The 142084-nt window shown below is 51.2% G+C and overlaps 4 protein-coding genes and 5 pseudogenes across 4 annotated transcripts in view; 6 read left to right on the forward strand and 3 right to left on the reverse strand.

Annotated features, from left to right (window-relative positions):
* The first annotated feature begins 37276 nt into the window (after positions 1–37276).
* LOC128069444 (melanoma-associated antigen 8-like) lies at positions 37277–37989 on the forward strand (annotated as a pseudogene).
* Positions 37990–41726: 3737 nt separating this feature from the next.
* LOC128070640 (melanoma-associated antigen 8-like) lies at positions 41727–42518 on the forward strand. The gene has a single exon (XM_052663942.1). The coding sequence runs from the start codon at positions 41727–41729 to the stop codon at positions 42516–42518; it is 792 nt and encodes a 263-aa protein (XP_052519902.1).
* Positions 42519–49685: 7167 nt separating this feature from the next.
* Positions 49686–50501, forward strand: LOC128069445 (melanoma-associated antigen 9-like; annotated as a pseudogene).
* A 26399-nt stretch (positions 50502–76900) lies between these two features.
* LOC128069446 (melanoma-associated antigen 10-like) lies at positions 76901–77689 on the reverse strand. The gene has a single exon (XM_052662643.1). It carries the CDS (start codon positions 77687–77689, stop codon positions 76901–76903), a length of 789 nt encoding a protein of 262 aa, XP_052518603.1.
* Positions 77690–77733: 44 nt separating this feature from the next.
* Positions 77734–80168, forward strand: LOC128069447 (heat shock transcription factor, X-linked member 3-like; annotated as a pseudogene).
* Positions 80169–80862: 694 nt separating this feature from the next.
* LOC128069448 (protein EOLA1-like) lies at positions 80863–82505 on the reverse strand (annotated as a pseudogene).
* Positions 82506–87712: 5207 nt separating this feature from the next.
* On the forward strand, positions 87713–88507 carry LOC128069360 (melanoma-associated antigen 10-like). The gene has a single exon (XM_052662589.1). The coding sequence runs from the start codon at positions 87713–87715 to the stop codon at positions 88505–88507; it is 795 nt and encodes a 264-aa protein (XP_052518549.1).
* Positions 88508–103791: 15284 nt separating this feature from the next.
* Positions 103792–105241, forward strand: LOC128069376 (heat shock transcription factor, X-linked member 3-like; annotated as a pseudogene).
* Positions 105242–126875: 21634 nt separating this feature from the next.
* LOC128069450 (melanoma-associated antigen 10-like) overlaps positions 126876–142084 on the reverse strand; it is a 16982-nt gene continuing 1773 nt past the window's right edge. The window contains exon 2 of the mRNA XM_052662644.1: positions 126876–127601. Within this exon, the coding sequence (XP_052518604.1) occupies positions 126876–127601 (726 nt within the window). The remainder of the gene's footprint in view (positions 127602–142084) is intronic.

Genomic DNA, 142084 nt, shown 5'->3' on the forward strand with positions numbered 1-142084 from the left:
GCAGCCCACGAGGCTCCCCCATCCCTGGGATTCTCCAGGCAAGAACACTGGAGTGGGGTGCCACTGCCTTCTCCAATAGTAGTGGTAAATGCTTACTCATTCTGTGCCATTTATTCGCTGGCACAAGAGGATGATCTGACTTGCTGAAATAACCATCAGGGCACAGAAGCCTTGAGATATAGCTTTGTGATTGAGTCCAACACAAATACTTGGGATTCATACTCCTGGAATTTCTGACAGGGCACAGAGATCGCCCTTGCCCATGACTTCAACCTCCAAAGGCTAAGTCTCTGTGTCTAACTTGCCTTTCATTCTGTTGTTCACTTCTGGTGCCATTTCAGAGCACCGTGGTCATAGTAATTTTCAGAAAGCAGACATGAAAAGCGAAGACTCTGCAGAGATCAGCTTAATCCAGGTGACGGGGTCAGGCCGCTGTATCTTCCCCACACTGATCCTGTGAGTAGTCTCTCACAAACAGCTGCCCCCAGGGAGGCAGTCCCCTTGAGTGGAGGGTGAATTTGGAGAAGACTTTTGCTCTGAGTCCTCATCCATCAACACTGCTGGGCCTGGGCAAAAGAGTGGGCTAGTTATAAAGAGGAGATCTGGGTGGTACCACAGCATCCACTCTAATCCACCCCTCCCAACACTGACATACACTCCTTTCACCTGGTGAGTGCGCCTCATCTGAGGACAGCTCCTTGAGGATTCTGGTTGGTCTCCTCTCCTAAAGAAGCTCCGAGAGAAAGACTGGACAAGTGCTGGGCCCTCACAGTTGCAGCAGCTGTTGCACCACAACTGATGGTCACTCTCTCTTGTCTGAGATCATTCTAAATCCCCTGTACTCTCAGACAAGACATCGGCCATTTCCAGTGGCTTCCCTCTTGACGTAATACAGAGTTTGTCGCTCAGGGTTCTGAAGCCCTGGACCCGATGCCCTTCTCAGACCCTTGCTCTTGGACCTGTCAGTTCACCACTGAAACACAAGAGAAGACTCTTGTCTTCACCGCAGGAACACAAGACGCATCACCTGGCTGTTAGAGATGTTTCCTGGCTGTCCCCCCTGTGCCAGAGTAACCCACACACTCCTTAGGATCAAGGTCAGCACTGCCTGCCGGGATGGGGACAATTCTCTGTGTATGTTGGTCTCCTAGCAGGAGGAGCCCAAAGTGCCCAGGTGGCAACCGTGGCTCATAGGTCAGTAGGACTACTATCGTGTCTCCTGGGGGAACCTTCTTGCTTTGGGAACAGCCTGTCGTCTGTCACCACCAGCAATAGGGTAACCAGTAGCCACATGAGGCTGGGTATTGTGAACTCAAGTGTGCTTCGTGTGTCCCAGGGCCTGGCCTTCTATCTTAACATAATGTGAAGTCAAAAGTAAATAGCTAGATGTGGCTAATGTGGATAGTCCTGCTCTGGAACTACAGAACCTGTTCTTGGGAGACCGGAAGTAGAAGTTCCCTGTGGGTCACTGGGAGTGATGGATGGTAGGTGAGGTCATGGGTCAGTGGGAGTGGTGATCTGTGGGGTTACTCTACCTCTGATTCAAGGACCATGTATCTTACCTCGTGGGGGAACTAAGGATGACAGATGTGGAGCATGTCCGGTCCCTGGAGGGTGACAACCCAGCACCATGGGCTCCCATATCCCAGTGTGCACATCACGTGTGCTTTGTAGAGGTCATTCCATTGCTCCAGAAGACCAGCAGCTTCTGGAAAGTGGGGGCTGAGATAACAACTTTGGATCTCATGGCCACTTGCCCTCTCAGCCCCTGGTGTGCTATTAAGGGATTTCTTGGTCCTGGATGGTTTTGTGAAATATTCTGTGTCACTCAGTCCTGCATTCTGTGAGCCCTCAAATAGTGGCACCAGACAATGCGCTGCAAGCAAGAAAGCGAAACCCACGTCGAGAATGTGTTCCTATCAATTTCAGCAAAGATAGTCCTCTCCTCCTTCAAGGATGGAAGTGAGATATTGTGATCAACTCACCATTGATAGCTCAATGGTCTTCTTGAAGAACAGTATGACACTGAGGACTGAGCAATAGTCTGTGATGAAAATAATACCATTTTATATATAGAAATATATATATAGAAATTAATATGTCTAGAATTATATATTTATATACATGCACACACACACACACACACACACACATATATGTACTATAGAAAGGCAACCACATCAGGATGGGTAAGCTGGGCAGACTCATGGTATAGTCAAGAGCCGTACCCTGAGTGGGCAATGCACACACGGTAGGATAATCACCAGTGCTGATGTTCTTCCCAGGAAGTGAGGGATCCGAGCCCCACGCTGGGCACCTAGCCTGTAGGTCATGCACCGGGACAACATGCCCACAAAACATTTGGCTTGAAGGGAAGCGGGTCTTATGCTAAGGAGAGCCAGGCAGCTTTAGCAGCTAGAGACTCCACTCTTCAAGTACATACAGAAAACCTCACCCACTCCAAGACTCTGTGTGGATGCAGAAATTTGAGAAAGCCTGCGTGAGACCCACCTGCTCATCTCTGAGAGCTCCTGGAGAGGCAGTAGGTAAATGGAGCTCACCCTGGGGCAGAGCTGCTGGTGGCAGCCACTTGAGGGCCTGTGTTCTACAAAAGGACATGGGTGCTGGTAAGTGCCATTTTGAAATCCTCCATCTCACTTATTAGCAAGATGTCTCAGCCCCACCAGGCAGCTTGTTGGCATCACTACTGGGCAGACTCAGACCAAGCAGATAGGTGAGCATGGCCACAGCCTCACCCACGAGCAGGGCATTTGCATTAGGACCCTCAGAGTCCCCTGCCTACACAGGACCTGGCCTTGCCACCAGGGTGCCCAGGATGGTGCTTCAGCCACCAGTGTGTCCACACGAGCCTGGGGACCCTCAGCACCACAGCCAGAGGTCCAAGCCCTGCGTCATCCACCAGTGGGCTGGCACCAACTTCAGCAAACCCAAGGCTGGCAGTCAGAAACTCTGGGACCAGCTCCACCTACCAGATGGCTGGCACCCATTCCAGGAACACATGCTCTGTAGCCAGGGTCGCCAGGATTGGGCTGCACCCAACACTGAAAAGGAAGCAACCCTAGGTCCACTGTAGCCCTACAGCCTGCCATATCAGGTCCAAGCCCACCCACTAGCAGGCCAGCAGCAGACCTGGGATCCCATAGGAGCTGGATTTCCAGACGAGAAGGAGGAGACTTGATTCAGACACCCTGGACCCTGAAACCAGCTGTGTCAGGAATGAGCCCCACACAACAGCAGGTTAGCAGCAGATCTGGGAACCCTGGGCAGTGTAACCATCCACCCCAGAACACTGCTCCCCCCACCAGTGGGCTGGCACTACCTGGGACCACCTGGTCTCAGCAGCCAGACACCTCATGACCCAACTGCACCTACTGGTGATCATCAGCCTCTGCACAAGGCAAGGCCTGGGAACCAAGCAGACCAGGGGTCAGCCATGCCTACCAGGCTGCCCAACCAGTCAGCCTGAGACAAGAGAGGGGACCATGCAGTCCCCACAGGGACAACACTAGCGCATATATATCTGGTGACAAGAGGTCAGGGGACTGCTGGGATACATAGGCTGTCTCCTTCTAAAGACCACTACTCCAAGATGAAGAAATAAAACCAACCTGCCAAAGACATAGAAATAAAAATAGCTAATGAAGAAAAATGAGGGAACAGAAGAATATGTTCCAATTGAAGGAATGAGATAAAACCCCAGGAGAAAAACTAAGTGAGAAGGAGAAAAGAATTTAACAAATAAAGAGTTCACGGTAATGATCATAAAGTGGCTGAAGAATTTGAGAGAAGAACAGATGTACATAGTGAGAAGTTACATAGTGAAAGTAGGGAAAAGCACCAGACCATTCAGGTGTGACCTAAATCAAACCCCTTACAATCATACAGTGGAAGTGACAAATAGATTCAAGGGATTAGATCTGATAGACAGAGTGCCTGAAGAACTATGGACGGAGGTTTGTGACATTGTAAAGGAGGCAGTGATCAAGACCATCCCCAAGAAAAAAGAAATGCTAAAAGGCAAAATGGTTGTCTTAGGAGGCATTACAAATAGCTGAGAAAAGAAACAAAAGGCAAAGGAGAAAAGAAAAGATATACCCATTTTAATGCAGAGTTCCAAAGAGTGGCAAGGAGAGATAAGAAAGCCTTCTTCAGCAATCACTGCCAAGAAATAGAGGAAAACAATAGAATGGGAAAGACTAGAGATATCTTTAAGAAAATTAGAGATACCAAGGGAACATTTCATGCAAAGGTGAGCACAATAAAGGACAGCAACAGAATGGACCTAACAGAAGCAGAAGAGATTAAGAAAAGGTGGCAAGAATACACAGAAGAACTGTACAAAAAAGATCTCATGGCCCAGAGAAGCACAATGGTGTGATCACTCACCTAGAGCCAGACATCCTGGAATGTGAAGTGAAGTGGGCCTTAGGAAGCACCACTATGAACAAAGCTAGTGAAGGTGTTGGAATTCGAGTTGAGCTATGTCAAATTGTAACATATGATGCTGTGAAAGTGCTGCACTCAATATGCCAGCAAATTTGGAAAACTCAGCAGTGGCCACAGGACTGGAAAAGATCACTTTTCATTCCCATCCCAAGGAAAGGCAATGAAAAAGAATGTTCAAACTACTGCACAATTGCACTCATCTCACACGCTAGCAAAGTAACGCTCAAAATTTCCAAGCCAGGCTCCAACATTTCGTGAACCACGAGCTTCCAGATGTTCAAGCTGGATTTAGAAAAGGCAGAGAACCAGAGATCAAATTGCCAACATCTGTTGGATCATCGAAAACACAGGAGAGTTCCAGAAAAACATCTACTTCTGCTTTGTTGACTACACTAAAGCCTTTGACTGTGTGGATCACAATAAACTGTGGAAAATTCTTCAAGAGATGGGAATGCCAGACCATCTGACCTGCCTCCTGAGAAATCTGTATGCAGGTCAAGAAGCAACAGTTAGAACTGGACATGGAACAACAGACTGGTTCCAAATCAGGAAAGGAGTATATTGTCACCCTGCTTATTTAACTTATATGCAGAGTATATCATGAGAAATGCTGAACCAGTTGAAGCACAAGCTGGAATCAAGATTGCCATGAGAAATATCATTAACCTCAGGTTTTCAGATGACACCACCATTATGGCAGAAAATGAAGAAGAACTAAAGAGCCTCTTGATATAAGTGAAAGAGGAGAGTGAAAATGTTGGCTTAAAACTCAACATTCAAGAAATTAAGATCATGGCATCCGGTCCCATCACTTCATGGCAAATAGATGGGGAAACAATGGACACAGTGACAGACGTATTTTTTGGCCTCCAAAATCACTGCAGATGGTGACTGCAGCCATGAAATTAGAAGAGGCTTGCTCCTGGGATGGAAAGCTATGGTCAAATCAGAAAGCATATTAAAAAGCAGAGACGTTACTTTGCCAACAAAGATCTAGTCAAAGCTAAGGTTTTTCAGTAGTACGTATGGATGTGAGAGTTGGACTATAAAGAAAGCTGAGCGCCAAGGAATTGATGCTTTTGACCTGTGCTATTGGAGAAGTCTCTTGAGAGTCCCATGGACTGCAAGGAGGTCAAACTCATCCATCCTAAAAGAAATCTGTCCTGAATATTCATTGGAAGGAAAGATACTGAAGCTGAAACTCCAATACTTTGGCCACCTGATGCAAAGAAATGACTCACTGGAAAAGACCCTGATGCTGGGAAAGACTGAAGGAGGGAGAAGAAGGGGACTACAGAGGATGAGATGGTTGCATGGCATCACTGACTCGATGGACACGAGCTTGAGTAAGCCCCAGGAGTTGCTGATGGACAGGGAAGTTTGGAGTGTTGCCGTCCATGGGGTCGCAAAGCATCGGACACGACTGAGTGACTGACTGAAGTGAAGTGAGAAGTTTAATGAAACTGAGAAAACAAAACAAAGGACCAAACAGAGCTGAGGAATGCCACAGCTGAAATTAAAGGTACACTAATAAGGATCAAGAGTATATTAGATGATACTGAGGAACAGGTCAGAAAACTTGAGGAGTGAGTAGTGGGAATCACTCAAGCTGAACAGATGAGAAAGCTTTAAAAACGAGGACAGTTCAAGAGACCTCTGAGACAACACCACCACACACTCTCACCTTTGCATTATATGGGTCCCAGAAAGAGAAGCGAGCGAGCGAGAGAGAGAGAGAGAGAGAGAGAGAGAGAGAGAGAGAGAAATGGTTAGATATATAATGGAACATGCAATACCTGAAAAGTTACCTATCCTAGGAAAGGAAACAGATCTCCAGTTTCAGGAAGCACCTAGAACCCAAGCAGGATCAACCCCCAGAGGGCCACCTCACCACACACTGTAATTAAGAAGTCCAAAATAAAAGATAAAGTGGGAATACTACAGCAGCAGGAGAAATGCAGTTGGTTACCTACAAGAGAAATTCAATTAGGTTACCAATGACTTCTCAGCAGACATGCTGCAGGCCACAGGGAGGGGCACCTTGCTTTTAAAATGCTGAAAGGGGGAAAAAAAACCCCACTACATTCCAGAGTGTTCTATCCAGAAAGTCTACTGTTCAGATTTGAAGGAGAGTTCAAAATTTCTGCAGCAAAGCAAACTAAAAGAGTTCAGCACCATGAAACCAATTTTACAAGAAATTTTAACAGGACTTCTCAAAGTTGAAAAGAACAGGCCACAAGTACAACTATGAAAATTACAAAGGGAAATCTCATTGGATAAAGCAAGTGAACAGTGAAAGCAATAATCAACCACATGTAAGCGTGGAGGAAGGACAAATGAGAAAAGGAAAATCATCTATATCCACAAACAATAGGTGAGGCATAGACAAAGCAAAAGGACATATGATGTCCAAACCATTAAACATGGGCCAGAGAGTACAATGCAGTGTTGTTAAAGCGCAGTTGAATTTAATAAACCAGCAGCTGAAAATAACTATAAATACATAACTGTATGTACACATATGTGTGTGCGCACATATATAAACATAGAGCATGCATAAACATGTATATATATACAATATGTATATATACAGCAATGTGAAATGTTAGAGGCATTTTTGTTAGGGACAAGTCCTATAAGTATGTTATCTATCCCGTCTAATTTTTGAAGCTGCCCTGAAACAGAAAACCAGAGTTATATAAATATAATGTCTTTATATTTTACAATATAAATTTATACTGAAAAAAATATTTCATATTACAATGTGATCATCTATGTAGCAAATTCAAAAGACTGAGCCCTTGGAAAGGTCAAATGAATAAGAGACTTCAGAAAAATAGGGGAAGGAATACTTCCACTGCCAAATCAAGTGCTTTGCCCTGCAAGAGCAAGAGCTGTGTAGAACCTGTACTAGAAAATGCCTCATTTTAAAACTGCAATAAATTGCAAAAGTTATCTAAAAAGAATCCTAACAAATATGTAGACAAGATCTCTATGGAGGCATTACACAAGCTTACTGGTAGACTCAAGTTCAAGAGTTCCCCAATAAATAGAGCAGGAGAGCAGATCCAATTTTGGGAAACAGAATTCTGTGACAATACCAATGTTCCTTTTTTTTAAATATAGATTTACAAGATTAGTGCTATAAACTTATCTACCAAAAGGACAGTCAATCTTGAGCTTCTGTCATCCGTCCCCAAAAGAAATCCTGAGAAACTAAGAAGGGGGAGTGAATGAAATTAAATGTATTTGTATCTATATAGCTGTAGCCTGCATAGAAGCAGGTGACTGGATGGGTAACAGGAGAGTTTAAGCTTCTGCCCATATTTCATTGTGTAAATTGGGAGACAGTGTCTCAGACCACAGATGCCAGAAGCCACAGGGTAAGATCAGGACAGCACAAAGAATGGGGCGATTGAGCCAGCAGGGCTGCAGTGTCTGTGCTAATAACCACTTGAATTCACCTCACCTTAGGGTGAGGACTGGCCTTTCTGAGATGTACGCTTTAAACAGCAGATAAAGACTGCACTAGAAATAAGAGAATAGCATTGAGCATCAGAGTGAGTCAGGCAGCATAAGAGTGGATGTTCTTTCCTGAAATTTGGCAAGATGTGAAACATAATTCGGACTCTGAATGTGGCTTAAGAGAGTGAAAATCAGTGCTCTGAACTGTGAAAAGTTAGAAAACTTGATTCAAAAGACCTCCCCAGACCCCGCTGCTCAGGCTCTTCCGTGCAGAGAAGGAATCTTAGAACAAACTAAGTCTGGCTGCGGGCAGGGAGGCAACACTGGAAGGTGTGCTTCCTCAGGGACCCTCCTCTGCAGTCAGGGGCGCTGCAGCCCCCCCTCCAGCATCCAGTCTGGGTCGCAGAGTCACTCTGCACTCTGCACTCGGGGTGTAGCTGGATGGAGTTGCAGACCCGACTGGGAGGGAGCCCGTTGCAGCCAGCATTTCCTCAAGGACTCCCAAGTGAGGACCCTCAGGAGTGAGTTCTGGGGAGGGACCTCTGCCCAGGGGCTCCAGAGAATCCAGCTCCACTCCCAGCTCAGCCCTGACAGGCCCTGAGCCACGGATTCCAACGTGATGTCACCTGACTTCTGTCTGCCTCAGAGGTGTGAGAAAGTGCTGGCCTGGGTCTGGGAGGAGGGTCCAGCCCGGTAGAGAGGAAGCCAGCCATATGGGGAGGGGGGTCAGGAGAGGAGCCTGAGGGAGGACTAAGACCCCACAGGATCTGCATCCTTCCTGGGAGACCCCGAGTGGGCTTGTTGCAATGGGGACTGGAGGGGGAGGGCCTGAGTCTCAGGGCAGAAAATTCAAGTGGGCAGAGGAAGGAGCCCAGGTCCTGAAGGGAGACGAGATGAGGAGCAGAGGCAGGAGTGAAGGGCTCTTGGAGCCCTGAAAAGTGGGGAGTAGGAAAGTGGGGTGTCCAGAGAAGCCCAGCCCTGCCGTCAGGCCTGGGGGGCCCCAGGCGGATGGGCACGTGGCAGGGCGTCCTGACATACGCATTAGGTCTCAGGCGTGGGAGGGGGGCTCAGGTGGGCAGATGAGAAGCCTAGGGACTACTGGGTCAGAAAGTGAGGACCCTGAAGGTGCACTGAGGGGACCCTGGACTCCAGAATATGGGTGAGCGTGGAGTGTCCCAGAGAACCTGGCCCTGTGCTCAGCTGTGGGAGGCCGCAGGGCAGGATAAGCAGCCTGTGCCAACTTCCTCATCTGGGTCCCAGAGAGACTGGGAGCTTGGGATAGGGGTGGCACCCAGGTGGGCAGAGGGGAGGGTTACATGGGACCAAAGTGAACATGAGGACGCTGAGGGAGGATTTAGGGGGCCCCGGACCCCAGAACAGAGGTGACCCCAGCAAAACCCGCCCCTGCCTCCAGGCCTGGGAGACCCCCAGGTGAGAGGAGCAAATGTGGTGTGTCCCAGCTTCCGCATCTGGGTCTTAGAGAGGTTGGGGTCCTGGTGTGAGGAGTGGGCTGTCTGCATGAAGACGGGCCACTAGGACCTGCAGGGACATTGGGTGGAGACCCTGAGGGAGAGTCGGGCCCTGGACTCCAGAACCCAGCGTCCCCCTCTCCGGCGCTGCTGTCACCCTGGAGCCTGGGCGTGTGGCTCCAGGTGCTGCCCCCTGAGGGCAGCCTCTCCATCTGGACCAGCTGCAGGTCTGGGTTGAGGGGTCAGGAGGCTGCAGGTGGGCAGAGGGAGGGGCCCGGGCTCCATCAGACAGTGAGGGAGGACCCGGAGGAGGTCACCTAGGAAGGTCCCTAGGAAACATCCCCCTCCCAACTGCAGCACCTCAGGGTTCGGGGGGATGGGGCTGAGTTAGAGGGGCCCCAGGGTGAGCCTGGGCAGGAAAGGCCTGAGCCAGCCCTTGGGGAGGACTGCTGGGTCCCCTGCTCAGAAAGAAGGGAACCTCCCTGCAGGGCAGTCTGCTGTATCCCCGCTGGAGCCCAGCACAGAGGCCAGGGTGATGCACTCTTGCTGCAAAGGTACCTGGAAAGGAGCTCTGGGGGTTTCTGGAGGGCTCAGGCTTCAGGGGAAATCAGTCAGCATGGGTCAGGCCAGGCTGGATGGCAATCAGAGCGAAGGTCCTGAGGATGGACTGAGGATCAGCCTCCCCCAGGACAGTGGGGACCCTGCGTGGTGGGGATGGGGGAGCGCCTGTGGTGGAGGTGGGCCCGGAGGGGGAGACTTCGCTGGGGCAGCTATCTGGGGAGCATGTCCGCTTAGCAGCAGGAGGAGTCCCAGAATCCCCGGGAGTCAAGGTGAGGACCCTGAGGAGAAGTGGGGAACCCCAATCCCCACCACAGAGAGGGGGCCACAGAAATCCCTCCTACCAGCCCTAGAAACCATTGGAACCCTGAGGCCCACCTCCTCAGCCAGATGGTTGGTCAAGGCCAGGGGCCTTCCTTTGAGGGTCTGGACTCAGGCCCACGCAGAGGTCGGGGGAGCACCGGGGAGACCCCCTCCTCACACCCAATACATGGAGCCCAGCCTGCCATGTCCCTTTGTTGACACAGGGGTGGCCCAGAATAGGTGGGTGCATTGAGTGTTCTCACTTCTGGTGTCATGAATGTTAGTTAAGGCCTTTGCTTAAGGAGATGGGTCACAGTCAACAGAGGGTCCTTTCAGGGTGTCAAGGTGGAGACTCATGTGACTACCCGTCGTCCCAGCACAGAGGCACTCCACAGAGTTTGGCCACCCCTTCTTGTCCCTTGTGAGCCCTGTTAGCCCCTGGGCAGGCGTGACCAGTATTCAGGGCCCCTCTCTTTCTTCCTTTCAGTACAGGGAAATTGTCTTGAGAATTTTGCCTCAGGAGAACAGACAGGAGGGCCCAGACACTGCCAGGAGGAAGTGGAGGGCCCTCTGTGAGCACAGGGGGGAACCACTCACCTCAGGACAAGGGGAACCTCACCGAGTCCAGCCCAGTCCTCCTGTCAGCACCAAGGGCCCCAGCGCCATGCCACAGTCTATGGCTGAGGTACCCCCTTGTTTCCTCTCACAGGGGCTCCAGGAACCCAGAGGGGAAAGCACAGGTCTGAAGCTTCTGTCCGCAGCTTGCAGAGCAGAGGCAGTCCAGGCAGTGCCAGGAGTCTAGGTGAGGTGGGTCCCCTGAGTGTGCATCAGGGACTCCCCACCCCAGAACAGACGGGACCCCACAAGGCTCAACTTCCCCCACTGTACCAGCCCCGGAACCTCGGGCTGTGCTGACTGCACCCTTGGGAGACACCTCACTTCCTCCTTCGCATTAGCAGAAGACAGCCTGCCCAGGGGAGCATCCCTGTGAGGCCCGAGAGCACCCCTCAAGAGGAGACCTGTGAGTGGCCTGTGTCAGTCCACCCAGGGTGGGTTTCTCAGCTGAGGCCACTCACACCCCCTCTCTCCCACAGGCCCGTGGTCCCCATCTGTCCCCCTGCCTCACTTCTGTCTGTGGTTTGATCCCAGTCATGCCTGGGATGAGCGAGCTCCATGAGGAGAGTGAGGCCAACCTTCAGGACACAAGGGAGGCTGAGAGCCCAGTGGTGGGACAGTTCATTTAGTGGGAGAAGGAGGAGGAGGTGGAGGAGGAGGAGGTGGAGGAGGTGGAGGAGGAGGAGGAGGCGGAGGCCGCATACCTTTCCCCCTTCTCCTTGCTTTCCTCCTCCTCCTCTGTCCTGTCCCTGGGCACCCTGGAGGAGCTGGAGCTGGCTGATGTGGAAGCACCCATTTCCCGCCCCCCGCCGAGCCCTCAGGGTGCCTCCCCCGCCCCCCCCCCCAACCACAGCTGCCGCTCCATGGAGCCAATCCAAAGATGAGGCCTCCAGCAGCCAAGATGAGGGGCCGAGAGCACCCAGTGGGACCAGGAAGGGGCCAAGTCCACGCACCCAGACCCACTGCATCTGCTGGTGCTGGAGCTGGTGTGCTTCCTGCTCCTCAAGTATCACACCAAGGAGCCAACCACGAAGGATGAAATCCTGAACATGGTCCTCAGAGAGGACGGGCACCACTTCCCTGAGGCCTTCCGCCAAGCCTCGGAGTGCCTGCAGCTGGTTTTCGGCGTGGACGTGAGGGAGGTGGACCACAGGAAGCACATCGACATGCTAGTCCCCACCCTGGGCCTCGCCTGCAATGGGATGGTGAGTGATGGGCACAGCACGCCCAAGGCCGGCCTCCTGGTGGTGGTTCTAGGCATGATCCTCCTGGAGGGCAACTGCGCCCATGAGATCTGGGAAACCCTGAACGACATGGGCATATACCCCTGGAGGGAGCACTACATCTATGGGGACCCCAGGGAGTGCTGACCCAAGTGGGTTCAGGAGGGGTACCTGGAATATCAGCAGGTGCCCCGCAGTGACCCTTCTCGCTGCCAGTTCCAGTGGGGCCCAGGCCTATGCGGAGACCAGCAAGCAGCACGTCCTAGAGCCTCTGCTCAAAATCAATCAAGGGGCTTCCAGGTCCTTCCCACTCCCATCTGCAGAGGCTGAGAGGGAGGAGCAAGTGGGGCCCTGAGCCAGAGCAGCAGCCAGACTCCTTCCAGGTCCACGTGCAACAGCATGTCCTGGGGGCAGGAAGGGGGGCTGACCCTTCCCTCCGTGACTGAAGAGGGAGCGGTCAGCCTTCTCAGTCTTGAGGGCCTGGGCCAGTTGCAGGGACACGGTGTGTAGCATCTTTGGGTTCCTTCTTTCCACAGTGACATGGAGATTCATCTCTGTTTTTTTAGGAATTTTTCAAATATTTTTTTCAGCTGAAGACTTAATAAACTTCAATATCTCACTTTGTGAATTACAATGATCACACATGTATAGGTACTTACCCAGCTTAAGGACAGGAGTTTTGTTCTTTCGTAAAAGAGCCTGGGAACTCTCCTATTTTATTTTGTGACCCTGAGGAAGCTAACATTTCCTTGGAATAGGAATTTTCTTGGAAATGGGAAAGAACAATAAAATTGATGGAGTCAAGAAATAGATAAATTGGAAATTCTCCGACAGTGCAGTGGTTAGGACTCAGTGCTTTCACTGCTGGGGCCCAGGTTTGATCCCTGGTTAAGGAACTAAGATCCCCAAAACCATCAGGTCTGGGGAAAAAAATAAAAAGAAATATAGAATAAAAAATAAATGTTACTTCTAAAATCTTTTCCCATCTGTTATTCTACAGAACTAAAATATTTATGTTTATTTGGATTCACATTATTTATTAAAGAAATTAGGTTAAAATTGGTTGCAGTTAATAAGTAAGTACCTTGCTCACTGGCTTATTCTCCCCCAGAGTCTCAGGGAGCCTCTGCTCCGTGGAAGGCCGTGTTAGCAGAGGGGACAGTAGAAGAAGCAGAACACGCCCACACCGAGAGCGATGGTCTAGGAGCTGCAGTCACATGAGGACGGTGGAGAGACGGCCCCTAGTCCCTCACAACAAGGCAACACAGTGTGAGGTGGTGGGGCTCCAGAGGGAGCACTTGGTGCCTGAGGCAGGGTGGTTTGTGGCTTTGGGAAGCTGGGAGGTGGAAAAAAAAATCCTGGAAGTTTTTTATCACACCCCCTTCAATTCAGCAAGTGGCACTTAAATTTCAAAAGGAATGTGATCTCTGTTATTGTAAAAGCAGCAAAAATGATGTGGCAGAAAGAAGCTATGATCTGCAAAGGGGTATAGAACTTGCTAACAGGACACGGTGTTCTTAGGGTCAAGAGAGATGGGCTGTCCACAAATCTGTGCCTTAATTAGTATAAGTGAAAATGTTCATCGCTCAGTCATGTCTGACTCTTTGGGACCCCATGAACTGTAGCCAGCCAGGCTCCTCTGTCCATGGAATTTTCCAGGCAAGAATAGTGGAGTGGGTTGCCATTCGCTTCTACAGAGGATCTTCCCCGCTAAGGGATCAAACCCAGGTCACCTGCATTGCAGGCAGATTCCTTACTATCTGATACATAGCAAAGATGAGTGAGCAGGAGGATGCAGGAGAGGGCTCCAAAAGAGACATGAGGTCTTCCCCAGTTCCCAGACCTGAGTCAGTTGTCAGACACAGAATCCATTCACCAAAGGGAAGGAGGGATCCTCATGAGTAAAGACTCTGAAACACCCTGGCAGATGTATGAAAGCCATCATTCCCCAAGTCTGTCCCACAAGAGACCCACATTGTTCACCTTGGTGACTGGACGTGGGCGAGAGAGGAAAGACGCAAGCACTGTGAGGACGTCTAGAAGCGGGATGCTGTGGAAAGTGATAGTCAGGCCTTCACTCCGTCAAGGTCCGCAGTGGACGGGGAGCATGTGTGCACAGGAACATATGGACTTCTGGCCTAGATCTGACCCAGAGAGCTCCTGCCTGCCATCTGCAGATGTGTGATTAGAACAGACGTGCTTGATGATGGGCACAAGCCCTGAATGCACACAAGGCCATTAGTATAGAAGCTATCAGAGCGGGGGAGACCAAGTGCACTCCCTGCACCTTGACTGTGAGAGTAAATGCAAACCAAGATTCCCTCTGATTTGGGAGATGTGCAACATTAATGACACCCTTAACACCAAAAGGATGCAGGCAGGTGGGCCCCACCATACCTCCTCAGCGGTCTGGACCCTACTCAAACCTATAGGCTCCGAAGGAGGACTGTGGATCACCACCCACTTGATAGCAACTGCTTTGCCGGGTTTGTTATTTTTTGCTGGAACACATGGCCACCTCCTCGGCATACAGCATGCAGCCATTGGTCCTCATGAGCTAGGTTCTGTCAGACCCACAAAGGGAGGCGACTGCAACAGTAATCCACCACAAAACAGAAGTGGTGTCTCTGAGGAGACCAGACCCAAGCAGGGCCATCGATTACAAGAAGGTGAGCTAAACCCCAATATGACCTGCCAATGTGTCACAAGCACCTCTGCCTCAGTTTATTCCTGGAGATTAATGGACCAGGAAGTTCTTTCCTGACCAGGTGCTGGGGTGTAGAAATGCTGAGTGGAGATGAACTGAAACCGCAGGTGGAAATGGACTCCTGTACAGTACACCTCCACCACACGTGGCCATAGAGACAGTGGCGAGCAGAAATGCCCTCCCAGTGGATGCAACTTCTGAGGGTGCCTCTAGGGATCCACTATATATGGACAAAGGAAATGGCCTGCGTCAAGAATAGACTGGGCTTAAAGACGATGGAGATTGGATTGGCCAGTCAGTCAGGTACTTAGAATGAGACATTATGGTAGATTGCCACAAGTAGGTTTGGAGAAGGGGTACATCAACGAACCGATAGGAAGGGACACCAAAAAGGAAGATATCTGCATTGCCTCTTACTACTCACAAAAGCATGCGGCATACAAGAGGCAAGAAACATGGCTGAAGACCCGATGCCTGAAGAACTGAGAGCGCCCAGCCTCTGTCAGTGGTCCCTCAGGGCTGCACAGTGCTCTCATGCGTGGAGGAGCCATGGGGCCGAGGGTGGTGCTGCATCTGGGCTCAGCAGCACAGGCGCCACCAGCAGGCCAGATGAGCTACGGCGCCTACCAGGTGTTTGCCCTACCATGGACAGAGAGTGATGCCGATCCCTCAGTGGCACCGTCCCGCCAGAAGATCATTGAGCCACTAATGGTGAGTTGATCACAATATCTCAGTTCCATCTTTGTAGGAGGAGAGGTTCATCTTTACTGAAATTGATAGGTACACATTCTAGATGTGGGTTTCGCTTTCCTGCTTGCAGCACCTTGTCTGGCACCACTCTGAGGGCTCACAGAAAGCAGAACTGACTGACACAGGGTATTTCACAAAACCTTCCAAGACCAAGAGATCCTCTAACAGCACACCAGGGGCTCAGAGGGCAAGTGGCCATGGGATCCAAAGTCACTATCCAGTCCCCACCATCCAGAAGCTGCTGGTCTTCTGGAACAGTGGAATGACCTCTACAAAGCACATGTGCTGTGCACACTAGGATATGAGAGCCCATGGTGCTGATGTTTATAATAAAACTTTATTATTATAACAAAAACTCTAAGACACATACAGCAGCAGAGAATGTTATGAGGGACCCAATATACTTGGCAGTCAGCATCAATCATCTGTAGTACATGGCCAGTCTGGTTCCAAGGTACCCTCACCATCCCCACATCTCTGCCAATGGACTAATTTGAGGGCAGTCAAACACATCAGGATGATTCGTCTCTAGTAAGCATTGATAATGGACAAGGAATCTTTTATAAAATATAAACCCAAAACGATGATCATTCCTAAAAATTTAAATATTTTAACAAGAGCAAATATGTAGTAAATTTTCACATTTACCTTATATATTACTTTTTTTTTTTTTAGTTTGGATTACAAATACAGTGTATATGTTGTGATTTTTTTTATATCCCTTAAGTCTTTTTTAATCAATATTTTTCCCCTGCGTCATCATTGTTTCCTGTAGCTTTTGTTGTGAAAAAAGCAGGTTTTGTATTTTTCAAGTTTTCCATAATATAGATTATGTTGAATGAAACAGTTTGATGTCATTTAACACGTTCTTTAAATTGGTAGTTACAGGTAGAAGCTTGATGAAGTTGGTTATTTACATGACTGCTAACTAGTGACGCCAGGTACTTCCATTAAGAAGAGCACAATGATTGTTGTCCTTTGTGCTGAGTTGGCAGTCATTCATGATCCTCACCTTCATTTACCCACTGGGGGCTGCAGAGGGGTAATTTTCCAATTCTCTCATTCAGTTTTAGTTTATTACCTGAAATACTTTCATATGTAGAAACTTTTCCTTGACCACCATTTGCTTCTGTTGAGGAAATCATATATCATATTTGCTGTGATTTTACATGATTTAAATATCTTTTGCTTTTATAGATTATACAGTTTTAACTTATATTGCTTATGTGTTATTTTTTTCTTTAGTACCTGGTCATATTTTCAAAACAATATGTTTCATAAATATTTTCAAGTAACTGACATTTGCTTTTTGGCCTTACTGCTTTCTAATTCATTATTTCTACACTTACCTTCATTCTTTCCTGCCTTCTATTACTTAAGGTTTCATATGATGCTCATTACCTAGCTTCTTGAAATTCTTGGGTGATTTAAATAGCTCTTGTTTTCTAATACATATATTTCCCCTTTGAGTACCATTTTGGCTCTGTTGCACAAGCCATGCTATTTAACGTCATGTATATTGCTTGAATTTTTCTTTACAAGTTGACTAAATCACTCTATTACTTATGTTATTAGAATTTTTCAATATGTGCCCAAAACTAGCTAGTGTAAAAATTATTTTTGAGAAGGCTGTGAAGATGATGATGAAAGATACTTTATTTTGGGAAAGTTTCAGAGCTCAGGGTATTTTGTTTTATAAATTATTTTTATTAATTCCAGAAGAGACAAGCATATTTACCTGCTGGTGACAGAGCTGGGTTTATGCCAGGAATGCAAAGGAGTTTAACACTAGAAGATCAGTCATTATAATTGGCGGCATGTAACAGTGAAGGATTGTCCAGGAAAATAGAAACCACTGTAAATTGTTACCATGAGGGAACTTAATGCATGGAGTTGGTTACAAACATGGTAGGAAGCCAAGCAGGAGAGAAGTGGGAAACCCAATTATTAACAACACGAGTAAATCACTCACCCCTAGGATGGAAGGACAAAGAAAGGAGACAGTGTTACTGGAACCTGGGTGTTGGATTCAACAGGATGCAGAGCCCTGATGGGTCTCCCTCACGGTTGAGTGGCTGGAGCCATGGAGAATAGGGGACCACTCAAGGACAAGCCACCTGATGCAGAGGAAGGAGAAAAATCTTTGCCTGCTCTGTCTTCCAGGATTCTAATCTCTCGCTGGTGTTTCCGATTAGCTGAACCAAAATGGCAGCCAACTGCTGGCTAGTTTGATTGCAGCCTGCTGGAGTCGGCCCCTGTATAATCTAGAACAGAGCAAGGAGGAATGAGGGATGGATCTGGGAATGCATAAGCCCAGGATTGCCTTATTACAATAACAGATTGAGTGAGAAAAATCAGAGCTACATCAATACAGAAAAGTATCTAATAAAAATCAACATCCAGTTACCGTAAAAAGAAGTGTTAGTCCAAAGTATTAAACTGGGTAATGAGTTTTGGGGAGGAAGACCAGAAAGACAAAGTGCCATTCTTATCACATCATATCAAGGGCACATTCTATCAACATGATTTATCACCATTGATATTGACCTTGATCACCTAGCTGAAGTAGTGTTTGTCAGGTTTTCTTCTCTCTTGAGCCCAGATGCAGAAATAAGGAAGAGAGGAAGCTAGCGCTTGAAAAATTTCCTAAATAACGAGCCAGAAATCACTGCTAACTGTGGCTAACTTGTCACACAGATTACAACAAATATATATATATATATTCAGCCCTATTTCCTGCAGTGAAACAGAAGTCTTCCAGCATGGGAAACAATAAATGGGATCATGGTGTAAATAGAGAATATATGAGGGTTTGTGTCCAACTTAGAGGGACCCTGAATATCAGAAGAAGGGGTGTGGAGCTTGTTTTACATGCTAGGTCGCTTCAGTCCTGTGGGGGTTCTCCCCTACGTTCCCTAGGGCATCCCTAAAAAATGACCCCACTCATCTCTGTGGCACTTCGGGAAAGGACACATTGGGGAGGTCATACGCTGGCCCCACCCCATCCCATCCCCTGCCCAAGATTACACACTGACATTTTCCTGCACACAATGACCGGTTCCAGGGCTGTCACCATCCTCTGGTGGATGTTTAATGAAAAGTGAAAGTCATTCAGTTGTGTCCAGTTCTCTGCAAGTCTCCTCCATCCATGGAAATCTTGAGGCAAGAACACTGGAATGGGTTGCCATATCCTTCTTCAGGGGATTTTCCTGACCCCGGAATCGAACCCTGGTCTCCTGCAGTGTAGGCAGGTGCCTTACCACGATTCTGAGACACCAGGGAATCTCTGATCTCTAAGAAGGGAGGAGCCAAAAGTAGCTGTGACAGGCCAGGGCTGCTTGAGCAAATACCGAGCCTTCTCAAGGACCACCAGGGTGCACCCACCTGTGCCTGGGGTGAGCCAAGGCCCACTCTGGCTGCTCTGTCTCCATTGCAACCCACCCTCCCCCTCCCCCCAACTCCTGCCCTCCTCTGCAGCCCACCAGTGGTTCTGGACCAGCAGCACCCTGTCACCTGGGTGCAGAGAAGAGAACCAAGATCACAGGCTCCACCCAGCTACACAGCGAGGATCTGCATATTAACGAGATCCCCAGAAGGGGGAGGGGCGTCCCTGGCTGCTAAGATGGTAGAGAATCTGCCTGCAATGTGAGAGACCCAGATTCGATCGCTGGGTCTGGAAGATTCCCTGGAGAAGGGAATGGCAACCCCAGAATTTCATGGACAGAGGAGACTGTGGCTTCCTTGCGTTCGCAGAGTCTGACGCGACTGAGAGACACACGTTCACTTTCAGGACGGGGAGGGGGCAAGTCACCACGTGTTCACTGCGCCTTGTGCTGTGGTGTCTGCCTTGTAGAGTCTGAATGCGGGGTCATTGTGTCTTCCATAGTCAGGAGTGGCTTTCCCAGTGGCTCCTGCGTGCCTGCCAAGTCGCTTCAGTTCTGTCCTGCATTGGCAAGCGGTTCTTTAACCCCTACTGCCACCCAGTGGTAAATAATTCGCCTACAATGCAGGAGCTTCCGGAGACGCGGGTTTGATCCCTGGGTCGGGAAAATTCCTTGGGGAGGAAATGGCAACCCGCTTCAAAGTTCCTGCCTGGGAAATTCCATGGACAGAGGAGCCTGTTGAGCTACAGTCCGTGAGCAACTTAGCACGCATGCATAATCAGAAGAAATCGTGCCTGATTTCTTCAGTGGAGACTTTCTAGATGCTCCAGTTAGTTACTCACCTAGCGTTAGTTGTTCTTAGTTCTGTAGGAGCATGATTTCATTCACTCTGGAGAAGAAATTTTTCATGACTGAAGAGCAGGGACCATGGAGAAAAAATTGATCTTAATGGTTTCAAGAAAAACAGAAGTTAGGACTTCTCTTCTCAGCCTCTCTCCTACTCTCCAGGTGGTTTCTCAGATGGAGACAGGCAATCAATAATGATTTCTGTGCTCTGCACGTCAACCCTGCTGTCTAGCCTGTTCTAGTGGGAGGGGGAAGTAGCGCTTTGCCCATGGGGTTGTCAGAAAACGTGATTGTCAGATTTGCAAGCACTGGCTGCACAGGCCAGATCACCTTTCACTCCCCCAGCTGCCCACATGCCATTTACGAGCCACCGTCAGGAGAGTATTGCTCTTGGAAGGAATGAGGCCACTTGCAGTTTGAGTGAGATCCTGCGTGCTCAGTCGCTCAGTTGTGTCCAACTCTTTGCAACCCATGGACCGCAGCCCGCCAGGCTCTTCTGTCCATGGGATTTCCCAGGCAAGAATACTAGACCGGGTTGTCATTTCCTCCTCCAGGGGCTCTTCCCGACCCAGGGAACCTCATCTCCTGCATTGCAGGCAGATTCTTTACCACTGAGCCACACTGAGAAATATCTCTGAATGGGAATATCTCTGAACAGGCTTAGCTCAGTTCAAGCAAGGAGTGTTTTCCCATGGTCTTTGCTGCTGAATTCCTTCACTTGTCACTGCTCCTCAGAGTGAGTGTACCATGATTTTCTGTGCTGAATCTTTTCCTATGGTGATAGCAACTTTCCTTCCTCAGCATCAGGCCAGGCCAGCGAGACCATCCAGTCTGTAAAATATTAGGCACCCACTGATGAGATGGTTAGATGACATCACCAACTCAATGGACATGAGTTTGAGTTAACTCCAGGAGTTGGTGATGAACAAGGAGGCCTGGTGTGCTACAGTCCATGGGGTCACAAAGAGTTGGTCACAACTGAGGAACAGAACTGAACTGACTGTGTACAGGCTATCTAGGGGGTTACAGCAGTCAAGGCAGCAATCAGTAAGACAGAAACCAGCATAAGAGTCTAGTCAAGGCCATAGTACAGCATTCAGATACCTAGGGCTGAGGCAGGTGTGGGATTTGCCTACTCAGATCTGACCAAGTTTCAGAGGAGAGACTTAAGAGTGAGGTCAGATATAAATGGCGGAATGGGAAGAGGTTTCACGGAAGAGCTAACAATAGGAGAGAGAGGGGAAGGTCACTGCCTGCACCACTATCCCAGAAGTGTGAAGTGCAGTCCTATGTGAGATGTCCCACTAGGGTCATTCTGTGGCCAGAACAGAAGGTGGTGGTGCAGGGAAAGACAAAAGGAACACACAAATGCAGATGCTGGTGGAGCTCGGTGGCTGATAAAAATGAACGAAGCTGCCCAGCTGCAGGAGAAACACTGGCCCAGCACAGGGGCCAAGTACTGGCAGTGCCCCCCCCCCCCGAGCCTTTTTTTAAATTGAGCTGTAAATCCAGAGTTTGATGTTGCCTCTCCCAGTTTTAAATAGCTGGCAACCAGTGCGGAAATTCTAAAAGCATCCTTTCTCTCATACTGACTTGTCTCCCAGCCCCGTTCCCCCACATATGACTCCCTCTGCTTTTCTCTGCTCTCCTTTCCCAGGGTCACACAGCGCCCAGCCAAGATGGTACCTGTGGGTAACAGGCAGTGGGTGGGAAAGGGTGAAGGGAAGAGAAAGGGCCATGGTGATGGAAGCTACCCAGTTCAGTTACTGTCCAGAGAGGCAAGCCGTAAGTTCCTGGTAGGTGCTCTTTCCCTCTACCAATCGGAAATAGCACCCAGGAGACCAACATGAACAACTGATCTACCAATTTTATTGACATATATTTTAGATACCAGAGAATTTACTCTTCACTCATTTTCAGTGTATCATTGAATGCATCTTAGTATTGAGCATGATGTTTACTGTAAACTTTTATTTATGGATACCCTTATTAAGTTGAGGAATTACTCTTCTATTCTTAACTCATTAAATAGTTTTTTATTATAAAAGAGTGTTGCATTTGGCCAAATGCTTTTCCTGTATATATTGAGGCAATCCTGTGGTTTTTGTTCTTTCTTCTATTAATAGAATACATGACATTAATTGACTTTCACATGTTAAAACAGGTGCATATCTGGGATAAACCCAACTTGGCTGTGGTGTATCGTCCCTCTTATGTGGTGCTGGATCCAGTTGATCAGCATATAGTCGAGCGTTTTGTACCTTTGTCATGGTCTATCATTGTCTTTCCCTGTGCTGACTTTATTCAGCTTGGTGGCTGCGTAGAATGAGTTGGGAAGTGTTTCCCTTCTCTTTACCATTTTGGTAGAGTGTGTGAGGATTGGTTCCTTCTTTTAATATTTGGTAGAATTCACCAATAAAGCCATCTAAACATGGGCTTTTCTTTGTGGAAAGAATTTTTAGGTACTAATTCAAAATTCTTACTTTTTAAAGAACTTCATTTCTTTTATTTGTGGCTGTGCTGGGACTTTGTTGCTGCCCACAGGCTGTCTCTAGTAGCAGCTAGTGGAGACCACTGTCTTGTTGTGGAGCATGGGCTCTAGGGTGCACGGGCTTCAGCACTCGTGGCACACGGGCCCAGTTGCTCCATGGCACAAAGAATCTGCCCAGACCAGACATTGAACCCTCAATCCCCGCTGTGGCAGGCAGATTCCTAAATGCTGGACCACCAGGGAAGTCCCGAAAATCCTAACTTTCAATAGTTTTATTTAGATATTCCATTTCTTCTTTTTAAATATTGTTTGAAATACGTCTATTGACACAAATTCATATAGCTCACAATTCACCCATTTAAAGTGCAAAATGCAATCATTGTTACTGTATTTGGAGAGTCACATGAGCATAACCACAATCAATTTTAGAAAATTTCTAGCACACCAGTAAGAACCCAAGTGGCTGAATATTCACAGACACTGTATCCACCATGATGTCCCCTCAGCACCCCTCAGCCTTGTATGTATGTGTGATCAGTCACTCAGTTATGTCTGATTCTTTGAAATCCCATGGGTTGCAGCCTGCGAGGCCCTTCTGTCCATAGAGTTTCCCAAGCAAGACTATTGGAGTGGATAGCCATTTCCTTCTCCAGGGGATCTTCCCAAGCCAGGGATTCAACCTGCGTCTCCTGCATTGGCAGGCGGATTCTATACCACGGTGCCACCTGGGAAGTCCCCAGCCTTCAGTTCAGTTCAGTTCAGTTCAGTTCAGTCATTCAGTCGTGTCCGACTCTTTGCGACCCCATGAACTGCAGCACGCCAGGCCTCCCTGTCCATCACCATCTCCCGGAGTTCACTCAGACTCACTTCCATTGAGTCAGTGATGCCATCCAGCCATCTCATCCTCTGTCATCCCCTTCTCCTCCTGCCTCCAATCCCTCCCAGCATCAGAGTCTTTTCCAATGAGTCAACTCTTCACATGAAGTGGCCAAAGTACTGGAGTTTCAGCTTCAGCATCATTCCTTCCAAAGAAATCCCAGGGCTGATCTCCTTCAGAATGGACTGGTTGGATCTCCTTGCAGTCCAAGGGACTCTCAAGAGTCTTCTCCAACACCACAGTTCCAAAGCATCAATTCTTCAGTGCTCAGCTTTCTTCACAGTCCAACTCTCACATCCATACATGACTACCGGAAAAACCATAGCTTTGACTAGATGGACCTTTTTTGGCAAAGTAATGTCTCTGCTTTTCAGTATGCTATCTAGGTTGGTCATAACTTTTCTTCCAAGGAGTAAGCATCTTTCAATTTCATGGCTGCAGTCACCATCTGCAGTGATTTTGGAGCCCAGAAAAAATAAAGTCTGACACTGTTTCCACTGTTTCTCTATTTCCCCCAGCCTTAGGTAACCATTAATCTTCTTTCCTTATCTCTAGATTTCCCTATTGTGGACATTTCATATAAATGGAATCATAATATGTGGTCTTTGGTGGCTGGCTTCCTTCACCTAGCATGATGTTTTCAAGGTTCACCCACATTGTCTTTTTTCATTTTGCTCCTCATGCATTTGGTGTCACATCTAAGAATCCATTTCTGAAATCCAATGTCATAAAACTGTACCTCTGCATTTTCTTCTGAGAGTTTTAATGGCTCAAGTCTGGGAATTGATCAAAGGGCTGTGACTCTCTGTTTTTGTGATTCAGAATAGACTTTTGTTCTTTTGACTGGTGACATCTCTGCTTATACAGATCAAGTAAAAACTTACAGGGCTTTCTAACTTTTACTTGTAGGAAGATCATGAGCAACTAGATAAAACCATAGAGCTGCCTAAGTCAGCCTGTTCTGATTGGTGCTTTGACTCTTCTCTCCATTACTGTGACCAGGCCCACCTGGCCCTTGGTGGTTGTGTGCTCCCACTTGGCTCTGGCCATCTGGGGATCTAAATACCCCACTGCATTCAGGATTCCCAGTTCAGGGACTGCAGTTCCTACTGTGAGTTCTGGCCTGCAGAGAAGAGCAATCACAGAGTTCTTCAAGGGTGCTGGGGATACCCTCACAGTCTTAGTGAAAGATATGTCTTCAGGACTCTCCCAGTATGGATGAGTAGGTCCTCAATGCCAAATCCACACTAACAGTCAAATCTCTGTAAACCTCTGAATGCCTTCCTCTGTATTAAACCAAGGCAGGGCTGACATTTCCAGCTCACTCACTGTGGGCCAACTTTTGGTCCATAGCTCAACCAACCAGACAAACTAATAAGAGCACTTTCTAACTCCTAGAGTTGCGATATTAAATGCAGAATCTATGCTTAGTGAATCATTTTGGCCTGATGTAGCTTTCTGTGGGGAGGCTGATCCCCCTGGGGGTCAGGAGGCTGCTTCCAACTGAGGGTGGGGAGGATTCTTCTACGGGCAAGGATGACTCACCAGACTTCATGGGCTCAGTGTCTCCAGCTTCCTCAGGGTCTCCCCACACATTTCTATCACAATGTACAGAATCCTATGCTGTCCAAGTCAGCCCCTTCATTTTAACAGGAGTCACTCTAGTGGCAGGATTCAACTTCTAGTCTAATTCAACCAGTTGCAGGATGAGTGTTTGCATGTGATCATTAGCAATCTCAACCCTGTATATACAGGAGATAAGTGTCTGCTTATGATTACACATAGAATCTTTTAGGTCTTTTACTGTAAACTGAGCTAATTCTTTTCTTTCACCACTCTTTCCAACTACATTGGGAGCAATCAAGAAGCTCATCATATCTATTGGTGTTCCAAAAATGTTGAAAAGCATCATATACACAGTCACAGAACACCTTGCACCCAGCACCTCTTTTAAGTGTTTCATCAGACATATCCAAAGGAGATATTTTCCATATATCTATTGCCATAGACTGGAGATCAACCCTGGGATTTCTTTGGAAGGAATGATGCTAAAGCTGAAACTCCAGTACTTTGGCCACCTCATGCGAAGAGTTGACTCACTGGAAAAGACTTTGATACTGGGAGAGGTTGGGGCAGGAGGAGAAGGGGATGACAGAGGATGAGATGGCTGGATGGCATCACTGACTCGATGGACATGAGTCTGAGTGAACTCCGGGAGTTGGTGATGGACAGGGAGGCCTGGCGTGCTGCGATTCATGGGGTCGCAAAGAGTCGGACATGACTGAGCGACTGAACTGACTGACTGACTAATCGATGATGTCTTTACTACAGAGTTGTTAGCAACTTTAAACCTAATCAGATTATAGAGCTAATTCTAGAAACCCCAGAACCATTTGAGAAAACTCATTTTTTAATTGAAGTATAGTGGCTACACATAAGTATATGTTACAGATGTACAATACAATGATTTACAATTTTAAAGGTTATACTCCACTTAGAGCTACTACAAAATATTAGATATATTCCTCATGTTTTGGAATATATCCTTGTAGCTTATTTTATACATAATAGTTTGTACCTCTTGCTCCCCTATTCCTATCTTGCCCCTTCCTCCCTCCCTCTCCTGACTGGTAACCACTACTTTGTTCTCTGTGTCTGTGAGTCAGCTTCTTCTATGTTAATATGCAGTTGTTGTTCAGTGGCTCAGTCGTGTCCGACTCTTTGTGACCCCATGGACTGCAGCACACCAGGCTTCCCAATCCTTGACCATCTCCCAGAACTTGCTCAAACCTATGTCCAATGAGTTGGTGATGCCATCCAACCATCTCACCCTCTGTCCTCCCCTTCTTCTCCTGCATTCAATATTTCCCAACATCAGGTTCTTTTCTAACAAGTCAGTTCTTTGTATCAGGTGGCCAAAGTATTGGAGTTTCAACTTCAGCATCAGTCCTTCCAATGAATATTCAGGACTGATTTCCTTTAGGATGGACTGGTTTGATCTCCTTGCCATCGAAGAGATTCTCAGGAGTCTTCACCAACACCACAGTTCAAAAGCATCAATTCTTTGGTGCGCAGCTTTCTATACGGTCCAACTCTCACATCCATGCATGACTACTGGAAAAACCATATCTTTGACTAGACAGACTTTTGTCAGCAAAGCAATGTCTCTTGTTTTTAATATGCTGTCTAGAAACAAGTGTCTTTTAATTTCATGGCTGCAGTCATGATCCACAGTGATTTTGGAACCCAAGAAAATAAATTCTGTCACTGTTTCCATTGTTTCCCCATCTATTTGCCATGAAGTGACGGCACTGGATGCCATGATCTTCATTTTTTGAATGTTGAATTTTAAGCCAGCTTTTCCACTCCCCTCTTTCACCTTCATCAACGGGCTCTTTAGTTCCTCTTCACTTTCTGCCATGAGGGTGGTGTCATCTGAGGTTATTAGTCTGTTTTATTTTTTAAATTCAACATCTAAGTGAGATCATACAGTATTTGTCTTTCTCTGTCTGACTCCTTTCACTTAGCATAATGCCCTCCCAGTCCATCCATGTTGCTGCAAATGGCAAAATGCCATTCATTTTTATGTCTGTGTAGTATTCCATTATGTGTATATGTGTGTGTGCATGTGCGTGTGTGTTGTGTGTGAATGACATGCCTTATTTATCCATTCATCCATTGATGGACACTTAGATTGCTTCCATATCTGACTATTGTAAATAATTCAACTGTGAACATTGGAGAGCATGTATCTTTTCAAATTAGTGTTTTTGGTTTTTTTGGATATATACCCAGGAATGGAATTGCTGGGTAACATAGCTAAATTTTATTTTTCTGAGAAACGTCCCTACTATTTTCCACAGTGACTGCACCAATATACTTTCCCACCAACAGTGCACAAATTTTCCCTTTTTTGCCACATCTTTGGTATCATTTGTTATTTGTGTTCTTTTTGATGATAGCCATTCTCACAGGTATGAGGTGACATCTCATTGTGATCTTGATTTGCATTTCCCTGATGGGCTAGTGATGTTGAGCATCTTTTCATGTGTCTGTTAGCCATCTGTATATCTACTTTGGAAAAGTTTCTATTCATTTTTTCTGTCCATTTTTAAATTTCTTTTTTTTTTTCCTGACACTATGTTTTTAGCTTTTTATATATGTTGGATATTAACCCCAAATCAGTTATTTGCAATATTTTCTCTCATTCAGTATCTTTTTTTCATTTTTTCAATGGTTTCTTTTGCTGTGCAAGAACTTTTAGGTTTAATTGGGTCCCTATGCTATGCTAAGTTGCTTCAGTCGTGTCTGACTCTTTGCAACCCTATGGACTGTAGCCCACCAGGCTCCTCTGCCCATGGAATTCTCCAGGCAAGAATACTGGAGTGGATTGCCATGCCCTTCTCCAGGGGATCTTCCCGACCCAGGGACTGAACCCTCGTCTCTTATGTCTTCTGTATTGGCAGGCAATTTCTTTACCAGTAGTGCCACGTGGGAAGCATATTTGTTTATTTTTGCTTTTATTTCCTTTACTTTTGGAGGTGGATCCAAAAACAATGCTGTTTTGATTTATGTCAAAGAGTGTTCTGCCCATGTTTTAATCCAAAAGTTTTGCATATTCAATCTTACACATAGGTCTCAAATCCATTTTGAGTTTGTTTTTGTATATAGTGTTAGATAATGTTCTAATTTCATTCTTTTACATGCAGCTGTCCAGTTTTCCCAGCACCACTTGCTGGAGAGACTGTCTTTTCTCCACTGTATACTGTATTCTTGCCTCCTTTGTTGTAGATTAATTGACCATAGGTGCATAGGCTTCTTTCTATGATTTCTATCTTATTTCATTGAGCTGTATGTCTGTTTTTGTGCCAGTACCATACAGTTTTGATTACTATAGCTTTGTAGTACAGTCTAAGGTCAAGAAGCTTGATTCCTCCAGCTCTGCTCTTTTTTCCTTTTTACTTTATTTGATAGTGTCTTGTATTTTTCGTGGCATATTTTTGTTGTTGCACTCTCTTCACTTTGTCTCATCAATATCTTACAGTTTTCCAAGTACAGGTCTTTTGCCTCCTTAGGTAGGTTTATTTCTAGGTTGTTTATTCTTTTTGATGCAGTTAAATGAGATTATTTAATGGTAAATGGGATAATATTCTGAAATCCTTTTCTTGCTAGTTGCTGTCAGTGTACAGAAAGGTGAGTAGATTTATATATTAAATTTGTATACTGCACTTCACTGAATTCATCAATAAGCTCTAGTAATTTTCTGGACCAGGACACTGGGAGTTCTCTTGGCCAGAACAAAAGGGAACCTCAAGCTGCCACAGGCAGCCAAGGGGAGCAGGGGTGGGTGAGCATCTCTCAGGAGTATGCAGGGGCAGCCAGGACATACAGAGAGGAAAGGGCAGGCCTGGGGATTCAGCCATTGGCAGGGAGTGCCCTTCCACAATCCTGATAGCTGAGGAGGGAGCCAAAAGTGTTTGTGGGGTCCCAGACAGTCTAAAATGGAACTCAGCTTTTTAGGGGTCTGAAGCACCCCCGGGTCACATGGGAGGGCACTGAATAGGGCCTTTGTCTACAGGAAACACTGGGCAATGCTATCTAACTAACCTGAGCTGTGTCTAGAGAGATTTAATTCAGGTGGTGTGTCAGCGCCCAGTTTACAAGAATCGACAAGGAAGCCCACCCCTCGCTGGTGACAGGAGGCTTCCAGCATGGAGCCAAGGTCCACCGGGAGATCAGTGCTTACACGCTTTAGATGCAGACTTACTGTGAGATATAGCATGTTTCCCTGTATCTATCTGGCAAACATACATATCAGGAACCTAGCCACCTCTTGTACCTCCCCTGAGTCCTCAGGACCCCGTGAGGCAGGTGCTCCTAGGATTACCTGTGTGGGGAAGCAGAGGCTCAGAGTGGGTGAGCCAGGCAACTGGGGATCAGCAGGTCAGCGGTGCCCACCTTGGCATCTCCTCACCAGAGCCCTTTCTCTCACCCACTGTGCTGGGTGCCTGGGCCCCGGATGGCTGATGCATCAAGGTCAGAGGCATTTCTGATTCTGTAAGACTCGGGAAGATCCTCAACACAAGGAGCAGAGTGGTAGTGGGGGCATTAGTAGGATGGGCTGCCAGTATGGTCTGCCCTGCACGGTCACCCCTTTGATGCCAGAGCACCAGGCCCCAAGCAAGATGGCATCTCTCATGGCCTGGATGCAGAGCCAGATGGAGTTCCTGTGGACAGTGGTCACAGGAGAGGGAGCCACACTGTTGCATGAAGGCCCAGGGAGACCGCCCCTTTCTGCATGCCTGGGACTGTGGTGTGCAGAGCAAGGCCAGCCTGGGGTGGACATGGGCAGGCTGTGGAGCCCAGAGGACAGCAGCCTGTCCTCCTTCTGTGTTCCTGGGACCTCACCTGTCACCTCTACAGCCCCCACCCTGGGGTTCCTGCAGACCAATGGCAGGGCCCAGAGAGGGTCTGTGTGGGGGACCGGATGCCCAGCCAATGAGGTGCACAGAGGACCAGCTGGTTGTACCCCTGACCGTGGATCCCCACCCTGGAAGAGGCTATGCTTGAGCACAAGGGTGCCATGCAGAACCCTCAAGGCACCTGTGAACACAGAGGAGGGGCTGACTTTGAGGACCACAGGTCTGTCGGTGCGCATCTGCCCAGACCTGGGATTCCAGGACCAGAAGACCATGCCTGGTTTGCATGAGTGCTCGGCCTGAGACTTCACCCCCATGCACAAGTGTCATGGTGCCCGCTTCCAAGACAAGCGTGGACCAGGAGGCTGACACTCTAACCTGCCTGCGTGCAGCCAGCCTTTTATTAGGTCACTTAATGACTGCTTTGTGATGTCAACCCTGAGCAAGCAGAGGCCTTTGGTGAGGGGCCGAGCACCCTTGTGAGGTTGGACTGCTCCTGTCCCATTTCCAGGAAGGAGGGATGCACCACCTTCCGTGTGGCTGTGGACAAGGAGGGCCCTGCAATAGACGGGGTGCCCAGCTTCCAGGGGGCTCCATTTCTTCCAAACACAGGGCTTCTGGCCCGGGGCTCAGGAAGCTGCGCCCCTCCCTGTGGACCTTTCGATCGTCCTGGCCCTGCCTGTGCCCACTGCAGCTTCAGGCTGCTGCTGGAAGAGAGCACTTTCTAGGCTTTGAGGGAAGAGCTTTTGTTAAAGAGAATGCACCCCTAGTGTGCTGCCCTGCCTTGGGGAGAGGACAGGCTTCTTTCCCTCTGCTTTCCCAGGAAGTGGTGGGCCATCGTCAATAGTCACCACTTTGTGTCCATCTGGTGGGAGGAAGACTGCACTTGTGTAGGCATCAATGAGGAGCTCTTCGAGGAAATTTTGGAGAGGATGGGCTCAAAGAAGGTATTTGAGACAGACTGAAGCAAGAGCTTCATCTGCCAGCTTAGCCTGTACGAATTCAGCAAAGCGTGCCAAGATGTGCTCACCTCCCTCTGCCTGACCAGCCTGCTCACGGAGGAGCCACCTGTCTGCGTCCTGAGCAAGGTAAGGGTGGGGGAGTACCTGCTGGGCCCTGGGGACAGGGTGCGTGCCAACCTCAGGGCTGCAAGGACAGCTGTGTGTTAAGACAAGACTGGGGACCAGCGTGACTGCCAGAGCTGCCAGTGCTGCGTGCTGTGTTGGGGAGTTGTGAGGGGGGGAGCCTGAGCATTTTCAGCACAAAGAAGTCACTGCCCCTCCTCTCTTTCTCTGGTGGGGATGTCTGTGTGAGATGCTGGAGGTAAGCTGAATGCACAGTAGGGATCAGGTCAGGATACATGGGGGCCAGGTGTCACTCTGTACCGCTGACTCATGGGCCCTTAGATCGCAGTCACACCAAGGAAAGAGATGACACTGCTCAAATGCGGGGCCTCCTATCCTCCAGCCAGGGCACAAATGGGCCCAGGGCGGAGGCAGGCAGGGAGAGGGGTTTGTGTGCCCCCATGACTCCCTCGTGGGTCAGACCAGAAAGAATCTGCCTGCAAGGCAGGAGACCTGGGGAGGGAAGATCCCTGGGTTGGGAAGATCTCCTGGAGGAGGGCATAGCAACTCATTCCAGTATTCTTGCCGGGAGAATACCCATGGACAGAGGAGCCTGGCGGGCTACTGTCCATGGGGTCGCAAAGAGTCAGACACGACTGACTAAGCACATGCCTCCCATAGCTGTGGAGCAGAAGTTTAGTGCAGGGAAGCACAGGTCCTTTCCTGGGAAGTGTCCTGCTCAGCTGAGGAAGTGCAGGCCAAGGGTCAACACCTGCAAAGAAAGCAGAGAAACTTCTGCAGTCTGCCCTCTGCAAATGCCAAGTCCCCTCTCAGGACCTTGTATGGATATCCTTGGGCCACTCTGAATCATTTTCCAAGGGCAAGAGGTCATGGTGAGTTAGTGAGTCTTGAGGATGGGCAAGCTGGGGCACTGCCTCTTGTGGGACAGGGTCTCACTTTCTCCATGAGGCCTGGGGATGGCTGGGTGAGGGCACCCAGGAGCTTAGCCAGGAGGGTGCTGGTTTCAGTAAGCCTCCTTTTGACACTAGGACTTTGCTATTCTCTCTCTCTCTCTCTCTCTCTCTCTCTCGGTGAACCCCAGTTACAGTTCTGCTGCAGTCCCCAGTTTAAGAGAGACAGCCCACACCTCCTGGGGAAGATGAAGAGGAGAGTGGGCGTTAAGTCTCCGTCTCGGCAGGTGAAGGGCAGGCCGGCAGCCCTGGGTGTCCCTCCTGCACCCAGCACTGTACAGCCACAGGATGGCCTGTCACCTTGCCCTGAGGTTGCCCAGGGGACTGCGAGCCACCTGGAACTTGTCCCCGCCACTGGCCTGGCTGGGACCTATGTCACCTCTGCTGCTGATCTGGGGACAGCAGCCCTGCTCCCCTTGATGGGTCCTGAGACCTGGCAGCCCAAGAGCAAGCAGGTTCCTTTCTCTCTAGTCCGTCCTGACAGGTGGGCCTGCCCATCGAGAGCCAGTGGCTCTGCTTCACCTGGCCTCCTGTCCAGATGGCTCCTCCCATGGTGGTGGTGGGCCCCACCACTGTGCCCACCCAAATCTTCAACCTGCTCCCTGGCCAGCTCCCAGTGGCCATGCTGGTACCTCTGTGCACCATCTGGATGCCCGTCATGCCTGCCAGGCCAGACCCCAACTTGACCTTGACCGCTCAGGCCCTGAACCCCTTCTACTACTGCTCAGGCAGCCCCTCTTTCCCATAATCTCCAGCCATTCTTTCCCGTAATCCCCACCCCCTTCAGGTGCGCCCCCAGAGGACCCCAAACATGCACCCTATTCAGACATATAGAGGCGGCCCTGTGGTCAGAACACTGCAGGGCAATAAAGAGGCTGAAAACGAGGAATTTCCCGCCCAGCACACGTCTTCAGTGCCTCCATGCTGGGCCTGGCTGAGTGTTTGAGTCACCTCAGGCAGCTGCTTGCTCGGGAAGGCAAGACAGATGGCCACTCACCCCCGGCACAATGCAGGCACCTTGTGCACACCTGGGGAAGTCCCGCAGACACTCTGCACCCACTCACTGAAGAGACCCATCAAGGGCTGGACAAGAGCCTGACTGAGTGTCTTCAGGGGCACAGGGACACTGTCCAGCAGGCTCCTCACTTGCTAGATGAGGAGAAATTAAGCCTCCCCTTGTCAGGGGCCCCAACAGAGCCCTTACTGTCCTAAGATGCACAGGGCTGGAGCCTGCAGTCCCTGCTCGAGGTCTGTGGGTGTTTAGTCTGGGGGCTCGCTGGTGTCTGGACACCAGGCCCGAGGTTTGGCTTCATTGCAGGGCCCGCATCTGGTGTCATTTTCTTGTTTCTCTTTTCTTTTCCTTTTTCAGCTGAGCACTTCGAGGGTGTCACACCTCAGCACCCTCTGATCACTGGGGTGTCCAGTTCATAACATGTTTTCTCTTAAAAGAAAGTTTGTCCTGAGGAGCATAGCAAATAGCCCTTGAGGGTTGCACTGCAGAGACAAGAACTCCGAGGTCAGGTGAGGGGAGAGCTCACACACCAGTCCACCGGAACCAGAAAGCTGGGTCTCCCTTGTTGGCAGTCTGGCATAGGCAGAGGAGGCCCTGAGAAAGGACTTGGGGCGGTGCAGGCCAGGGTTCTGTCAGCCCCAGCACTGAGCTGCCATGACACCCGAACAGGCTGCTCACTTCCAAGCCAAAATGCAGCCCCTTACGAAGGTGCACTGCCTCGGGAACACCTTACCTTTTCAGAAGGTTTCGTTCTTTTTTTGTCTTGACTCCTGTATGCCTCCTGACCTGGAATCACACGCAGATGCTGCTATTTAAAAACCACGTTCCCAGAAACCTCAGCATGTGTGGCACCTGCTTACCTGTAAACCTACAGAGAAAACAGAGATGGGCAGATTGTAATCTCAAGTCATCTGCTTGTCACAAAAGGCACATTTTATTTACAAAATCAAGGCTGCCTGACATTAAGAGACCCATGTGGTATTTCACTCCCACTGCTCAGTCCTTGGTAGATTTTGACTGATGTCTGTGGAGTGAAGTGGCTAAGCACGCGTCCTCCTGAGCCGGGCTGAGGCAGCAGCCTAAGGTCACGCAGGAGTGTAGGGAGGGAGCATGGACTTGATGGGCTGGTCCTGGACAGTGAAACTGTCTCGAGCCCCAGGCGTGCCCAGGTCACCAGAGGAGAGGCCAGGTGGCTCAAGAGGCACAGAATTAGTTCTGTCCCCGGGGCCACACAGGCGACAGTGTCTAGGAGAGTGGAAATGCAATTCAACCAGACAGGGTGTCTCAGAGAGGGGCCCTGCCTCACAAGTGCTCCGACTAGGTAAGGGTGACCCTGGAGGCCCAACTGGGCAGACCCCGGGGAGCCAGTGATCCATGGGCAACTCACTTCCCCCAGCCCTGCCTGAGCCTCCCTCAGCCCAGTGCTCATCTTGGGTCCTCAGTGGCTCTTTCGTCCTTCAGGCTCCCTTGCTCTGTCCCTTCACAAAGGGAGGTGCCATGGCCAAACAGGGATGAGGTGGGGAGGCTGAAAAAGGCTGATTTCTGGATGACAGAAACAAGGCTTAGCCTGCGGTGAGCAAAGCTGGCCATGCTCTCAAGTGCTAGCTCTCTGCAGGAGGAACCGCCTGGGACTCTGTGGGAACTGTCATGAGGAAAGCCCTTGGGATGAATCGAGCTACAAACCAGCAGAGGAGGCTGATGAGACAGCATAGCCTGGGTCTTGTCCATGCCTGACCCCACAAGCAAGGCCTATGACCGGGCAGCAAGGTTCTCAACCATCCTCTGAGCCTCTGGAAAGAGAGGGAAGGTCCCTATCTCCAAGGTCTGAGGTCTTGGCAAGGGGGCTCCCCGAGGCCCCATGCAAACCCCACCAGATGACGAGCTCTGCACATCCCCGCCCTCAGGAAATCTGGGGACATCCAAGCCTTCCTCAGGCAGCACCTCCGGCCTCTGAGGGGGCTGGGGCAGCCAGGCCATCATGGGGGCTGGGCTGGACTTCACTGAGGCAGAGTCCTTGGCCCTCAGGGGCCCCAGGAGCAGGGCAGGCCAGCCACCCACCTTCCTCCCAAATGTCTCTCCTTTCTGGGGAAAAAGTCAGGCCAGTGGGGACTTAGAACCCATGAGTCACAAGTTCTTGGCCCCTGAGAGCCCCTCTGGCCACTCTGCACAAGGGCCCATGGTGGGGGCATCAGTGCAGACCAGTGGGGAGAGAGCCACCAAGGAGACAACTCTGGTGATACAGCAGAGAGGAGAGTGAAGCCATTGTGAGTGGCCAAAGGCCATCTCCAGGCTGCTGAGAGAGGATGAGGGGGTCCAGTCACGCTGGAACAGAGGGTCTCATAGAACACAACTCCACACCTACTGGGAATCCTGGGGGCCCTGGTCCGGGCTGTCAGGCTGAGCCACCACCCCCCTCACTTCCTCAGTGAACTTGGGGATTCAGGGGTTTGTCTTTGGGACACAGTCTCGGGTGGGCAGAGGGAGGTGCTCACGTTCTGCTAAGACTCAAGGTGAGGACCAGAGAAGGCTGAGGGTCCCCAGGGGATGCATGTGCGGCCCTCCTGACAGCCTTGGGGGACCCTGGGGCATGGCGTCCAGATGTAATGTCATTGATCCCGATGGGAGTGAAGTGAGGGCCTGGGTCAGGTGCCCGGGTTCAGGTCAGCAGAGTGAAGGAACCCAGCTGTGCTAGGAGTCAAGCTAGAACCCTGAGGGGGGCTCTGGGGCCCCAGGACAATCCAGGTCATCACTGCTCTCAGCCCTGGCAGGGTTGTGGGAATGAGCCCCCCACTCCCACTTGCTTCTCGGGCTCCTGGCTGGGGAGGGCCTGGTTCTAAGGGGAGCAAGGTCAGGGACAGAGGGTGGTGCTCAGACCTGCTGAGAGTCAAAGTGAAGAGCAGGAGGAGGCTTGAGGAACGCCCAGGACATCATCTCAGCTTGGGAAGCCCCGGGCTTGGAGCCCTGATGTCGTGCCCACAGACTTCCCTTTGGGGTCTCAGTGAAGTGATGGCTTGGTGTGAGGGCCCTGCCTCCGGTCAACGCAAGGGGCACCCCCGGACCTGCCAGGGCTCAAGATGAGGACCTTGAGGGAGGACACAGGGAATCCCACAGGTCCCGGCACCTGCTGTCAGTCGGGGGCGACTCTCGTGGGGGCATGAGCTCGGGGTCTCAGAGACACTGGAGACTTGACATAAGGGGCGGGGCCTCAGAGATTGGAGGGGAGACTCTGAGGCTTTGAAGGAGTTTAGGTGAGGACCCCGAGGGAGGACTGAGAGGACCCTGGACCCCAGTCAGAGGAGACCTCAGAGAGCCTGTCTCCGTTGTCAGTCCAGGGCGACAGTGGAGTAGAGTGAGTGCAGCAGGCGTGGCCTGACTCCCTGACACCCGCGGCTGCGAGAGATGGGGCCCTGGTGTAAGGCGCGGGGCTTCAGCTGGGAGAGGCGAGAATCCAGGTCCTGCCCGGGGGCAAGGTGAGGTGCCTGAGGAGAGCTGAGGGGACCCGAGGGGGGACTGAGAGACCCCACAGTCCCCGCCCCTGAAGTCGGCCGTGGGGGCCCTTGGGGTGAGAAGCGCACACTGGGCCTGTCTGCCCTCCTCACGTGCGGGTCTCAGAGAGACAGGGAGCAGCAGGGCCTCAAAATGGAGGACACGATAAGCCCGGGTCCTGCCTGGAGTCCAGGCTCCATGAGAGGAAGGAATGAGGCAGTTAGACCCAACATGGGGAGGGACCCTTGCCTCTGATGGGGGTCTTGGAGGCCGCAGAGTGGGGTGAAGAGGGTGAGCAGTTTCTTGACCTCTGGCTTAGGGACCTCAAGACCTGAGGCGATCAGGCGGCGGGCTGAGGCTTCAGGTCCACAGAGGGTGGACTTGCCGGACACCGATGGAGGACTGAGCAGACCCCTGCCCCTGTGGTCAGTGCTGGGAGGCCAGGCAGAATGTGAGGAGAAGCTAAGGACCCTCAGGAGGCCCTGGGCAGTGCAGCCACATGTGGGGACTCTTAGCGCTTTCTGTTCAGACTCTGGTCTTGTTCTGAGTTTCCATGCAGGCCCCCAGAGGGGTGGGACCAGGTCGTGCCAGGAGGAAGGTGAGCACTACAAGTGAGCCCTGAGGGGGCCACCCACCACACACCTGGGTGACCTCAAAGAGTCCACCCCTTGTACTGTCACGGAAGGCTCAGGGCTGTGCTATAGGACACCCCTGTTGTGTACCCTCCATTTCTCTCACAGGGGATCCAGGAACCAGGAGGTGAAGGCAGAGGTCTGAGGACCATGTCCAGAGGTCAGAGAACAGAAGAGGTCCAGGCAGTGCCAGGAGTCAAGGTGAGGCGGGTGCCCTGAGTGTGCACCAGGGGCTCCCCATCCCAGAACATAGGGGAGCCCACAAGGGCCTAATCTCCACACCTTGTCAGCCCTGGAAATCTCAGTCTGTGCTGACTGCACTCTGAGGAGCCACCTCACTTCCTCCTTCAGGTAGCCAGGGGACTGACAGCACCCATGAAGAGGAGACCTGTACATGGTCTGTGTCAGACTGCCCAGGACGTGGTTCTCATCAGAGGCCGCTCTCATCCTCTCCCTCCCCCAGGCCCATGGTCCCCATCTGTCCCCCTGCCTTTTTCCTGTCTGTGCTTCGATCCTAGGCATTGCACTTGGGATCGAGATGAGTGAGCTGAGCAAGCCCGAGGAAGACCTTCAGGACCCAGGCGAGGCCCAGGACCTGGAGGAGGAGCAACTCTTGGGGGCTGAGGCAGGGGAGGCTGCATCCGCCTTGGCCTCCTCCCCGCCAGTCTCCCTTGCAGTGGCCTTGTCCCAGGAAGCTCTGAATGAGATGCTGGTTAGCCTGATGAAGTTTCTTGCTCTTCAAGTATCAGGCCAAGGAGCTGGTCTGTGGCATTGAGGTGAAGGAGGTGGACCCCATGGAGCACATCTACATCATGGTCTCCACGCTGGGATTCACCTGTGATGCAGTGCTGAGCAGTGGGCAGGGCTTGCCCAAGGCTGGTCTCCTGGTGCTCGTCCTCAGCCTGATCATGCAGAATGGAGACCGTGCCCCTGTGGAGGAAGTCTGGGGAGCACTCAGCAGATTGAGTGTGTGTTAGGAGTGAGCAATGCGTCTTTGGGGAGCACAGGCCACTGCTGACCCACGTGTGGGTGCGGGAGGGGTACCTGGAGTACCAGCAGATGCCTGACAACGACCCTCATCGATACGAGTTCCTGTGGGGTCCCTGGGCCTATGCAGAGACCAACAAGTAGGAAGTCACGGAGTATCTGCTCAGAGTCAGCCAAAGGTTTTCCAGAGCCTTCCCACCCCTGTCTGCAGAGACTGTGAGGGAGGAGAAGAGGAGTCCTGACCCAGAGAAGCTGCCAAACTGATCCTTCCCTCTGTGACTGAAGAGGGAGCAGTCAGCTTTCTCAGTAGTGATGGCATGGGCCACTGGGGAACCCGGTGTATAACATCTTTGTGTTCCTTTTCTCTGCGATGATGTGGAAATAAATCTCTGTTTTTTATGAATTTTTCCAATGTGTTTTCTCAGCTTAAGCCTTAATAAACTTCAGTATCAAACTTTGTGAATGACATTGATCACACATGTATTTGTACTTAACCAGTTAAAGGACCAGAGTTTTGCTGTTTTGTAAAAGAGATTGGGAACTCTCCCATTTTATTTTGTGACCCTGAGCAAGACAACATGGAATTGGAATTACAACTATTTTGGATATGTGAACTTACTAGCAGTATATAGTTGGTGGAAGAACTGGAAAATAAAAAATGATTGTAGTGAATTCTTGATCCTTCTAGTTTTTGTCTGTCCTTCTCTAGAGCTAATCCATATCTGTTTACTCGGATTTTGCCAGGTTATTATTTAAGAAAGTAGAAGAAAATAGATGAGATTAATAGCCCCCCTCTCACTGGTTCATTTATTCCACAGAACTTCATGCATCCTCTGCTCTGTGGAAAGCCCTGTGTTAGCAGTGAGGACACTGGGAGAAGCAGGATACCACCACATCCCATTTGCGCTGGTATCTGGGATGGGGTGGGAAGATGTTCTGGATGCAAGTGGTGCCACATCCATGGGGCTGAGCTCCCAAGAAGCAGGAAGGGCTCCTGCATGAGTGACTGATGGAAGCTCTGTCCAGGTGCCATCCATTCAAGGCCAAGGGTGAGGACCTGGGCTCCTCCCAGTGGCACAGTCAGAAGGTGGGTGTTTTTAGGAGAACTACTCTCTTCCTAGAGCCCTCCAGGAATAGTTATGATGTAGACAGGGTGGAAGAGGAAGGAGCATTTTGGATTCTGGGCACTGCAGATGGTATCCTGGGAGTGGTACAGCCAGAGGGACTGAGGAGGGTGGAGAGCCCTGGGAGCAAGGGGCAGGGATGCAGCCTAGGAGTCTGGAGCTGAGCTTCAAGGCAGAACCACGTGAAGACCACACAGTCCTCACCCTCTGCCCTCCTTCTGGGGTCCATCCGTCTCTCCATTTCCCTTCATCACATGGCAGGGCTTGGTCAGGAGAAGAGGAGACATGTGGATGGGGAACTGGTGCCTGAACCTCTACGGAGAGGAGCGCAAAGTGCCAGGTGGGAACCATGGCTCATAGGTCAGTAGGACTGTTATGATATCTCCTGGGGGAACCATCTTCCTTTGGGAAGAGCATGTCCTGTCACCACCATTAACAGAGTAACCAGTAGCCACATGAGGCTGGGTAGTGTGAACTCAAATGTGCTTAGTGTGTCCCAGGGCCTGACCATCTGCCTTAATATAATGTGAAGTCAAATGTAAATAGTTAGAAGTGGGTAACGGCTAGATAGCCCCACTGAGGAACTGCAGAACCTACTCGGGGGACCAAAAGCACAACTTCCCTTGTGGGTCACTGAGAGTGGTGGTAGGTGGGGTCACTGTTTCCTCTGGTTCCAGGGCCATATATCTTACTCAGTGGGGGAGCTAATGATGACAGATGTGGAGTTTGTCCAGTCCCTGGAAGGTGAAACCCCAGCACCGCGGGCTCTCATATCCCAGTGTGCACCTCACATGTTCTTCGTAGAGGCCATTCCACTGGCCCAGGAGACCAGCAGCTCTGGAAGCTGTGGTCTCAGGGCAATGAGGGCTTTGGTGTAAGGGTCCAGCCTTGGGTAAACTCAGGGACATCCTGTACCTTCCAAAGCTCAAGATGAGGACCCTGAGGAGGACACAAGGACCCCTTAGATCCCACCCCTGCTGTCAGCCCTAGGCATCCCTGGTGGCAGCATGAGCACTTGGCAGTGTGTCCTAGCTTTGGCATCCCTGTCTCTGACAGGTTGGGGCCCTGCTTTAAAGGGGCAGGCCTTAGAAGGAAAAGGGGAGGATCTTAGGTTCTGAAGAAGTCTGGGTGAGGACCCTGAGGAAAGACTGAGGAGAACCTGGACCCCATCACAGAGTGGGCTCAGGGAGCACATAGGGTGGGATTGAGCACATGCCGCATTTCCTGACATCCGGGTCTCAGAGAGACTGGGGACCCGGTATAGGCGGCAGGGCCTCAGGTGGGCAGAGAGAATTCCAGGTCCTGTGGGGTAAGCAGTTGAGGTCGCTGAGGGGGGACTAGGGGACCCTTGACCTCAAAGAAAGCTGTGTCTGTTGTCGGTCCTTGAAGACCGTGAGGTAGGATAAGAACAACAGGCATGGTCTGACTTGCTGACATCCGGGTCTCAGAGAGACGGCACGTGGTATAAGGGGCGGGGCCTCAGTTGGGGAGAGGAGAGAATCTGAACTTGTACTCGGAGACAAGGTAAGGCCTTGGGAACGATAAGGGGACCCCCAAGGAGTACTAATGGAGCCCCACAGATCCCTGCCCCTGTCACCCGCCCTGGGAGACCCTGGGGTGAGAAGAGCACACTACACCTGTCCTGACTTTCTGACATCCGGGTCTCAAGAGAGACCGGGGCCCTGGTGTGAGGAGCCAGGCCTCAGACTGGGGGAGGACAGGGCTCCGGTCCTACCGGGAGTCAAGGTGAGGACGCTGAGGGAGGAGTGAGGGGAGTGGGACCCCAGAACAGAGGGGACCCTGGTAGTCCCCAGGCAGGACGACCTCATGCCGCATTTCCTGACATCGGGTCTCAGAGAGGCGGGGGACCGGGTGAGAGCGGCGGGGCCTCAAAATGGAGGACGGGCCAATTCCAGGGCCTGCCGGGAATCCAGGCTGCAGGCGGGGAAGGACTGAGGCAGTTAGACCCCAACACAGGGAGGGATCGTTGCCCTTGATGGGGGTCTTAGAGGTCCCAGAGCGGGTTGAGCAGGATGAGCAGTTTGTCGACCTCTGGCTTAGGGGCCTGGGGAGGTGAGGTGCTCAGGCGGAGGGTGGAGGCTTCAGATCCACAGAGGGTGGACTCCCCGGACAGAGCCAAACCCACCCTGGTGGTCAGTGCTGGGAGTCCAGGCTGGACGTGAAGTGGGGACCGAGCATCTCCCCAGCCTAGGACCCGCGGGAGGCCCTGGGCAGGTGCAACCACATGTAGGGCCCCTTAGCGCTTTCCTTTCAGACTCGGGTCTTGTTATGAGTTACTCTGCAGGCCCCCAAAGGGCAGGGTCCAGGCTGTGGCAGGGGAAATGTGGGCACTACAAGGGAGCTATAAAGGGACAATTTCCCCCACAACTGGGGGAGGAGGGACTCAGAGTCCAGGGGTGTGCCACAATCTACCCCCGAGGGGCCCTCTCCATTTTTCTCACAGGGGCTCCAGGAACCAGGAGCAGAGGTCTGAGGCCTGTGTCCAGAGGTCAGAGAAAAGAGGAGGTCCAGGCAGTACCAGGAGTCAAGGTGAGGAAAGTGGATGAATGAGCACCAGGGGTTCCCCATCCCAGAACAGAGGGGACCCCACAAATCCCTAATCCCCCCAGCATGTCAGCCCCAAAACCTCTGGCTGTGTTGGCTGCACCCAGGAAATCCACTGCCCTTCCTCCTTCGGGTAGCTGGGGGTCAGACCGCCCAGAAGGATGGCCGCTGTGAGGCCGAGAGCGCCCCTCAAGAGGAGACCTATAAGTCGACCACCCAGGGTGTATTTCTTAGCTGAGGCCCATGGTCCACAATGTCCCCTGCCTCACTCTTGTCTGTGGTTTGATTCCAGGTATCGTGCTCGAGGTCAAGATGAGTGAGCTAAGGAAGCCCAAGAAAGACCTTCAGGACCCAGGCGAGGCCCAGGGCCCGGAGGAAGCACAGCTCTTGGGGGCTGAGGGAGGGGAGGCAGCAACCCCCTCAGCCTCTTCCCGCCCAGTCTCTTTGTGCGCCGCTGAAGAGGCCTTGCCCCAGGAAGCTCTGAATAAAATGGTGGCTAACATGGTGAAGTTCCTGCTCTGCAAGTATCGAGCCAAGGAGCCAACCTCTGATGCCGAATTGCTGCATACGGTCCTCGGAGGTAACCAGGAGCACTTCCCGGAGGTCTTCCGCCAAGCGGTTGAATGCGTTCTGCTGGTCTTTGCTATAGATGTGAGGCAGGTAGAAACTGCGCCCATCTACATCATGGTTCCCTGCCTGGGCCTCACCTGTGATGTGATACAGAGCGGTGAGCAGGGCCTGCCCAAGGCCGGCCTCCTGGTGGTGGTCCTCAGCCTGATCCTCCAGAATGGGGATCGCGGCCCTGAGGAGGAGATCTGGAGAGCACTCAACAAGATGGGAGTGTATGTTTGGAAGGAGCACTCTATCTTTGGGGAGCCCAGGGAGCTGCTGACCCAAGTGTGGGTGCGAGAGGGGTACCTGGAGTACCGGCAGGTGCCTGACAGCGACCCTGCTCGCTTCGAGTTCCTGTGGGGTCCCCGGGCCTTTGCGGAGACCAGCAAGGAGAAATTCACAGAGTATCTGCTCAGGGTCAACCGAAGGGCTTTTAGGTCCTTCCCATTCCCTTCTGCAGAGGCTGTGAGGGAGGAGAAAGAGGGGTCCTGAGCCAGAGCAGCAGCCAGGCTGATCCTTCCCTCTGTGATTGAAAAGGGAGCAGTCAGCCTGCTCAGGAGTGATGGCCTGGGCCACTTGGGAAACCCGGTGTGTAGCATTTTTAGGTTCGTGTTCTCTGCGATGACATGGAGACTGATCTCTGTTTTCTTTAGGAATTTTTCAAACGTGTATTTCAGCTTAAGGCTTAATAAACTTCAGTATCTAACTTTGTGAATGACATTGATCACACATGTATTTGTACTTACCCAGTTTAAGGACTACAGTTTTGCTGGTTTTTAAAAGAGTTTGGGAACTTTCCAATTTTATTTTGTGACCCTGAACATGGTAACATGAGATTGGAATTATAAGTATTTTGGAAATGTGAACTTACCTAGCAGTGAGGTACTTGGTGAAAGAATAAGAAAATAAAATGTGATTTTAGTGAAATCTTGCTTCTTATACTTTTTGTCTGTCATTTTATACAGCTAAGCTATCTCAGGTTATTTGGGGTTTCCCAGGTTATTATTTAAGAAAGTAGGAGAAAACTAATCCAACTAAATAAGGCCCTGCTCCCAGCTCGTTTATTCCACAGGACTTCGTGCTCTGTGACAGGCCGTGTTAACAGTGGGGACACTAGGAAGAGCAGGCCACCCCCACACCGGGAGTGATCATCTAAGAGCTGCAGCCACATGAGGAAGGTGGAGCGACATCCCCTAGTCCCAGAACAAGGCAACACGGGGAGGGGCAGTGGGGCTCCAGGAGAAGCCCTCGAGTGTCAGTGCCTGAGCCAGGGCAGTTTGGGCTTTGGGAAGCTGGGTTCCTTCTGTGGGAGGTGATCGAGATGAGGCTGGGTGGTGGCAGTACCAGACCTCTCGACAATGTCTTACGGGTGAGAAGAAAATTTGAAATAGGACATACACAATAGAAGTTCTTCTTCACTTGGAGATGAATCTCCTGGGTCCAAAAGAGAAAGTGCACTTTGATCAGAATCACGTAGACTCCTGGTTTTTCTGCCTGAGTGTAAATACACTTGAAAGGTTCCAAATGAGACATGAGTGAATTCGGGTTGGCACACAATCTTCTCAGTCTCAGGGTTTATAGCTGAAGACATTTCAGTTACCATGTTGCAGAAACTGGTACTCGAGAATCCAAGCACGACACTAGGAGATTTGGATAACTCAGGTTTATTATGCTGGCAGGCACAGAGGAGTCAACACTCCAAGTTCTGAGCCCCGATCAAAGGGACTGCAGAGTTTTCATAGACTGTAGTGGGCAACACTAGCTGTTAATAGGCTGGTTTAAACTAAGGGTTTCTCACGCTTGGGAACAGTGGTCAAGATGAGGAGGGGGATGCCTGACCTGCACAGGCATGATTAAGCAGGTTTGCAGGGCAAAGAGCAGGACAGGGGTGAGTGAGATGAACTCCAGTTTCTAGCATTGCAAGTTCCCGCTTTCTGGGACTACAGGACCCAGGTGATCTAGACTTTGCAAGGGGGAAGCTGAGTTACAGAGGCAGAAGGAGAAGGAGGTCGTGTAAAATGTTAACTTTTCCTCTTCATTCCCCACCCTTGATGCTTCTATCACTCATTGTAGAAAGCATCGTTCCATGTTTTTGGTAGGACATTCCAAGCTCCCCATCATTTAGGGAGAGTGTACTGAATTATTAGCATTTGTAACTTTGTGGATTCAATCCGAGAGCTTATGAACTGGGTAAGAGCATAGAGAATACAAGGGCCAAACAAGAGCACTGCAAAGAGCATGAAGAGAGGACCTGTTAAAGGGAGAAGCCATGATGCCCAGCTCCAGATATTGCTCCAATTACCCCAAGAATTAGCTAGCTTTTCTCTCTTTTTATGATTTGTTCTCTTTGATGTTGGGCCATGTTCCTGACTATTTCTGACTGGTGTATATAAAAGCAGCATTCTTCACTCAAGAAGAGGCAGCTGAAAAGGCAGACACTTTTCAACTGTCAGTAGGTCTGATGCTGCTGCTGCTAAGTCGCTTCAGCCATGTCCGACTCTGTGCGACCCCGTGGACTGCAGCCTACCAGTTTCCTCCGTCCATGGGATTTTCCAGGCAAGAGTACTGGAGTGGGTTGCCATTGCCTTCTCCAGTCAGTAGGTCTAGACCTCTCTTATTTGGCAAAACCACCTCAGCCTGGGAGTCTAGTTGGTCCTGTAAGGCCACTAAAGATTTGGCCACTCTCCCAATGTCGTCTGTGAAGTCTTTGGATAGTGTATGCTAAGAGGTGGTTGATGAAGCAATTCCTCCCATTCCCATACCTATCCCAGCCATGATTCCCAGACTAGCTAGTAGGGGTATAAATTGGATGACTCTTTTTGACAGCATATGTGCTGCCAGAGGTACGGTGGGAGTCTGGTTGTTAGGGACAATATTCATCTGGGGAGTGAGGAAAGCTAGGGTGCAGATACCCACCTAATTGACAGGTAGACGTAAGTAAGCATCTGTCCCACAAACAAAGAAAAGGCCTTGATGGGGGCGGCACCATCTATAACAGCAAGGGACACCCAATGGCTGCAAAGCAGCCTGCACATAACAGATAACTGAAGACTTGCAAAAGGTTTTCTCCCCATCTTTGGGTTGTCATGGCTGTAGCAACTGAGCCTATCGTGAAGGGGCATCAGTTATACTGTGGAGCAATTTAGTTAGTAGGGAGAATCGATCGTAAGAGACTTCCAGTAAGAATGAAGCTTCCCATTACAGTGAGATAACAGACAGTTAACTGTAAATTCTGACCCAAATCCTAGTCCTGGGGTGCGACAGAAGCTAGTCCTGTGGCGAAGAGCACAGAAATAACAGCAATCAGGGATAGAGTCCAGGGTTGACAATGAAAATCCATTGATATTTTGATAGCCACATCCTGAAGCTTCTGCCATGTGTTGACCAGCTAGCTGCCGGAGTGTGGCTGGAGCAAGGCTGAAGAATCCTCAAGCTTCTGCTGTGCATGTACTTAGTCAGCTTCCAGAGTGACTAGAGCAGAGCTCAGCATCCTTCGCGGGTGAGGGTCGTTGTTTCTGAAATAGATCTTGAGGAGCTTTTTGGGGTCCTGAACTGCTTTCCAGGTGTCCTCATTACAGGAAGCCACTGCCTTCGTGACTCTGGTGTGGTGGATCCAGGGGATGATGCCTGTAACTTTAACAGTAGTAGGGGTTGCCAGGATGACCGTGTGAGGGCCTGTCCACACTGGCTGAAGTGGCTCCTTTTTCCAGTCTTTAACCCATGCCTCATCTCCCGGCTGACAGGGGTGAACCCAATTGCCCAGTGGAATGGGTGTCCTTTCTCAGGTTTCTTAGGCGATATGGCGGAAGACTTTCCAGGGCCTGGGGGTGTTGGGACATCTCCAGGTCAGCTAGTTGTTGATGGTCTCCTTTGAGCTTTCTTATCACTGGGGGTGGTCTCCCGTATAAGATCTCAAAAGGAGAATAGCCTGAGGTCCTCAGGGTGCACTTACGGAGGGCAATGAGAGTCCACAGGCTAAGGCAGCTTGTTCTAGTGTTGTCTGAGCATTGGCCAGGGGATATTTTTGTCGTACTACTACTTGGAGAAACAAACTTAACAAGAATGTTAAAGATATATTGCCCAAAGATTAATAGAAGTAGGAAAGCTGCTGAGGTGCAACCAGGAGAACCAGGTCCAGACATTGGTTCGTGACATTAGTGTTTCTCTAGATGGGAGAAGATGCAAGAAGTTGGACTCATAAAAATCTTTACCTGAAAATATCTGACTATCTGAAGGCCTGTTTTCCTGGGTTTTTCCCAGAGCACAGAATGCCTTATTTTTTGTCTCCACCCTGAACTCCTTTCAAGGAGGTGTTGAAGGTCAGCATCTTGTAGTGGTCATGATTCAGTCTTTGTAGAGGCAGCTGGCAAGGGCCAACTTCCAGTCAGCAGGGCCCCTTCATAGTCATATCTGACCATGTTTGGGAGACATTTCGTGGTCATTGTGTCCCATGGTGCTGGGAAGGCTCATTCCCAGGTCTAACAAAGATTCCATTGACAGGCCACTCAGTGTGTTGTCACTAGACCAGGCCTTGTAAGTAGCAAAAGTCTCTGGACCATACCTGTCTTACTAGCTTCTTGGTCCAGGAAAATGCTTCCTCTTGTTCCTTATTCCCATCTCTAAAGTTACATTATTACAGTTAATGGTCTCATATGGAACTGCATATGGGCATTTTATCACAGGCTCTGTCACACATTTGGTAACATAAGAAATTATCTTCTGAAACAAGCTACATAGAAAATAATATAGCTAGCAGCTATTAGTAAGGTCACAAGCAAGAATTTAAGTCAAGAACTTTCATTGGGGATAGCCCGGTATACCCCAGGTCACCTGTCTCAGTTAAATGATTATAGCCAAGTGTTAATCTCCTGGTTGTACATCATGGAGCATCTGACCTTTATCCAAAGACTGGCTGCTGAGGTAAGCTTTAGAAATAATCTTGAGTGTCCTTTTTAATAATTTAATTAAACCTTTTAGCAATATAACATAACAAGGAACTATCTCAGAAGTGAGTCTTAGTAGCAGAGACCTTAATTAACAAAACTAGAACTTAATATTTAATGAAACATGATTTTTTTGGAGAATTCATGTGAGGGCATTAACACTGTAGCCAGGTAAGGCTTTAACCCATCAAATAAAAATGAAGTCTGTCAGGGAGCCGGGAAAAGCTAAGCAACTTTCTTGGATTTCCCATAGCCCTGGATCTTTGATTTCTAGCTATTGTCTATTTATTTTTAATTTCCTGATTTAAAAGGAGACTGTCACCATGTTTTAAGGACATCAGGATAGCAAAAGTCTAACCTTGAAGGGTTATTTTTTGTTGAAGCAGAATGAGCTTTGTCTACATGTACCATAATCTTAAATAATGTTTATTTACATTACTAAAGTAACAAAAAGATTTTTAAAACAAATAAAAATCACTTAAAGGCAAATAAATTTATAATCTGTTATCAAAAGCTGAATTTTAAGAAAACTTTCTTCTCTAAACAGAGAGAAGACTAAATTCTAGTCTGGTACCAGCTTACTGTTAATAACAAAATTTGTTTATCTGTTTAATCTTAGAAAGTCTTTTCCATAAATCTTGAAGAACTAGCAGTATTCTTCTAAATGCATGGGAGTAAATTCATAGAAGACATGATTAAAATCTGATTCTATTGCGATTGACAAGGAAACCTGGTCATAACATTTTAATATGGACATGGAACAACAGATTGGTTCCAAATAGGAAAAGGAGTACATCAAGGCTGTATAATGTCACCCTGCTTATTTAACTTATATGCAGAGAACATCATGAGAAACACAGGGCTGGAAGAAGCACAAGCTGGAATCAAGATTTCTGGGAGAAATGTCAATAACCTCAGATACACAGATGACACCACCCTTATGGCAGAAAGTGAAGAACTAAAGAGACTCTTGATGAAAGTGAAAAAGTTGGCTTAAAGCTCAACATTCAGAAAACTAAGATTATGGCATCTGGTCCCATCACTTCATGGCAAACAGATGGGGAAACAGTGACAGACTTTATTTTTTTGGGCTCCAAAATCACTGCATATGGTGATTGCAGCCATGAAATTAAAAGACGCTTACTCCTTGGAAGGAAAGTTGTGACCAACCTAGACAGTATATTCAAAAGCAGAGACATTACATTGCCAACAAATGTCCGTCTAGTCAAGGCTATGGTTTTTCCAGTGGTCATGTATTGATGTGAGAATTGGACTGTGAAGAAAGCTGAGTGCTGAAGAATTGATGATTTTGAACTGTGTTGTTGGAGAAGACTCTTGAGAGTCCCTTGGACTGCAAGGAGATCCAACCAGTCCATCCTAAAGGAGATAAGTCCTTGGTGTTGATTGGAAGGACTGATGCTAAAGCTGAAAATCCAATACTGTGGCTACCTCATGCGAAGAGTTGACTCACTGAAAAGACTCTGATGCTGGGAGGGATTGGGGGCAGGAGGACAAGGGGACAACAGAGGATGAGACGGCTGGATGGCATCACTGACTCGATGGACATGAGTTTGAGTGAACTCCAGGAGTTGGTGATGGACAGGGGGGCCTGGTGTGCTGCGATTCATGGGGTCTCAAAGAGTCAGACACAACTGAGCGACTGAACTGAACTGACCTGAATTGTTGCTTCTTGACATGCATACAGGTCTCACGAGACAGGTAGGATGGTCAGAGAATCCTAGCTCCTTAAGAATTTTCCAAACTTTGTTATGATCCATACAGTTGGGATTCCCTGGTAACTCAGCTGGTAAAGAATGTGCCTGCAATGCAGGAGACCCCGGTTTGATTCCTGGGTTAGGTAGATCCCCTAGAGAAGGGATAGGCTACCCACCCCAGTGTTCTTGGGCTTCCCTGGTGGCTCACCTGGTAAAGAATCCACCTGCAGTTCTGGAGACCTGGGTTTGATCCCTGGGTTGGGAAGATCCTCTGGAGAAGGGAAAGGCTACCCACTTCAGTATTCTGACCTGAAGAATTCCATGGACTGTATAGTCCCTGGGTTCGCAAAGAGTCAGACATGATTGAGCAACTTTCATTTCACACAGTCAAAGGCTTTAGTGTAGTCAATGAAACAGAGGTAGATGTCCCTCTGAAATTCCCTTGCTGTCTCTATGATCAGAAGAATGTTCGCAATTTGATCTCTGGTTCCTCTTGACACTGGATGTGAGCCTTTGTTACTTCTCACAAGGACTTCAGGAACCTAGAGGTGAAGACCTAGGTCTGAGAATGTGTCCTGAGGTCACAGAATACAAGGTCCAGGCAGTGTGAGGAGCCAAGGGGAGGTGGGTGCCCTTGGTATGCACCAAGGGCTCCCCATCCCAGATTAGATGGAACCCAACATGCCGCAAATCACTTCCCTCCTCATCCCATGAAACACTGGCTATGCTGGCTGCAACCTCAGGAGCCATCTCACTTCCTCACTTGATAGTGGAAAGTCGACCAAGGAGGAACGCCCGTGTGAGGCCCAAGAGCAGCCCTCAGGAGGAGATCTGTAAGTGGCCTGAGTCAGAGCAGTCCAGGGCATGTCTCTCAACTGACCATTTACTGCTCCTCTGGGTCCCGCTCCGCCCGCCCCCCGCCCCACCCCGCTCCTCCGCCAGGCCTGAGGTCCCCGTCTGTCCCCTGCATCACTCCTCTCAACGGTTCGATCCCAGGCATCATGCTCATGGTTGAGATGAGTGAACTCAGCAAGCCCAAGGAAGACCTTCAATGCCAAAACCAGGCCCAGGGCCCAGCGGAGGTGCGGCTCAGGGGGGCTGAGGCAGAGGAGGCCTCAACCTCTCTGGCCTCCTCCTGCCCAGTCTCCTCTTCCTCTGCCATCGCCCATGCAGAGTCCTTGCTAAAGAAGGCTCTGAATGTAATCACAGCTGAACTCCTGGGGTTCCTGCTGCTCAAGTATAGCACCAAGGAGCCAATCTCCCAGGCTGAAACAGAATACGGTTCTCAGGGATAACCAGGCCCACTTACCGGTGGTCTTCCGTAAAGCCACACAGCGCCTGCCCCTGGTCTTTAGCGTGTACATGAAGGAGGTAGACCCCAGGGAGCACATCTACTTCCTGGTCCCCACCCTGAGCCTCACCCTCAAGAGATGCAGAGGGATGGGCAGAGCATGCCCAAGGCTGGCCTCCTGGTGACGGCCCTGAGCCTGATCCTTCCAGCAAGGGACCTGACACTGAGGAGGAAGTCTCGGGAGCACTTAGCAGGATGGGGCGGGTGTGTCTGGAGTGAGCGCTTCATCTCTGGGGAGCCCAGGGAGCTGCTGACCCAAGTGTGGGTGTGGGAGGGGTACCTGGAGTGCCAGCAGGTGCCTGACAGCGACCCTGCTCACTACGAGTTCCTGTGGGGTCCCCGGGCCTATGTGGAGACCAGCGAGTGGCAAGTCAGGCCATTTCTGCTCAGGGTCACACAAAGGGCTTTGAGGGCCTTCCCACCACTGTCTGCAGAGGCTGAGGGGGAGGAGGAAGAGGGGGCCTGAGCCCGAGCAGCAGCCAGGCTGATCCTTCCCTCTGGGATTGAAGAGGAAGCAGTCGGCCTTCTCAGAAGTGAGGGCCCGGGCCAGTTGGGGGACCAGTGTGAAGCATCTCTGTGTTCCTCTTCTCTGCCATGACATGCAGATTCATCTCTTTTCTTTAGGAACTTTTCAAACTTTGGCTGTTTTAATAGAAAGCTAAATAAACTTCAGTGTCTTAGCTTCGTGAATGATGCTGATCACAGTGTGTTTGTGCTTACCCAGTTCAAGAACAAGAGTTCCGCTGTTTTTTAAAAGTGATTGGGAACACTTCCATTTTGTTTCATGACCCTGAACAAGATGAAATGGAATTGGAATAGAACTATTTGGGAAATGTGAAAATACTTAACAGTAATATCATTGGGGAAGATTTAAGAGATAAAATGTAATTGAGGTGAGTTCTTGCTTCTTATATTTCTTGTCTGTCATTTAATACAGCTAAACTATCCCTGTTCAGTTGGACCTTTTTGGGTTATTATTTAAGAAAGTAAAAAAAAAAAATCTGATCCAACTTAATAAGTCCCCTGCTCACTGACTCATTTATTCCACATTTATTACTTCATGGAGCTTCTGCTCTGTGGAAGGCCCTGTGTTAGCAGTGGGGGCATGTTAGCAGGAAACATGGGATCCTTATGTAAACCTACCAAAATTTGGAAATAAATATGTGATTAATTCAATGCTTTTTTAAAGTAATTCATTGGAAGGACTGATGCTGAAGCTGCAGCTCCAATATGTTGTCCATCTGATGTGAAGAGCCGATTCATTGGAAAAGACCCTTGTGCTGGGAAAGATTAAGGGCAGGAGAAGAAGGGTGACCAAGGAAAGAAATGGTCGGATGGCATCATCTACTCAGTGGACAGGAATTTGGTCAAACTCTGGGAGACAGTGAAGGACAGGGAAGCCTGGCATGCTGCAGTCCATAGGATGGCAAAGAATGGGATGTGACTGAACAACAACAAGTTCACTGTTTTAAATACAGACAAAGGTTTTATCTAAATAACAATAGCACGCTGTTTGGGGGGAAAAACATACCATTTGCACTTTGCCTGGGGTGGGGTGGAAATGTATTTTGGAGGCAGGTGGTGCCACATCCATGGGCCTGAGCTCCCAAGAAGCAGGAAAGGCTCCTGACTGACCGACTGATGGAAGAGCTGTCCAGGCGCCATCTGTTCAGGGCCAAGAGGGAGGACCTGGGTTCCTCCCAGTGGCACAGTCAGAAGGTGGGTATTTTTCCAAGGACTGCTGTCCTCCTAAAACCCTCCAGGACAGTTGTGATGTAGACAGGGTGGAAGAGGAAGGAGCATTTTGGATTCTGGGCACTGCAGATGGTGTCCTGGGGGTGATACAGCCAGAGGGACTGAGGATGGTGGAGAGCCCTGAGCCAAGGGGTAGGGATTGAGAGAGTCAATTCCCAGGCAGGTTGATGACAAATCCAGGTTCCCTGAGGAGGAGAAAGGGGTCTGGGGCTCTCAAGGAGGAGATAGGGGTCTGAATTCTCAAGGAGGAAGAAGGGACAAGTGTTTTTCGCCTTTACATTTCTTAGTCTTAGTCACAAAATGTTTTTTCCTTTAAGCCTCAAACTGATGAGTACACAACAAACAACTCAGCTTAAACTCTGTACTAGGGATTATACAGCAACAATGCTTGAGGACAATTTCTCCTACCTGAAAACCTTCTGACTGACTAATCCTGCTATTTTAGAATGTGTATTACGGGAGTGGGTCTGGTAGGATCTTTCTATTTTTAAGTTCTAGTCCTGTTTTCCTAAAATGTAAATTGTGAGTGGGTCTGGTAAGATTTTTTTACAACCTTGAGACAGTCCTTTGATTAATTGTAATAACCAATTATAAAAAAGTATATAACTCCCTTGGTAACACCAGCAAAGGGGGCACTCTCCGTCCCCCTTCTGATGTCTATGTCAGAAGCTTTCTCTGTCCCTTTTCTTACTTTAATGAAACTCCGCTACACAAAAGCTCTTGAGTGATCAAACCTGGCCCCTGGTCCCCGGTCCCGAAGCTAAATCTTCTTTGGACATCACGAATCCAACATCATTCACCATAAGCTATCAGGATGCAGCCTAGGAGTTTGGAGCTGAGCTTCAAGCCAGAACCACGTGAGGACCACACAGTCCTCGCCCTCTGCCCTCCTTCTGGGGTCAATTCTTCTTTCCCCTTCCATTCCCTACGTGGCAGGGCCAGGCCAGGAGAAAAGGAGACACAGAGATGGGGAACTGGCCTAAGAGCCTCTGGGGATGGTGAGAAAGCAGCTGAGGTACACAAGACTGTGAAGGCCATTTATACCAAAGCAGCCTCCGAAATCTCGGGTTCCTTCTCTAACCAGCACAGTCGTGAAGCATACCACTCTGCACACCAGGAGGAGCTGGAGTCTTGTGTATTTCTCCCTTTTTCATGAAATGTCACACTCTGCATGGCTCCTGATGTGAGTGAGGGTGGTGGACTTCATACAAGGGGCCACCCTTCAGGAAACAAAGTCCAGGAATTCCTTCCTGCCACCTGCTCACTTTAGCTCTCAGAGCAGCACCCTTCCATTGTCTCAGAGCCCTTTGGTCCTCCTGATGGTGCGTTGGAGGCAGCGACCCAAGTGGACCTCCAAGGATGGGGGCACCCTGTCCCTGGTGTCCAGCCCAGAGCTCATGTCACCCCTACTGTGGACCCCTTGCCCCCACTGTCTCCAACCTGGCCTCACTCTCTGCATCTCGGAGCTCTACACTTCCTGTCCCTGTCCAGACAACCTCCCAGCCAAAGGTGGCTGCAGGGTTGGCATTCCCTTACAAGCCGTATATGAAGGTCCCCAGATAATAGTCCCCTGTCACGATTGTTGTGAATCAGATAAATGGACAGTTGAGGTCGCTTTTGGTGAGTGTCATGATGGCTAGCAAATAACAACACTGTGCGCTGTGAATAATCACAAAAGGCTATGAATATGAATAACTATTGAAATAATTCCTTAATTCCCGATCTTTGATGAAAGTGATCAGTGAGCCTGGGTGGTAGAAGACTATCCTTTCTGAGGTTTAGCCAGAAGTGTGTTGCCAGGATGGTGTGTCAGCCACCACAGAGCCAGAGAGGACCTCAGTGTCCACAAATAGGCAGTTGGAGCAGATGAAAGGCTGTAGCAGATGACAGGTGCAGTCACCAGCCTGCTCCCCAGACCCCATCTTCCCCAGGCTCAAATGAGGGTGGGAAGTAGCTGGCTTCATCACACAGTCTTGTTTGTCCATGTGTGGGTCAGGGGCATTTCCTCACTGGAGCAGTAAAGGAACCCTGGCATTCGAAATCCAGAATGTAGTGGTTGTTCATTCTCCTCTGCATTACTGTGCAATGCACAAATATTCTAATCACAATAGCAGTGGTAAATGCTTACTAGTTCTGTTCTGTTTATTCACTGGGACAAGAAGATGATCTGACTTGTCAAAATAACCATCAGGGCACAGAAGCCTTGAGATATAGCTTTGTGATTGAGTCCAACAAAAATACGTGGGAATCATACACCTGGAACTTCTGACAGGGGCAGGGATCGCCCCTGCCCATGTCTTCAACCTCCAAAGGCTAAGCCTCTATGTCTAACTTGCCTTTCATTCTGTTGTTCACTTCTGGTGCCATTTCAGAGCACCGTGATCATAGTAATTTTCAGAAAGCAGACATGAAAAGGGAAGACTCTGCAGAGATCAGCTTAATCCAGGTGACGGGGTCAGGCCAGTGTATCCTCCCCATACTGATCCTGTGAGTAGTCTCTCACAACGAGCTGCCCCCAAGGAGGCAGTCCCCTTCACGGGAGGGCGAATTTGGAGAAGACTTTTGCTCTGAATCCTCATCCATCACACCGGTGGGCCTGCACAAAAGAGTGGGCTAGCCACAAAGAGGAGATCTGGGTGGTACCACAACATTCACTATAATAGACACCTCCCAACAAGGGACAAACACTCCCTTCATCTGGAGAGTTCACCACATCTGAGGACAGCTCCTTGCGGATTCTGGTTGGTCTCCTCTCCTCCTAAAGAAGCTCAGAGAGAAAGACTGGACAAATGCTGGGCCCTCACAGTTGCAGCAGCTGCTGAACCACAACTGATGGTCACTCTCTCTTGCCTGAGATCCGTTCTAAATCCCCTGTACTCTCAGCCAGGACCTCGGCCATTTCCAGTGGCTTCCCTGGTGAGGTAATACAGACTTTGTCCCTCAGGGTTCTGAAGGCCTGGGCCCAACACCCTTCCTAGACCCTTGCTCTTGGACCTGTCAGTTCACCACTGAAATGGGGCAGGAACCAAGACACATCCCCTGGCTGTTAGAGATGTTTCCTGGCTGTTTCCCCTGTGCCAGAGTAACCCACACACTCCTTAGGATCAAGGTCAGCTCTGTCTGCTGGGATGGGAACTATTCTCTGTGTGTGCTGGTCTCCTAGCAGGAGGAGCCCAAAGTGCCCAGATGGGAACCATGGCTGATGGGTCAGTAGGACTGTTATTGCGTCTCCTGGGGGAAACTTCTTGCTTTGGGAACAGCCTGTTGTGTGTCATGACCAGCAATAGGGTAACCAGTAGCCACATGAGGCTGGGTATTGTGAACTCAAGTGTGCTTAGTGTGTCCCAGGGCCTGGCCTTCTACCTTAACATAATGTGATGTCAAATGTAAATAGCTAGATGTCGCTAATATGGATAGTCCTGCTATGGAACTACAGAAGTTACTCTTAAGAACTGGAAGCACAACTTCCCTTGTGGGTCACTGGAGTGGTGGCAGGTGGGGTCATGGTTCTTTGGAGGTGGTGATCAGTGGGGTCACTCTACACTCTGGTTCAAGGACCATGCATCTTACCTTGTGAGAAGGATGGCAGATGTGGAGCATGTTCAGCCCCTGGAGGGTGACATCCCAGCATCACGGGCTCTCATATCCCAGTGTGCACCCCACGTGTGCTGTGTAAATGTCATTCATTCCATTGCTCCAGAAGACCAGCAGCTTCTGGATGGTGGGGGCTGAGATAGCGACTTTGGATCCCATGGCCACTTGCCCTCTGAGCCTGAGGATCTCTTGGTCTTGCATGGTTTTCTGAAATACCCTGTGTCAGTCAGTTCTGCTTTCTGTGAGCCCTCAAAGAGTGGTGCCAGACAAGGTGCTGCAAGCAGGAAAGCGAAACCCACATCCAGAATGTGTACCTATCAATTTCAGTAAAGATGAACCTCTCCTCCTACAAGGATGGAACTGAGATATTGTGATCAACTCACCATTAGTGGCTCAATGATCTTCTGGCGGGACGGTGCCACTGAGGGATCGGCATCACTCTCTGTCCATGGTAGGGCAAACACCTGGTAGGCGCCGTAGCTCATCTGGCCTGCTGGTGGCGCCTGTGCTGCTGAGCCCAGATGCAGCACCACCCTCGGCCCCATGGCTCCTCCACGCATGAGAGCACTGTGCAGCCCTGAGGGACCACTGACAGAGGCTGGGCGCTCTCAGTTCTTCAGGCATCAGGTCTTCAGCCATGTTTCTTGCCTCTTGTATGCCGCATGCTTTTGTGAGTAGTAAGAGGCAATGCAGATATCTTCCTTTTTGGTGTCCCTTCCTATCGGTTCGTTGATGTACCCCTTCTCCAAACCTACTTGTGGCAATCTACCATAATGTCTCATTCTAAGTACCTGACTGACTGGCCAATCCATTTTCCATCATCTTTAAGCCCAGTCTATTCTTGACGCAGGCCATTTCCTTTATCCATATATAGTGGATCCCTAGAGGCACCCTCAGAAGTTGCGTCCACTGGGAGCGGATTTCTGCTCGCCCCCGTCTCTATGGCCACGTGTGGTGGAGGTGTACTGTACAGGAGTCCATTTCCACCTGCGGTTTCAGTTCATCTCCACTCAGCATTTCTCCACCCCAGCACCTGGTCAGGAAGGAACTTCCTGGTCCATTAATCTCCAGGAATAAACTGAGGCAGAGCTGCTTGTGACACATTGGCAGGTCATATTGGGGTTTAGCTCACCTTCTTGTAATCGATGGCCCTGCTTGGGTCTGGTCTCCTCAGAGACACCACTTCTGTTTTGTGGTGGATTACTGTTGCAGTCGCCTCCCTTTGTGGGTCTGACAGAACCTAGCTCATGAGGACCAATGGCTGCATGCTGTATGCCGAGGAGGTGGCCATGTGTTCCAGTGAAAAAAAACAAACCCGGCAAAGCAGTTGCTATCGAGTGGGTGGTGGTCCACAGTCCCACTGATGAGGTATGGTGGGGCCCACCTGCCTGCATCCTTTTGGTGTTAAGGGTGTCATTAATGTTGCACATCTCCCAAACCAGAGGGAATCTTGGTTTGCATTTACTCTCACAGTCAGGTGCAGGGAGTGCACTTGGTCTCCCCCGCTCTGAAGCTTCTATACTAATGGCCTTGTGTGCATTCAGGGCTTGTGCCCATCATCAAGCACGTCTGTTCTAATCACATATCTGCAGATGGCAGGCAGGAGCTCTCTGGGTCAGATCTAGGCCAGAACTCCATATGTTCCTGTGCACACATGCTCCCCATCCACTGCGGACACTGGCGGAGTGAAGGCCTGAGTATCACTTCCCACAGCATCCCATTTCTAGACACGTCCTTACAATGTTTGCGTCTTTCCTCTCTCGCCCGCATTCAGTCACCAAGGTGAACGATGTGGGTCTCTTTGTGGGACAGACTTGGGGAATGATGGCTGCATACTTCTGCCAGGGTGTTGTGGAGTCTTTACTCATGAGGATCCCTCCTTCCCTTTGGTGAATGGATTCTGTGTCTGACAATTGACTCAGGTCTTGGAACTGAGGAAGACCTCATGACTCTTTTGGAGCCCTCTCCTGCATCCTCCTGCTCACTCAACTTTGTTGTCTATCAGACAGTAAGGAGTCTGCCTGCAATGCGGGAGACCTGGGTTTGATCCCTGGGTGGGGAAGATCCTCTGGAGAAAGGAATGGAAACACACTCTAGTATTCTTGCCTGGAGAATTCCATGGACAGAGGAGCCTGGCAGGCTACAGTTCATGGGGTCACAAAGAGTCAGACATGCCTGAACAATGAACATTTTCACTAGTACTATTTAAGTCGCAGATTTGTGGATGGCCCATGTCTTCCCTGGTGGCTCAGTAGGTAAAGCATCTGCCTACAATGTGGGAGACCCGGGTTCAATCCCTGGGTCGGGAAGATCCCCTGGAGAAGGAAATGGAAATCCACTCCAGCACTCTTGCCTGGAAAATCCCATGGACTGAGAAGCCTGGTAGGCTACAGTCCATGGGGTCGTAAAGAGTCGGACACGACTGAGCAACTTTCCCTCCCCATCTCTCTTGACCCTAAGAACACTGTGTTCTATTAGCAAGCTCTATACATCTCTGCAGATCAGAGCCTCTCGCTGCCACGTCAGTGTTGTTAATTTTATAATAATAGAGATCACATTCCTTTTGAAATTTAAGTGCCACCTGCTGAATTGAAGGGGATGTGATCAAAAACTTCTAGGTATTTGTGTGTGTGTGTGTGTGTGTGTGTGTGTGTGTGTGTGTGTAATACAGGAACAGTGTCTCTGGAGTCAACACTTGCACAGGAATAATGCCAGAATTTTCTGCCCACAGGCGCTGCTGTGGGCACTGTCCTCCTATGGCTTTAAAGGGTCTGATAAACCAAATGTCACTTGGGCACTAGTTGTGAACACGCATGAGGCAGCTTGGAGATTTCGACCAATCAACCCTGTCTTGACTTTAGGAGGATGGTGATTCCATATCAGGGAGGACTGAGAGCAATTGATGAAATTTAACTTTTACTCTTTATACTATTCTGAAGGAAACAGGAAAGCCGGTATTACTGAGAGACAATATGAACTTGCATAGCAAAAATTCTAGCGAACCCACCAAAAATAAATAAATAAATAAAACATCTAAGAACCAGTTAATGAGTTCAGCCAGTATGCAGGATATGAGATCAATGTTGTAAAAAACAAATTACATTTGTGTATAGCAGCAATGAATCATCCCAAAGAGAACCTGAGAGAACAGCTCCGTTCAGCGTAGCATCCACAGGAAGGAAATTCTTCAGAAGAAGACTAATAGACAAACAAAAGATGTGTGTGACTTGCACACTGAAAAGTACAAAACTTTGCTGAGTGGAGTTTACAAACATCTATAAGAGAGAGGGTCTCTCTGTTCATGAGTCAGGAGGTGCGATGCTGTCAGACGGTGGTTCCTTCCAGCGTGATGTGAGTCTCTTCAGTCCCTCCCCAAATGCCCAGAGACTTTTCTGTAAAAATGGAGAAGCTGATCCAAAAATGAAGGTGCAAAAGACCCAGAATAGACACAAAATGTGGTGGGGGGTGGGGGGACGATGGAAGACTTATTTGCTTCGTGATTTCAAAACCCAGAGTTATGATAGAGGCATCATGACAATACAGTTTTCTTGTAATTGTAAATGTAGAGCTCAAAGGGACAGAATTGAGAGTTCATAAATAAGCTCACTTATTTATGGTTCACGGATTTTTTTTTTCAAGGTGCTAAATCCACATGGAAAGGATAAATCCACTTTTCAACAAGTCGGGGATCCACCTGCAAAAAATGTGAGTTTGCACCACTTTCTCAGAACATACACAAAAACTAATTCTTCTGAGAAAATGCTCATGACTTTGCCTTTAGACAATATTTTCCCAAATAGAACACTAAAGCCCAATCCCTGAAGGGAAAACAAAAATCAATACAGCGTAATTAATTGAAAATTAAAACTCTTTTCACATATCCTTGCAATGGAATTCAGATTAGGAATAAAAAGAAAAGAAAGACAAATATGTGGTATAGCATGGATCAAGGAAATAAGTCATGTGACTCCTTTTCTATGCAATTTCGAGGAAAGGCAAATCTCTTAGAGATGGGAAGAAGAGCAATGACTGCATGGGAGTGGGCTGGGCAATCAGGGATTAACTGTAGGTGGGCAGAGGTCATCTTCCTGAGGGATGGAAATGTCCCCAAACTGGACTGTGATGAAGGCTGCATGACTTAGGAAACTGACTAGCAATCACTGAATTGTACCTTTTCCATGGGTGAATTCCAGGGTATGCAAATTACACTTCAATGAAGTTGAACAGTGCTTCTATCCGACCCTGGGCTCTCTGAGACAAGGAAGAAGACCTTCTTCCAGCAGGTTCTGGGCCTCACATCAGGGCAGAGTCACTCTTCCTCTGAGGAAACACTTGGAGATGTGGGTATAGAACACCTAGCTCCCTACCCCATTCAAATGTAATGCGACAGGCACCCAGGATGACTTCCTTTGTTTCCCCAGGAAGAGAACTCTCTGGCTTTACCCAGGATCCAAAAGGACACTGCTCAGCAATGTCCCCTTTCAGACTTTCCCTCATCCTTGAGACACACCGTCTGCAGGTCTGAGGGCTGCCACTGTAGCTGGCCAAAATCCTGGCTTTCTCTGTCCACTGAAGACAAATAAAAAACATGGAGACAAAGTGTGGAGGCAATAGACAGGTGGCTTTCATTCTCAGCCAGCAGAGAGGGGAACAAAGTAGGCTCATGCCTCAAAAACTGAGCCCCCTGTCCATGAGGAATCTAAGGGCTGATATAAGATGAGGGCTCCCAGTCAGGACTCAGTGATGAGGAACAAAGGTGTTAGGATCTTGATTTCTTCGTCTTGCATTGCTTCAAAGTCAGCCATAGACTGGCACCAGTAACCCAGTAATTGACCTGGCAGTTTGGTGACTCTGTGGCCTATTTTCTGATATGTAACTACAAGGGGAAGGGTGTTGTAAGGGTAAACACCAGATGCACGATGTATTTAGCATAGAGTCAAAGAAAAATAAATGTGAAGTATAGCTCCTGTGGGCTTCCCTGGTAACTCTGCTGGTAAAGACTCCATGTAAAATGCAGGAGACCCCACTTCAGTTCCTGGGTTGGGAAGGTCCCCTGGAGAAGGGATAGGCTACCCACTCCAGTATTCTTGGGCTTCCCCTGTGGCTCAGCTGGTTAAGAATCCACCTGCAATGTGGGAGACCCTGAAGCTCCCCTGGAGAAGGGAATGGCTACCCTCTCCAGTACTCTGGCCTGGAGAATTCCATGGACTATACCATCTATGGGATCACAAAGGGTTGGACACATCTGAGTGACTTTCACACTTTTATAGCTCCTGTACAGTTAGGGTGCAGAAAGCAAACGTTAGTTACAGATATGCAGAGTTAGGAGCAGTTAAATTAAAAAAACAAAAAAACACTAGGAATGTTCAGGCCTGCTCACTGTTCTCCTTACATTCTTCTCAGGAAAGGGTAAAAAAAAACAACTCGTTCTTCTTGTTTTCAATTTCACTGCAACACTACCACCCAGCCTCATAGCAATCATCTCCCACAGAAGGAATCCAGCTTCCCAAAGCCCCAAACCACCCTGCCTCAGGCACCGAGTGCTCCCTCTGGAGCCCCACCACCTCACACTGTGTTGCCTTGTTGTGAGGGACTAGGGGCCGTCTCTCCACCGCCCTCATGTGACTGCAGCTCCTAGACCATCGCTCTCGGTGTGGGCATGTGCTGCTTCTTCCACTGTCCCCTCTGCTAACACGGCCTTCCACGGAGCAGAGGCTCCCTGAGACTCTGGGGGAGAATAAGCCAGTGAGCAAGGTACTTACTTATTAACTGCAACCAATTTTACCATAATTTGTTTAATAACTAATGCAAATCCAAATAAACATAGATCTTTTAGTTTTATAGATTAACACATGACAAAAGGTTTTAGAATTAACTTTTATTTTTTGTTCTCTATTTCCTTTTATTTTTTTCCACATGCCCAGCAGTTTTGAGGATCTTAGTTCCCCAACCAGAGATTGAACCTGGGCCCCAGCAGCAAGTGCTGAGTCCTAACCACTGCACTGTCAGAGAATTCCCAATTCTTCTATTTCTTGACTCCATTAATTTTATTGTTCTTTCCCATTTCCAAAAAAATTCCTATTCCAAGGAAATGTTAGCTTCCTCAGGGTCACAAAATAAAATAGGAGAGTTCCCAGGCTCTTTTACGAAAGAACAAAACTCCTATCCTTAAACTGGGTAAGTATTAATACATGTGTGATCATTGTTATTCAAAAAGTTAGATATTGAAGGTTATTAAGTCTTCAGCTGAAAAAAACAACATTTGAAAAATTTCTAAAGAAGACAGAGATGAATCTCCATGTCACTGTGGAAAGAAGGAACCCAAAGATGCTACACACCGTGTCCCTGCAACTGGCCCAGGCCCTCAAGACTGAGAAGGCTGACCGCTCCCTCTTCAGTCACGGAGGGAAGGGTCAGCCCCCCTTCCTGCCCCCACGGCATGCTGTTGCACGTGGACCTGGAAGGAGTCTGGCTGCTGCTCTGGCTCAGGGCCCCACTTGCTCCTCCCTCTCAGCCTCTGCAGATGGGAGTGGGAAGGACCTGGAAGCCCCTTGATTGATTTTGAGCAGAGGCTCTAGGACGTGCTGCTTGCTGGTCTCCGCATAGGCCTGGGGCCCCCACAGGGACTGGCAGCGAGAAGGGTCACTGCGGGCCACCTACTGATATTCCAGGTACCCCTCCTGAACCCACTTGGGTCAGCACTCCCTGGGGTCCCCATAGATGTAGTGCTCCCTCCAGGGGTATACGCCCATGTCGTTCAGGGTTCCCAGATCTCCTCATGGGCGCAGTTGCCCTCCAGGAGGATCATGCCTAGAACCACCACCAGGAGGCCGGCCTTGGGCGTGCTGTGCCCATCACTCACCATCCCATTGCAGGCGAGGCCCAGGGTGGGGACTAGCATGTAGATGTGCTTCCTGTGGTCCACCTCCCTCACGTCCACGCCGAAAACCAGCTGCAGGCACTCCAAGGCTTGGCGGAAGGCCTCAGGGAAGTGGTGCCCGTCCTCTCTGAGGACCATGTTCAGGATTTCATCCTTCGTGGTTGGCTCCTTGGTGTGATACTTGAGGAGCAGGAAGCACACCAGCTCCAGCACCAGCAGATGCAGTGGGTCTGGGTGCGTGGACTTGGCCCCTTCCTGGTCCCACTGGGTGCTCTTGGCCCCTCATCTTGGCTGCTGGAGGCCTCATCTTTGGATTGGCTCCATGGAGCGGCAGCTGTGGTGGCGGGTGGGGGGGAGGCACCCTGAGGGCTCGGCGGGGGGCGGGAAATGGGTGCTTCCACATCAGCCAGCTCCAGCTCCTCCAGGGTGCCCAGGGACAGGACAGAGGAGGAGGAGGAAAGCAAGGAGAAGGGGGAAAGGTATGTGGCCTCCACCTCCTCCTCCTCCTCCACCACCTCCTCCTCCTCCACCTCCTCCTCCTTCTCCCACTAAATGAACTGTCCCACCACTGGGCTCTCAGCCTCCCTTGGGTCCTGAAGGTTGGCCTCACTCTCCTCATGGAGCTCGCTCATCCCAGGCATGACTGGGATCAAACCACAGACAGAAGTGAGGCAGGGGGACAGATGGGGACCACGGGCCTGTGGGAGAGAGGGGGTGCGAGTGGCCTCAGCTGAGAAACCCACCCTGGGTGGATGGACACAGGCCACTCACAGGTCTCCTCTTGAGGGGTGCTCTCGGGCCTCACAGGGATGCTCCCCTGGGCAGGCTGTCTTCTGCTAATGCGAAGGAGGAAGTGAGGTGTCTCCCAAGGGTGCAGTCAGCACAGCCCGAGGTTCCGGGGCTGGTACAGTGGGGGAAATTGGGCTTTGTGGGGTCCCGTCTGTTCTGCGGTGGGGAGTCCCTGATGCACACTCAGGGGACCCACCTCACCTAGACTCCTGGCACTGCCTGGACCGCCTCTGCTCTGCAAGCTGCGGACAGAAGCTTCAGACCTGTGCTTTCCCCTCTGGGTTCCTGGAGCCCCTGTGAGAGGAAACAAGGGGGTACCTCAGCCATAGACTGTGGCATGGCGCTGGGGCCCTTGGTGCTGACAGGAGGACTGGGCTGGACTCGGTGAGGTTCCCCTTGTCCTGAGGTGAGTGGTTCCCCCCTGTGCTCACAGAGGGCCCTCCACTTCCTCCTGGCAGTGTCTGGGCCCTCCTGTCTGTTCTCCTGAGGCAAAATTCTCAAGACAATTTCCCTGTACTGAAAGGAAGAAAGAGAGGGGCCCTGAATACTGGTCACGCCTGCCCAGGGGCTAACAGGGCTCACAAGGGACAAGAAGGGGTGGCCAAACTCTGTGGAGTGCCTCTGTGCTGGGACGACGGGTAGTCACATGAGTCTCCACCTTGACACCCTGAAAGGACCCTCTGTTGACTGTGACCCATCTCCTTAAGCAAAGGCCTTAACTAACATTCATGACACCAGAAGTGAGAACACTCAATGCACCCACCTATTCTGGGCCACCCCTGTGTCAACAAAGGGACATGGCAGGCTGGGCTCCATGTATTGGGTGTGAGGAGGGGGTCTCCCCGGTGCTCCCCCGACCTCTGCGTGGGCCTGAGTCCAGACCCTCAAAGGAAGGCCCCTGGCCTTGACCAACCATCTGGCTGAGGAGGTGGGCCTCAGGGTTCCAATGGTTTCTAGGGCTGGTAGGAGGGATTTCTGTGGCCCCCTCTCTGTGGTGGGGATTGGGGTTCCCCACTTCTCCTCAGGGTCCTCACCTTGACTCCCGGGGATTCTGGGACTCCTCCTGCTGCTAAGCGGACATGCTCCCCAGATAGCTGCCCCAGCGAAGTCTCCCCCTCCGGGCCCACCTCCACCACAGGCGCTCCCCCATCCCCACCACGCAGGGTCCCCACTGTCCTGGGGGAGGCTGATCCTCAGTCCATCCTCAGGACCTTCGCTCTGATTGCCATCCAGCCTGGCCTGACCCATGCTGACTGATTTCCCCTGAAGCCTGAGCCCTCCAGAAACCCCCAGAGCTCCCTTCCAGGTACCTTGGCAGCAAGAGTGCATCACCCTGGCCTCCGTGCTGGGCTTCCGCGGGGATACAGCAGACCGCCCTGCAGGGAGGTTCCCTTCTTTCTGAGCAGGAGACCCGGCAGTCCTCCCCAAGGGCTGGCTCAGGCCTTTCCTGCCCAGGCTCACCCTGGGGCCCCTCGAACTCAGCCCCATCCCCCCGAACCCTGAGGTGCTGCAGTTGGGAGGGGGATGTTTCCTAGGGACCTTCCTAGGTGACCTCCTCCGGGTCCTCCCTCACTGTCTGATGGAGCCCGGGCCCCTCCCTCTGCCCACCTGCAGCCTCCTGACCCCTCAGCCCAGACCTGCAGCTGGTCCAGATGGAGAGGCTGCCCTCAGGGGGCAGCACCTGGAGCCACACACCCAGGCTCCAGGGTGACAGCAGAGCCGGAGAGGGGGACGCTGGGTTCTGGAGTCCAGGGCCCCCACTCTCCCTCAGGGTCTCCACCCAATGTCCCTGCAGGTCCTAGTGGCCCGTCTTCATGCAGACAGCCCACTCCTCACACCAGGACCCCAACCTCTCTGAGACCCAGATGCGGAAGCTGGGACACACCACATTTGCTCCTCTCACCTGGGGGTCTCCCAGGCCTGGAGGCAGGGGTGGGTTTTGCTGGGGTCACCTCTGTTCTGGGGTCCGGGGCCCCCTAAATCCTCCCTCAGCGTCCTCATGTTCACTTTGGTCCCATGTAACCCTCCCCTCTGCCCACCTGGGTGCCCACCCCTATCCCAGGCTCCCAGTCTCTCTGGGACCCAGATGAGGAAGTTGGCACAGGCTGCTTATCCTGCCCTGCGGCCTCCCACAGCTGAGCGCAGGGCCAGGTTCTCTGGGACACTCCACGCTCACCCATATTCTGGAGTCCAGGGTCCCCTCAGTGCACCCTCAGGGTCCTCACTTTCTGACCCAGTAGTCCCTAGGCTTCTCATCTGCCCACCTGAGCCCCCCTCCCACGCCTGAGACCTAATGCGAATGTCAGGATGCCCTGCCACGTGCCCATCCGCCTGGGGCCCCCCAGGCCTGACGGCAGGGCTGGGCTTCTCTGGACACCCCACTTTCCTACTCCCCACTTTTCAGGGCTCCAAGAGCCCTTCACTCCTGCCTCTGCTCCTCATCTCGGCTCCCTTCAGGACCTGGGCTCCTCCCTCTGCCCACTTGAATTTTCTGCCCTGAGACTCAGGCCCTCCCCCTCCAGTCCCCATTGCAACAAGCCCACTCGGGGTCTCCCAGGAAGGATGCAGATCCTGTGGGGTCTTAGTCCTCCCTCAGGCTCCTCTCCTGACCCCCCTCCCCATATGGCTGGCTGCCTCTCTACCGGGCTGGACCCTCCTCCCAGACCCAGGCCAGCACTTTCTCACACCTCTGAGGCAGACAGAAGTCAGGTGACATCACATTGGAATCCGTGGCTCAGGGACTGCCAGGGCTGAGCTGGGAGTGGAGCTGGATTCTCTGGAGTCCCTGGGCAGAGGCCCCTCCCCAGAACTCACTCCTGAGGGTCCTCACTTGGGAGTCCTTGAGGAAATGCTGGCTGCAACGGGCTCCCTCCCAGTCGGGTCTGCAACTCCATCCAGCTGCACCCCGAGTGCAGAGTGACTCTGCCACCCAGACTGGATGCTGGAGGGGGGGCTGCAGCGCCCCTGACTGCAGAGGAGGGTCCCTGAGGAAGCACACCTTCCAGTGTTGCCTCCCTGCCCGCAGCCAGACTTAGTTTGTTCTAAGATTCCTTCTCTGCACGGAAGAGCCTGAGCAGCGGGGTCTGGGGAGGTCTTTTGAATCAAGTTTTCTAACTTTTCACAGTTCAGAGCACTGATTTTCACTCTCTTAAGCCACATTCAGAGTCCGAATTATGTTTCACATCTTGCCAAATTTCAGGAAAGAGCATCCACTCTTATGCTGCCTGACTCACTCTGATGCTCAATGCTATTCTCTTATTTCTAGTGCAGTCTTTATCTGCTGTTTAAAGCGTACATCTCAGAAAGGCCAGTCCTCACCCTAAGGTGAGGTGAATTCAAGTGGTTATTAGCACAGACACTGCAGCCCTGCTGGCTCAATCGCCCCATTCTTTGTGCTGTCCTGATCTTACCCTGTGGCTTCTGGCATCTGTGGTCTGAGACACTGTCTCCCAATTTACACAATGAAATATGGGCAGAAGCTTAAACTCTCCTGTTACCCATCCAGTCACCTGCTTCTATGCAGGCTACAGCTATATAGATACAAATACATTTAATTTCATTCACTCCCCCTTCTTAGTTTCTCAGGATTTCTTTTGGGGACGGATGACAGAAGCTCAAGATTGACTGTCCTTTTGGTAGATAAGTTTATAGCACTAATCTTGTAAATCTATATTTAAAAAAAAGGAACATTGGTATTGTCACAGAATTCTGTTTCCCAAAATTGGATCTGCTCTCCTGCTCTATTTATTGGGGAACTCTTGAACTTGAGTCTACCAGTAAGCTTGTGTAATGCCTCCATAGAGATCTTGTCTACATATTTGTTAGGATTCTTTTTAGATAACTTTTGCAATTTATTGCAGTTTTAAAATGAGGCATTTTCTAGTACAGGTTCTACACAGCTCTTGCTCTTGCAGGGCAAAGCACTTGATTTGGCAGTGGAAGTATTCCTTCCCCTATTTTTCTGAAGTCTCTTATTCATTTGACCTTTCCAAGGGCTCAGTCTTTTGAATTTGCTACATAGATGATCACATTGTAATATGAAATATTTTTTTCAGTATAAATTTATATTGTAAAATATAAAGACATTATATTTATATAACTCTGGTTTTCTGTTTCAGGGCAGCTTCAAAAATTAGACGGGATAGATAACATACTTATAGGACTTGTCCCTAACAAAAATGCCTCTAACATTTCACATTGCTGTATATATACATATTGTATATATATACATGTTTATGCATGCTCTATGTTTATATATGTGCGCACACACATATGTGTACATACAGTTATGTATTTATAGTTATTTTCAGCTGCTGGTTTATTAAATTCAACTGCGCTTTAACAACACTGCATTGTACTCTCTGGCCCATGTTTAATGGTTTGGACATCATATGTCCTTTTGCTTTGTCTATGCCTCACCTATTGTTTGTGGATATAGATGATTTTCCTTTTCTCATTTGTCCTTCCTCCACGCTTACATGTGGTTGATTATTGCTTTCACTGTTCACTTGCTTTATCCAATGAGATTTCCCTTTGTAATTTTCATAGTTGTACTTGTGGCCTGTTCTTTTCAACTTTGAGAAGTCCTGTTAAAATTTCTTGTAAAATTGGTTTCATGGTGCTGAACTCTTTTAGTTTGCTTTGCTGCAGAAATTTTGAACTCTCCTTCAAATCTGAACAGTAGACTTTCTGGATAGAACACTCTGGAATGTAGTGGGGTTTTTTTTCCCCCTTTCAGCATTTTAAAAGCAAGGTGCCCCTCCCTGTGGCCTGCAGCATGTCTGCTGAGAAGTCATTGGTAACCTAATTGAATTTCTCTTGTAGGTAACCAACTGCATTTCTCCTGCTGCTGTAGTATTCCCACTTTATCTTTTATTTTGGACTTCTTAATTACAGTGTGTGGTGAGGTGGCCCTCTGGGGGTTGATCCTGCTTGGGTTCTAGGTGCTTCCTGAAACTGGAGATCTGTTTCCTTTCCTAGGATAGGTAACTTTTCAGGTATTGCATGTTCCATTATATATCTAACCATTTCTCTCTCTCTCTCTCTCTCTCTCTCTCTCTCTCTCTCTCTCGCTCGCTCGCTTCTCTTTCTGGGACCCATATAATGCAAAGGTGAGAGTGTGTGGTGGTGTTGTCTCAGAGGTCTCTTGAACTGTCCTCGTTTTTAAAGCTTTCTCATCTGTTCAGCTTGAGTGATTCCCACTACTCACTCCTCAAGTTTTCTGACCTGTTCCTCAGTATCATCTAATATACTCTTGATCCTTATTAGTGTACCTTTAATTTCAGCTGTGGCATTCCTCAGCTCTGTTTGGTCCTTTGTTTTGTTTTCTCAGTTTCATTAAACTTCTCACTTCACTTCAGTCAGTCACTCAGTCGTGTCCGATGCTTTGCGACCCCATGGACGGCAACACTCCAAACTTCCCTGTCCATCAGCAACTCCTGGGGCTTACTCAAGCTCGTGTCCATCGAGTCAGTGATGCCATGCAACCATCTCATCCTCTGTAGTCCCCTTCTTCTCCCTCCTTCAGTCTTTCCCAGCATCAGGGTCTTTTCCAGTGAGTCATTTCTTTGCATCAGGTGGCCAAAGTATTGGAGTTTCAGCTTCAGTATCTTTCCTTCCAATGAATATTCAGGACAGATTTCTTTTAGGATGGATGAGTTTGACCTCCTTGCAGTCCATGGGACTCTCAAGAGACTTCTCCAATAGCACAGGTCAAAAGCATCAATTCCTTGGCGCTCAGCTTTCTTTATAGTCCAACTCTCACATCCATACGTACTACTGAAAAACCTTAGCTTTGACTAGATCTTTGTTGGCAAAGTAACGTCTCTGCTTTTTAATATGCTTTCTGATTTGACCATAGCTTTCCATCCCAGGAGCAAGCCTCTTCTAATTTCATGGCTGCAGTCACCATCTGCAGTGATTTTGGAGGCCAAAAAATACGTCTGTCACTGTGTCCATTGTTTCCCCATCTATTTGCCATGAAGTGATGGGACCGGATGCCATGATCTTAATTTCTTGAATGTTGAGTTTTAAGCCAACATTTTCACTCTCCTCTTTCACTTATATCAAGAGGCTCTTTAGTTCTTCTTCATTTTCTGCCATAATGGTGGTGTCATCTGAAAACCTGAGGTTAATGATATTTCTCATGGCAATCTTGATTCCAGCTTGTGCTTCAACTGGTTCAGCATTTCTCATGATATACTCTGCATATAAGTTAAATAAGCAGGGTGACAATATACTCCTTTCCTGATTTGGAACCAGTCTGTTGTTCCATGTCCAGTTCTAACTGTTGCTTCTTGACCTGCATACAGATTTCTCAGGAGGCAGGTCAGATGGTCTGGCATTCCCATCTCTTGAAGAATTTTCCACAGTTTATTGTGATCCACACAGTCAAAGGCTTTAGTGTAGTCAACAAAGCAGAAGTAGATGTTTTTCTGGAACTCTCCTGTGTTTTCGATGATCCAACAGATGTTGGCAATTTGATCTCTGGTTCTCTGCCTTTTCTAAATCCAGCTTGAACATCTGGAAGCTCGTGGTTCACGAAATGTTGGAGCCTGGCTTGGAAATTTTGAGCGTTACTTTGCTAGCGTGTGAGATGAGTGCAATTGTGCAGTAGTTTGAACATTCTTTTTCATTGCCTTTCCTTGGGATGGGAATGAAAAGTGATCTTTTCCAGTCCTGTGGCCACTGCTGAGTTTTCCAAATTTGCTGGCATATTGAGTGCAGCACTTTCACAGCATCATATGTTACAATTTGACATAGCTCAACTCGAATTCCAACACCTTCACTAGCTTTGTTCATAGTGGTGCTTCCTAAGGCCCACTTCACTTCACATTCCAGGATGTCTGGCTCTAGGTGAGTGATCACACCATTGTGCTTCTCTGGGCCATGAGATCTTTTTTGTACAGTTCTTCTGTGTATTCTTGCCACCTTTTCTTAATCTCTTCTGCTTCTGTTAGGTCCATTCTGTTGCTGTCCTTTATTGTGCTCACCTTTGCATGAAATGTTCCCTTGGTATCTCTAATTTTCTTAAAGATATCTCTAGTCTTTCCCATTCTATTGTTTTCCTCTATTTCTTGGCAGTGATTGCTGAAGAAGGCTTTCTTATCTCTCCTTGCCACTCTTTGGAACTCTGCATTAAAATGGGTATATCTTTTCTTTTCTCCTTTGCCTTTTGTTTCTTTTCTCAGCTATTTGTAATGCCTCCTAAGACAACCATTTTGCCTTTTAGCATTTCTTTTTTCTTGGGGATGGTCTTGATCACTGCCTCCTTTACAATGTCACAAACCTCCGTCCATAGTTCTTCAGGCACTCTGTCTATCAGATCTAATCCCTTGAATCTATTTGTCACTTCCACTGTATGATTGTAAGGGGTTTGATTTAGGTCACACCTGAATGGTCTGGTGCTTTTCCCTACTTTCACTATGTAACTTCTCACTATGTACATCTGTTCTTCTCTCAAATTCTTCAGCCACTTTATGATCATTACCGTGAACTCTTTATTTGTTAAATTCTTTTCTCCTTCTCACTTAGTTTTTCTCCTGGGGTTTTATCTCATTCCTTCAATTGGAACATATTCTTCTGTTCCCTCATTTTTCTTCATTAGCTATTTTTATTTCTATGTCTTTGGCAGGTTGGTTTTATTTCTTCATCTTGGAGTAGTGGTCTTTAGAAGGAGACAGCCTATGTATCCCAGCAGTCCCCTGACCTCTTGTCACCAGATATATATGCGCTAGTGTTGTCCCTGTGGGGACTGCATGGTCCCCTCTCTTGTCTCAGGCTGACTGGTTGGGCAGCCTGGTAGGCATGGCTGACCCCTGGTCTGCTTGGTTCCCAGGCCTTGCCTTGTGCAGAGGCTGATGATCACCAGTAGGTGCAGTTGGGTCATGAGGTGTCTGGCTGCTGAGACCAGGTGGTCCCAGGTAGTGCCAGCCCACTGGTGGGGGGAGCAGTGTTCTGGGGTGGATGGTTACACTGCCCAGGGTTCCCAGATCTGCTGCTAACCTGCTGTTGTGTGGGGCTCATTCCTGACACAGCTGGTTTCAGGGTCCAGGGTGTCTGAATCAAGTCTCCTCCTTCTCGTCTGGAAATCCAGCTCCTATGGGATCCCAGGTCTGCTGCTGGCCTGCTAGTGGGTGGGCTTGGACCTGATATGGCAGGCTGTAGGGCTACAGTGGACCTAGGGTTGCTTCCTTTTCAGTGTTGGGTGCAGCCCAATCCTGGCGACCCTGGCTACAGAGCATGTGTTCCTGGAATGGGTGCCAGCCATCTGGTAGGTGGAGCTGGTCCCAGAGTTTCTGACTGCCAGCCTTGGGTTTGCTGAAGTTGGTGCCAGCCCACAGGAGGATGGGACAGGGCTTGGACCTCTGGCTACAGAGCTGAGGGTTCCTGGGCTTGTGTGGGCACACTGGTGGCTGAAGCACCATCCTGGGCACCCTGGTGGCAAGGCCAGGTCCTGTGTAGGCAGGGGACTCTGAGGGTCCTAATGCAAATGCCCTGCAGGTGGGTGGGGCTATGGCCATGCTCACCTATCTGCTTGGTCTGAGTCTGCCCAGTAGTGATGCCAACAAGCTGCCTGGTGGGGCTGAGACATCTTGCTAATAAGTGAGATGGAGGATTTCAAAATGGCACTTACCAGCACCCATGTCCTTTTGTAGAACGCAGGCCCTCAAGTGGCTGCCACCAGCAGCTCTGCCCCAGGGTGAGCTCCATTTACCTACTGCCTCTCCAGGAGCTCTCAGAGATGAGCAGGTGGGTCTCACGCAGGCTTTCTCAAATTTCTGCATCCACACAGAGTCTTGGAGTGGGTGAGGTTTTCTGTATGTACTTGAAGAGTGGAGTCTCTAGCTGCTAAAGCTGCCTGGCTCTCCTTAGCATAAGACCCGCTTCCCTTCAAGCCAAATGTTTTGTGGGCATGTTGTCCCGGTGCATGACCTACAGGCTAGGTGCCCAGCGTGGGGCTCGGACCCCTCACTTCCTGGGAAGAACATCAGCACTGGTGATTATCCTACCGTGTGTGCATTGCCCACTCAGGGTACGGCTCTTGACTATACCATGAGTCTGCCCAGCTTACCCATCCTGATGTGGTTGCCTTTCTATAGTACATATATGTGTGTGTGTGTGTGTGTGTGTGCATGTATATAAATATATAATTCTAGACATATTAATTTCTATATATATATTTCTATATATAAAATGGTATTATTTTCATCACAGACTATTGCTCAGTCCTCAGTGTCATACTGTTCTTCAAGAAGACCATTGAGCTATCAATGGTGAGTTGATCACAATATCTCACTTCCATCCTTGAAGGAGGAGAGGACTATCTTTGCTGAAATTGATAGGAACACATTCTCGACGTGGGTTTCGCTTTCTTGCTTGCAGCGCATTGTCTGGTGCCACTATTTGAGGGCTCACAGAATGCAGGACTGAGTGACACAGAATATTTCACAAAACCATCCAGGACCAAGAAATCCCTTAATAGCACACCAGGGGCTGAGAGGGCAAGTGGCCATGAGATCCAAAGTTGTTATCTCAGCCCCCACTTTCCAGAAGCTGCTGGTCTTCTGGAGCAATGGAATGACCTCTACAAAACACACGTGATGTGCACACTGGGATATGGGAGCCCATGGTGCTGGGTTGTCACCCTCCAGGGACCAGACATGCTCCACATCTGTCATCCTTAGTTCCCCCACGAGGTAAGATACATGGTCCTTGAATCAGAGGTAGAGTAACCCCACAGATCACCACTCCCACTGACCCATGACCTCACCTACCATCCATCACTCCCAGTGACCCACAGGGAACTTCTACTTCCGGTCTCCCAAGAACAGGTTCTGTAGTTCCAGAGCAGGACTATCCACATTAGCCACATCTAGCTATTTACTTTTGACTTCACATTATGTTAAGATAGAAGGCCAGGCCCTGGGACACACGAAGCACACTTGAGTTCACAATACCCAGCCTCATGTGGCTACTGGTTACCCTATTGCTGGTGGTGACAGACGACAGGCTGTTCCCAAAGCAAGAAGGTTCCCCCAGGAGACACGATAGTAGTCCTACTGACCTATGAGCCACGGTCGCCACCTGGGCACTTTGGGCTCCTCCTGCTAGGAGACCAACATACACAGAGAATTGTCCCCATCCTGGCAGGCAGTGCTGACCTTGATCCTAAGGAGTGTGTGGGTTACTCTGGCACAGGGGGGACAGCCAGGAAACATCTCTAACAGCCAGGTGATGCGTCTTGTGTTCCTGCGGTGAAGACAAGAGTCTTCTCTTGTGTTTCAGTGGTGAACTGACAGGTCCAAGAGCAAGGGTCTGAGAAGGGCATCGGGTCCAGGGCTTCAGAACCCTGAGCGACAAACTCTGTATTACGTCAAGAGGGAAGCCACTGGAAATGGCCGATGTCTTGTCTGAGAGTACAGGGGATTTAGAATGATCTCAGACAAGAGAGAGTGACCATCAGTTGTGGTGCAACAGCTGCTGCAACTGTGAGGGCCCAGCACTTGTCCAGTCTTTCTCTCGGAGCTTCTTTAGGAGAGGAGACCAACCAGAATCCTCAAGGAGCTGTCCTCAGATGAGGCGCACTCACCAGGTGAAAGGAGTGTATGTCAGTGTTGGGAGGGGTGGATTAGAGTGGATGCTGTGGTACCACCCAGATCTCCTCTTTATAACTAGCCCACTCTTTTGCCCAGGCCCAGCAGTGTTGATGGATGAGGACTCAGAGCAAAAGTCTTCTCCAAATTCACCCTCCACTCAAGGGGACTGCCTCCCTGGGGGCAGCTGTTTGTGAGAGACTACTCACAGGATCAGTGTGGGGAAGATACAGCGGCCTGACCCCGTCACCTGGATTAAGCTGATCTCTGCAGAGTCTTCGCTTTTCATGTCTGCTTTCTGAAAATTACTATGACCACGGTGCTCTGAAATGGCACCAGAAGTGAACAACAGAATGAAAGGCAAGTTAGACACAGAGACTTAGCCTTTGGAGGTTGAAGTCATGGGCAAGGGCGATCTCTGTGCCCTGTCAGAAATTCCAGGAGTATGAATCCCAAGTATTTGTGTTGGACTCAATCACAAAGCTATATCTCAAGGCTTCTGTGCCCTGATGGTTATTTCAGCAAGTCAGATCATCCTCTTGTGCCAGCGAATAAATGGCACAGAATGAGTAAGCATTTACCACTACTATTGGAGAAGGCAGTGGCACCCCACTCCAGTGTTCTTGCCTGGAGAATCCCAGGGATGGGGGAGCCTCGTGGGCTGCCGTCTATGGGGTCGCACAGAGTTGGACACGACTGAAGCGACTTAGCAGCAGCAGCAGCAGCAACCACTACTATTATGATTAAAGTATTTATGCATCACACAGTAAGGCAGAGGAGTATGGATGGATGGACTCCAAGTTAGACATTTTCACCTGGCCTCCTGTGTGCATTTCATGGGGCACAAGGAAGGGGCTTCAGGCTGGGTACTTACAAATGTTCGTATCCCCTGTGACAAGGGATAGGTCAGCTGCAGTTGAGGCACTTACAATCAGCCTCCTGTTTACTCTCTGAAATGAATAAAACAATAGAGACAGCGTAAATAGCCAGTGTTTGTCTCTTATAAATACCTAAAGTAACAGACATGGCAAGGACAAAGAGGGGCAAAACCTTGTTTCAGTAAAGGATAAAGGGATCTCCACTCCCGCATCTTTTGGGACAAGAGAGACAACAGACATGTGAAAAAAAGGCTTCTTGTGGGTCTAGGCCTGAAGGAAGACAAAAATCCAGAAGGACTGCCTCATATAAATGACTTGACCGGCTCTTGACTGTGCTCCTGCTCACCAGGGGGGACATTCACACACTTTCTCTCCAGGATTGCATCTCTGCCTTGCTTCTGTCTCAACTGAACCATTTCTTTCTGTGCTCTCCCACTTGTGCTATGTTTCTAATAATAAAGTCTGTACCTGCATTTACAGTTTCTGCCTCTGTGATAAATGCACTTTTCACTGGAGGCAATGATCCATGAAACAATAGCGTTCAGCCTCTAGCCCTTGCTAGTCTCCTGGCTAGGATTCCAGACTCTCATCCAGGCTACGCAGGTTCAATTCCTGGGCAGGGAATTAAGATGTCACTTCGCTCAACCACTCACTGCTGCCACAGGAGATCAGTGCCACTGGGAGGAGCCCAGGCCCTCACCTTGGCCCTGAATGGACGGCGCCTGGCCAGAGCTTCCATCAGTCAGGCAGGAAGGATCCTTTCCTGCTTTTTGGGACCTCAGCCCCATGGATGTGGCACCACCTTCATCCAGAATATCTTTCCACACCACCTCAGATATCAGCACAAATGGGATGCTTTTTCCCAAACAACGTGCTATTGTTGTTTATATGAAAAGTGTTTTTGTTTCTGTCTTTGTATTTAAATTGGTGAGTTGATCATGTATTTATTCCCAAACTGTTGGAGGTTTACCTAGGATCCCATGTTCCCTGCAGGCAGCTTCCAGGAAGCAGAGGAGAAGAGACGTGAACAAGGACCTAGAGTCTCTCCCCCGCCCTGGAGTGTGCTCGGTGCTCAAAGACAGCAGCCTGTAGGGGTAGCTTGTGATGAAGACGATTCCCTTCATGTTTGAGGATTTTTTGAGAAAGCCAAAGTGCCTTGAATCCCCAACTGTTTCTAGTCACCCCTCTGTGCTGGCACTTTCAAATGCAAGATCTGATTTAGCTTCAAGGCTCCTGGGAATGTCAGGGAGGGGTCCCCCGGCTCCCTCCCGTGCTCATTCTCCCCTTCCCTCTGCAGTGATGCTGCCCACAGTCTCAGCGAGCTGAGGATGTGCCCCTGCCTCCTGATGCCAGGCACAGTCTCCCCCGGGAGTCCCGGCTGCCTCCACACGCTGGGACTTGCCTGCACACCTTCACAGGTGCCCTTAGGCTCCCGACAGCCATGAGCTTCATGAGGGCAGGTATCAGACAAGCAACAGTGGGAGGACAAGGGCAGATGGCATTTTATTCATAAACTCTAGCTAGGATATGCACAATGCCGCACTTTCCACCTCCAAAGAGAATTCTGAGGTGTGTGAATGCAAGTTCAGTGCAGATTTTGCCACTGTGAAACTAGGGGATGTCTGTCCACCTTCCTCATGTGACTGCAGCTCTCACTCTAGGTGTTGGGGTGTCCTGCTTCTCCTAGTGTCCCCACTGTTAACACAGGGCCTTCCACAGAGCACAGGCTCCATGAAGGTCTGTGGAATAAATGAGCCAGAGCGGGACACTTATTACGTCAACTCAGGCTTTTTGTACTTTCTTAAATAATAACTTGAAAAACTCCAATTGAACAGAGATAGTTTAGCTGTATAAAAGGACAGAGAAGAAGTACAGAGGAACTCACCTCAAATATATTTTATTTCTTAATTCTTACTAAGTAATATGATATTTCCAGAATAGTTATATTCCAAGTCCATGTTATCTTGTTCAGGGTGACAAGATAAAATGAAAGTGTTTGCAATCACTTTTACAAAACAGCAAAACTCTTCTTGAACTGGGTAAGCACAAACATACTGTGATCAACGTTACTGACATAGTTGGACACTGAGGCTTATTAAGCCTCCTATTAAAAGGAATAATATTTGAAACAATTCTAAAGGAAACAGAAATGAATCTCCATGTCATTGTAGAGAAGAGGAAGCCAAAGCTGCTACACACCTGTTCCCTCAACTGGCCCAGGCTGTCACGACTGAGAAGGCTGAATGTTCCCTCTTCCAACACAGAGGGAAGGATCAGCCTCCCTTCCTAACCCCAGGACAAGCTGCTGGATGCGGGCCTGAAAGGAGCCTGGCTGCTGCTCTGGCTCAGGGCCCCTCTTCCTCCTCCCTCACACCTATGCACACCGGGGTGGGAAGAACCTGGGACGCCTTCCATTGACCCTGTGCAGATAGTCCTTGACTTGCTGCTTGCTGGTCTCTGCATAGGCCCGGGGACCCCACAGGAACTCGTAACGAGCAGGGCGGCTGTAAGGCACCTGACGGTACTCCAGGTACCCTGCCTGCACCCACACTTGGGTCAGCAGCTCCTTGGGCTCCCCATAGATGCAGTGCTCTATCCCAGCAAATACCCCCATCATGCTGAGTGCTCCCCAGACCTTCTCCTCACAGACCCGGTCCCCTGCTACGACAATCAGGCTCAGGACCGTCACCAGGAGGCCAGCCTTTGGTATGCTCTGCCCACCCCTCTGCATCTCATTGAGGGTGAGGCCCAGGGTGGGGACCATGACATAGATGTGCTCTCTGTCGTCCACCTCTTTCATATCCACGCCAAAGGCCAGCTGCAGGCACTGTGTGGCTTTACGGAAGACCAGTGGGAAGTGGGCCTGGTTATCCCTGAGGACCCTATTCAGCATTTCAGCCTGGAAAATCGGCTCCTTGGTGCCATACTTGACGAGCAGGAACTCCAGTAGTTCAGCCGTCATCACTTTCACAGCCTGCTTGAACAAGACCTCCGCATCCACAGCGGCAGAGGAAGATGAGTCTGGAGGGAAGGAGGCCACAGGGGTTGAGGCATCCTCCGCCTCAGCCCCCAGGAGCTGCGCCTCCACTGCGCCCTGGGCCTGGATTTGGCCCTGAAGGTCTTCCTCAGAAGTGCAGAGCTCATTCGTCGGGACCACAGGCATGATGACTGGGGTCTTGTGCCCAGTGGGGGTGTGGCACAGGGAAAATGGAGACCGCTGACCTGGGAAAGAGAGAGAGTGTACGGTCTCAGTTCTGAAATGCGCCACGGGTGGCTCTGACTGAGGCCGCTTCCTGGTCTTCCTTGAGGGCTGCTCTTGGGCGTTACAGGGGCGCTCCTCCTTGGTGGTCAGTCCCCTGTCAAGTGAGGAAGAGAAATTCTGGCTCAGGGTGCAGCCAGTACAGCCCGAGGTTCTGGGGCCGACAAGGTGGGGGAATTAGGGCCTTTCGAGATCCCCTCTGTTCCGGGATGGGGAAACCCTGTGCACACTCAGGACACCCACCTCACCTTGGCACTCCTGTGACCTCAACACACAGACCTCAGACCTCTGCCTTTGCCTCCTGGTTCCTGGAGCCCCTGGGACAAATGGAGGGGGCACCTCGGGGGTAGACTGTGGCACAGACCTAGGCCTTCTGTGCTCTAGGAGGGGTTGACTCTGTGAGGTCCCCCCAGATCTGGAGTGGCTAGTCCTGTCAGGACTTCAGGTTGGGGTCATCTGTGTAGGACCTACCATTGGCAGCACAAGCTGTCTCTCTCAGTGGTAGCCGAGCCAGGACTCACCAGGGCCTGGCTGTTCAGCAGAAGCCACCCACAGGCCTGCCAGTTGGTAGGGAGGGGAGTGGAACCAGGGGCATGTTTGTCAACCCATCCAAGGCCTGGCCCCCTGAAACAAGGCACCTGGCAGCAGATGGGAGCTTTTACAAGCAACCTTAAACATACTTTTCTGTACTTTCAGATAGGAGACAAACTGTGGATCCCATCTCCATCCCCTTTGCCCCTCCCCCATACTGGGCCAGGGCTGCCTCTCCACTTCACCTCTGTGACATCATGAAACAAGTAAGGAAGTGGACCACTTAATTGGCTGCCTGGCCCATGACCCAGATTCTAGAATCTCCGGACAGTACTGGACACTGAGACCCTGGTCTGAGGCCCTTCTGCCCTGAGCATTCACTGCTTGAGTAGAGAATGCTCCCGAGGTAGACTGGCTTCCCACGAGGCGCTTGCGGCTCCGCCGGCCCCATCAACTGATTGGGGACTGCCATGATTCCTTCCTGGATCCAAATGTGAATTCTCAGGGGTGGCTTTGGAGAAGAAGGGTGACCAACCCGAGAGCCCAGATGCGGGCTCCCAAGACAACCTGCCCCCACAGGGCCCAAACCCAGAAACGGCCAACGAGGATGAGAACACTGCCGTCCTCAGGCTGTCCTTCCCTAGAAGCTCTGGGTGATAGTGGAGGATGCAGCCATCACCTCTGCACTGGAACGACGAGGGAGACACGGTGGTCACCGAAGCAGATCTCTTCCAGATGGAGGTCCTGCAGTGCGGAGGTGCAGACAGGATCTTCGAGACAGACAGCATCGACTTTCATCTGCAAACTGAACCTGAATGGGTTCAGGAAAATCTGCCCTTCAGGTCACTCTGTGGGGAAGAAGAGGATGATGGTAACGTGGAAAGCCCTTCTGGGGAGACTAGACTAGACAAGCCAAGTGCTGGACTGCTTTCATTTCCCAGGAGAGCATTTTTTCTCGTGAGAGGGTGGTTAAGGAAAGAGGAGAAAGCAGGACCTGTCATGCTCCATCAACCCCCTGACACAGGATCCACGGGGGTGACTCCAGACCCTGAGGGGCCACCTGAAGTCAGGGGGGGCCAGGAACACCTCAAGCGAAGCTGGCCCCGAGGGAGCTCTGGGAGCACACTTACTAGGGCCTCATGAGCTGCTGGAATGAGGAGACCTTATCTCCATATTTAGGCAAGGTCCGGACGTGGTGGGGAGGAGGGCGGCGAGGAGCTGCTATTCTCCCCCACGATGGCTAAAGTGATTCATTTCCTTTCAGATCTATCGGAACTCCAAGTTTCAGAGAGACAAGCCTCTCCTCCTGCAGGACATCTGGAGGAAAGGTGACCCCAGAGTAACTGCTCAGCCCGCCACCAGTGCAACAGCGGCCCCAAAGAGAAAGAAGCAAGCTGTGCTGACCAGACGCTCCTAAATTCCATCACAATGAGTCCACCCAAGAGGCTGACAAGAAGGCCCAGAAAGGAATCCCAACAGCTCACAGAACCCCTGGCCTGTGCTCATTTGTGTTCTGTGGCCTTTGATCTATGGGCAGTGTAGCTTGGGGGGGCAGGGCAAACCATCTCCCCAGCGAGCAGGGTGGGCCCAGTGGAGAGGGCATGTCCAGCAATGCTCCATCTGTACCCCAGCTACTGCGGGAAGGGAGGCCGCAGGGGAACTGCCCTAGAGCCCCACAGAGTGCCCAGGTTATGGTTCGGTGATGACTATGTACAGCCCCTATTATTCCATTGTGATGGTCCTTTCAGCTGTGGCCCCAAACGAGGCCCCTGAGGTGGAGGAGGAGCAGGAGGATTCCTCAGTTTACAAGTGTGCCCTCTGTAAGCAGTTCAAGGACAATCTCAATCTCTGAGCCGCCAGGTCCCTAGGGTCACTCAAAAGCACTCTCCTGTAATAAAAAAATCTATTTCTAGCTCTAATAAAGTACAGCAAAACTCCACGGGAGTAAATAAAGTATCAAATGAGAACTACGAGTCTGTGTTCTTTCTGTCTGTCCATGCTATTCAAATGGCCCTGGGTGAGCCAGATGAGACTGGAAGCCCACGCCCCAGGCAGGCCTCAAATCCAGTCCCTTTTCATCTGAAGCATCAGCATTTCACACATTCAGCCAAGAGTGTGGCTCCCGAGCCATGCGCTGAGGCCATCCCAGGACGGGCTGGTCCCTGGGCCTTGCCTGTCACACAGCAGAAGACCCAGTCTGGCTCCTGACCGTGGGGGTGTCACCTTCCATGAGTCATGCACCCTGAAGCAGAAGGGGCTCCTCCTGGGTCCGCCAACGATGCCACAAGTTTCTGGTCAGCAGCTGAGCCTCTCTAGCTCCTCATCCAGGGGCATCCCCAAGAGGCCCACTGGAAAGCAGGGTCACCCCACTCACCAAGGGCCTTGCAAAAACATGACTTTAAACCCAAACACAAGTACAAGTTTCCACAAGCTGAACACCAGCCCTTGTTGCTCTGCCCCCACAGCTGTATTTAGGAGCCTAACTCTGGATACGGAGCAGCCAGGCACCATGTTCAACACACAAGCTTTGTGAGCCAAGGTACACTTTACAGCAGGGCAAGGGTCAACTGCAAGGACAAACCACGGTCAGTTTCTGGGCCTGCTGGCCTCTCCATGTGCCAGAGTCCTAGCCAGCTGCTGACACTCAGCCTCACCCCCAGCATTCCCCCATCAGTCCCCTGGACACTGTTCCAATATCGGGGAGTTTGGACCAGAACAGAGAGGGGAAAAACACTAACCGGTTTCCTAACAACACATTTCTCTCAAGCACCCAGACCCAGCAGGGCCAAAACGAGTGGTGACATCTTTTTGTAAAGGTAAAGTCCTGGAGACTCTTGCTGAGTCCAGAGTCCCGGCCCCCGGCCCCACACCAAGTGGGCAGCTCACCGCAGGGTGGGGCCAATTCAGACTGAACCAGACGAGCATGTCCAGGGCATGGTGGTGACCGGATGGTGTCACCATGAGCTGGTCTCTCGGTCACCTTCCTCTCGAGAGCCCAGTCTGGACAGGCCTCCTGACCAAAGGGGGTCAGGTGCTTGGGGATGTCCACCTGGAAGATGTCCTTCCCGGCCCTCCCCAGGACGGGCTGTAGCAGCCAGCGAGGGTCGGCCAGTGCAGTCAGGTACTTCCATTGCAGGTCGGGCAGCATGGCTTGATTCTCCAGCTCCTCCACCTCATCACAACCTAAGTTTTCTGGGCACAGCAAAGTGACCCCAATCCACAGGACCTGTGTGCAAAGACAGGACATGGAAGGAGAACAAGGTGATTCACAGTCATGCCTGCTAGAGTCTAAGACTGCATCACAGAGGAGACCCAGGGTGAACTGGGTCCTCTGGCTGAGCATTTCAGGTGGGCTCACCTCAACAAAGGGCACTCGGGCTGAGGCCAAGCGAGGGAGGGAGTGAAATGAAAGGGAGAGGCCTGGTGCTCCATGAACCCACCAGGCCATGGGCACCTCTCAGTCTGCCCACTGCAGGCTGCAGGGACAGAACAGGAGGGCCCCAGTGGGGAGCCTACAGACATCAGGTCCCCAAGCGACTCACCAGCAGACAGGAGTTGCTGTGGGGCTTCACCCCTGGGCAGTCAGGGGACTTGCTCAGGCCCGGCTGCAGGCATTGGGGTTGGGGAACCCAGGCTGGGTGCTGTGCTACCTCTTATAGTCTCTGCTGGGCACACCCCCCACCCACACACACACAGAGGCAAGTGCCACATGCAGACCCAGATATGCCTCTGCCTCTCAGAGCACAAATGGGGACTGAGGCCCAGAGAGGGGGTCAGGTACCTCAGGTCACCATTTCCCAGCCCAGGGACCCTCATTGCCCCTCTGAAGAAACCTCAGCCCCACCCCTCCTCCCCCTACCAATCGGTTCAACAGAAAACAAATGACCACAAGCCAGCTGAGATCCAGGGCAGCACCAGGGGCCATGCGGGCAGCACGGGGCAGGGTGTCACTTGCAGGCGATCACTCCGTGGCCAAACTTTTCCCTATCCTGCAGCAAGGCCTGGATCTGGGCAGGGCTCATCCCCAGCCTCTGCTCCGGCAGCTTCTGCCAGTCCACCTCCTCCCAATCCCAGTGCCTGATGTGGACAGCCAGGGTAGAGTGCTGGGTCCACATAGCACAGGCCGCCACCACATCTCCACGGTCTTGACACCATAAGGCTGTCGGAAGGACAGACAGCCGCACTTCATCTCCCAGGGCTCCCAGAACCTCACGTGGGTGCGGAAACACAGAACCACAAAGGCCGGGAGCCTGACACAGCAGCCTCCAAGCTCACAGCCCTGAGCCGGACATCAGCCCCATGTGTCCGAGCATCCTCCACCTCTGCTGACACAGAAGGGGGGGGAGGGGGCGGGTCACAGAGGGCTGGCTCCTTCCATCCATCTCCACACTGTCTGTTGACAGGGGTTAGCGACCCAGAGGACCCGTCCATCACATGCAGTCCGTGGGGAGGTCAGGAAGGAGGGCGGGGCAGCGGGAGAGAGGCACGTGGTGAGTTCCAAGACAGAGGCCCCTGAGACCCTGGGAGCACTGAGGAGGGAGGGCAAGCCCCTTGGCTTCAGAGCCCAGTGGCCGGGCTCTTGTCCTCTCCCAGCACAGACAGGCACAGTCCTGGGCTTGGCTTCCCCCTGCCCAAACACTGCCCCCACCCCACCTCTTAACTCCCTGGCCCCATCCCTGCCCATGCTCTGCAGAGCCCCCATCTTAGCCCAGGCCTGCTGAGCACAGATCCGTACAAACCAATCTAGCCTTGGCCCTGGATGGCCCTGCCAGGTGTCTTCCCCATGCCTTTGGGAACCACGTTCCTTGCAGCCCTTCCCACACCACTGCCTCCACTGTCAGCAGATGCCCCAGCCCCCACCTAGAGCCTAGAGAAAGAATGAAAGAGTGCCGGAACTACTGGGATGGGTGCACTCCGTGTCATTGCCAGGGCCTGGAATGGCACCATACAGGGATTACAGAATTCAAACCTCAAATAACCCTCTAGGTTACTCTCACATCTTTCCACGGCTGAGGAGGTGCCAGGGATAGAGAGATAGCCCATGACTACAGGGGACCTGACCACATGTACCTCCTTCCTCACTTCTTTCCTTGTACCTGGAAGGGCGTCCCTGTTTACTGGAGTGGGGTGATGGCAGGGGAACAGAGCCGCTGGCCTGAACCTCAGTAGATTCTCAGCACCTCTAGCAGGGAGCTTCTGTTTCCACGAGACTATGAGGATGGGGACATGGTCCCAGAGGCACCCAGCCTAGGGCATCCTGGGCCTTCCCTTCCCCAAGCACAGCAGACCCACAGTTCTCACAGGCCCATGAGGCCCCATATGATCCACCTCTTACCCCTGCTCTCCTCGCACCTGGATTCACTCGCAGTAGCTATAAAGGCCATCCTTCTATCCTTGGAACATTCCAGTGTGTTCCTACCTCAGAGCCTTTGTAGGGTGTGAGGAGTCACATCGTGTGCCCTCAAGTTCAGGTGCTGGAGTCTCAATCCCAAGCACCTCGGCGTGACCTTACAGACAAAGGAAAGGTCCTCACAGAGCTGATGGAGGTCCAGTGAGCTCATTAGGGTGGTCCCTCCTCTAACAAAATGGGCGTCCCCATACAAAGGACATTTAGAGACAGACAGACACACAGGACAACTCCGGGTGAAGAGGAAGCCCAAGCCCATGCACGCCCACCATGGCCAGCAATGCCCCATAAGTGAGAGGGAAGAGATGGGACAGACTGTCTCCACAACCCTCACAAGAGCCAACGTCAGTTGACACCTGCACATTGGCTGCTGGCCTGCTGAACCAACACGGTTTGTAGTTTGAGCCACCCAGCCTGTGTGACCCTGACATGAAACCCTTTCTCCAAAGAAGACCCTTTCTCCAAAGACGACACAGAATGCCAACAGGCACATGAAAAGATACTCAACATTCTGAATTATTAGACAAATGCAAATCAAAACTCCAATGAAATATCACCTTGCACTGGTCAGAATGCTGCTAAGCTGCTAAGTTGCTCCAGCCGTGTCCGACTCTGTGCAGCCCCATAGACGGCAGCCCCCCAGGCTCCCCCGTCCCTGGGATTCTCCTGGCAAGAACATTGGAGTGGGTTGCCATTTCCTTCTCCAATGCATGAAAGTGAAAAGTGAAAGTGAAGTCGCTCAGTCATGCCTGACTCTTCACGACCCCATGGACTGCAGCCTACCAGGCTCCTGTGCCCATGGGATTTTCCAAGTAAGAGTACTGGAGTGGGTTGCCATTGCCTTCTCTGTGGATGGACCTAGAGATTATCATATTAAGTGAAGTAAGTCAGAAAGAGAAAGAAATATTCTATGGTAAGACTTATAGGTGCAATCTAAAAAGACGATGCAAATGAAATTATTTACAAATCAGAAAGACTCAGAATAAAATTATGGTTACCAAAGGGGAAAAGCAGGGGAAGGGATAAATTAGAAGTCTGGGATTAACAGATGCACACTACTACGTATAAAATAGTACTACTGTAGCACTGGAGAAGACTCTTGAGAGCCCCTTGGACAGCAAGGAGATCAAGCCAGTCAATCCTAAAGGAAATCAACCCCGAATATCCGTTGAAAGGATGGTGCTAAAGCTGAAGCTCCAATACTTTGGCCACCTGATGGGAAGAGCCAACTCACCTGGGCTTTGTCCTCTCCTGGCCTGAACCACTGCTCCTCACACTAAGTCCCAATCTCTCATAGACCCTGATGTCAGGAAGTCAGGACAGGCCTAGTGTGCTCTTCTCACCCCAGGGGCTCCCAGGGCCAACAACAGGGGCGGGGATCTATGGGCTTCCATCAGTCCTCCCTCGGGGTCCCTCCAGTCTTCCCTCAGGACCTCACCTTGTCTCCAGGTAAGACTTTGGATTCTCTCCTGTCTCCTACTAAGGCCCCAGCCCTTATACCAGGACCCCAGTCTCTCTGAGACCCAGAATGTCAGGAATTCCACTCCCTATACCAGGACCCCAGTCTCTCTGAGACCCGAATGTCAGGAAATGCAGCATGTGCTCATCTGCCCTGTGTCCTCCCAGAGCCCACTCTGCTCTGGGGTCCAAGGTCCGCTCAGTCTTCCCTCCACATCCTCACCTTGACTCTCAAAAGAACTAAGATCTTCCCCTCTGCCCATCTGAGGCCCTGCCCCTTCTAAGAGTTGCCTAATGTCTCTGAGACACAGATGCAGAAATCAGAACAGGCTGCCAAGTGCTCATCCCACTACCAGGATCGTCCAGGCCTGACAGCAGGGGCAGGGATCTGTGGGGTTCCTTACATCCTCCCTCAAGGACCTCATCTAGAGCCCTGGCAGATCTGGGGATGCCCTTTGTGTTGACCCGAGGCGGGATCCTCATATCAACGCTCAAGGAGCACAGGGTGGATGAGCACATGCTGCATTTCCTGACATTCGGGTCTCAGAGAAACTGGGGACCTGGGAGAGAGGGCATGTCCTCAAGTGAGCAGAGGGAAGAAGTCCAGCTCCCCTAGGGTTTCAAGATGAGGACCCTCCGGGAGGACTGAGGGGACCCTGGACCCCAGTCAGAGGAGACCTCAAAGAAGCCTGTAGCTGCTATTGGCCCTTGGTGACCTTGGGGTAGGATGAGCCCAACATGCATGGTCTCACTTCCTGACATCTGGGTCTCAGACTGGGGACCTTGCATATAGGGCGGGGCCTCGGGGGGGAGCGATTCCCAGGTCCTGCTGCTGCTGCTGCTAAGTCACTTCAGTCGTGTCCGACTCCGTGCGACCCCATAGATGGCAGCCCACCAGGCTCCCCCGTCCCTGGGATTCTCCAGGCAAGAACACTGGAGTGGCTTGCGATTTCCTTCTCCAATGCATGAAAGTGAAAAGTGAAAGGGTCCTGCGGGGTGTCAAATTGAGGACCCTGAGGAGGCACTAGAGGACCCTGGACCCAAGCAGAGGAGACCTCAGAGAAGCCCGTCTCTGTTGTCAGTCCAGGGCAACCGTGGGGGCAGGATGAGCACTACACGCATGCGCTGACTTCCTGCCATCCAGGTCTTCAAGAGACCGGGGTCCCGGTATAAGGGGCGGGGCTTCAGTTCCAGAGAGGCGAGAATCCAGGTCCTGCGCGGAGGCAAGGTGAGGTGTCTGAAGGAGGACTGGGGGGGACCCTGAGTGAGGACCGACAGAACCCCACAGATCCCCGCCCCTGTAGTTGGCCCTGGGACACTTTGCGGTGAGAAGAGCACACTCGGCCTGTCTGACTTCCTAACGTGCGGGTCTCAGAGAGATAGGACCTCGTGAGTGCAGCAGGGTCTCAAAATGGCGGACGGGACAGTCCCGGGTGCTGCCTGAAGTCCAGGCTCCACGCAAGGAAGGACTGAAGCGGTTAGACTCCAACACGGAGGGAGGGATCCTGGCCCTTGGGGGGGCTCTTGGAGGCCTTAGAGCGGGGTGAGCAGGGTGAGAAGTTTTTTGACATCTGGCTCAGGGACCTTGGGATGTGAGGTTTTCGGGCGGAGGGTGGAGGCTTCCGGTTGGCAGAGGCTGGACTCCCCGGACTGAGCCGATGCCTGCCCCGTGGTCAGTGCTTGGAGGCCAGGCGGGACATGAGGAGCAGCTGAGGACCAAGCATCTGCCCAGCCTAGAACGCCCGGGAGGCCCTGGGCAGGGGCGGCCAAATGTGGGGCCCCTCAGCGCTTTCTGTACAGACTCGCATCTTGTTCTGAGTTACCCTGCAGGCCCCCAAAGGGGAGGGTCCAGGCTGTGCCAGGGGAAAGGGGAGAACTACAAGGGAGCCCCGAGGGGACCTCCCATGCCACAACTGGGGGGACCTCACAGAGTCCACTCCTCCCAGCACAAAAGGCCCAGGGCTGTGCCACACTACCCCCAAGGTGTCCCCATCATTTCTCTCACAGGAGCTCCAGGAACCAGGAGGCCAAGGCAGAAGTCTGAGGCCCATGTCCTGAGGTCGGAGAGCAGAGGAGGCCCAGGCAGTACCAGGAGTGAAGGTGAGGAGGGTGCCCTGAGTGGGGCTCCCTATCCCAGAACAAAGGGGACCCCAGAAGGCCCTAATCGCCCCGCTTTGTCAGTGCCAGAAATCTCGGGCTGTGCTGACTACACCCTGGGAAGCCACTTCACTTCTTCCTTCAGGTAGCCAAGGGACTGGCTGCCCAGGATGAGCGCCCCTGTGAGGTCTGAGTGAAACCCTCAAGGGGAGACCTGTAAGTGGCCTGTATCAGACGGCCCAAGGCCTCCCGTGGGTTCTGGGCTGGGGAGATGCTTGGTCCTCAGCTGCTCCTCATGTCCCGCCTTGGCCTCTGTGCACTGACCACAGGGGCAGTGGGGTTCTCAGCCCAGGCCATTCCCACCCCCTCCTCCCCTAAGCCCCTGTCTCACGCCTGTCTGGGGTTTGATCACAGGCATCGTCCTCCTGGTGGAGATGAGTAAGCTGAACAAGCCCGAGGAAGACCTTCAGGACCCAGGCGAGGCCCAGGGCCTGGTGGAGGTGCAGCTCTTGGGGGCTGAGGTGCAAGAGGCTGCATCCCCCTCGGCCTCCTCCTCCACAGTGTCCTCCTCAGCCCCTCGGGAGGCCTTGCCCCAGGAAACTCTGAAGGAGATGATAACTAAGCTGATGAACTTCCTGCTCCTCAAGTATCGAGCCAAGGAGCTGACTTCCCAGGCGGAAATGCTGAAGAAGGTCCTCAAGGATAAGCAGGAGCACTTCCCGGTGGTTTTCAGACAAGCCTCGGAGTGCCTGCAGCTGGTCTTTGGTGTGGAGGTGACGGGGGTATACCCCAGGAAGGACACCTACGGTATGATCCCTGCCCTGGGCCTCACCTGCGATGAGATGCTGAGCGATGGGCAGGGCCTGCCCAAGGCCGGTCTACTGGTGCTGGTCCTCAGCGTGATCATGAGGAATGGAGACCCCACCCCTGAGGAGGTGGTCTGGGGAGCACTCAGCAGGATGGGGGTGTATGTTGGGAGGGAGAACTCCATCTTTGGGGAGCCCAGGGAGCTGCTGACCCAAGTGTGGGTGGGTGGGGGGTACCTGGAGTACCGGCAGGTGCCTGACAGTGACCCTGCTCGCTACGAGTTCCTGTGGGGTCCCCGGGCCTATGCGGAGACCAGCAAAGAGCAAGTCATGGCATTTGTGCTCAGGGTCCGACGAAGGACTTTGAGGGCCTTCCCACTCCTGTCTGCAGAGGCTGCGAGGGAGGAGGACAAGGAGGCCTGAGCCAGAGCAGCAGCCAGGCTAATCTTTGCCTCTGTGATTGAAGAGGGAGTAGTCAGCCTTCTCAGAACTGAGGGCCTGGGCCAGTTGGGGAAGCCATTGTGTAGCACCTTTGGGTTCCTGTTCTTTATGATGATAGGCAAATTCATTTCTCTTTCCTTTAGAAAATTGTCAAACTTGGATTGTTTTAATGGAAGGCTAAATAAACTTGAGTGTCTCAGCTTTGTGAATGATGATCACAGTGTGTTTGTGCTTACCCAGTTCAAGAACAGGAGTTTTGCTATTTTGTCAAAGCAATTGGGAACTCTTCCATTTTGTGTTGTGGTCCTGAACAGGATACAGTGGAAGTGGAATTAGGACTGTTTTGGAAATGTGAACTTACTGAGCAGTAGTATTGATGGGGGAAGAATTAGATGATAAAAGTAATCGTAGTGAATTCATGCTTCCGTCCTTCTTGTGTAGCATTCTCAAAAACTAAATTATCTCCGTTTATTTGGATTTGCCTGGGTTATTTAAGGAAGTAGGAGACAGTTCATCTGAGCCCCCTGCTCACTGGCTCATTTATTCCGAAGACCTTTATGGAGCCTCTGCTCCATGAAAGTCCATGTTAGCAGTGGGGGCACTAGGAGAAGCAGAACACCCCCACAGCTAGAGTGAAGGTCTCAGAGCCGCAGTCACACAAGGAAGGTGGAGAGACGTCCCCTAGTCCCACGGAACAAGGCAGCACTGGAAGGGGTGGTGGGGCTCCAGGAGGAGCACTCAAGTGTCGGTACCTGAGCCAGGGTGGTTTGGGGCTTTGAGAACTTGGGTTCCTTCTGTGGGAGGTGATCATGATGAGGTTGGTTGGTGGCAGCCCTCAGACTTACAGGCAGTGTGTCATGAGGTTGATGGGAAAGTCTGAAATGGATCATTGCTGTGAGGTGTCCTTTTGCATCTTGGATAAAGCCCAGAGAGATCTCTTTCTGAGGCAGGAAGGAAGGGGTCCTTCCTGGCTCCTGAAGCATTGCTGTTGACCACAGGGGCAAAGGAGGTGTTTTCTACCACCCCCCATCTGCTATGAATCCTGGAGAAATGCGAATCTTGCTCTTTGAAGTATTTCACTGTGTTCCCTTGGCTAGCCATCCTCTCTGCCCTGGGAAAGCTGATTACCAAGTATATTGAAATGACAATTTATTTGGTCATCTGGACTATATTTCAGCCACTGGTGAGCATGGTCTAGATTTCAGTGGGAAGAAATGTGTGAGGAGAAGCTGCAAATGTGCACAGGACATGCTGGGTGTCTGGAATCCTGGGAACAAGTTTCACAGCTGAGAAAGACACTGCTCCCCACCCACAAGCACACACAATGCCCAAACTGAATAATATATCCTCCAAGAGGAAAACACTCAGAGCAGCAATTTTGCCTGGTGTTCTATTCTGTTTCCTATTGAGCTGCCGATTTTCTGAGGTGTCTTGAAAACAAAACAGTTTCCTGAGGAGAGAGGGACAGAGTCTGGATCTGAATCACACTAGAAATAACTACTCGCCAGTAAAGATGTAACATCTGCCAGAATCCCTGGGTTCAGGCAGGTTGAGAAGTGTGGAGGCAGCAGAGGACTTACAGGTTAAGGCTGTGCCTGGCATCAAAGGGCAGGAGCGACTTCCGGCCCTAAGGAGGTGGTGGGGGTCACTGCAGTGGGGGGTGCAGACGGGTGCAGGGGGCGAGGGGGCAGCTCTGTGCTGAGTGCCAGAGAACAACGGGAACAGGAGATGTGATTCTGCCCACATATATGGCAGCTGCCAGATAGTCAGTGGACTCTTGGAAAAGGTGGAGAATTTCAAGACCCATGTGACCTGCTCAGACTCTCCTCCCCAAAACAAAGGAGATTTTGTCATTATAAATTCTAACCATTGTTCTTGTTGAGCATTTGCTTGGAAGTGTGGAATTGAAGAGATGTCAGGTGTTCAGTCACCTTTGTCTTCCTCTCTCCCTGCACACATGGGGACACGACCTTGCCAGGCCTCTTCACTTAGGAAGGGTCATGTGATGACCCGGGGCCAATGAATTTTGAGCAGAAGCATTTTTGTCAGGACCATTTGTTTTGAAGGGACACAGGCGCCTGGGGGTTGATCCTCAAGTCAGGACAACACACAGACATAGACCACTCGGAGTGTGGTTGCTCTCCCAGAGACTAAAGTCCTGCGTCTCTGACCCTTGAGAGAGGCTGCCCCGCAAGGAGCTGGCTGCAGGGATTCCTCCTACCACACCCACAGTCACACCCCTGCTGCCCTCCCTGAGCTGCACTGTCAGCCCCCTCGGGGCTGTGCTCAGTCTCCATCAGGAGGCCAGCAGCTAGGTGCCAAAGTTCCCTGTTGGGACTGGGGGCATCCTCCTTGTGGGGCCCAGCCCCGAGGCCAACCACCCCTGCTGCCCACAGCACCCCTTCTTCCCCAGAACCTGGCCTTGGGATTTGCCCTACCTGCCACAGGAGCCGCTTAGGCCCTGGTCCTGATGACCTCATGCGTGTATATTTATCTGGAAGTCCCAGGGCAGCATCCCCTTCCACAGTGCTTCAGGTGGAGCCGACCGGACTTGACACAGCATCTGGGTGATCTCCTCATGGTGGGTCAGTAGTATTCATTGCCATAGAAGTGCAGGGCACATGTCTAAGATCCTGAGGTGTATTAGACCATTCGCTGTGGAATCCCATGTGTTGGAGGAAACTCGGGGTCTTGTGAATGTGACTGTGCGGTCCTAGCTTTTGAGCCTGAGTGTGAGAGGCAGAGGGGTATCTAATCAGCCATCCGCAGAGCCAGGTAGGAGCCAGTCAGGCTGTTTGAGCAGAGGACAGGCTCTAGCAGATGGCAGGGTTGGTACCCAGGATGCTCTCCTAGGTGCAAGAGGCCCCAGACTCCAATGAGGATTTGGAAAGTAACCAGGTCCCAGGGGTGCAGGCTGCAAAGAGGGTCGGCCGCCCCATAGAGGTGGAAGCAGCAAGCCTCTGGAGATCCCATCTGACCTGGCTGGGAGAGGGAGTGGGGAGCAGATGCCGCTGCAGGTGAGCTGCTGCCCGGGTCTCCATGAGGACATCCGTGCTCTGGGGCCAATTCCGGGACCACAGCCCCGGGGGCCACTCCAGGATGGATACATGACACCTTCATAACAGGTACTCCTCACGCGCCTTATTGGAAGTGCCTGCTAGGTGTAGTTGGGATCTTGCTCTGGGTACATAAGAACCTCAGGCCTTTGGCTGCTAGGGGGCCCAAACTGCTCCCCACAACCGACTTATACGGAGGTCATTTCCAGGATCCAGCATCTTCAGCAGCAGCCTCTGTGTAGAAACACACCACCATGTTCCCAAGCTGATCTTGCCCAGGGCATCACAGATTGGACAGGTGCCATCCCTGGCTTAAGGATTCTCAGTGAATGTTCTGCTCCTTTGTGAAGTCCCTGTGTTTCCTCAGGGCTTCCCTGGAGGCTCAGTGTTAAAGAATCTGCCTGCAATGTGGGAGATGCAAGTTCGATCCCTGGGTGGGAAGATACTCTGGAGGAGCAAATGGCAGCCCGTTCCAGTATTCTTGCCTGGGAAATCCCATGGACAGAGGAGCCCCGAGGGGGGCTACAGTCCATGGAGTCGCAAAGAGTCAGACACGGCTGAGCGACAGAGCACACTGAGACGTACACCAAGGTAAAGGTTTGCTCTGGACCCTTGTATCTTTGGCAAGACACTGGCCCCTGCCTGGATCTTGACAGACTTCTGTGGCAAATAACACTGGCAAACATCTTAAAGTGGTTTTTGAGCAAGTACAGGGTTCCAGGTCTACACCTGGCCTCGGTTGGTGGCTTTTGCCACATCCAGGCAAACATCTATGAGGTTGGATCAGGGCAGTGTTTGTGGGACTTGACAAAAAGTGGATCCAGAGATGTTTCTGTGGTGGGAGAGGCCCGGTTAGTATATTATATGGGATTGGAGGTTAAGGGAGAGGGAAAGCTGCAGGTAATTTAGCAAGGGTCGTTTCACACTTACAGGTTCTGTGTGCTTGTGTTTGGTTTCCTATTTCCTTTTTTATCATACTCAGCATCTTTTGCCCAGAGTTTCCTTGTCTTTTTTATTGAAACTGTCAATAGACTTTATTTTGACCTTTTCCTGTGTAACTCTTTAAGATTTGAATAATATTTGTGAAAATAGCAGAATTCTCACATGCCCTTACCCAGTTTCCCCTGTTACTAATATCTTACCTTAATGCGATACATTTATTACAGTTAATGAGGAAGTATTGATGCATTATTTATTGTCAACTAAAGCCCATGCTCTACTCAGATTTCTATAGGTTTTACCCACAGGATCCTGGCGAGGAAACCACCCTAACATTTCGTTGTAATGTCTCCTTGGGTTCCTCTTAGCTTTAACATTTCTTTGTTTTCGATGATCTTGACAGTTTTGAGGAGTACTCAGTAGATGTTTTGTACAATGTCCCTTGATTAGCATTTGTCTGATATTTTACTCGTGCCTAGTCTGGGATTAGGAGTTTGAGGGAGGAATATTACAGATGTTAAATCCCACTCTCATCACATCCTATCAAGTGTATATACTGTTAGCACAATTGATCACTGATGATGCTCTCATTGATCATCTGGCTGAGATAGTGCTTGTCATGTGTCTGTGCAATAAGGTGATTGTTTTATGCCCCCTTTCCATCCTGTCCTCTTTGGAAGAAAGTCTTGCTTCAGGGGTGGAGAATTGTGCTCCACTTTCTAGAAGTGGGAGTGTCTGTATAAACTGGAATCTTTCTCGGTGGGAGATTTGTCCGTCCTTGTTTGTGTAATTAGGAAATCATTTATTTTTCTCAGTATGGACTCATGGTATTTATATTACACTTTGGGTTAAAATGCAATACAACTTTATATATTTTTTATTTTCAAATTGTTCAGACTGACCAGTGGGAGCTCTTCCTGTCAGCTCTCTTTGTATATACCTTTGTCATATCCCTGAAAACCTTGCTTCCTTTTTTGAAACTTTTTGAGCACTTTTTTTTTCACACCCTACAAAGATGCTCTAGGCTCATTTTCCATCTTTCCCGTCCCAATTCTAGAATCATCAATTTTGCCATGGAGCTCTTGTTCCTTTTATTGTCAAATGATATTGACAAAACTACATCTGTACACTAAGTGTGCTCATTGGTACTGAAGGGTCATTGATTCTCGGACCTCTTGGTGGTCAGAGGAAAGAATTATATGTGTACTTCCTATCCTGTGTTTATTTATATCTCTAGAAATACTTTGATGGTAATGATTTCATGGATATGACACCAAAAACACAGCCAAAAGAAAAGGAAAAAAACAGATAAATTGGACCTCATTAAAAAAAAAAAAAAAACTATGTGCATCAAAGAACACAATCAAGGAAGCTACCATATGATCCAGGAATTCCACTTCTGAGTGTATATTCAGAAGGAAATGAAAACAGGATATGGAAAAGATATCTTCACTCCTACATTTATTGCAGCATTGTTCACAATATACAAAATATGGATACAACCTAAGCGTCCGTCAGTGGATGAATGGATAAAGAGGTGACATATTCAGTATGCAGCCATGTGAGAGAAGGAAATCCTGCCATTTGCAACAACTTGGAAGGAGCTTGAGGGCATTATGCTAAGTAAAATAAGGGAGACAGAAAAAGATAAATACGGTTTGTTATCACTTACATGCGGCGTCTAAAAAGGACAAACTGGGACTTCCCTGGCAGTCCAGTGGCTAAGACTCTGCACTTCCAATGCAGGGAGCGTGGATTTGATCGCTGGTTGGGGAGTTAAGATCCCACATGCTGAGCAGCGAGGCCAAAAATTAAAAAATAAATAAAAATAAATTTAAAAAGTAAAACGGTCAGAGAAACAGAGAAGAGAGTAGTGTTTACCAAGAATCAGGGGATGGGGAAATAGGGAGAGATTGTTCACAGGGTACTAGCCCCCACTCACAATACTACCACATTTTGGGATCCAATGTATAGCAGGAGCTTACAGCTCACAGTTCCTTGTCAAATACTTGACTGTTGCAAAGGGAGCAGAACTTCTACATTCTCACCACAAAAGAGAAATGGGACAGGATGGAGGTGGTAGCTAATACTATGTCTGTGATCATTTCACCATTTATACATGTATCATATCAACATGACAAGATTTTTGCTTGAACTCCATCCCTCCTTGCTAGCGAGGCTTCTAGAAAAGTGGAGTAAACCTCACTGCAATTGTAGTGTCATTCACCCATGTGATGCTTCCAGATTTCAGGAAGAAACAGTTTTCAGTGTGCGTGAAATTTTAAATGTCCCATAGGCGATACTGTCTCTTCTGGCTCAGGTACAGCACCCACATGACACTCTGGAAACCATTCTGCAGATCAGAATCCTTTTCTGCTTGTTTCCGTTTTTTAAAGTTGGATTCATGTTGATGTATGGCAAAACCACCAATACGATATTATAAAGTAATTAGCCTCCAATTAAAATAAAAAACATAAAGTTGGCATCTATATATTGTCGTACTTTTCTTTTTTGTTGTTGTACTTTTCTAATTTCAAATTCCCTTGCTTTCCCTGACTGAAAAGTAGGAACACTGTACAGGTTAAGAATTCTTTCCTGGTTCGACGATTTATTACTCACAAAGCGTCACCTCTCCCCCCATGTGCAGAGAACAATGTGAGTCCATTTCCCAGCTTTGACAATAAGCACCACACAATCAAGTTTAGTAAACCCCACGTGTTTACTATGGGTGCAGTTGCCCTCCATCCAGCATCTGTGCTGGGACTGCAGCCTTCTCTCAAGGGACAAGGAGGCCCCCTCTTGAGTGAGGACGACACCCCAGAACAGAGGGTCCCATAGAATGCAACTCCACCATTACTGGGGACCCCAGGCCGGGCTGTCAGTCTAAGAACCCCTCCACCATGCCCACTCTTCCTCAGTGAACTCGGGGAGCCAGAGGTTGGGTCTGTGGGGTGCAGTCTCAGATGGGCAGAGGGAGGGCCCCACGTCCTGCGGAGACTCGAGGTGAGGACCAGAGGAGACTGAGGGTTCCCAGGGAATATATGTGCTGCCCTCTTGACAGCCCTGGGGGACCACGAGGCATGGCGTCCAGATGTGACATCACTGATCCCACTGGGAGGTGGAGAAGTGAGGGCCTGGGTCAGAGAGCTCGGGTTCAGGTCAGCAGAGTGAAGGCGCCCAGCCACGCTAGGAGTCAAGGTAGTGGGGCCAAGGGGGCTCTGGGGCCCCAGGACATACAGGTCATCACTGCTCTCAGCCTTGGGAGACCCTGGCAGGGTTGTGGGAATGAGTTCCCCACTCTGGTTTCCCTCTCGGGTGTGCTGGCTTGACAGGGCCTGGGTCTCTAAGGGAAGCAAAATCAGGTGGGTAGAGGGTGGTGCCCAGACTAGCTGAGAGTCAAGGCGAAGAGCAGAGGGAAGGCTGAGTGACTCGTGGGACATCGTATCAGCCCATGGCGTCCTCAACCACTAAGAAGCCCTGGCCTTGGAGCCTTGCTGCAACGTCCACAGCCTCCTCCTGGGGCCTCAGGGCAGTGAGGCCCTTGGTGTGAGGGTCTGGCCTCTGCCGAGGACTTTGGCATCCCAGGACCTGCCAGGGCTCAGGATGAGGACCCGGAGGGTGAACACAGGTGACCCCACAGTTCCACGCCTCTGCTGCCAGCCCTGGGCATCCCTGGTGGTGGGATGAGCACTTGGCAGCATGTCCTGACTTCCACATCAGGGGCTCAGAGAGACTGGGGACCGAGGATAAGGGGTGGGGTCTCATGTGGGCAGAGGGAAGGGTCCAGGTCCTCATGGGACTCAAAGGGCATGCACTAATGTACTTGGGGGATCCTGGACCCCAATCTGAGGGGACCCCACAGACTCCCACCCCCTACATTCGGGTGGTCTTGGAGGTCTCAGTGTAGAATTAGTGTTCTAGGCTGGTCCTGAGTTTCAGAATTCGGGTCTCAGAGAGACTGTGGACCTGGTTAAGAGGAACGGGGCCTCATTTGGGGAGAGGAGAGAATCCCAGGTCTTACCCAGAGGCAAAGTGAGGTGCCTGAGGGAGGACTGAGGGGACCCTGGACCCCAATGAGAAGAGACCTCAGAAAAGCCCATCCCTGCTGTCAGTCCTGAGACACCCTGGGATATGATGACTGCAACAGGCATGGTCTGACTTCCTGACACCCAGGTCTCAGACTGGGGACCTGGTACAGGGGGCGGAGTTCCTGACATCCGGATCTCAGACTGGGGTCCTAGAACAGTGTTCAGACTTCCTGACATCTGGGTCTCAGAGAGACTGGGGCCCTGGTGTGAGGAGCAGGGCCTCAGCTGGGGAGAGGACGGAGCCCAGGTCCTAGCGGGAGTAAAGGTGAGGATCCGGAGGGAGGAGTGAGTGGAGCTGGACCCCAGACCAGAGGGGACCCGGGTTGTCCCCAGGAGGGAAGACCACGTGCAGCATATCCTGACATCCGGGCCTCAGAGTGACTCGGGACCTTGTGAGAGTAGCAGGGCCTCAAAGTGGTGGAAGGGAAAATCCCTGGTCCTGCCTGGAGTCCAGGCTCCATGCGAAAAAAGACTGAGGTGATTGGACCCCAAGGCAGGGAGGTTTGCTAGCACTTGTCGGGGGGGTGGTCTCGGAGGCCCCAGAGCGGGGTGAGCAGGGTGAGTAGTTTATTCACCTATAGTGTTGGGGCCTCGGCAGGTGAGGTTTTCAGGTGGACAGCAGAGGCTTCAGGTCGGCAGGGGCTGGACTCCCCGGCCTGAGCAGAACCCGCCCCTGTGGTCAGTGCTGGGAGACCAGGCAGGACGTGAGGAGGAGCTGAGGACTGAGCATCTCCCCAGCCTAGGGCCCGCAGGAGGCCCTGGGCAGGTGCAGCCACAGGTGGGGCCCTCCATGCTTTCTATCCAGACTTGGGTCTTATTCTGAGTTTCCCTGCAGGCCCCCAAAGGAGAGGGTCCAGGCTGTGCCAGGGAAAAGGGGAGCACTACAAGGGAGCCCCTAGGGAACCTCTCACCCCACAGCAGGGGGACTTCAGAGAGTCTACCCCTCCAACAAGCACAGAAGACCTAGGGCTTTGCCACAGTGTGCACCCTAGGTGACCCCTCCATTTCTCTCTTAGGAGCTCCAGGAACCAAGAGGCAAAGGTGTAGTTCTGAGGCCCTTGTCTTGAGGTCAGGGAGCAGAGGAGGTCCAGGCAGTGCCAGGAGTCAAGGTGAGAAGGGTGCCGTGATCATGCACCAGGGTTACCCCATCCCAGAACAGAGGGGACCCCACAAGGCCCAAATCCCTCCACCGTGTCAGCCACGGAACTCAGGGCTCTGCTGACTGCACCCTAGGGAGCCACCACCCTTCCTCCTTGGGGTAGCCAGGGGACAGCCTGCCCAGGAGAAGCACCCCTGTGAGGCCCAAGAGCACCCCTCAAGAGGAGACCTGTATCAGACAGCCCAGGGTGTGTTTCTCAGTTGAGGCCATTCACACCCACTCTCTCCTGCAGGCCCGTGGTCCCCATCTGTCCCCCTGCCTCACTCCTCTCTGTGGTTTGTTCCCAGTCATCATGCCTGGGATGCATGAGCTCCGCCAGCCTGAGAGAGTCTTTCAGGATCCAAGAGAGAAGGAGGACCTGATGGAGGCACAATTATTTTGGGGTGAGGAGGAGGAAGAGGAGGTGGCGGAGGAGGTGGAGGAGGTGGAGGAGGAAGTGGAGGAGGTGGAGGAAGAGGTGGAGGTGGAGGAGGTGGAGGAGGAAGTGGAGGAGGTGGAGGAAGAGGTGGAGGTGGAGGAGGAGGCGGAGGTGGAGGAGGAGGCGGAGGTGGAGGAGGTGGAGGAGGAAGTGGAGGAGGTGGAGGAAGAGGTGGAGGTGGAGGAGGTGGAGGAGGAAGTGGAGGAGGTGGAGGAAGAGGTGGAGGTGGAGGAGGAGGCGGAGGTGGAGGTGGAGGAGCTGGAGGAGGAGGTGGAGGAGGAGGCGGAGGAGGTGGAGGTGGAGGAGGAGTTGGAGGTGGAGGAGGTGGAGGAGGAGCAGATAGGGGAAGCAGATGCAGCTTCCTCCTCCTCTTCCCTCCTGGTCCGGGGAATCCTGGGGGAGGGGGCTGCTGCTGAAACAGCCAGTCTCCCCCAGAGCCCTCTGGGTGTCTGCCAGTCTCCCATGCCTTGGTTGCCACTCTGGAGAGCCAATCTGAAGAGCACGGTCTCAGCAGGCAAGATGAAGTGCCAGGCACCTTGCGTGACCAAGAAGGTGCCAGGTCCTCACTCCGAGATACACTACGGGTGAAGATGAATGAGCTGGTGTGATTCCTGCTCAGCAGGTATATCACCAAGGAGCCGATTACAAAGGCAGAAGTGCTGAATAGTGTCCTTAAAGATTACCAGGACCACTTCCCTGTGGTCCTCTTTCAAGCTGAGCAGAGCCTGCAGGTGGTCTTTGGCTTGGAGGTGGACCCCAGTGAACACAGGTATGTCCTGCTCCCCACCCTGGTTCTCACCCTCAGTGAGATGCTGAGGGATGGGCAGAGGTTGCCCAAGGCTGGCTTTCTGGTGGTGATCCTGTGCCTGATCATCATGTACGAAGACTGTGCCCCTGAGGAGGAGGTCTGGGCAGAACTCTGCAGGATGGGGTTGCATCCTGGGAGGAAGCACTACATCTGTGGGGAGCCCAGGGAGCTGCTGACCCATGTGTGGGTGCGGGAGGTGTACCTGGAGTACCAGCAGGTGCCTGACAGCGACCCTGCCCACTATGAGTTCCTGTGGGGTCCCCGGGCCTATGTGGAGACCAGCAAGTTTAAGGTATTGGAGTATCTGGACAGAATGGGCTGAAGGGGTCCCAGCTCCTTCCACCCCCTCCGCAGAGGCTTGAGAGTGGAGGAAGAGGGACCCTGAGCCAGAGCAGCAGCCAGGCTCCTTTCAGGCCCATGTCCAGCAGCTTGTCCTGGGGGACAAGAAAGGAGGCTTATCCTTCCCTTCATGATTGAAGACGGACAAGTCAGTCTTCTCAGCAGTGAGAGCCCAGGCCCATTGGGGGAAGTCGTTGTGTGGTGTCTTTGTGTTCCTGTTCTCTACAATGACATGGAGACTCCTCTCTCTTTTCTTTAGGAATTTTTCAAATGTTATTCCTTTTTATAGAAGACGATGCATCCCAGTATCTAACTATGTCAGTGACATTGATCACCGTGTGTTTGTACTTAGCCAGTTCAAGAACATGAGTTTTGCTGTTTTATAAAAGAGATTGGGGACTCTTCCATTGTTTTTCATGGTCCTACACAGCATAGTATGTAATTAGAACTAGAACAATTTTGGAAATGTGAACTTACGTAGCACATTGGTTGTTGGAAGAATTAGAAAATAAAAAGTGATAGTTGGAATTATTGCTTCTTAGACTTTTTGCGAGTCATGTTGTAAAGCTAAGGGATCTCTGTTTATTTGGATTTGCCTGGGATATCTAAGGAAATAGCAGACAATTAATTTGAGTCAAATAGCCCCTGTTCCTTGGCTCCTAATTCCCAAGACCTTCATGGAGCCTCTGCTCCGTGAAAGGCCTTGTGTTAGCAGTCGGGACACTAGGAGAATCAGGAGACCCCCCACACCTAGAGTGATGTTGGTCTAGGAGCTAAAATCACGTGAAGTGTGTCTTAGGGCTGAGAAGAAACCGAAACGGGCTGGAATAAACCTCAGAGGGATCTCTTTCTGGGGGAGGAAGGGGTCCTGGCTCTTGTTGCATAGCTATTGACCACAGGGGCAAAGTAGGAGTTTTCTCTACCCCCTATCTGCTAGGAAACCTGCAGAACTCCGGTCACACTCCCTCGAAGTGATGCCCAGAAATCCATAGACTGACCCTCTCTCTCCTGGTTCCAGGGAGCCAGAACCCAAGGTGTTAATTAGTTTTGAATTATAGACTGTAACTGGCCATTATAATCAAGGATTTGACATTGGTTGGGGCTGAAGTTACGGAAAGTAAGGGTTTGGATGGAAAATCAGCTGAGATAGAGGCAAGGAGAGGTTCTTGTTCTATTTCCTGGAGCCTCTTGTCATGTCCTGCTGCAACATTCCTCCACACCCAAATTTAACAGGTCCTCTAACTGCAAATGGGCATTCCCTGGTAGCTGAAACAATAAAGAATCTGGTCACAATGTGGAGACCTGGGTTCAACCCCTGGGTCGGGAAGATCCCCTGGAGGAGGGCAGACAATCCAGTATTCTTGCCTGGAGAATTCCCTGGACAGAGGAGCCTGGTGGGCTAACAGTCCATGGAGTCACAAAGAGTCAGGCATGACTGAGTGACTAACACTATGGTCCACAATGGTCTAACTGGAAAAGGTACATAGTTTTATCTATGAAACATCTTGTTTGGCTGATTAGCTATTCCACATCCTATTGAGGTTCATATTGTTTGACATACCCTGGATCACAAAGACGCCAACCCCATCCACTCAACAGTGGAGGAGCGTCTGGGGGCAACAGTGTGAGAGATTCCTGCCCCACCATCACAGTGTCTACGGCCTTCAGGCCCTGTGAGCTCAGTCTCATCCCTCGGGCATACCCTGCAGCCAAACACACAGGGCTCCTCACACCTCCAAGATGAAGAACTGAGGCCATGGGGCTTGGGCTTCTTTGCAGGACCACGTGCTAGTGATGGCTGGGGTGGGCTCAGAGCCCTGGTCTCAATTCCTCTGGAGCCCCCGCTCTTCCCACCCACCCCATGCCAAGGCCTGACCTTCCAACTTCTCACGCCTTCCTCTTCTCAGTGCTACAGGATGCCCCTGAGGTGACAAAAGCTGGCCCAGGGAAGGAAGGGGATGAGGAAAACCAGAAGCACTGTGGGGCTGCTCTGGGGTTTGCTGAGAACTGACTCTGCCGGGGGCTGGCATCTCTGTCCAGTCCCAGCGCCTCACGCATAAGGGCGGCACCCTGTCCCTGCTGCTGCCATGGGGCCTCCTGCCCAACTGAACCTGCCTGGTTGACCAGCTCCTCGCTGAGCAGGAGGGAGGAGGACCTGACTGTATGGTCCCAGTGCCCACTGGGATAAGGTCCCTACAGGAGCCTCCTCCAATATGGGAGGAAAGGTAACATGGGTGGACCCTTGAGGCTCTAGGTCTCCCCAGCCGCAGTGAGGGAGGAGAACAGCTGGAGGGCCTCTGGGCTGGGAACACCGGGGCTGGGCCACCAAGCACAAGGGCAGGAAAGCCAGGCTGAGAAAGGCAGGTATTGAACATCATGAGGGCTTGTGTGTGCACAACACAAGTGTCCTGAGCCATGGCTGACAAAGACCCCTCAGTGACACACAAACCCACTGCGAGGGTCTGGGTGGTGCCTCGGGGAGGGAAACCAGGAAAGGCAGCTCCCTCAGGACCCAGGGGGCAAGGAGGAGCCCCGAGTGTGGCAGTGGGAGGGTGCAGCGGCAGGAAAGGCCACCTAGCCAGGCTGCCCACAGATGCCATGGCCTTCCGTCCCCTTCTGAGGAGCCACCAGGGGCCCCCACCGACGTTCATAGCCTCCAAGGTCATGTCCCAACCGGAGTAACTGACCTGAAGGAATGCTTTGTAAGCCTGTTTAGAAGCCAAAAGGCCAGGGAGCAAGCCCAAGTCAAGGCTCCATCCACGCTGCCAGTCCTTAGCCTGAATTACCCCTGGGAGAGCCTCTTCCATACCCTTTTAGCAGTCTCTTTTAGACAGCAGGCTGTGGCCCTCACACGGGGCAAAAGAGCCTGCCGTGTGGCAGAACTGAGGGACAGTGCCCTAGGGTCCTTGCACATAGGCCTTTCCAAGGTGCCAGTCTGTCCCCTACATGGTGATGTTGAAGAACAGTGGCCCACAAAGGCCAGAGAACACGCATCTCCAAACCCAGTGCTCAATTGTCCATTTACAGTGAAGACAGGTGACTTCCATTAGGATTTCCTCCAGTCCCACACCCAGACTCTCACCCTTTTTCAGATACAGGTAGACAGGGGTTTCCTTTGGTCACATCTAACTCAACAAGTCACACATGTCCCTGAGAGTGAGTGTATGTAAAGGAGGCCCATTGAAAAGCGCCTAACCCAAGAGCCAGCAAAATCATTTGATGGACCTGGATCTGGGTAAGGGAGAACAGGTCCACAGTGGTGGTGGGGACAGGGGCAGGGGCAGAGAGGAGGACCAGTGAAATGCTTGTTTTCAGTAGAACAGGCTGTACCCTGAGGCCCCAATCAAGTCTTTCAAAGGGCAAGTACCCATGGAGACCCACGTTGGACATGGGAGGCCAGGACTGGCGGTAGCAGAAGCCCAACCACCCCACTGACAAAAGGAAATAGGGCTTTAGAGGCAGCCTCAAGGGAGGCTGAATCTGAGGCTCCAGGAAGGGGATGGGGAAAGCACACACACAGGTTTTCCCATATTGAGCACTCTAGGGCCACAAGAGCAGTCTTTATGGGAAGAAATGGAAACTGAAGACAACAGTCTGTGATCTGCAGCAGGGGGAGGTCTGGGGGTGGGCAGAGCCCGGGAGGCTGCAAGCTAAGCGGAGTGCCTGGCTATGCCCTCCCACACGGCCTCCTTGGGAGTCTTTGTCTCAGGTGCTTGGGAACAGTCAAATGGAACGTGAGGTCGCTCCCACTGTACTTGAGCACAGCCCTACTCTGGGGAGAATTCAACCCGAGGGGCGGCGCGGGCAGGACAATAGGACTCTTGACTTTGGGGCCATCTGAACACAACCTACCAACCAGCAGCACCAAATGGAGGAGGCCAAAGCCAGAAGAGGAGGAAGGACGGGGGACCCACCAACTCAGGCTATGCCAACCAGGACACTCTGGACCCCATCTTCTGGGAGGGACAGCTGCCAGGGTCCCATCTGACGCCTGGAGTCTCTCTCAGTGTTAGCCGAGCTAGGACTCACCAGGGCCTGGCTCTGAACAGCCAGCCACAGGTCTGCCCATTACTAGGGAGGGGGGTGAAGCCAGGAGAACATTTGTCAACCCATCCAGGGCCTGGCCTCCTGAAACAAGGAGCCTGGCAGCAGATGGAAGCCTTTTCAGGAAACCTGAAACATACTTTTCTGTACTTTCAGTGAAGAGACAAGCTGGGGATCACATCTCCTTTCCCATCCCCCGCTCCCCAACACTGGGCCAGGGCTGCCTCTCCACATCACCTCTGTGATATCACAAAGGAATTAAGGAAGCCGACCACTTAATTGGCTGCATGGCCCACAGCCGAGATTCTAGAATCTCCAGACAGTATTTATTGGGCACCCTGACCGTGGTCTGAGGCCCTTCTGCCATGAGCGTTCACTGCTTGGGTGGTGAATGCTCCTGAGCTAGACTGGCTTCATGATTAGTCAGAGTTCCAACGAGACATGCACAGCCCCGCTCGCCCCATCAACTGATGGAGAGGCCACAGCAGGTCTCCCCAGATCCAAACGTGGATTCAGGGGAGGCTCTGGAGAAGCTATGGGACCAACCTGAAAGTCCAGATCTGGGCTCCCAACAACCCACCCCGACAGGGCCTGAACCCAGAAACAGCCAATGAGGAAGAGAACAATGCCCTCCTCAGGCTGTCCTTCCCAAGGAAGCTCTGGATGATCGTGGAGAATGCGGCCTTCACCTCTGTGCACTGGAACGATGAGGGACACATGGTGGTCATCGAGGCAGATCTCTTCCAGATGGAGGTCTTCCAGCGTAGGGGCACAGACAGGATCTTCGACAGACAGCATTAAGACTTTCATTCACAAACTGAACCTGTATGTTCAGTAAAATCTGCCCTTCAGGTTGCTCTGCAGGGAAGAAGAGGATGATGGTAATGTAGAGAGCCCTGGGGAGACTAGACTCGATGAGCTGAGTGCTGGACAGGTTTCATTTCCCAGGAGAGCATTTTTCTCATGAGAGGGTGGTTAAGGAAAGAAGAGAAAGCAGGGCCTGTCTTGTTCCACCATCCCCTAGACAGGATCCACAGGGGTGACTCCAGACCCTGAGGGGCCACTTGATGTCAGGGAGGGCCAGTAACACATCAAGTACAGCCAGCACTGGGGGAGCTCTAGGGAGTGCACTTGCTAGGGCCTCATAACCTGCCAGGAACGAAGAGACCTTATCTCCATACTTAACCAAGGCCATGACAGTGGTGGGGAGGAGGGCGGCGAGCAATGGCCATTCTCCCCCACGGTGGCTAAAGTGATTCATTTCCTTTCAGATCTATCGCAACTCCAAGTTTCAGAGAGACAAGCCTCTGCTCCTGCAGAACATCTAGAGGAAAGGTGACCCCAGAACAACTGCTCAGCCCGCCACCAGCTCGATAGCGGCCCCAAAGAGAAAGAAGCAAGTGGTGGTGACCAGATACTCTCCTCGATTTCGTCACAATGAGTCCACCCAAGAGGCTGACAAGAAGGTCCAGAAGGGAACCCCAAATGTTCACAGAATCCCCGGCCGTTGCTCATTTCTGTTTTGTGGCCTTTGGTTTATAGGCAGTGTAGCCAGGCAGGCCAAGGAAAACCATCTCCCCAGGGAGCTGGGTGGCCCCAGGGGAGAGGGTATGTCCAGCAATTCCATGTCTGTATTCCCGGCTACTGCTGGAAGGGACAGCGCAGGGCAACTGCCCAGGAGCCCCCCAAGGTACCCAGATTATGGTTCGGCGATGAATTTGTACAACACCTATGATTCCATCGTGAAGGTGGCCATTTTAGTTGTGGCCCCAAGTGAGGCCCCTGAGGCGGATGAGGAGGAGGAGGAGTCCTTAGATTACACGTGTGCCCTCTGTGAGCAGTTCAAGGATAATCCCAATCCCTGAGCTGCCAGGTCCCTAGGGACACACAAAAGCATTCTCTTGTAAGCAAAAATCTATTTCTAGCTCTAATAAAGTACAACAAAACTTTGTTGTTTTGGAGTCATGGGCTATCATGACTGCAAAAACAACATGGGAGTAAATAAAGAATCGAATGAGAAGCGTGAGTCTGTGTTCTGTCTATGCTATTCACACACGGCACTGGGTGAGCCCAATAAGGCTGGAAGCCCACGCCCCAAGCAGGCCTCAGTCTGGTCCCCATGGTCCCTTTTCATCTGAAGCGGCAGCATTTCACACGTTCAGCCAAGAGTGTGGCTCCCAAGCCATGCGCTGAGGCCAGCCTAGGACGGATGGGTCCCTGGGCCTTGCCTGTCACACAGCAGAAGACTCAGTCTGGCTCCTGATGATGGGAGTGTCAGCTTGCATGAGTCATGCACCCTGAAGCAGAAGGGGCTCCTCCTGGGTCCACCGACGATGCCACAAGTTTCTGATCAGCAGCTGAGTGTCTCCAGCTCCCAATCTAGGGCCATCCCCAAGAGGCCCACTGGAAATCAGGGTCACTCCACCTGCCAAGGGCCTTGCAAACACATGACACCAAACCCAAAGACAAGTACAAGATTTCCACAAGCTGAACACCAGCCCTTGTTGCTCTGCCCTCATAGTTGTATTTAGGATCTAGGCACCACGTCCGACACAATGCCCTGGTCTGGACGTAGGCCCAAGTGCCCAAGCATCCTGCAAGCCTGGTAACACGGAAGAGGGGGTCACAGAGGGCTGGATCTTTCCATCTATCTCCACGCTGTCTGCAGACAGGGGCATGGTGACACAGAGGACCCGGCCATCACATGCAGTCTGTGGGGAAGGCAGGAAGGAGGGCAGGACAGGTGGAGAGAGGCACTTGGTGAGTTCCAAGACAGAGGGTCCTGAAACTCTGGGAGCACTGAGGAGGGAACGTGGGTCCCCCTGGCTTTGCAGCCCAATAGCCTGCCTCTGGTCCTTTCTCTGCACAGACAGGCACAGTCCTGGGCTTGGCTTCCCCCCGACCCCCACCCCACCCCTCAGGTCCAGGCCCCATCACTGCCCATGCTCTGAAGATACCCCATGTTACTCTAGGCCTGCTGAGGGCAGATCTGCACTAACCAATCTGGCCTTGGCCCCGGGGCCACCCTGGACGACCCTGCCAGGTGTCTTCCCCAAGCCTTTGGGAGGCACCTTCCTTGCAGCCCTTCCCACACCACTGCCTCCACTGTCATCAGATGCCTTGGGCCCTGCCCAGAGCCTACAGAAAGAACAAAGGAGAGCAGGGACTTCAGTGACGGGTGTGCTCCCTGTGCTTGCCAGGGCCTGGGATGGAACCATGCCGGGATCACAGAATTTAAACCTCAGAGAACCTGCTACGTTACTGTCACATCTTTCCACGGCTGAGGAGGTGCCAAGGCATAGAGAGATAGCCCATGACTACATGGGACCTGATCACAGGCAATCCATCTTCACTTCTATCCTTGTACTTAGAGGGGGGTCCCTGTTTACCGGAGTCGGGGAGAGGCGGAAGAGCAGAGCCATGGCCCGGAACCTCAGCAGGCTCTCAACACCTCGCAGAGCCTCTGTTTCCACATGGCTGTGAGGGTGGGGACAAGGTCCCTGAGGCAATCAGCCCAGGGTCTCCTGGGCCTTTCCTTCCCCAAGCACAGCAGAGTCACAGTTCTCGCAGGCCCATGAGGCCCCACGTGATGTGGCTCCTACCCTGGCAGCCTGCTCTCCTCGCCCCTGGATTCCCTCCACCCCCTGCAGCCATGAGGACCCTCCTTCCATCCTAGGAACATTCCAGTGTGTTCCTCAGCGCCTTTGTAGGGTGTGAGGAGCCACATCATATCCCCTCAAATCCAAGTGCTGGGGTCTCAATCCCAAGCACATCAATGTGATCTTATAGACAAAGGAAAGGTCTTAATAGAGGTCTAGTGAGCTCATTAGGATGGCCCACCTCTAACAGGATGGCTGTCCCCATACAAAGGACACATTTAAAGACAGGCATACAGGAGAACTGGGGTGAAGAGGAAGGCAGAACTCTCCAAGCCCAGACATGCCCATCATGGCCAGCAATGTCCCAGAAGTGAGGGAGGAGAGATGGGACAGACTCTGTGTCAACACCTCAACCTTGGCTGCCGGCCTCCGAAACCAACACGGTTTGTGGTTTGAGCCACCTGGCCTCTGACCCTGACACGACTGCAAGCAATTGAAGACAGGTCAGCCCTATCCGGACATCTCTCTGTAGTCGGGGAGAGGGGGGATGACTTCTCCACTCCCAGCATCTCGGGCACACTCCTCCACGTCTGCACAACTTCATGTGTCTGTTTTCAACCTTACACGTTGTCTGTTTTCACCTCCCAGTGTTGGGGATCCCACAAGTTACTGATACTTCCCTCCTGACGGAAGAGAAGGGAAAACTCATTCTGGCAATAGAGCCACTCGATGTGACCACACACTCACTGACTGAAGGGCTGTGCAGGAGGAGGCCTGGGGCACAGGGCACACACCCGAGGTGCTGACACATGCCAGCAAACCGCCTTCTGTAAAGGCTTCCCTTGTGTTCACGCCCCAAACCACAGACAAGGGTGCCACGTCCTCACACACTGGCTGGCCCAGAGCATCATCATCCCACTGAATCTCTGTTCACCTGCTGGGTGACAAAGGGTCACCCTCTTCAGTGGGTCTGAGCTAGGTACCAGGGAGCCTGGCTGGCCCCTGGGGCATGGCCATTGCTATGTCCTCTACTGGGGTGTGTGACTGGATCCCTGGCTTGCCCAGTTTCCACCAGTCAGTGTCTCAGCCAACCCAGCCCCTCCCTCCTGGGTGCCTCCAAATCTCAGCTGTGTGGGTGGCATCCCTGAGCAAGAAGGGGCTGCAAGCACTCCTACCTCTCAAAGCAGAGGGTGCCTGCTTGGTGGCCAGGGGAGAAAACACTCTTCTGCCTGCTTGTCTGGGCGTCTTCACCTGCGCAAGGACCAGAGCAACAGGGAGAAAATCACCTGTAGCAAGACAGCAATGTTGGACAACAAGCCACCAGAGTTTTCTTCTGGGCAGCAGCCTCAGACCACAGGGACCCAGGAGGGCCCAACCAATGTGAAACACATGTGCAGGTTCCCTCAGGGTTGGTTCTGCTCATCACAGCAGCTGGCGTGTCCTCATGCGGCTGGGACAGGGACCCCATGATGCCTCAGCCCGCAGCACAGAAACCCATCCCCCAGGAGTGATGGTGATTTACAACCCAGGAGACCCCACAAGGAACAAGAGAAAATGACTTCTCCCCTCACACTACCACTCTGGAAGGATCTGGGGGTCCGCCGAGTGAGTGGGCCATCCTCCATGGACTCGTGGTTGGGCCCCACCAGGAGGGGAACCACGGACAAGCAGCTGAGCCCTGCAGAGTCAGGGCCTGGTGGGGTTGGCTCGCCGGGGTCAGGTGGCGCTTGCGTGAGGTCGCAGTCCAGGGACAAGCAGGAGGCTGGAAGGAAGTCAAGGATGCCTTCATATGTGGCCCAGGGCAGTGCCGGGACACACACTTAGAAGGATGGCGGGCAGGGACTGTGGCCGTGGAGGGGACCAGAAGGTGCAGTTTGGCTGCCTGGCAGGTGCTCCTGGTCGCAGAGCCTGGAGGGCCTGCCCGGAAGTACCTTCTGCATATGAAGCAGGTCCCGCCTGCCTGCAAGCAGAGCGAGTCATGGGCGCTTTGGGATGGCCGGGCTGTGGCCACCAGGCAGGACAGTGACCCGCCACTGACACCTGAGACCTCTGACAGGTGAAAGCGCAAGCTGGCCTTGGTCCTGTCCTGCCCACAGGCACTGAAGCCCCTGATTTCCGGTGTGTATGGCTTCCCATCCTCATGTAGGCACGCACGTAGGAACAAAGGCGCATTCCCTTGCTGGTCTTGTCCATTAGGAGACAAAATAGGAGCCTCCACACTCTTGAGGAGCCTGGAAGATCAGGCCGGAAGGAGCCATGAGACCAGCGGCCTGGAGCGAGACCTGAAGGAGGATCAGGAAGTGAGCAGCCGGCAGAAGAGAGGGGCGGAGGTGAGAGGAGCAGGGCAAGGAGTCTGGGGCTGAAGTGTGGGAAAGACCTGGGTGAGGAGGAGATTCTGGAGAAGGAGGTGGGGCTGGGGCAGGGTGGGGTGGTGCCCCTGGGGAGCTGGGCTGGGGTGGAGCAGGGCAGAGCTGATAGGGATGGAGCTGTGGGCCCAGGGAACCCATGGAGGCTGGGCCTGTGCGGCTCCTTGGAGGAGGCCAGATTGTGCCCTTTTGAGCCCTTGCCATAGGCGTCCACTCCCCGAGACTTGGTGAGAGTCAAAGTGACAGCGATCACATTTGACCTTCATACTGTTCCTCAGGGGCCAGGGAAGCCGTGAGAGGCGGGGCCTCTGGGCGGAGTTCCCCATCTCTGGGCTGAAAGCCCAGGCCAGCTCCCCTCCAAGCCACCCTGGGGCTGCTGGCCCAGTGCTCAGCAACAGTCTATCCGTTTTGTTTTGTTTTGTTTTTTTTCTCTGTCTTTTTTGCAGATGAGAAGGAAAATCCTCACTGTGTCTCCTGCTTCCCCTGGGACCTGAGATGTCTCGGAGAAAGACAGCTTCACCTTCAAAACTATTTCCTGAACTCTTGCTCTCATCTGGGGGCTCAGCCCACCCAGGGCAGCCACCTGACTCTGCTCCTGACCACCGCCCTCCCTACTGTCTCCTTGCCTCCCAAGTGCCTGATCAGAGTAAATGTTCCTTTCCCTGTCCCCACTGCTAGTAGCTGAGCTCAGGCCTCATGGCCTGGGGCCAGTGCGGTCAGCCTAGGCTCCCCGCCTGCCTGGACCCCTCTTGTCTCTTCTCCTCCAGTTGTACACCATAGGTTCTGTGCCACACCACACGCACTCGGTCCTTGTCAACCCCGGATTTAAAGTGCAGCCGAGCCCTCTCCTGTTTAAGCCCCAACCTGTCTGTGGTGCCCTGGGGGAGGCTTCCGGTGGTCTCAGGTCTCCTTCCTCATCACCCCACACTCTGGGTAGCTGCGCTGGCCCTGCACTCTGCACAGAGCACATCCAGGACCCCACGCTTTCTCATGCAGTTTTGTCCTTGGACCACTGGCTCCTCTTGTCCTGACAACCTATTGTCCTCCTTCCAGGTATGACAGTAACATTCCTTTCTCTGTTCACTCAGGTGCCAGGTGCTGTCATCTGGGAGTTCTGGGGCACTCCGCATCTTCCTGCTGCCCGTCTTTGCCCCCCTCTTCCTCCCGGGCTGTGGCTGCTGTGCACGAGTCTGGACCCCCCTGAGGGTCACCGAGTTCCAGGAAGGCAAGGTCGGTGTCTCCCTGTTCCCATTAGCCAGGCACCCACACAGCTGCTGCCGTGGGAATGTTGAGTGGCGAAGCAGTGCTTTCTCTTCCAGCATGCAGCCTGCTCTCTCCTTGCAGAAGCCTCCCAGGCACAAGTTGAGGAGCAGAGGCTGCCTCCTGGATTTGAGGCCTCAGCATTGCAGGAACCCGAGCGATCACCACACCCAACTCCCTCATGGTGGCACCCTGCTCCTCTCCCCAAGAGTGGTTACCAGCTATCTCCAGAAACCCCAGAACCTCCCGGTAGTGGTTTCAGATCATGAGGGAGGGTCCTTTGAACAGATTGTGGGCTGCTGCTGTTCCTCCAAATCCTGGTTTTGAACGAGACCTTGCCCAGTGAACTGGAGACCTATGACGTGTGGCTGCTGATGGGGAAGCTGTGAGGCCCTGCTCCGTGGCATTTCTCCACACCTGTCCCTTCCCTGCTGCTGGCCCCAGCTCTCCTCACGTGCCCAGATGTGAGGACCGAGCCATGGGGAGTGCTGCCTCCCACCCCACCTGGGTCTCTGAGGCTTGGGGAGGGTTCCACGTTGCTCCTGCTGTGCATTTGTGGGCAGCACTGACCTGGGACGAGCTTGACCCAGATTCTCGGTTTCCCTCGTGTCCTCCTTGGCCGATGTGGTTTCCTCTCTGAAATGCCTGTTGCTCATCTCTCCACTGAGCTGTGTGTCCTTTCTGTGCTGACTTTTGGGCACTCCTTTTGGGTCTGGGTGCTCATCCTGCCCTGGTTGTTTGTGTTTCAGATTCGTCCTCTTCTGTTTGCAGGCTAGTGGCAGACTCAGTAGTCACCTGGTCTTTTGGAGCTGTAAGTGCCCCAGAGGTCAGTGCGTGTCCCTCAGGCCCTCCTGCTGGGGGCCGCCATCCACCTCCAGGCTTGGCACCTGGGCCGAATAGTACCAGAGGAGACTCTGCCCTGGCGTCCAGCACTCTGCCCATGAGAGAGGGCTCCTTCACGTCCATGTCAGTCCCTCGGTCCCTGCCTAGCTTTAGTTCTGGGCCTTGGACTTCCGCACACTGGACAAGCCCAGGCATGGCAGTGTAGTTCCAGGAGGTTGGCCAACCTTCCCCTCTGTCCCCAGGGCAGCTCCTGTTGGCTGCATCCCTCTCCATACATCCCAGATCAAGGGGCCAGCCTGAGAACTGGACATGTTTTTATTTCATCTCAGTTTCACTGCAATATCTTGAGAAGACGTGAGTGGCCACTTTGTTGCCACTTCTCAGGGTGCTGCCTGCCCAGGGGATGGGACACTGGCCAGGGGGACCTCAGGACCTTCTCTGAGACTCTGGCACTGACCCGCTCGCACTCACATTGCAGGCCTTTATATCACATCTGACCTGGGAGCTGGAGATGCTGCTTTGCGCGTCTCCATCACACCCAAGCTCTGGGGTCTATGGGCTCTTCAGTGTCTTCTGTCTGGGCAAGTTGGCCACAACGCAGGCACCAGGCCCCCCAGCACTGGAGGGGGCTTCTGGACACCAGGTTGAGGGCCACTGAATGGGTCCAGGTGCTTTGTATGAGAGATCGAGGAGCAGGGAGGGTGGTCTCGAGTGTGCATTGCCATCCCATACTCATGGTGAGAGGACTTTAGTGAGTGGACTCTCATGCTCTGGGTGGGAGTCCCATCGAGCTACCCTTTGAGTACTTGCCCACCAAGGAGCCCACCATGGTGACTTGGCGAAGCACCCAGAGGATGTGAGAAGTCAGGAGCAGAGGATGCCCATAAGGCACCACCAGAGCTGAGAAGGTTCTCTGGTTCATGAGTGGGGCATGTATCCCCCCTCTTTTTCTGTGTGTTTCTCTCTTACTCACTGGAGTTCATGCAGGGTTTCTGTTTGGCCTTACCATTTTTCCCTCACATAACACGTGCCCCCAGGTTCTGAAGGACTCTTCAACAGATGTCTCACTAAGCACTGCACTTGGCTCTGGGGGATACTGCATTCCAGGCTTTCCCAGCTCAAGACAGACTGATGACTCCTCGGGACTGGCCCTGTGTTCCTTGCCCCTTGACCCCCTGTGCCCAGAAACCCCAGCCCAGGGGGTCGTCCTGAAGTGGCTGCAGAGTCAGAATTACCTGGGTCTCTCACATCAGTGTCAAGTTGACCCTGGGTCCGGCAACTTCCACCCCTCTGGTGGTCCCACCTCCCTGCGTGGGGTCACCGACGCAGAGCCCAAGGTCCTTTTGAGAGGGGCTGAGGTTGTTCCTGTGTCTGTTTGCTGTGGTCCTTCCCCTGGGGCCCACCCCATCCCTGTTCCTCAGTTCCAGATCTGAGAACTGGCTCAGGGGCCAACCTGAATGAGGGATCTTGACCGGTCTACTGGGGCAGCTGCTCTTGGCCTCAGTGTTGTTTTGGACTGTACCTTGATCTGTTGCCCATCCATCGAGCCCCAAAGAGGCCATGTTGTACTGATCACCTTCCCCGCTCTGAGGATCTGGCCTCCTGGGCAGTGGCAACCCTTGTCATGGTCCCTGGCTTCTGGCCACTCAGTACAAACCTGTGACCTCTGCTACAGTCCCTGGGCAGTGGGAATGGGGGGAAGGAGGTGTCGTCCGTCTCCTCCATCACCAAGCCCGGCGAGCTCAGCCTATGTTGTGTGGTGACTTCGCTCTGCTTGTTGGCCGGGCAGTATGTGACCACCTCTTCCCATGGTTCCTTGGCTCTCCTGCTGGTAGTGCTGTGGGTCCTGCCACAACTCGGGGCGGGGAGCTCCCCTGCTTCCTGGGATGGAGGGCACCTGTGAGGGAGGGCTCCAGTCCCATTTGCTCCCTTGGGGTGGGGGTGGGGGTTCTTCAGCTCATTGTGGGGTGGGGTGGGTGGGCTGCTGCCACAAGCTCAGAAGTTCAGAGATGTCTGGGTAGTTCTGGTCTTCAGGGCCCTGCCTCCCGGTCTCCCTGGCCTTCATGTCAGGGATGCAGCTTTTCCCAAGAGGACCTCTGATGCCAGCGGGTCAGGCCTGCCTTGGCGGAATGCTCAATATCTTTGAGGTTCAGCCATTCCTGTTGAATCCTGGGCCAATGTTTGTCCACTGCCTGAGGTTTTGTCAGCTACTGGGGAGACCCTGGGCCACCCCTTGGTTCTCATTGTTCTGCACCCTGAGCTGTTCATCCCCTGTGGACAGCAAAGCAAAAATGTCACTTCTCTCTATTCCTCCCATGATCCACAGGCTTGGATCTTCTCACTTGCCAGGGAATTCCTTTTCCCATGCCAGCCCAGCAGAATTCTAGCAGCTAGGCTGTGGCTTTGAGCCCAGGGCTGAATGCACACGGACTACCCCCAGGATGGGTCCTCATAAACAGTGGGACGGGGATGTCAACCCCGTACCAAGGCACCATCTCGCTACCTCTCACTCGGGCCAACCTTCTTGGGATGGGTCCTTCGTGAGGCTATTCCCAGGGGTGGGGTAGGGGGGAGTTGGTGCCAGAGGCTGGCTGGGGACTCACCACCAAGGGGACAGGGAACAGGCAGGGTGGGCAGGGCATCCCTGCACCTGCGATGTTGACCTGACAGTTCCTGCCAGCCCATCGAGAGGTGCAGAGCACAGACAGGCATTGGAGGTGTCCACGGTGGGCCCCGGTGGTTTGGCCCTCTCAGTGCCTGAGGCTCGTGATCGCTACTGACCGAGCGGGAGAACTAAAACCAGGAATTGGTGCCTGAGCGGTGGCTGTGTGTACACACAGGATGCCAAGTGCTTTGCCTGGGTGGTGCCATGCTCTGCCCTGCTTGCAGCCTGGGAGGAAGGGCTCTTAGCATCTTTTGCAGCAGATAGCTGCTGGGTTGGGCAGGAAAACTCTTTCCAGTGCACTGGCCACCCAGCCATCTGCTAGCTCTGGTGTAAGCACAGCCTGATGGGAGAGGGCAGGTCTGTGAGCCAGACCTCATGAGGCATAGCGCATTCAAGTCCAAGGACACCCGTCCTGCAAGAGGCTCCTCCACCGTGCAGGGCCTCAGGTGTCCACTCACTCCTGCATCACTCAGGGCTGGGGGGTGGGGAGGCTGGAGTGCATCTTCCAGGCAGACCTGTGCAGTGCAGAGCCTGAGACGAGGCAGATGTTGGGGAGCATGAAGAGTGGGGAACCAACCTCTGACTAACATCAAAGGACCATGGAGGGGTTTTTAGACGGGAGGGCCATCTGGATCGGGCCTTGTAGTGAAGATGGTCTCCTTGGCTGGGAAATGGGGGGAGGGCCCCCCGATAGGTCAGACCCATGGAGGGAACTGAGCCCAGGTTTGTGGCTGGAACAGGCAAGCCTGTGTAGGGTCGCCAAGCTGACACCATCAGTTCAGGTCCCCCAAGGGATTTTTGGCAAAGGATTTCTAGAGACTGATGTGCTGTGAAGTTTCATCCATTGCTTGCAGAGGCAAGGCTGCTTGCTGGTATGTGCAGCACTACCCAGGTAGGCTGGGCAGGCTCTGGTCCTCCACAGAGGCAGTGTGGGAGGAAGCAGACACTCCGTTCTGCCATCTCAAACCTGGAGTGATCCCCAGCACCACCACTGCCGGAGTGTGTGTCTCAGCAAATCACTCCCTCTATGAGTCTCCCTTTCTTTATCTGAAGCATGAGCACAGTGTGAAATGTCCCCATTAGGAATAATCCTATTTGTCGGTGCATCTGATAGGAGTGAGGAGGTCACAAGATGAAAGCACATGAAAGCAATCTATAAAACACAAAGCACCTACTACGAATAGTGGTTGAAGAGGCATCTCTTTTCCCAAGAGAACTTCCCCCAGAATGAGTGGGAATGCAGGCTTGTGCCTTGAAACCTGCAACTGGGAGACAAGCAGACAGTGAAGAGCCTCCAACTCGGAAAGGAGAACATGGACACCATCGGCCCCCAGTCCCAAAGGTCCTATAGGATGTGGCCTGGGTTGGGACTTGAGGGCCACTGGTGGATTTTGAGCAAAGATGTATATAGTGGCCCCTGGGGACAGAAGGCAGTGTGAGCTGAGTCAAACTGACAGGCTTTGTGAACTGGGGGCTGTACCATGACCAGGAATCCATAAAGCTGGAAGCCTCTTCCCTGAACTGCAAGAGTTAACATCTGCCTGCTGCCTCAGGTCCATGACCTTCTGTTCACCATTTCATCACCCAGAACATTTCAGCAGCCAAGTGCTTTCAGCAACTTGATCTAAACCCTTTTGGTAGTCACACCAAAAGTGGATGATACCAAGAAGCTATTTATAGTATCCCGAATTTTCTCTATGTATTCCACTTGGTATTAACAGTCTCATGGTTCACTGCAGCCATGTCAGTGTGTTTGCCAGACCCTGCCTGCATATTGATGATCTCTGTGTCCCTGTTAATGATTTCTAAATCTCTAAACTCTTGTGGTCCCCAAGGCTTTTGGACAAAACATTAGGCACACGTGACCCCAGCCCCAATAAGAACCAACACTTTCAGAGGACTGACAGAGGCCCAGGGATATTGGATGCATTGCCTTCTTCCAGCGTTTGGCCTACAAGGATGCCCTTCCGGGACAGGCAGGACTAAGTACCAGCCCCCGGTCAACCTGGATGACTATACACACCATCATCTGCCAAACTGCCTCAGGATGTGGAATATTTTGGTACCAACCATGTTCTTCTGTGGCAGAAATGGGAGGAACCTAGAGCTAAAAAGGGAGTAGGCAATGGCACCCCACTCCAGTACTCTTGCCTGGAGAGTCCCATGGATGGAGGAGCCTGGAAGGCTGCAGTCCATGGGGTTGCCGAGGGTCGGACACAACTGAGCGACTTCACTTTCACTTTTCACTTTCATGCATTAGAGAAGGAAATGGCAAGCCACTCCAGTGTTCTTGCCTGGAGAATCCCAGGGATGGGGGAGCCTGGTGGGCTGCTGTCTATGGGGTCACACAGAGTAGGACACGACTGAAAAGACTTAGCAGAGCTAAAAAAAGGAAGGACCCTTGGCAAGCACGTGTATTCACTAGTTTGTAATTCCGGAAACCTATACACCATCTTGTTTCAGGATATCCGGAGCCCTGTGCGGTCTCCCACTACAGCCTCACAAAACCTGGGTCCAGCAACACAATCCTGGGGTGTTAATGTGATTCAGGAGTCTCTAGTTTTGAGATACAGTCAATAACACCTGAAGCTCAGCAGCATTAAGCTCACCTCGTTGACTTGCTTTCATAGCACACTTCTCAAGCGCTGATAGGAAAAGCAGGTAGAGGAGACGAGCAGAAAGGGCATTGTGCTGCTGCTGGTGCTGCTTGCCCTGCTGGGCAGCCTCTTCTGTCTCGGAGAAGCCTGTGCGTTAACTTTGGACAGGATGGAAAGCTGCCTTCAGGGAGTGGCACCCGGGCCTCACTTGCAACATGCTTGGTAGCTAATCATATTCTTAAGATTAACCTGGACCCCAAATTGCAAAAGCCATGTTTTCCCTGAGCAAAATTGTGGTTTTCTGTCAGCCCATGATCTGGAAGCTGTCTCTTGAATGCCCACCCCAGCTTCTGTGCCCTGGTCACCCTCCAGGTACTCCGGTTAACCATGAGGGTACATGGCCATCAGCCTCACAGTGCAGGGCTCAGCAGCCCAGATCAGTGTCCTTGCCTGGGTTTGTCCTTGGCTTTGTGGCGTCATGGTGCAGAGCCCAGGGTTAAGATCTTGAGCCAGTGATGACTCTTTTCCAGCCTCAGTTTTCACATCTGTATTCTGGGTGTAGTAACAGTGCACAGTCGCTGGGACAGCAGGGAGGGTTCCATGAGTTGAAAGGCTGGGATAAATTTGGTGCACAAAGATGTTATGGGGAAGAGAACCAGGAAAATTATGCTGGGGCCTTTCATCTGCTTTGGGGACTTACCGTTGGTTGACAAGGGCAGAAAAAAAGTGCTCCATGACACCTTGTCTCCAGCCTGCAATCGTGTCCCTCTGGGGTTCGGGGGACTGTTTTTAAGCAGCTTCCTGTTGGCATAGCAACATTGCCAGGAGAAATATCAATAAACTCAGATATGCAGATGATATCACCCTCATGGCAGAAAGCAAAGAGCAACTGAGGAGCCTCCTGATGAAAGTGAAAGAGGAGAGTGAAACAGCTGGCTTAAAACTCAACATTCAAAAAACTAAGATCATGGCATCCAGTCCCAACACTTCACGGCAAATAAATGGTGAAACAATAGAAACAGTGAGAGACTTCTGGGGGGTTCCCAAAATCACTGCAGATGGTGACTGCAGCCATGAAATGAAAAGACACGTGCTCCTTGGAAGAAAAGTTATGAACAACCTAGACAGCATATTAAAAAGCAGAGGCACTACTTTGCCAACAAAGGTCCATCTAGTCAAAGCTATGGTTTCTCCAGTAGCCATGTATGGATGTGAGAGTCGGGTCATAAAGAAAGTTGAGCACTGAAGAATTCATGCTTTTGAACTGTGGTGTTTGAAAAGACTCTTGAGAATCCCCTGGACTGCAAGGAGATCCAAGCAGTCCATCCTAAAGGAAATCGTTTCTGAATATTCATTGGAAGGACTGATGCTGAAGCTGAAACTCCAATACTTTGGCCACCTGATGCAAAGAACTGACTCATTGGAAAAGACCCTGATGCTGGGAAAGATTGAAGGCGGGAGGAAAAGGGGATGACAGAGGATGAGATGGTTGGATGGCATCACTGACTCAATGGACATGAGTTTGAGTAAACTCCGGGAATTGGTGGTAGACAGGGAGGCCTGGCATGCTGCAGTCCGTAGGTTTGCAAAGAGTCGGACATGACTGAGCTGAACTGATTGAGAACCAATGGCAGCCACCAGATCCTATTTTCACTGCAAATTGAAGCAGAAATGCAGTGGCTTAAGTCACAGAACAGGTGTTTCAGATTAAACATTAGGTGAGATTTCTTTTTCAGACGGATTTGAGAAACTCTGGAATGAATTGTCTTAGAGAATTTTGAAGCTTCTTTTTCTGGAAACTTTAAGGAAGAGGATAGATATTCATCTGCCTGACACAGTTGAAGCATAATTCCATCTGGAGATGCTCTGCTGCACTGGCTTCAGGTGGGAATGGAAGGGAAGAGCAATCACCTTTCTACTGAAGTCTCCTGACCAAGCATTCCATTCCACTTTTCAGAGCATTTCAGCATTACTGATTTTATCTGATTTCAAAAGTTATACATGTTCATTACCTAAAATTCAGAGAATGCAGAAACATATGAAAAAGTAAAACTCCAACAAAATCCTATAATTCAGAGGTAACCAAAAATATTTTTTCTGGCCTATATATTCTCCAGACCTTTTTTTTTTTTGTACATTTCACACAGAATTTTACAAAAGAAATGTATCACACTGCACACTTTTGTAGTCTAGCTTTTGTACTTATTATACTGTAGGCTTCTTTCTATATCAATAATATGGCTTTATATCATTTTTGGTAGCTAAAGACAATTTCATGATATCCATGAAGCATAACTTATTTAACCAGGTTTCTAAATGGAGGTTTAGGTTGTTCTCCCTGGAAATCCCTGTACATATGTCCTTGTGGAGTTGTCCAGTTATTTCCTAATAATAAATTCCTGGATGTGAAATTGCTGTATAAGGGTATGCCTGTTTAGATGTTCCCTACCTATTGCCAGATTCCCCTCCAGAAAGGTCAGATCAGTGTGCATCACCATCAGTAATGCTTGAGCAAGTCTGTTTTCCCTTTTCCTACATGACATTAACTACTGTCCACGTTCACTGGATGTTCTCAATGTTTTAATACACACTTTTTTTGAGTTCTAAAAACATTAAGGTTCTCAAGGTTTTTAGTCATTTATATTTCTTTTGTTAGTTGCCTTTTGTCTCCTTTATGCATTTTTCTATTTGGGACACAGATAGATAGATGGATGGGGTGGGTGGGGGGATGGATGGATCAATTGTTGTTGTCTGACTCTTTACGACCCCATGAACTGTAGCCAGCCAGGCTCCTCTGTCCATGGAATTCTCCAGGCAAGAATAGTGGAGTGGGTTGCCATTCCCTTCTCCAGAGGATCTTCCCCACCCAGGGATCAAACCCAGGTCACCTGCATTGCAGGCAGACTCCTTACTTTCTGATAGACAACAAGGATGAGTGAGCAGGAGGATGCAGGAGAGGGCTCCAAAAGAGTCATGAGGTCTTCCCCAGTTCCCAGACCTGAGTCAGTTGTCAGACACAGAATCCATTGACCAAAGGGAAGGAGGGATCCTCATGAGTAAAGACTCTGAAACACTCTGGCAGATGTATGAAAGCCATCATTCCCCAAGTCTGTCCCACAAAGAGACCCACATCATTCACCTTCATGACTGAACACGGGCAAGACAAAAAAGATGCAAACATTGTAAAGACTTCAAGAAACGCGATGCTGTGGGAAGTGATAGTCAGGCCTTCACTCCGTCAGTGTCCACAGTGGACGGGGAGCATGTGTGCACAGGAACATATGGAGTTCTGGCCCAGAGAGCTCCTGCCTGCCATCTGCAGATGTGTGATTAGAACAGACGTGCTTGATGATGGGCACAAGCCCTGAATGCACACAAGGCCATTAGTATAGCAGCTATCAGAGCGGGGGAGACCAAGTGCACTCCCTGCACCTGACTGTGAGAGTAAATACAAACCAAGATTCCCTCTGGTTTGGGAGATGTGCAACATTAATGACACCCTTAACGCCAAAAGGATGCAGGCAGGTGGGCCCCACCATACTTCCTCAGCGGTCTGGACCCTACTCAAACCTATAGGCTCCGAAGGAGGACTGTGGACCACCACCCACTTGATAGCAACTGCTTTGCCAGGTTTGTTTTTTTTTTTCACTGGAACACATGGCCACCTCCTCGGCATACAGCATGCAGCCATTGGTCCTCGTGAGCTAGGTTCTGTCAGACCCACAAAGGGAGGCGACTGCAACAGTAATCCACCACAAAACAGAAGTGGTGTCTCTGAGGAGACCAGACCCAAGCAGGGCCATCGATTACAAGAAGGTGAGCTAAACCCCAATATGACCTGCCAATGTGTCACAAGCAGCTCTGCCTCAGTTTATTCCTGGAGATTAATGGACCAGGAAGTTCTTTCCTGACCAGGTGCTGGGGTGTAGAAATGCTGAGTGGAGATGAACTGAAACCGCAGGTGGAAATGGACTCCTCTATAGTACACCTCCACCAGACGTGGCCATAGAGACGGGGGCGAGCAGAAATCCGCTCCCAGTGGATGCAACTTCTGAGGGTGCCTCTAGGGATCCACTATATATGGATAAAGGAAATGGCCTGCGTCAAGAATAGACTGGGCTTAAAGATGATGGAAAATGGATTGGCCAGTCAGTCAGATACTTAGAATGAGACATTTTGGTAGATTGCCACAAGTAGGTTTGGAGAAGGGGTACATCAACGAACCGATAGGAAGGGACACCGAAAAGGAAGATATCTGCGTTGCCTCTTACTACTCACAAAAGCATGCAGCATACAAGAGGCAAGAAACATGGCTGAAGACCCGATGCCTGAAGAACTGAGAGCGCCCAGCCTCTGTCAGTGGTCCCTCAGGGCTGCACAGTGCTCTCATGCGTGGAGGAGCCATGGGGCCGAGGGTGGTGCTGCATCTGGGCTCAGCAGCACAGGCGCCACCAGCAGGCCAGATGAGCTACGACGCCTACCAGGTGTTTGCCCTACCATGGACAGAGAGTGATGCCGATCCCTCAGTGGCACCGTCCCGCCAGAAGATCATTGAGCCACTAATGGTGAGTTGATCACAACATCTCAGTTCCATCCTTGTAGGAGGAGAGGTTCATCTTTACTGAAATTGATAGGTACACATTCTAGATGTGGGTTTCGCTTTCCTGCTTGCAGCACCTTGTCTGGCACCACTCTTTGAGGGCTCACAGCAAGCAGAACTGACTGACACAGGGTATTTCAGAAAACCATGCAAGACCAAGAGATCCTCTAACAGCACACCAGGCTCAGAGGGCAAGTGGCCATGGGATCCAAAGTTGCTATCTCAGCCCCCACCATCCAGAAGCTGCTGTTCTTCTGGAACAGTGGAACGGCCTCTACAAAGCACACGTGGGGTGCACACTGGGATATGAGAGCCCGTGGTGCTGGGGTGTCACCCTCCAGGGATCGGACATGCTCAACATCTGCCATCCTTAGTTTCTCATGAGGTAAGGTGCATGGTCCTTGAACCAGAGGGTAGAGTGACCCCGCTGATCACCACTTCCACTGACCCATGACCCCACCTGCCACCACTCCCAGAGATCTATGACTCCCTGTATGACCACTCCCAGTGACTCATGACCCCACCTGCCGCCACTCCCAGTGACCCACAAGGGAAGTTGTGCTTCCAGTTCTTAAGAGTAACTTCTGTAGTTCCACAGCAGGGATGTCCACAGTAGCCACATCTAGCTATTTACATTTGACTTCACATTATGTTACCGGAGTGGGCAGCCATTCCCTTCTCCAGGGGATCTTCCCGAGCCAGGGATTGAACTCATGTCTCCCGCATTGCAGCCAGATTGTTTACTATCTGGGCCACAGCCTGCAGTGCTGGAGACCTGGGTTTGATCCCTAGGTCAGGGGGATCCCCTGGAGAGGGAAATGGAAACCCACGCCAGTATTCTTGCCTGGAGAATCCCATGGACAGAGGAGCCTGGTGGGCTACAGTCCACGGGGTGGCAAAGAGTCGGACACAACTGGGCTACTTCACTTCACTTATGTTAAAGTAGAAGGCCAGGCCCTGGGACACACTAAGCACACTTGAGTTCACAATACCCAGCCTCATGTGGCTACTGGTTACCCTATTGCTGGTGGTGACACAAGACAGGCTGTTCCCAAAGCAAGAAGGTTCCCCCAGGAGACACAATAACAGTCCTACTGACCCATCAGCCATGGTTCCCATCTGGGCACTTTGGGCTCCTCCTGCTAGGAGACCAGCACACACAGAGAACAGTTCCCATCCCAGCAGGCAGAGCTGACCTTGTTCCTAAGGAGTGTGTGGGTTACTCTGGCACAGGGGGAACAGCGAAGAAACATCTCTAACAGCCAGGGGATGTGTCTTGGTTCCTGCCCCATTTCAGTGGTGAACTGACAGGTCCAAGAGCAAGGGTCTGGGAAGGGCGTCGGGCCCAGGCCTTCAGAACCCTGAGGGACAAAGTCTGTATTACCTCACCAGGGAAGCCACTGGAAATGGCCGAGGTCCTGGCTGAGAGTACAGGGGATTTAGAACGGATCTCAGGCAAGAGACAGTGACCATCAGTTGTGGTTCAGCAGCTGCTGCAACTGTGAGGGCCCAGCATTTGTCCAGTCTTTCTCTCGGAGCTTCTTTAGGAGGAGAGGAGACCAACCAGAATCCTCAAGGAGCTGTCCTCAGATGAGGCGCACTCACCAGATAAGGGAGCGTATGTCAAAGTCGGGAGGGGTGGATTAGAGTGGATGCCGTGGTGCCACCCAGATCTCCTCTTTGCCACTAGCCCACTCATTTGCCCAGGGCCACAGGTGTTGGTGGGTGAGGACTCAGAGCAAAAGTCTTCTCTGGAATTGGCCTCCACTGAAGGAGCTGCCTCCCTGGGGGAAGCTCATTGAGAGAGACTACTCATGGGATCAATGTGGGGAGCATACAGTGGCCAGACCCTCTCACCTTGATTAGGTTGATCTCTGCAGGGTCTTCCCTTTTCATGTCTGCCTTCTGAAAATTACTACAGCCACCGTGCTCTGAAATGGCACCAGAAGTGAACAACTGAATGAAAGGCAAGTTAGACACAGAAACTTAGCCTTTGGAGGTTGAAGTCATGGGCATGGGGGATACCTGTGCCCTGTCTGAAGTTCAAGGAGTATGACTTCCAAGTATTTGTGTTGGACTCAATCACAAAGCTATATATATCTCAAGGCTTCTGTGCCCTGACGGTTATTTTGGCAAGTCACATCATCTTCTTGTCCCGGCGAAGACACGGAACAGAATTAGTAAGCATTTCCCACTGGGATGACTCAGAGGGATAGTATCGGGAGGGACGTGGGAGGGGGGTTCAGGATGGGGAACATGAGTACACCCGTGGCGGATTCATGTTGATGTATGGTAAAACCAATACAATATTGTAAAGTAAAAATAAATAAATAAATAAAATGGTATACTATATACAGCTAAAAAAAAATTAAAAAAAAGAAAGTATTTATGCATCACACAGTAAGGCAGAGGAGTATGGATGGATGGACTCCAAGTTAGACATTTTCACCTGGCCTCCTGTGTGCATTTCGTAGGGCACAAAGAAGTGGGCTTCAGGCTGGGTACTTACAAATGTTAGTATTCTCTGTGCCAAGAGATATATTGGCTGCAGTTGAGGCACTTACAATCAGCCTCCTGCTTGCTCTCTGAAATGAATAAAACAATAGAGACAGCATAAATAGCCAGTGTTTGTCTCTTATAAATACCTAAATGTAACCGTCATGGCAAGGACAAAGAGGGGCAAAACCTCGTTTGAGTAAAGGATAAAGGGATCTCCACTCCCGCATCTTTCGGGACAAGGGAGACAGCAGACATGTGAAGCAAGGCTCCTTGTGGGTCAAAAGTCAAGGGATAATGCCAGACCATAATTGTCTTGCTCCTCACGGAAACCTTCACTTTGAGATCCATCTTGGCTGAGGGATGTGTGTATGAATCCAGGGGAGTGTCCCAGGGAGGTCAGGTGTGGAAAAAGAAACCATTTGATAGGCCTGAAGGAAGACAAAAATCCAGAAGGACTGCCTCATATAAATGACTTGACCAGCTCTTGACTGTGCTCCTGCTCACCGGGGATGACATCCACACACTTTCTCTCCAGGATTGCATCTCTGCTTTGCTTCTGTCTCAACTGAACCATTTCTTTCTGTGCTCTCCCACTTGTGCTATGTTTCTAATAATAAAGTCTGTACCTGCATTTACAGTTTCTGCCTCTGTGATAAATGCACTTTTCACTGGAGGCAATGATCCATGAAACAATAGCATTCAGCCTCTAGCCCTTGCTAGTCTCCTGGCTAGGATTCCGGGCTCTCATCCAGGGTACCCAGGTTCAATTCCTGGGCAGGGAATTAAGATGTCACTTCACTCAACCGCTCCCTGCTGCCTCCCGAGATCAGTGCCATTGGAAGGAGCCCAGGTCTTCACCTTGGCCCTGAATGGACGGCGCCTGGCCAGAGCTTCCATCAGTCAGTCAGGAAGAAGCCTTTCCTGCTTCTTGGGACCTCAGCCCCATGGAAGTGGCACAACTTTCCTTCAGAATATCTTTCCACACCACCCCAGATATCAGCACAAATGGGATGCTTTTTCCCCAAACAATGTGCTACTGTTCTTTATCTGAAAAGATTTTTTTCTGTCTTTGTATTTAAACTGGTGAGTTGATCATGTATTTATTCCCAAACTGTTGGAGGTTTACCTAGGATCCCATGTTCTCTGCAGGCAGCTTCCAGGAAGCAGAGGAGAAGAGACGTGAGCAAGGACCTGGAGTCTCTCCCCCGCCCTGCAGTGTGCTCCGTGCTCAACAGACAGCAGCCTGTAGGGGTAGCTTGTGATGAAGATGATTCCCTTCATGTTTGAGGAGTTTTTGAGAAAGCCAAAGTGCCTTGAATCCCCAACTATTTCTAGTCACCCCTCTGTGCTGGCACTTTCAAATGCAAGATCTGATTTAGCCTCAAGGCTCCTGGGAATGTCAGGGAGGGGTCCCCCGGCTCCCTCCCGTGCTCGTTCTGCCCTTCCCTCTGCAGTGATGCTGCCCACAGTCCCAGTGAGCTGAGGCTGTGCCCCTGCCTCCTGATGCCAGGCACAGTCTCCCCCGGGAGTCCCGGCTGCCTCCACACGCTGGGACTTGCCTGTGCACCTCCACAGGTGCCCTTAGGCTCCCGACAGCCATGAGCTTCATGAGGGCAGGTATCAGACAAGCGACAGTGAGAGGACAAGGGCAGTGGGCGTTTTATTCATAAACTCTAGCTAGGATATGCACAATGCCGCACTTTCCACCTCCAAGGAGAATTCTGAAGTGTGTGAATTCAAGTTCAGTGCAGATTTTGCCACTGTGGTTTCCGTAATCCCTCCTCATCTATGGCTTTAGGGTCTGACCACCTGGTTAAACTGATCCATTAGGTTAAGTGCACAGCCACCAGTTTTAAAGAAGACACTCCATTAAAATCCTACCAAAAGTTTGGGGATGCTTACCAAGACGTCTTCAACTATATTCTCCAAGACTGGGTAGATTGTGCAGCAAACCAAAGTCCACTCACCCCTCCCCATTTGGCAAATTTTTGGTGCACCTAGATCAAGCAGCATAAACAGGTGTCTAACTCTCCCTGACCGCAGCGTAACTTCCCTTCCTGCCCCAGGAAATTTATCTAGGACAGAAGCGGATCTTCTAATGTGTATGTCCCATTTCAGATTTTCTTCTCACCCATAAGACACTGTGTATACCTGGCTGCTGCCACCATTCACCCTCATCACCATCACCTCCCACAGAATGAACCCAGCTTCCCAAAGCCCCAAACCACCCTGGACCAGGCACCGACACTCAAGTGCTCCCCATGGACCCTGCCCCTGGTTGTCTCGTTCTGTGGAACTAGGGGATGTCTGTCCACCTTCCTCATGTGACTGCAGCTCTCAGATCATCACTCTAGGTGTTGGGGTGTCCTGCTTCTCCTAGTGTCCCCACTGTTAACACAGGGCCTTCCACAGAGCACAGGCTCCATGAAGGTCTGTGGAATAAACGAGCCAGAGCGGAACACTCATTAAGTCAACTCAGGCTTCTTGTACTTTCTTAAATAATAACTTGAAAAACTCCAATTGAACAGAGATAGTTTAGCTGTATAAAATGACAGACAAGAAGTACAGAGGAACTGACCTCAAATGTATTTTGTCTCTTAATTCTTACTAAGTAATATGATATTTCCAAAATAGTTATATTCCAAGTCCATGTAATCTTATTCAGGGTGACAAAATAAAATGAAAGTGTTCGCAATCACTTTTACAAAACAGCAAAACTCTTGTTCTTGAACTGGGTAAGCACAAACATACTGTGATCAACGTTACTGACATAGTTAGACACTGAGGCTTATTAAGCCTCCTATTAAAAGGAATAATATTTGAAACAATTCTAAAGGAAACAGAAATGAATCTCCATGTCATTGTAGAGAAGAGGAAGCCAAAGCTGCTACACACCTGTTCCCTCAACTGGCCCAGGCTGTCACGACTGAGAAGGCTAAATGTTCCCTCTTCCAACACAGAGGGAAGGATCAGCCTCCCTTCCTAACCCCAGGACAAGCTGCTGGATGCGGGCCTGAAAGGAGCCTGGCTGCTGCTCTGGCTCAGGGCCCCTCTTCCTCCTCCCTCACACCTATGCACACCGGGGTGGGAAGAACCTGGGACGCCTTCCATTGACCCTGTGCAGATAGTCCTTGACTTGCTGCTTGCTGGTCTCTGCATAGGCCCGGGGACCCCACAGGAACTCGTAACGAGCAGGGTGGCTGTAAGGCACCTGACGGTACTCCAGGTACCCTGCCTGCACCCACACTTGGGTCAGCAGCTCCTTGGGCTCCCCATAGATGCAGTGCTCTATCCCAGCAAATACCCCCATCATGCTGAGTGCTCCCCAGACCTTCTCCTCACAGAGCTGGTCCCCTGCTACGACAATCAGGCTCAGGACCGTCACCAGGAGGCCAGCCTTTGGTATGCTCTGCCCATCCCTCTGCATCTCATTGAGGGTGAGACCCAGGGTGGGGACCATGACATAGATGTGCTCTCTGTCGTCCACCTCTTTCATATCCACGCCAAAGGCCAGCTGCAGGCACTGTGTGGCTTTACGGAAGACCAGTGGGAAGTGGGCCTGGTTATCCCTGAGGACCCTATTCAGCATTTCAGCCTGGAAAATCGGCTCCTTGGTGCCATACTTGAGGAGCAGGAACTCCAGTAGTTCAGCCGTCATCACATTCACAGCCTGCTTGAACAAGACCTCCGCATCCACAGCGGCAGAGGAAGATGAGTCTGGAGGGAAGGAGGCCACAGGGGTTGAGGCATCCTCTGCCTCAGCCCCCAGGAGCTGCGCCTCCACTGGGCCCTGGGCCTGGATTTGGCCCTGAAGGTCTTCCTCAGAAGTGCAGAGCTCATTCGTCGGGACCACAGGCATGATGACTGGGGTCTTGTGCCCAGTGGGGGTGTGGCAGAGGGAAAATGGAGACCGCTGACCTGGGAAAGAGAAGAGAGTGTAAATGGTCTCAGTTCTGAAATGCGCCACGGGTGGCTCTGACTGAGGCCACTTACTGGTCTTCCTTGAGGGCTGCTCTTGGGCGTTACAGGGGCGCTCCTCCTTGGTGGTCAGTCCCCTGTCAAGTGAGGAAGAGAAATTCTGGCTCAGGGTGCAGCCAGTACAGCCCAAGGTTCTGGGGCCGACGAGGTGGGGGAATTAGGGCCTTTTGAGATCCCCTCTGTTCTGGGATTGGGAGCCCCTGTGCACACTCAGGACACCCGCCTCACCTTGACTCCTGGCACTTCCGTGACCTCAAACACAGACCTCAGATCTCCGCCGTCGCCTCCTGGTTCCTGGAGCCCCTATGGGACAAATGGAGGGGGCACCTCGGGGGTAGACTGTGGCACAGACGTAGGCCTTCTGTGCTGGTAGGAGGGGTTGACTCTATGAGGTCCCCCCAGATCTGGAGTGGCTAGTCCCATTGGGGCTCACATGTAGTGCTCACTTTTCCACTGGAATGGCCTGGACCTTCCCCCTTTGGGGGCCTGCAGGGAAACTCAGAACAAGTGCCAAGTCCGGACAGAAAGTGCTGAGGGGCCCCATATATGGCCGCACCTGCCTAGGGCCTCCCAGGGGTCCTAGGCTGGGGAGATGCTGGGTCACCTCTCCTCACGTCCTACCTGGTCTCCTAGCAGTGAACAGAGGGGCGGGGTCTGCTCAGTCTTCCCTCGGTATCCGGGGAGTCCAGCTTCTGCAGACCCGAAGCCTCCACCCTCTACCAGAACACCTCACCTTAAGCCCGCTAAGAGGTTAATAAGCTGCTCACCTCACTCTGGGGCCTCCAAGACCGCCACCCCCCCCAACCCCCCCCACCACCCCCACCGCCGCCACCGGCCCCCACCGCCCCCATCCCCACCCCCACCCCCACCGGCCCCCACCGCCCCCACCCCCCCACCAGCCCCCACCGCCCCCCATCGCTCCCACCCCCCCATCGCCCCCACCCCCCCCACCGGCCCCCACCGCTCCCACCCCCCCCACCGGCCCCCACCCCCCCCACCGCTCCCACCCCCCCCACCGGCCCCCACCCCCCCCACCGGCCCCCACCGCCCCCACCGCCCCCACCGCCCCCACCCCCCCCACCGGCCCCCACCGCCCCCACCCCCCGCCCAAGAGCAAGGATCCCTCCCTGCCTTAGGGGTCCTTCCCCAGTCCTTCACCGCATGGAGCCTAGACTCCAGGCAGGACCCGCGATTGTGCCGTCCGCCATGTTGAAACGCCGCCACATTCACCAGGGCCCCAGGCTCTCTGAGACCCGCATGTCAGGAAACCCTGCACATGGTCATCCCGCCCGGGGACTACCAGGGTCCCCTCTGTTCTGGGGTCGCGCTCCCCTCCTCCCTCACCTTGACTCCCGGTAGGACCTGGACTCTGTCCTCTCCCTACCTGAGACCCGGCTCCTCACACCAAGTCCCCAGTCTCTCTGAGACCCGCAGGTCAGGAAGTCAGACAGGCTTAGTGCGCTCTTCTCACCACAAGGGCTCCAGGGCCAACTACCGGGGTGGGGATCTATGGGGTTCCGTCGGTCCTCACGCAGGGGCCCCTCAGTCCTCCTTCAGGCACCTCACCTTGCCTCCAGTCAGGACCTGGGATTCTCGCCTCTCCCCAACTGCAGCCCCGGCCCCTCACACCAGGGGGCCCAGTGTCTCCAAGACCCGGATGTCAGGAAGTCTGCCCCTTGTTTCAGGAGCCCAGGCTGAGACCCGGATATCAGGAAGTGAGACCACGCATGTTGGGCTCAACCTATCCCAGGCCCAGGGTCCCCGCAGTCCTCCCTCAGGGTCCTCACCCAGACTCTTTCAGAACCTAAGATCCTCCCCTTCACCCTCTGAGGCCCCTCCCCTTACATCCAGTCTCCAGTGTCTCTGCGACCCTGTGCTCATGATGCCACCAGGGTCTCCCAGGGCTGACAGCAGGTGCCAGGACCTGTGGGGTTACCTGTGTCCTCCCTCAACGTCCTCATCTTGAGCCCTGGCAGGTCCGGGGATGTCCCTATGTTGACCGGAAGCAGGACCCTCACATCAAGGCCATCACTGACCTGAGACCCCGGGAGGAGACTGTGGACATGATATCAGGGCTCCAAGCCCAGGGCTTCCCAGAGCTGAGATGATCCCACAGGGGTTCCTCAACCCTCTTTCTCTTTGTCACCTTGACTCCCAGCTCACCTAGGCACCACCCTCAGCTGCCAACTTCGCTCGCCTTAGAGCCAGCATTCCCCCAAGCCAGGACCCCTGAGAGGCAAGCAAGAGAGGGGGCTCGTTCCCACAAGCCTGTCGGGGTCTCGCAGGGCTAAAAGCAGTGACGACCTGTATGTCCTGGGCTCCCAGTGGCCCCCTCAGGGTTCTACCTTGACTCCTAGCAGAGCTGGACTCCTTCACTCCGCTGACCTAAACACAAGCTCTGTGACCCAGGCCCTCATTTCACCCCCTCCAGCGGGGTCATTGACATCACATCTGGATGCCATACCCTGTGGTCCCCCATGGCTGTTGGGAGGGCCGCACATGTATCCCTTGGGGACCCTCTGTCCTCACCTCGAGTCTCTGCCAGACGTGGGCCCCTCCCTCTGTCCACATGAGACTGTGCCCTCAGACCGACTCTGACTCCCTGAGTCACTGAGGAAGTGGTGGGGGAGGTGGGGCTCGGCCTGACAGCCCGGACCAGAGTCTCCAGGAGTCCCAGTAGGAGTGGAGTTGTAGTCTATGAGAACCTCTGTTCCGGGGTGACTGGACCCCCTCATCCTCATTCAGCAGGGGGCCTCCTCAACACTCGAGAGAAGGCTGCAGTCCCAGGACAGATGCTGGATGGGGGCCTGCTGTGCCCATGACCATGGGGGAGCACAGGGAACCACATATCTTCCCGTGAGGGCCCCTCAGCAGTCACCGTACTTGGAAAACATTCTGTATAAAATATTTGGTTTTAGGTGAAGAGGCTGAATCATGGCAGGTGATTTAGGGGAACCGTTGGTTTGATGATTAGATAATATTACCTGTTGGTTGTTGTTCATTCGCTCAATCGTGTCCAACTCTTTGCAACTCCATGGACTGCAGCGTGCCAAGCGTCTGCATTGCAGGCAGATTCTTTTTCCATTGAGCCACCACATATATACTTAAATTGTTACAGAGTATCTGCTACTATGCTTCCATCTATCTCATACTCCCGTCCTATATTTAGTCTCTCCTTTGTATCTGTTGAGATAGTACTTTTTTAAGAAAGGTCAGGCCTTTGCTGGCTGGTAGTTATTTGCACAGACTCAGGAATCAGTTCAGTTCAGTTCAGTCACTCAGTTGTATCCAACTCTGCGACCACATGGACTGCAGCACGCCAGGCCTCCTTGTCCATCACCAACTCTCAGAGCTTACTCAAATTCATGTCCATTGAGTTGGTGATGCCATCCAACCACCTCATCCTCTGTCTTCCCCTAGTCCTCCCACCTTCGATCTTTCCCAGCCTCAGGTCTTTTCCAATAAGCCAGTCCTTTGCATCAGGTGGCCAAAGTATTGGAGTTTCAGCTTCAGCATCAGTCCTACCAATGAACATTCAGGACTGATCTCCCTTAGGATGGACTGGTTGGATCTCCTTGCAGACCAAGGGACTCTCAAGAGTCTTCTCCAACACCACAGTTCAAAAGCATCAATTCACCAGGGAAACCCAAAGCTCAGAAAATGTCAAGGCTGCAGTGATGCCCAGTCCTTCCTCTGCACCCTCATGTTCCACTGGGTTTTACTTCAGCAGGATCAGGTTCTGGTTGTAATTCAATTCACTTTCACTCCCTCCAGGAGTCTGCATCTGGAAACAAGGCTGTGTGTGTGCTAAGTCTCTACAGTCCTGTCTGACACTCTGTGACCCCACGGACTGTGTAGCCCACCAGGTTCCTCTGTCCATGGGATTCTCCAGGCAAGAATACTGGAGTGAGTTGCCATTTCCTACAATGGGGGATCTTCCTGACCCAGGGAACAAACTTGACGCTCTCATGTCTCCTGCATTGGCAGGTGGGTTCTTCACCACTAGCACCACCTGGGAAGCCGCAGAAACCAGGCTAGTCCTGCTCTATCATCCACCTCCTGGCAGCCCAGATCCAGATCCGTGCACCAGCCACTCCCCAGGCAGTTAGAGACCTGCCTAGCACATCCTGAGACAGCCACTTCCTGGAACGGGGCCCTCGGTGCCCAGCACTTGTGGTAGCAATTGCAGTCCACATCGGGCTCCTCAGATTCCGCTCACATGCCCAGAGACAAGGGTGCTGCCTGCTGCTCTGTGCAGGGTGAGAGCCCTCACTGGCAGCACGCTGAGCACAGCCTGGGCTGCTCTGCCTCCTCACTCAAGTACTTCTGATTGTGCTGCTCATCCCAGTGATTCCTCGAAATCCAACAAATTGTGCCAGACCTGCTCATACAGCAGTGAATGGAAGGGGCAGAGGCTGACTTTAAGGAGTGCCCATCTGAGGATTCCAGATCGGGTTGAAACAAGCCTTGAATTCTCCCCGAATCCTCATCCTTCTGCTGTGGCAGGATATTTGGGGATGTTGACCAACAGACCCATGTGTTCTGCTCTCACCCCAGGAGTTAGGGTCAAAGGTGGGAGGATGATAGAAATCCCAGGTCCGAAGAACTTGTGATCTCTTGCTGGACTGTACCCTGGGCAGTGTTCAGTCTTAGAAGTCCTCTCCCACCAGCACAGCTCTGCTGCAGAATTGCCAGAGGCAGCCCCCTGTGCTTCCTGTGGCACTAAAGTAGCATAGGAAAGCAGCTGAATTTACCTGTGCCCCCAAGAAGAAGTTGTGATTGTGGCAGAGAAAGAAAAAGTCACCCTCCAAAGGATGTTGCTGTGGCTGGTGTAGCTAGGAACCAGGCTAGGATGACGGCACCCCATTGGAAGCCAGCATGAAGATGTGCTGTCTTTGAGGGCCACGTGGGATGCACTGCTACATCACAGTACAGTGGATGCTGGCGTGTACAGTGGCCAATGACAGGGGCCAGATTCTCTGTTTCTCCAGATGCCATGAAACTGAGCCTGACAGAATTTAGGTGATAGCCTGCTAGGAGGAGGAAATCCCAAGTTGCTGGATAGCAATCATTAGTCATTAGTAAGAAGTAACTGGAGCAATGTGGAATTAAAATGTCTGTTCTCTGGTGGAGTCGAGGTTCCAGATAGGGCTCGTTTGTGGTAGGTCGAATTCTATATGGCCTCCAAGTTTTCTACCCCCCCAGTATATACGTCTTTGTATAATCCCTTCTCCTTGAATCTATGTTGTATGGGTGGAATGGACTACTTGTTTGTCAACAATAGTGTGTGGGGAAGGTGTAGGAATTTTTGCAGATACGATTAAGGTCCCTAATCAGATGACTTTCACTTAATCAAAATGGAGATTATCCTGGGTGATTCTGACCTCATCAGGTGAATCTTACAAAAGAGGGCCAGGCTTTCCCTGCAGTTAGAGAGATTCCCCTTGCTGGCCTTGATGAAGTAGACTACCATGTGAGAGAACCTGTAAGAGGGCCGTGTGGCAAGGAACTGTAACTGGTATCTAGGAGCTGAGAGCAATCTTTGGCTGATGGCCAGCAAGAAAATGAGGACCTCAGTCCTATACCCCAAGAAACTGAACTCTGTCAACAATATGAATAAGTTGGAAGAGAACCCAGGGCCTCAGATGAGAACATAGCCCTGGCTAGCACATCGACGGCAGCTTTGTGAAACCCTGAGCAGAAGACCCAGTTAAGCTGCACCCAGACTTCTGACCCAGAAGCTATGAGCTAATAAATGGGTGGTCTTTACAGCCACTGAGACTGTGGTTACACAGCACTTATTGGTCCTTCTTCATTCATCGAAGACTCAGGCACCTGGCTCACTGGTGTCCTTGGCGTCATGAGTCCTGCCATCATCCTGGGTGATTTTAGTGTCTACCTGGGCAGCTCATGCTACTCATAGCTCCTTGACTTCTTCCTTGCCTCTGACAATCTCTCTTCTCTGCACCTCAGCTCCCCACCTGCACGGCCACATTCTAGACTTTCCATTTTCAGGATCTGCTCCACCTCAAACATCTTAAACTTTGGGATCCCACTTTGACTAAAATCAGTTCTCTCATGCCCTCACTCTTAACCACTGTCACCCAAACTGCTCTCTCATGAGTCCCCTGCATTCGCTCTCACTCTTGTCCTTCTGCTGCTACTTCCCAGCAAAATAATAACAAAACCAATAGAATTATGCCAGTTGGTGCAAGTAAATTTTCTATTTTAACTTACCTTCAGCATAGCTCATCAATCTCATTGCATTTTAAAATGTTTTTAAGTTGTATTTCTTTTCAGGGCTACTGTGACTAAATGCCACAAACTAGGTGGCTTAGAACAACAAAAATGTATTCTCTTACTATATGGAAGCAGGAAGTCTGAAATCAAGGTATTCGCAGAGCTTCGCACCTTCTGAAACCAGTAAGAGAAGGATCTTTCCTTACCCCATCCAGCTGCTGATGGTTTCCTGGCAATTTTTGCTCTTCATTGTCTTGTTGATGCATCATTCCAATCCTCCACCTTCAGGTGGACATTTCCTTTCTGTATGTGCCTGCCTTCTGTGTGGAAATTTCCCCCTTTTATAAGGACATCAGTCACATTAGGTTACATCCCACCTTACTGACCTGATTTTACCTTGATTACCTCTGTAAAGACCCTATTTCCAGATAAGGTCACATGTTGAAGTATTAGGGATGAGGACTTCAACAACTCTTTTTAGGGGCAGAGGGTTGTGGGCAGACACAATTCAACCCGGAATGAAGTCAGAGAGAATAAAAGGCACAGAATACAAATCAAAGGTCCTATGCCCTTCCCATCAGCATCCCTTTCTCATTTTCAGTGTTTCTAGTTTCAGTTTGTCTGATGGTTTGCCTCAACCTTTGTGATACTGTGCTTCTATCTATATTAACTTTTTTATGTAGTTCTCAACTTTAGACATTCTCTACTGACTGCCTGCTGTGCTAGATGACATTACAGTTAACTTATCCTTTGGTCTTTTTAAGTTTATATTTTAAGTTTTTGATTGTGGTAGTTGATCAAGCATACACAGAAGTAAAGAGTATAATAAAACTCACATGCACATCACTGAAGTTTATCAGTTATTAACTCATGACCCATTTCTTTTCATCTCTCTCCCTACCATTTTCCCTTTTCCTCAATTTTTTTCTTTTTGAAAAATATTTCCTTGAGTGCATCAAGTCTTAGTTGTGCCACATGGGCTCTTTGTTGTGGATGTGTGATCTTTTGATGTGACATGCAGGCTTAGCTGCTGTATAGCTTGTGGAATCTCACTTCCCTGACCAGGAATCAAACCCATGTCCCCTGTATTGGAAGGCAAATTCCTAACCACTGGATCATGAGGGAAGTCCCACATTTCTGAGTTTTACAGATACTGTAACTACCCCTAGAAGGAAAAGGCGGACTGCCTGATGACCTGACTGCAGCCATGCCATAAAATGCTTCATCTTGAGCCAGTACTGAAAGTTTGTCCCTGTGAGCCGTGAATGACGCCAGGATTCCTGGCCTGCAGAGAGGAATTCGATCCAGGGCCAGCGAGGAGGCTTGATCTCTCAGAGCTTCTGTGTAGTAAAGTTTTATTAAAGTATGAAAGAGATAGAGAAAGCTTCTGACACAGACATCAGAAGGGGGCAGAAAGAGTACACTCTTGTTAGTTTATAGCAAGAAGTTATATACCTATTGAAAAGTGAAAAGTGAAAGTGAAGTCACTCAGTCATGTCCGACTCTCTGAGACCCCATGGATTGTAGCCCAGGGAATCTTCCAGGCAAGAGTACTGGAGTGGGTTGGCATTTCCTTCTCCAGGGGATCTTCCTGACCCAGGGCTCAAGCTGGGGTCTCCCACATTGCACGCAGAGGCTTTACCTCTGAGCCATCAGGGAAGCCCTATCAGCAAGCTGCTCATTAGAGACAGGAATGCCTCAAAACTGAGAGAGTGGCACCAGGCCCCTCAGGCACAACATGCATTTGGAGATAGCATTGGCACAAGGTGAGTCATCCTGGGCCATAAAACAATTGACATGAATCTTGAAGAAAGGCTGGTTTCCAAACAAATACATAGTTTCATTAACATAGCTTAAGTGAACATTTCCATGAGTAAAACATACTGGTTTGTTGAGCCATTATCCCCTCTGAGTCTTGGGTGGAACCTACTTGAAGAAAGACAGAGTTTAAAGTAAATAATGAAATAAGTTCAATAACATTGCTTAAGAGAAATATTTCCATAGGAAAAACACATTGCTTAACTAAAGGTTTGAGAAAAGTTAAGTTCAGGTGGTAACAGGTATCATCATGGAAATCTGGAATTGTAAAAGAATCCTCCTTTTACTCTTGTATATAGAAGGGAAAAAAAGCCTGACACTTGTTGTTTGTTTCCTCCTGCCCCTTAAGAGAGGAGGAAAAAAAATTCTGACACTTGCCCGAGTCCACAGGTCAGAAATCAGAGGAGGTCCAGGCAGTGCCAGGGGTCAAGGTGAGTAGGTTCCCCTGAGTGTGCACCAGTGACTACCCGTCCCAGAACAGAGGGGGCCCCAGAAGGCCCTAATCCCCAACTGTGCCAGCCCTTCAACCTCAAGCTGTGCTGGCTGCCCCCTGGGGAGCCACCTCACATCCTCCTTTGGGTAGCCAGGGTTCAGAGTGCTCAGGAGGAACTCCTCTATGAGGTCCGAGAGCACGCCTCAGGCGGAGACCTATAAGTGGCCTGAGTCAGACCACCCACGGTGGGTTTCTCAGCCGAGGCCACTGACAACCCCCCTCTCCCGCAGGCCCATGGTCCCCATCTGTCCCCCTGCTTCACTCCTATCTGCAGTTCGACCCCGGTGATCGTGCCTGGGTTGCATGAGCTCCACCAGCCTGAGAGACTCTTTCAGGATCCAAAGGGGATGAGGGTCTGATGCAGGCACACTTCATTTTGGGTGAGGAGGAGGAGGAGGTGGAGGACGAGGAGGAGGAGCAGGTGGAGGAAGGAGATGCAGCTTCCCCCTCCTCCTCTCTCCTGGTCTGGGGCACCCTGGAGGAAGTGGCTGCTGCTGCAACAGCCAGTCTCCCCCAGAGCCCTCTGGGTGTCTGGCCCTCTGCCACTGTCACGGCTGCCACTCTAGGGAGCCAATTTGAAGACCATGGCCTCAGTAGGCAAATTGAAGTATCAGGAAGCTCACGTGACCAGGGAGGTGACAGGCCCTTGGTCCGAGATGCACTACGGATGAAGAAGAATGAGCTGGTATGATTCCTGCTCAGCAGGTATCTCGCCAAGGAGCCACTCACAAAGGCAGAAGTGCTGAAGAGTGTCCTCCAAGATTACCAGGACTACTTCCTTGTGGTCCCCAGTCAAGCCTCAGAGTACCTGCAGCTGGTCTTTGGTTTGGAGGTGAAGGAGGTGGACCCCAGTGAGCACACCTATATCCTGGTCCCCACCCTGGGCCTCACCCTCAAAGAGATGCCGAGGGATGGGCAGGGGTTGCCCAAGGCCGGCCTCCTGGTGGTGATCCTGTGCCTGATCACTGTGGAGGACAACCATGCCCCTACAGAGGAAATCTGGGGAGCACTCAGCAGGATGGGAGTGTGTCCCGGGAGGGAGCACTACATCTATGGGGAGCCCAGGGAGCTGCTGACCCACGTGTGGGTGCGGGAGGTGTACCTGGAGTGCCAGCAGGTGTTTGACGGTGACTCTGCTCGCTACGAGTTCCTGTGGGGTCCCCGGGCCTATGCGGAGACCGGCAAGTTTAAAGTCCTGACGTATCTGGACAGAGTCAGTTGAAGGGGTCCCAGCTCCTTCCAGCCCCTCTGCAGAGGCTGTGAGGGAGGAGAAAGGGGGACTCTGAGCCAGAGGAGCAGCGAGGTTCCTTCCTGGCCCACGTCCAACACCTCGTCCGGCGGGGCAGGAGGGGAAGCTGATCCTTCCCTCTGTGATTGAAGAGGGAGCGGTCAGCCTTCTCAGCAGTGAGAGCCCGGGCCCGTTGGGGGAACCCAGTGTGTGGCATCTTCGTGTTCCTGTTCTCTACAGTGACATGGAGACTCATCTCTGTTTTCTTTAGGAATTTTTCAAATGTTATTCCTTTCGATAGAAGACACTGTGTTCCAGTTTCTAACTATGTCAGTGACGTTGATCACAGTGTGTGTGTACTTTGCCAGTTGAAGAACAAGAATTTTCCTGTTTTATAAAAGAAATTGGAAATGCTTTCATTTTATTTCGTGGTCCTGCACAGAATAACATGGAATTAGAGTTAGAATGATTTTGGAAATGTGAATTTATTTAGCAGTGATATAGTTGGTGGAAGAATTAGAAAATAAAAAGTGAGAGTGAATTCTTTCTTCTTTTACTTTTTGTGTGTCATTTTGTACAGCTAAGGGATCTTGGTTTGCTTGGATTCGCCTGGGTTATCTAAGGAAGTAGCAATTAATCTGAGTCAAGCAGCCCACTCCTCCCCAGCTCATTTATTCCAAAGACCTTTACAGAGCCTCTGCTCCATGAAAAGCCCTTGTTAGCAGTGGGGACACTGGGAGAAGCAGGACACCCCCACACCTGGAGCGATGATCTAGGAGGCACAGTCACATGAGGTGTGTTGTGGGAGTGAGGGGAAACTCTGAAATGGGACATTGCTGTGAGGTGTCCTCTTGGATCTTGGATAAACCCCAGAGAGATCTCTTTCTGGGGTAGGATGGAAGAAGTCCTGGCTCATGTTGCATTGCTGCTGACCGCAGGGATTGAGTAGGTGTTTTCTATCCCATATCTGCTAGGCATCCTGCAGAACTCAGGTCACACACCCTTGCAGTGATGCCCAGAAATCGGTGTTAAGTAGCTTTTAATTATCTTGACTGTAGTTGGGCATTAAAATCAAAGACTCAAACTTTGTTGGTAGAGCAATGATGAAAAGTAAGGGTAGGGATGGAAGACCAACTGGGACACAGGCAAAGAGTGGTTCATGCTTCTATTTCCTGGAGCAACTTGGGTCCTGCTAGAACACTCCTCCACACCCAAACTTCACAGGTGCTCTAACTGGAAATGGAGCTTCCTAGGTAGTTCATATGATGAAGAATCTGCTTGCATAGTGGGAGACCCGAGTTCAATCCCTGGTCAGGAAGATCCCCCTGGAGAAGGACATGGCAACCGACTCCAGTATTCTTGCCTGGAGAATTCCGTGGACAGAGTAGCCTGGCAAGCTACAGTCAATTGAGTGACAGAGTCAGACATGGTTGAGGAACTAACCCTATAGTATAAGTTGAAAATTTTCTTAGTGTATTTATGAAACATCCTGTTTGCTACTGAGGAATTCCACATCCTCACTTCAGTTCAGAAACTCAGTCGTGTCCGAAAATTTGCGATCCCATGAACCGCAGCACACCAGGGCTCCCTGTACATCATCAACTCCTGGAGTCCACCCAAACCCATGTGCATTGAGTCGGTGATGCCATCCAACCATCTCATCTTCTGTAGTCCCCTTTCCTCCTGCCCTCAATCTTTCCCAGCATCAGGGACTTTTCAAATGAGTCAGCTCTCCACATCAGGTGGTCAAAGTATTGGAGTTTCTGCTTCAACACCAGTCCCTCCAATGAACACCCAGGACTGATCTCCTTTAGGATGGACTGGTTGGATCTCCTTGCAGTCCAAGGGACTCTCAAGAGTCTTCTCCAACACCACAGTTCAAAAGCATCAACTCTTCGGAGCTCAGCTTTCTTTATAGTCCAACTCTCACATCCATACATGACTACTGGAAAAACCATAGCCTTGACTAGATGGACCTTTGTTGGCAAAGTGCTTTTGAATATGCTATCTAGGTTGGTCATAACTTTTCTTCCAAGGAGCAAGTGTCTTTTAATTTCATGGCTGCAATCACCATCTGCAGTGATTTTGGAGCCCAGAAAAATAAAATTAGCCACTGTTTCCATTGTTTCCCCATCTATTTGCCATGAAGTGATGGGACCAGATGACATGATCTTAGTTTTCTGAATGTTGAGCTAAGCCAACTTTTTCACTCTCCTCTTTCGCTTTCATCAAGAGGCTTTTTAGTTCCTCTTCGCTTTCTGCCATAAGGGTGGTGTCATCTGCATATGTGAGGTGATTGGTATTTCTCCTGGCAATCTTGATTCCAGCTTGTGCCTCTTCCAGTCCAGCGTTTCTCATGATGTACTCTGCATATAATTTAAATAAGCAGGGTGACAATATACAGCCTTGAGGTACTCCTTTTCCTATTTGGAACCAGTCTGTTGTTCCATGTCCAGTTCTAAATGTTTCTTCCTGACCTGCATACAGGTTTCTCAAGAGGCAGGTCAGGTGGTCTGGCATTCCCATCTCTTTCAGAATTTTCCCACAGTTTATTGTGATCCACACATTCAAAGGCTTTGGCATAGTCAATAAAGCAGAAATAGATGTTTTTCTGGAACTCTCTTGCTTTTTCCATGATCCAGTGGATGTTGGCAATTTGATCTCTGGTTCCTCTGCCTTTTCGAAAACCAGCTTGAACATCTGGAAGTTCACGGTTCACGTATTGCTGAAGCCTGGCTTGGAGAATTTGGAGCATTACTTTACTAGCATGTGAGATGAGTGCAATTGTGCGGTAGTTTGAGCATTCTTTGGCATTGCCTTTCTTTGGGATTGGGATGAAAACTGACCTTTTCCAGTGCTGTGGCCACTGCTGAGTTTTCCAAATTTGCTGGCATATTGAGTGCAGCACTTTCACAGCATCATTTGGTAGGATTTGAAATAGCTCAACTGGAATTCCATCACCTCCACTAGCTTTGTTCATAGTGATGCTTCCTAAGGCCCACTTGACCTCACATTCCAGGATGTCTGGCTCTAGGTGAGTGATCACACCATCATGATTATCTGGGTTGTGAAGACCTTTTTTACAGTTCTGTGTATTCTTGCCACCTCTTCTCAATATCTTCTACTTCTGTTGGGCCCACAAGTCCTTGATTAATGGCCAATTACAAAAGAAGGTATTTTAAAGCTCATTAACACCTTGGGTTCTGGATCCCCGGTACCAGGAAAGAGAGGGTAGTTCCATGGATTTTTTGGGCATCACTCCAAGGGAGTGTGACCAAAGTTCTGCAGGATTCCTAGAAGATATGGTGTGGAAAACACCTCCTTTGCCCCTGTGGTCAACAGCAATGTGACAAGTGCTGGAAGCCAGTGTGAGGAATCCCGCCCATTGCAAGGTCATGAGGAAGGAAGCTGACATACGCAAGGCGTGATCAGACGTCAGGGGCCCCCCTGGAAATTCCTAAGCATGTACCCCAAAAAAAAAAAAAAAAAAACAAAAACAAAAATCTGTCGGCCTTTGTACTCTGCTTTTCCACTTTTCTGATATTCTCTGGAAAAAAGTCAACTCAGAGCTTTAGTCTTCTGCATTTGAAAGGGATGTTTCAGTTAAACCCCCTCTGATTGCTCTCTAGCTTGCCTAACAGGTTCCCCGGACCTCTTACAGCTTGTGAATTGCTTACAGACCCCCAACTGCCAGAGGCACAAAGCTTAAAAGCCTCTTAAAGATACAGAGCCTTTTCTAAAGAGTTAAAAATCATATTGGTGATGGGTTTTCACTGTTGACTCAATGATTGTTGCCAGGCCTCCATATTCTTTATCTTTTAACACCTGAAGGATATTAATCAATGTAATTGGGATATAGAAAAAGGAATATAGTAATTTTGATGTTAGCAACACTAGACTTTTGAGTTAATTACTTTTCCTTTGTTATAAATCACTGTACTCCTTTCACTTGTTATAAACTGCTGTATCTTTGCTATGTAAGAATGTAACTTTATTTAGTGCTTTCTGAGATTGGCACCAGACTTTGGGAAGATCAACACAAATAAGTCTTCTAGTTAACAAGCCCTTATCAGAAAAAAAGGCTGTAAAATGTTAATTGGCCCTTCTTAGCCAGAAGATGATGTAAATCACCTAAGACTTGTGTATACAATTAGGTATGCAGAGAGAGAAGCCTGGTTGTGATAAGAGTCTGGACTGCTAACGCTGCATAACTTTGTGTTACCCATTGATCCCCATGTTTTATCAAAAATATAAAAAGCCTTCTGAACAATAAAGGATTGGACCAGTTTCTCGGACTAGTCTCTCGGCCTAGTTTCTTGGGAATCTGGCTCCCCCCTGTGTCTCTTTCTCTCTCCTTTTCTCCCTTTCCCTCCCTCTGCTCTTTACTCTAATTTCAGGCTGAATTCCCATCTGGGGCGCGGAGGCTCACCAAGTCTACTTACTTGCCCTGGCTGTTAAGACCCGCGCAAAAGGGAGCCTAAGGCGAGGCACCCTTAGATATTCAAGCGAGCGCTGGTGGCCT

Source organism: Budorcas taxicolor, chromosome X (genome assembly GCF_023091745.1).
Source record: "Budorcas taxicolor isolate Tak-1 chromosome X, Takin1.1, whole genome shotgun sequence".
NCBI classification, from domain to species: Eukaryota; Metazoa; Chordata; class Mammalia; order Artiodactyla; family Bovidae; genus Budorcas; species Budorcas taxicolor.

Bases quoted from the DNA above. Each gene is read 5' to 3' on its own strand.
- LOC128069446 (XM_052662643.1), bottom strand. From the start codon at position 77,689: ATGCCTGTGGTCCCGACGAATGAGCTCTGCACTTCTGAGGAAGACCTT.
- LOC128070640 (XM_052663942.1), top strand. From the start codon at position 41,727: ATGAGTGAGCTAAGGAAGCCCAAGAAAGACCTTCAGGACCCAGGCGAG.
- LOC128069360 (XM_052662589.1), top strand. From the start codon at position 87,713: ATGAGTAAGCTGAACAAGCCCGAGGAAGACCTTCAGGACCCAGGCGAG.